At 46.7% G+C, this 144179-nt stretch overlaps 2 protein-coding genes across 6 annotated transcripts; one reads left to right on the top strand and one right to left on the bottom strand.

Moving 5' to 3' along the window:
• The first annotated feature begins 75336 nt into the window (after positions 1-75336).
• Positions 75337-87510, top strand: vma22 (vacuolar ATPase assembly factor VMA22). Its single transcript, XM_078232143.1, has 5 exons — positions 75337-75523; positions 81932-82035; positions 85872-85993; positions 86372-86590; positions 87256-87510. Exons 1-5 carry the CDS (start codon positions 75401-75403, stop codon positions 87459-87461), a joined length of 774 nt encoding a protein of 257 aa, XP_078088269.1. The 5' UTR covers positions 75337-75400; the 3' UTR covers positions 87462-87510.
• Positions 87511-91195: 3685 nt separating this feature from the next.
• LOC144506269 (5-aminolevulinate synthase, erythroid-specific, mitochondrial-like) lies at positions 91196-129272 on the bottom strand. Of its 5 annotated transcripts, none has more exons than XM_078232138.1 (11): positions 129198-129272; positions 123650-123830; positions 121851-122054; positions 117833-117961; positions 109564-109783; positions 105400-105584; positions 105008-105187; positions 103112-103276; positions 101403-101671; positions 94293-94455; positions 91196-92959 (listed from the first exon to the last, which is right to left on the bottom strand). In XM_078232138.1, exons 1-11 carry the CDS (start codon positions 129222-129224, stop codon positions 92796-92798), a joined length of 1887 nt encoding a protein of 628 aa, XP_078088264.1. In that variant the 5' UTR covers positions 129225-129272; the 3' UTR covers positions 91196-92795. The 5 variants fall into 5 exon arrangements, with proteins under 5 accessions (XP_078088264.1, XP_078088265.1, XP_078088266.1 ...); XM_078232139.1 differs by having other exon boundaries at positions 129150-129250; XM_078232140.1 differs by having other exon boundaries at positions 123650-123823; positions 129142-129229.
• Between the last annotated feature and the right edge of the window lie 14907 nt (positions 129273-144179).

The raw sequence follows: 144179 nt of genomic DNA, 5'->3' as shown, positions 1-144179 counted from the left end.
TCAGAGGGAGAACTTTAACAATTTGAAATTAGTAATTTGATGCAGTTTTAATTATAGTCCATACAACATCTCCTCTACCCCTCACCCAGTTCCACCCTCACAACAAAGATCACCCCAGCTGCTGCACACTTTGTTCCTCTCTCCCTCCAACTTTCACCTGGATCACTCCTGGGTACCACACGGTTTCCCCACTTGTCTCTCCCCCTCGGCTCCCACCCCCACGTTCCCCACACCCTATCAACATAGTTAGAATATCAGAGTTTGGAATTGAATGAGGGAATAAGTTCAGATTAAGACAGGGAGGAATCTACAGAAGTGATGTGTGCAGGCCGGTGCACGTGAGTGTGTGTGCAGGGAGGAATCCAGCAGACTGGGGGAATGAGCTCAGATAGGAGGAAGCTATGGAGGAACCCCAGTGAAATGAAGCAAGGCTGGCCAGAAGAGCTGAGGATGTTGACTGGGGGGAGGAGGGCGTACGGTGTGGGGAAGTGTACAAACGTGGGCAAGAGGGACGGGAGTACAGTGTGAAGATGAGCTGTGATGGCGAGGGAGAAGGTTGTCGTGATGGAGTAAGATGGGAGAGTGCCTGATTGAAGGGGAGAGAGTAAGAGGGGTCTTGAAGTATCCGGAAATCAATCGTATTTTCACACTTGGGTTGGTATAAAGGACAGTGCCTGCTGGGAGCAAACTTAAAGAAGCATAAAAGATCGTAAAAATGGGTAATAATTTCCAGCCAATGGAATAAATCCATGGCCCGATGGAATTACAAGAGTTTAAAGTGTAAAATCTTTGTCACCTTTGTTGCAACTGCTTGGATCGGCAGTGAAAGAGTCTCCCAAAAATCACAACACAATGTAACTCCAGCGAAAAGAGTGAGGCCAATCCCTCCATTTTGTTGCTGATGCGTGATTGATTCACACGGGAGGCTAGGACGTACCCGGGAATAAAGGCTTTTATTCACAACAAGATTGGAGCACACTGCTTAACAATATTATAAGAAGTTTAACAACACCAGGTTAAAGTCCAACAGGTTTATTTGGTAGCAAAAGCCACACAAGCTTTCGGAGCTGCAAGCCCCTTCTTCAGGTGAGTGGGAATTCTGTTCACAAACAGAGCATATAAAGACACAAACTCAATTTACATGAATAATGCTTGGAATGCGAATACTTACAACTAATCAAGTCTTTAAGAAACAAAACAGCATGAGTGGAGAGAGCATGAAGACAGGCTAAAAAGATGTGTATTGTCTCCAGACAAGACAGCCAGTGAAACTCTGCGGGGGTTACAAATAATACACAGAGTTTCACTGGCTGTCTTGTCTGGAGACAAGACACATCTTTTTAGCCTGTCTTGATGCTCTCTCCACTCATGCTGTTTTGTTTCTTAAAGACTTGATTAGTTGTAAGTATTCGCATTCCAATCATTATTCATGTAAATTGAGTTTGTGTCTTTATAAGCTCTGTTTGTGAACAGAATTCCCACTCACCTGAAGAAGGGGCTTGCAGCTCCGAAAGCTTGTGTGGCTTTTGCTACCAAATAAACCTGTTGGACTTTAACCTAGTGTTGTTAAACTTCTTACTGTGTTTACCCCAGTCCAACGCCGGCATCTCCAAATCATAACAATATTATCCCAGACTAAGGGCTACTAGGAAGTAGCAGTGATCTTTATACTCCTGTAAGAAGGCGGAGCCGAACGGAGTGTACCACATCAACAATAATAACAGGTGGAACACCCAAACCCTAACCCCAACAGTAACAAGAGTAACATATGTACAAGTACCCATCGTGGTAACCATCTATGGTTCACCATAGTTGCATTGCCTTTTATTAGCTCCTTCTCTCCAAGGAGAACAGTCCCAACCTCTCCAATCTATTCTCATAACTGAAGTTTCTAAATCTTGGAAGCATTCTTGTAAATCTCGTCTGTACTCTCTCCAATGTGTTCACATCCTTCCTATCGTCTGGTGCTCAGAACTGTACACAATATTCCAGCTGAATACAAGAAGTGTCTTGTACAATGACATCAGAAAATACTGGATAAATTCAGCAGGTCCGCAGAATGAAACAGAGTTAAGGTTTCATGTTGTATTGATCCTTTTACAAGATGAGCAGAATCAATAAAAGCAGAAAGGTGGAAGATTAAGTGACATAAACAGTTGTCGTATTAACAGCTGGATAGAGAGACTTACCAGGGATACCAACAATAGCCAGGATAGGATAGTAAAAGTGTTGAATAATCCTCAGTCCACGATAGATCTGCATTTCCAATGTATTCCATGGCGAATCCGAAGATATCGCGACAAGCCAATAGGATAGATCCCTGCTCATTGTTGTAACATTCCAATCTATTGTCCTCAGATTCTGATCCATTGTTGGAATATTCCAATCGAGCCTCCTCAGATTCTGATCTCTCCTCTCCCTGTCTCCGGAGCTGCGGATCCCTGTCACTGATGGGGGTGATGCTCCCGCTGACACTCTGGATAACACATTGAGAAAATTCCCATATTAGTAGAGGCGAGAAACCCTCCAGAGACAGAATTAGATCTACGGAGACTGACATTAATTACAGTCACTGAACAAACAGCTTCAGTTAACCCCATTCAATGAACACTTTTTATATTACAATAAAGTAGTCCATTTACCCACCTGGGTGGGATGTTCGATGGTTTGCAGAGGAAAAGATAGGTCAAAATATCAGAAACACTGGCCAACATGGAAATGGGATTTGTGCCAGAGAACATTGGGGTTGTAAGTGTCCCATGCTGATGACAGGATGGAGAATATACATTTCTAAATCAGCCTGGTCTCTTTACAATTTGTTTTTACTTTTCAGAATGGTTGGACCAATGAAACGGCCATTGCTGAACACATGATGTTAGTTCTGAATGTTTCTAAATTTAAAAATGACAACACATTAAACCGCTGGATTGTAACACACCCTGCATTGTACAAACATTGCACCTTTAACGCCTTTAACCCCTTTAACCCCTAGTAATTGACTCTTCCACCCTGGGAAAAAGCTTCTGACTGTCTACTCTGTCCATGCCCCTCATAATCTTGTAGACTTCTTTCAGGTCGCCCCTCAACCTCTGTCGTTGCAGTGGGAACAAACCAAGTTTCTCCAACTTTCCCTCAATTTTATGCCCTCCTTACAGGCAACATCCTGGTAAATCTTTTTTGTACCCTCTCCATTGCTTCCACGTCCTTTTGGTAATGTGGTAGAAACATAGAAAAACTACAGCACAAACAGGCCCTTCGGCCCACAAGTTGTGCCGAACACATCCCTACCTTCTAGACCTACCTATAACCCACCATCCTATTACGCTCCATGTACTCATCCAGGAGTCTCTTAAAAGACCCCATTGAGTTCGCCTCCACCACCACTGACGGCAGCCGATTCCACTCGCCCACCACCCTCTGTGTGAAAAACTTCCCCCTAACATCTCCCCTGTACCTACCCCCCCAGCACCTTAAACCTGTGTCCTCTCGTAGCAGACATTTCCACCCTGGGAAAAAGCCTCTGAGAGTCCACCCGATCTATGCCTCTCAACATCTTACACACCTCTATTAGGTCTCCTCTCATCCTTCGTCTCTCCAAGGAGAAAAGACCGAGCTCCCTCAGCCTATCCTCATAAGGCATGCCGCTCAATCCAGGCAACATCCTTGTAAATCTCCTCTGCACCCTTTCAATCTTTTCCACATCCTTCCTATAGTGAGACGACCAGAACTGAGCACAGTACTCCAAGTGGGGTCTGACGAGGGTCTTATATAGCTGCATCATTATCCCCGGACTCCTAAACTCAATCCCTCGATTGATAAAGGCCAGCACACCATACACCTTGTTAACCACCTCCTCCACCTGCGGGGCCGATTTCAGAGTCCTATGGACCCGGACCCCAAGGTCCTTCTGATCCTCTACAGTACTAAGAGTCTTTCCCTTTATATTGTACTCCTTCATCCCATTTGACCTACCAAAATGGACTACGACGCATTTATCTGGGTTGAAGTCCATCTGCCACTTGTCTGCCCAGTCTTGCATCCTATCTATGTCCCTCTGTAACTTCTGACATCCCTCCAGACTATCCACAACCCCACCAACCTTCGTGTTGTCGGCAAACTTACCAACCCATCCCTCCACTTCCTCATCCAGGTCATTTATGAAAATGACAAACAGCAAGGGTCCCAGAACAGATCCCTGGGGCACACCACTGGTGACCGACCTCCATTTAGAAAAAGACCCATCTAGACCGACTCTCTGCCTCCTTTGGGCAAGCCAGTTCTGGATCCACCGGGCAGCAGCTCTTTGGATCCCATGCCCTCTCACTTTTTCTAGAAGCCTTGCATGGGGGACCTTATCGGACGCCTTGCTAAAATCCATATAAACCACATCTACCGCCTTCCCTTCGTCAATGTGTTTAGTCACATTTTCGAAGAACTCCACCAGACTCGTAAGGCACGATGTGCCCTTGACAAAGCCATGCTGAGTATTCTTGAGCATACTAAACCTCTCTAAATGCTCATATATCCTGTCCCTCAGGATCTTCTCCATCAGTTTACCAACCACTGAGGTTAGACTCACCGGTCGGTAATTACCTGGGCTATCCCTATTCCCCTTCTTGAAAATAGGAATCACATCCGCAATCCTCCAATCCTCCGGCACCTCTCCCATCTCCATCGACGACGCAAAGATCATCGCCAGAGGCTCTGCAATCTCTTCCCTCGCCTCCCACAGTAACCTGGGGTGCATCCCATCCGGACCCGGCGACTTATCTATCTTGATGCCATTCAAAGATTCCAGCACAACCTCTTTCTTAAAGTCCGCATACTCAATCCTTTCAGTCCACCGCACACCCACAGTACATCCACCCAGGCCCTTCTCCTCTGTGAAAACCGAGGCAAAATACTCATTGACCAGAATTGGACACTATATTCAAGGTGCAGCCTCCCTAAGGTTCCATAAAACTGCAACATGATTTGTCAATGCCTCGGATGATGAAGGCAAGCATGCCAGATGCCTCCTTGGCTACCTTCTCCACCCGTGTTGCCAATTTCAGTGACCCAGACCCTCTGCTATCAATACTCTTAAGAGTTTTGCAGTTTACTGTATACTTCCCATCTGTATTAGACCTTCCAAAATGATCACCTGACATTTCGAGAATCCCTAGAGTGCAGAAGGAGGCCATTTGACCCATCGACTCTTCACCGAAAACAATCCCATCCAGGCCCTATCCTTGTAACCCCCAAGGGGCAATCCCCACCTGACCTGTTCCCCGTAACCCCAAATACTTACCCTGCTACTCTCCCTAACCTACGCATCTTGGGAAAACTAAGGAGCAATTTAGCATGTTCAATCCACCTCACCTACACATCTTTGGAGTGTGGAAGGAAACCAGAGCATCTGGAGGAAACCCATGCAGACATGGAGAGAATGTGCAAAATCCACAGAGACTGTCTCCCGAGGCAGGAATTGAACCTGGGTCCCCGGCACTGTGAGGCAGCAGTGCTAACCACTGTGCCACTGTGCTGCCTTAATTTGTCCGGATTGAACTCCACCTGCCATCTCTCCGCCCAAGTCTCCAACTGATCTACATCCTGCTGAATCCTCTGATGGCCCTCATCGCCATCCGCAATTCCATCAACCTTTGTTTCGTCCAAAAACATACTGATCAAATCAGTTACATTTTCCTCCAAATCATTTATGTATATTACAAGCAGCAAAGGTTCCAGAACTGATCCCTGAAGAATGCCACTTGTCATAGCCCTCCATTCAGAAACACACCTTTCCACTGCTACCCTCTGTCTTCTATGACTGAGTCAGTTCTGTATCCATCTTGCCAACTCACCTTTATTCCTCTGCGACTTCGCCTTCTGTACCAGTCTGCCATGAAGGACCTTGTCAAAGGCCTTACTGAAGTCCATGTAGGCAACATCCACTGCCCTATCCTCTTCAATCAAACTTCAATCGCATCCTCAAAAAACTCAATCAAGTTAGCGAGACATGACCTCCACTTCACAGAACCATGTTGCCTCTCACTAATGTTTCCACTTATTTCCAAGTGGGAGTAAATCCCGTCTCGAAGAATCTTCTCCAATAATTTTCTTACCACTAACATAAGGTTCACTGGCCTGTAATGACCTGGATTACCCATGCTACCCTTCTTAAACAAAGGAACAACACTGACTATTCTCCAATCCTCTGGGGCCTCCCCTGTAGCCAGTGAGAATACAAATATTTCTTTCAAGGCCCCAGCAATTTCCTCCCTTGCCTCTCTCAGTATTCTGGGGTACGTCCCATCAAGCCCTGGGGACTTGTCTACTTTAATGCCAAGTCCCCAGGGCCTGATGGGATATACCCACTTAAGCTCCAAACAGCAGACTTGACTCCAGCCCAGAAGCCTCCTTTTCAGAACCCTCTCTCTCTCTCAATGATACATGGATGATATTCTGCATCTAAAACAGATTCAACCTACAACCAGGTCCCAGGGACCAAGGCTAGAAAAAGAAACCTGAAAGCATCTTCATTGGAAATGGAATTACTGGACTCTGGACTCACGTGAAACCATAACTCTTATTTTTTATCATGGTCTACGCCCTCGACCCTTAAAGTAAAGTTTATTTATTATTTGCAAGCAATGCTTATGTTAACACTGCAATGAAGTTACTGCGAAATTCTCCAAGTCGCCACACTTCGGCACCAGTTCGGTCAATGCACCCTAACCAGAAGGTTTTTCAGACTGTGGGAGGAAACCGGAGCACCCGGAGGAAACCCACGCAGACAACATGCAAACTCCACACAGACAGTGACCCAAGCCGGGAATCGAACCCGGGTCCCTGGCGCTGTGAGGCAGCAGTGCAAACCATTGTGCCACCTTCACCTTATGGGTAATTTTTATTGAATAAATGCAGGAAAGTGTGGACTTTGCAAAAGCCCTTCCTGTATTTTGTGTGTGTGTGTGAAATAAACCAACCCTCTGAGTTCACCTTATCTCAGGTTTGTTATAGGATTATTAATAGATGATCGGATCACTCCAACACTAAACTGTTGACAGAACTGTGTCGCCACTTATGATTAAAGAAACAAAAATTGAAACTGTCATTCTGTTTACAGATGGTTGTGAGAGGAGAAATCAGATTAATCTACCTCCCGCCTGTAACCTAAGTAAGAAGTTTCACAATACCACATCTCCACATTGTAACATAAGTGTTACAGGCTGTTTTATTTTGAAGGAGAGGTGAATAATTCTTGTAATGATGTGGCAGCGAGTTTATTAACGATGGTGGGATAACTTCGAGATGTGTAGTAATATTCATCCCTTGGAAAATAGGGGTTAATAAATGACAAAGAGCAGCAGTATTCGAATGAAGCATCCGAGTTGATAAAACTGCTTCACCAACAACTTTTGCCATGTCTCGGTGTTGGATCCGGTGCCTGTGCGGTTGGTCTTTTCTACAACTCAGCAAGGATTTTGCGTTCTTGTTCACGTGTTAGCCTCCTTCTACCTAGGCATCAGTTATATTTTGTCTTCTTCCTCCTGGTCATTTAAAAAAAAATAATGGGACGTTGGGATTGTAGGCAAGGCCATTATTTGTTGCCAATTGCCCTTGTGCTTAATGTCTCACTCATCAGAAGAGTTGTCGACAAGTCTGGAGTCACATGGAAACCAGACCAGGTAAGGACGGCAGATTTCTTTCCCTAAAGGACATTAGTGAACCTGGTGAGTTTAATGACAATCAGCAATGTTTTAATAGTCATCATCAGGCTTCTAGTTCCAGATTCCAGATTTTGGGTGGCACAGTGGCACAATGGTTAGCACATGCCGCCTCACAGCTCCAGGGACCTGGGTTCGGTTTTCAGCTTGGGTCACTGTCTCTGTGGAGTTTGCATGTTCTCCCCGTGTCAGCGTGGGTTTCCTCTGGGTATTCCGGTTTCCTCCCACTGTCCAATGATGTGCGTGTTAGGCTGATTGGCCATGTTAAATTGCCCCTTATTGTCTAGGGATGCGTAGGTTAAAGGGATTAGTGTGGTTAATGTGTGGGGTTGCAGGGATAGGGCATAGCGGGGATCGTTGTCAGTGCAGACTCGATGGGCTAAATGGGCTCCTTCCGTGCTGTCGGGTTTCGATGATTTCTATGCTTCCAATTGAATTCGAACAGTGCAGTCTGCCATGCTGGGATTTGAACCAAGGTTCCAGAGCACTCCCCTGGTCTATGGATTGCTAATCCATCGAAAGTAGCACAGTCATTGAGTCCTAGAGGTTTACAGCATGGAAACAGGCCCTTCGGCCCAACTTGTCCATGCTGTCCTTTTTTTTGAAACCCCTAAGCTGAACCCAATTGCCCGCATTTGGCCCATATCCCTCTATACCCATCATACCCATGTAACTGTCTAAACGCTTTTTAAAAGACAAAATTGTACCCCCCTTTACTACTACCTCTGACAGCTTGTTCCAGACACTCACCACCCTCTGGGCCCTTTTGTGTCTCTCCCCTCTCACCTTAAACCTATGCCCTTTACTTTTAAAGTTCCCTACCTTTGGGAAAAGATATTGACTATCAAGCTGATCTGTGCCCCTCATTATTTTATAGACCTCTATAAGATCGCCCCTCAGCCTTCTACGCCCCAGAGAAAAAAGTCCCAGTCGATCCAGCCTCTCCTTATAACTCAAACCATCAAGTCCCGGTAGCATCCTAGTAAATCTCTTCTGCAATCTTTTTAGTTTAATAGTATCCTTTCCATAATAGGGTCACCAGAACTGTACACAGTATTCCAAGTGTGGTCTTACCAATGTCTTGTACAACTTGAACAAGACGTCCCAACTCCTGTATTCAATGTTCTGACCAATGAAATCAAGCATGCCGAATGCCTTCTTCACCACTCTGTCCACCTGTGACTCCACTTTCAAGGAGCTATGAACCGGTACCCCTCGATCTCTTTGTTCTGTAACTCTCCCCAACGCCCTATGATTAACTGAGTACGTTCTGCCTTGGTTCAATCTACCAAAAGACATCACCTCGCATTTATCGAAATTAAATTCCATCTGCCATTCATCAACCTAGTGGCCCAAATGATCAAGATCCCATTGCAATCGGAGATAACCTTCTTCACTGTCCACCATGCCACCAATCTTAGTGTCATATGCAAACTTACTAACGATGCCTCGTATATTCTCATCCAAATTGTTAATATAAATGACAAATAACAGTGAACCCAGCACTGATCCCTGAGGCACACCACTGGTCACAGGCCTCTAGTTTGATAAACAACCCTCCACAACCACCTTCTGGCTTCTGTCACCAAGTAAGAGTTTTAACAACACCAGGTTGAAGTCCAACAGGTTTATTTGGTAGCTAATTCCATTTGCTACCAAATAAACCTGTTGGACTTTAACCTGGTGTTGTTAAAACTCTTACTGTGTTTACCCCAGTCCAACGCCGGCATCTCCACATTCTGTCACCAAGCCAGTTTTATATCCATTTCGCTACCTCATCCTGGATCCCGTGAGATTTAACCTTATGCAACAACCTACCATGCGGTACCTTGTCAAAGGCATTGCCAAAGTCCATGTGGACAACATCAACTGCACTGCCCTCATCTACCTTCTTGGTTACCCCTTCAACAAACTCAATCAAATTTGTGAGAAATGATTTTCCACTCACAAAGCCATGCTGACTGTCCCTAATCAGTCCTTGTGTCTCTAAATGCCTGTAGATCCTGTCTCTCAAAATACCTTCCAACAAATTACCCACCGCAGATGTGAGACTCACTGGCCTGTAGTTCCCAGGCTTTTCCCTGCAGCCCTTTTTAAACAAAGGCACAACATTTGCCACCGTCCAATCTTCAGGCACCTCACCCGTGACTATCGATGATTCAAATATCTCTGCTAGGGGACCCGCAATTTCTTCCCTAGCCTCCCACAATGTCCTGGGATACATTTCATCAGGTCCCGGGGATTTATTTACCTTGATGCACTTTAGGACTTCCAAAGCCTCCATCTTTGTCATATGTGCACTCCTTAAGACATCACTATTTATTTCCCCAACTTATTATTTACTATTTATTCTCCAATACAACACTGCCTCCCCATTTGGAGGGTGTGCTTAGAATAGTGCCATTTACTTTCTGCTTTTGAATAACCCCACAGCTGATTCCTGGTCAGCTGTGAGATGGGTTAATCCAAGTGCAGTAAGAAGTCTCACAACACCAGGTTAAAGTCCAACAGGTTTATTTGGTAGCACAAGCCACAAGCTTTCGGAGCGCTGCTCCTTCATCAGGTGAGTGGGAGTTCTGTTCACAAACAGGGCATATAAAGACACAAACTCAATTTACAAAATAATGGTTGGAATGCGAGTCTTTACAGGGAATCAAATCTTAAAGGTACAGACAATGTGAGTGAAGAGAGGGTTAAGCACAGGTGAATTGTCTCCAGCCAGGACAGTTAGTGAGATTTTGCCAGCCCAGGCAAGTAGTGGGTGTTACAGATAGTGTGACATGAACCCAAGATCCCGGTTGAGACCATCCTCATGCGTGCGGAACTTGGCTATCAGTTTATGCTCAGCGACTCTGCATTGTCGTGTGTCATGAAGGACGCCTTGGAGAACGCTTCCCCGAAGATTAGAGGCCCAAATGCCCATGACCGCTGAAGTGTTCCCCAACAGGAAGAGAACACTCTTGCCTGGTGATTGTCGAGCGGTGTTCATTCATCCATTGTCGTAGTGTCTGTATGGTCTCCCCAATGAACCATGCCTCGGGACATCCTTTCCTGCAGCATATCAGGTAGACAAGATTGGCCAAGTTGCAAGTGTATGTACCCTTGCAATCGGAGATAATCTTCTTCACTGTCCACTATGCCACCAATCTTGGTGTCATCTGCAAACTTACTAACCATGCTTCCTATATTCTCATCCAAATCGTTAATATAAATGACAAGCCCCACTTTACCAACATGTCTGCATTTAACACCACGTTTTCCCAATCCGAATCGGTCTCGAACAGACATGCTCCATAAAAGTCCGATTCCGGCACTCCATCGGTGAGGGTTAGTGACGAGGTCAGTCCCTACCATCGGACGGCTCCGTGCTGCGCACAGGGGGTCCTTTCATGGCAGCCATGTTGCGTTTCGGGTTGGGAGGGGTCTCCGAGTGTGTGGGGGCATGGGGAGTTGTTGCTGATCACCGTGTCCGATGTCTAATTTGCGGTATGGACCCAAGTCTCAGCACTGACCTCGGGTCTTTAGGACGCTGGTGGGTCCTAGTGCACGCAGCACCCTTCCAGCTGGGGGATGTGCCGGAAGCCCTTTGAAATGGCAGTGCTGCAACCTCAGGACATTTCAAGCAGCACTGTCTGTGTTCACTACTGCATGAGTTCTGGGTGTGTGTTACAGGGGGGAGGATGGGGGAGGTTGTGTTGCTGGGGGACCTGCAGGTGGGGAATGGGGATGAGCTGTGTTGCAGGGGGCCTGTGGATGGGGAAATGGGGGAAGCTGTGTTGCTGCGGGGCCTATGGGAGGGGGAGATGGGCAGTATGGGCAATGTGTATTGCAGGGCTAGTGTCAAGCGGCATTCCTTAACCTCTCCATGTGTTTTACACATTCCCCAAATCACCCCTCTCTATAGAGTGATGAGATGGCTTTTGCAATGCAACCGATTGACCCTGCTGTTGTTTTGGTTGCTGCTGGAGCTGCGGAGGAGGAGTAGGAGTATGAATTGTGGGCAGAGGAGGCCCAGGCCTTACCACTCACAGGAGTAGAGGGACGTGACCACCAGAGGCAGGCTGTGGCCACCATTCACCCGAGGGGGGCTCAGGTGCAGGCGAAGGAGGCAGCAGAGTCTTTGGTAGTTTTGCAAATGAGTGTTATTTGAACTAATGTTGGAGACCATGTGCCGTCAACAGCTCCGACTCCAAAAGGAGACAGCGCAACACCTGGGCCACTTGCTGCAGGACCTGGCACCTCGGGGCAGGGTGATCACCTGACAACCACATTAAACTTTTATGCCACTGGCACCTTCCAGACCCCCAGCCGAGATGTATGTGGCCTTTCCCAGTCAGCTGTTCACACCTCTGTCAAGGAATCATGGATACCCTGTATGTCAGGGCTGGCCGGTATATCAAATTTGACCTGGACCAGGCCCAACAGGAAGCTCGGCCATTGCGGGGATGCCTAATGTGCAGGGGGCTATAGATTGCACCCCTGTCACCCTCAAAGCGCCAGTCAGGAATCCATGAAGATTCATCAATAGAAAGGGCTTCCGCTCCCTCACTGTGCAATTGCTTTCTGACCACAAGATAAACATCATGCACGTCTGTGCCAAACACCCTGGCTGCATGAACGACAGTTTTATTCTGAGGAGTTCAGACATACCGGAGGCCTTTGAGGCGGGGCCCAGTGTGCAGGGATGGCTCATGGGTGACATGGGGTACCCGCTTCGGACATGGCTGATGACGCCTGTGTGAAGGCTGAGAGAGTGAGGTGGAGACCCGGTATAATGAGGCCCGTATTGCCACCGCTCAATAGTGTCGAGATGCGTGGGGCTCCTGAAAATGCGGTTCAGGTGCCTGGACTAATCTGACGGGGCCCTATAATACAGCCCCCTGATTTCCTCCCGCATCGTGGTGGTGTGCTGTGCCCTTCACAACCTGGACAGCAGCAAGGAGGCCGTTTTGAGGAGGAAGAGGACGTGGAGGCCAACCAGTTGCGCGTCACTGGGGAGGAGGCCACCCAGCAGGAGGAGGCGGAGGAAGGGGAGGAGGGGGAGGAGGAAGAGGGTGAGGAAGAGGAGGAAGTGGGAGAGGAGGAGGAGGAGGACAATGCCAACCAACGCCACCCAGGCGCTGGAGGGCTGGCAGCAAAAATCAAGCATGCGAGGGCAGCGAGACAGGCCCTGATCACCAGGCTCTTTGCTCAATAGGGATCTGTGTTGCTGCACTGTGTGAGTTCCATTCTGCACTCCCCCCTCTCCAAGCCTACTACCTGCTGCAACATTGCAACACCAGAGTGGTGGGCCTGGCTACGCTGTGTTCGTGAGTTTCTTTGGCAGGCAGGAGGGTGATGACGACGCACTGAGCACCATTATGGTGATGTCCTGGTACAAATGAGTCTGACTCCTACCTGAGTTCTGCATGCACGCTGACACCTGGGCCCGTGTCTGTGCAGTGGGTAAGGGATCTGTAAACCCCCATACAGGGCCCTGGGGCCGGTGGAGTGGGGGAGGGGAGGGAATCGCTCGTGGGTTCTGGGGAAAAAATAGCTTCATTTTCTCAGTAAGGGGCCTCCCCAACTGACATCAACATGAAGCATCCCTCCGGCGACAATCAGGGTAACACCACTCCCGTTCGAGACAAATCTGAGACAAATTAGCCACAGGTGGGTGGTGAAAAAACATTTATTGTTTACAAAAGAAGTGTCTCAATAATAAGTGCCAACATGAAAACTTGTGAACAGAAAATGTTAAGGTGCTTTAAAATCTATCTAACTAGTGCAGCCCTCCACCTGTGCCATTTTAGTGCAACAACAACTTCCTAACCTTACGTGGCCGACCACTGTGTCTTTGTGTCTCCCCAGAATGGACATCAGAGGTGGAGGGGGCCAGCTGCCTACCTCATCCCTTGGGCTGTGATGCGCTTCGTGAGTGTCCTCTGCAGGGCCTGGACCTCAAGGGCCCTGGCCGCATTCCAGGTGTCTGGGACATATCCATGACACCTTCTTCATCTCACTGCCCCTAAGATGCCCCAGTATCAGGGAGAGAGAAATCAGAAGGTGTAGCCGCAACCACAGTCTCCTGGCTGGAAGGTCCCAGCATAGGCTCGAGTCCTTCTTCCTCCCTCAGGGTTCCTGTGGGTCCGGGGCTCACTCCATGGGACGACGGTGCTCCTGCAGTGAGCTCCAGAAGGTCCAGTGTCACCTGATCCTGCCAGTACTGGAGGACCACCTGCTTTCTAGCCATGGTGGTCGAGGCCTCTGCAATGGCCACCTGAGTCGGGGGCCACCTGTCAATGGCAGCAGCAAGTGCCATCTGAGCCTGGGCCACGCTCTGCAGTCCCTCAGCCATGACCCTCTGTGACTGCGTTCTCAAGGGCCGCTGCCGCAGCCCGCTGTGTCTCAGTGCTGTCCCGCTGGGTCTCCTGCAAGCTCTCGAGTCTCTCATCCATGGGCCGCAGAATCTCTAGAAGCCTGTTGAGCCCCTCAGCTGTAGCCCGTTGTGACTCAGCCATGGTTTTTTTTTAACTGGTCGGTGCAACATCGTGGGCCGAAGGGCCTGTTCTGCGCTGTAATGTTCTATGTTCTATGTTCTATGGCGCTCTGGGACTATGCTGTGGCCTGCTGTGACTGGGCCATCGCTTGGAGGTTGCCACTCATAGTGAGGATTCCCTGCCCCAGACTTTTCATCATGGATGCCAGTCTTACAGTTTTCACCTGGGAAGCATACAGGACAGGCAATAGCTGGTCGATCTGAAAGCCTCGCAGTTGGTCCAGTGTGGCCGTCAGCCCCTCCTGCATCCCCTGGCTCTGTTGCTGCATCTCCTACAGCTGAGGGAGAAGTGATCTTAGAGGACTAGCATGTAGCTTGGGGCCAGCTGAGTCTTCGAATCCGGCAGGCCCCCTCTTGCCAGAGGCCCCAGACGTTCCCTCCTCCACCCGATGTACATTAGCAGATGTGTCGTGCTCACCAGAGAGTGACCCAGAAACCTCACCACTAACTGGACCCACTGATGTGAGAGTATCTGGGATGGTGAGTTGTGAGGTGGAAGCTGACGCCAAAAAGGTGCCACCCTCGGAGGTCCCTTCACCCACTTCCTCTGAAGAGTCTTTGGAGCTGTCAGTCTCAGGATGGGTGGGAGCTGCAGTGGGGGCCTCGATTCCAGGTGGCCCTGCTGCATCCGGATCTGCTCCTGCAACACAAGACACGAGGTTAAGTGCAAGGGAGGGAGAGGGATCTGGGATGCCAGAAAGTTACTTGACATTTCTCCATCGAACATAGAACAAAGAAAATTCCAGCACAGGAACAGGCCCTTCGGCCCTCCGAACCTGCAGCGACCATGCTGCCCATCTGAATTGTAACTCCCTACCCTTCCAGGGACCATATCCCTCTATTCCATCCCTTTCATGCATTTATCAATACGTCCCTTAAAAGTCACTATCATATCTGCTTCCACAACCTCCCCCTGCAGTGAGTTCCAGGCATCCACCACCCTCTGTGTCAATAAACATGCCTCGTACATCTCCTTTAAACCTTGACCCTCGCGCCTTAAACCTATGACCACAAGTAATTGACTCAAATTGAGTGGAGGATTGACAGGTGCTCACTTCTCGACGCCAGTCTGACCACGCTGTGCCTGACAGATCAGATGTCATCCTCTCTGGTCAACTCCAGTGCCCGCTCCTCAAAGAGGGAGAGGGCCCTGAGGTCAGGGTTACCACGCCCTGTCTGTGCCCTCTCCCGACAGTTATGGGCATTCGTCTCCTCTGGGGACAGAAGGAGCCATGAAAGAAATGATGACATGACTCCTGACGTGAATCGGGGGTGGCCCTCAGAGGCCAAGCCCAATGCTACTCTTGGGGGGGGGTGGGGGGAAGGAGATCTTTGTGGGTGAGGGGCTGGAAGCATGCAGGATTCTGAGGGTGATTTGGGGGAAGATGCTAGATGGGGTTAAGCGCTCACCCTTGTTGCCCGGATGAGGTCATTGACCTTCTTGCGACCCTGCTTTGCTGTCCTGGGGACCAGTGCCATGGCACTGACCGAGGCGGCTACTGCCTCCCAGGCCGTTTTGCCATCACCTTCCCTGGGTCTGCATCCTGCTGAGGGGAAGAGGGTTCCCCCCTACCCTCGCCTCTGCAACATCCAGCAACCGGCTGAGGTCGCCCTCAGTTAATCTGGGCGCTGGCCTCTTTGTCATTTTCTTCCTGTGCTGCCTGCCTGCTGTCCATCCTTGGGGTTTTGATGGAGCTGCCTCTCGTTAGGGCAGATCAGCTACAGCCACTTTGGGAGAGCATCGCAGCAAGTTAAACGTAGTTTGCTTGCTAGCATTGAGGGGAAGGCAACTGAGCATTTGCAGGTGTGCTGATGGAGGGGGGAGGGATCTGTGCCTCTATGATGATTGGGCGCGGGGGAGAGAAAGGGAGGTGTCATACAGCCATCAGAATTGGGGGGGATCAGGGCCATGTGCAGGTGGGTCCCGGGTGGGGGGAAGGGGTGGCGGGAGTGGGGTGCATTGTCACTCTGCCTGTGATCCATGGGGGAAGGGACGCCGCTGCCACTCTGCCTGGGATCGGTGGGGGTGGGGAGGGGGATGCGTGATCTGTCTGGGTGACAGGGTGGTGGGGGCTAAGGGGGTCAGTAATGTTGGGGGGGCTGAAAATATGCCCAAAAGATGGATCTGAAACTCTCCCAGTTTCATGCCTACTCAGCACTTAGACATAAAATGGTAAAATACCGCCCTATAGCGCGGATCCGTAAATGAATGTTTATCTTTTTTAATATTAACAAGCAGCCGGGAGATTTACAAAGAGAATAGCAATATCGTCAATTGAGAATTATCAAAATGCTTTTAAACTTAGGGCGGCACGGTAGCACAGTGGTTAGCACTGCTGCTTCACAGCTCCAGGGTCCTGGGTTCGATGCTCGGGTCACTGTCTGTGTGGAGTTTGCACATTCTCCTCGTGTCTGCGTGGGTTTCCTCCGGGTGCTCCGGTTTCCTTCCACACTCTAAAGATGTGCGGGTTAGGTTGATTGGCCAGGTTAAAAAAAAAAAATTGCCCCTTAGAGTCCTGGGATGTGTAGGTTAGAGGGATTAGCGGGTAAAATATGTGGGGGTAGGGCCTGGGTGGGATTGTGGTCGGTGCAGACTCGATGGGCCGAATGGCCTCCTTCTGCACTGTAGGGTTTCTATGATTAACTTTCCTGCTCTTTTACTGTTGAGTTTGTTATGTTTTATACAGACAGTCCATCAAGAACTGCATATTAATACTTATCTACACATGGCGTAAACATCTGCTAAAACTGCTCATATATCTAAATGTTGGATATGCTCCCACATTCCGATATACACTGAGGGAGGAATAACTTTACACCCAGTACCTTTCTCATGGGCAGATTTAATTGTGTGGGATCAGCTTACTCAGTCTTTTCGGGATCATGAGGAATAGCAGTAGATTTTCCTCGGGCTTGTGATAGAGTAGACTGTTATAGAAATAGATCCTGTCCAGGTGGACCAGGTCACATGAACAGGTATTCACCTATTTTTAATACATCCAATCCAGCATCCAGCCTCATTTTCAATGAAGTAGAACCGTCGTCATAAGACACATTGTGTGTTGAGAATAGAAGAGGCGCTGGAGGAGACTTGGGCACGAGCAAGTGTCAACGCTCAGTGGATGTAACCAACCAAATTTGTCTGGATCCACCCAGTAATGATCGATCCTGCAATATTCGATATTGCTTCAGGGGGAAGCACACTTACCTAACACTCAATGGCACTTATTGGATTTGTGGGAACAAGGCATATGCATGGCTGCCAATCAGATGGAAGTGGTTGTGTTGCCTTGGATGTGTAGTCCCATATATTTATCATTCGTACCAGCTTCCTACTGGGAGAAAGCGACGTGCCTGTGTGGGAATAGACAATTTCCTCGGTAAAACGATGTCGCCGTATACATCCGTAAGATTGTCAATCGAGAATGAAGCCATTACCTTGATTTTGGAAAAGGTTTCCAATGATACCACGACAGCCCTTATGGAGATCAGTGAAGAGATAGTTGCCATGTGCACAGTTGTGCTACAAAACAGGATGGCGCTAGACTGCATATTAGCGACTAAGGATGGAACATGTGCTTTAATTGGATCAAAATGTTGCACATACACACCAGACACTTCAGAGAACATAATTAATTTGGCTGCACACATTCAGAAGGAGGTCGAGAAACTTAAACAACCAACACCTTCTCTGAGAAGCTGCGGAACTGACTGGATGAGGTCACTTGGGACAAATATAGTCCAAGGGGTAGTATATTTCTCCATTTTCATTCCAACGATCATTATAATTGTGCAAAAGTTCAAATGTTGCTGTTCTTTGGTAACAAAGTCAATGACGAGGACAGCAGCAGTGGCATTGATCCAGGAGGACAAGGAGATGTCCCTATCACCAAGTGCTCCTCTGGCTTATAAGAATATGTATTGCCAGACATCTATTTGATGGCCTATGTGAGATGATATTACATTTTCTTTATGATTTTTAGCATTAGTAAGAGTTATCATTTAGACACAATTACATACAATCAATATATCATTGGCGATGACATCCAGGTTAAGAGGAAAGAAATCAAGAAACCAATCACTCTTTAGGATTTAAGTATTTACAGGCCTAGTATTGGCGAACCAATGGCCAGGAGGAGGGATTGAAGTGGGAAGTTCCTCATTAGTTAACAAGGTACATAATAATACATTTAGACACTAACAAGACTATCAGCAAAGAGTTAAATGATCCTTGAAACGAAGTTAGTAAGCCAATGAGATGAATAATTTACACATTCGTGGATGTGGTAAGAGGACTGAAGAAATCTTTGTGATTTTACAACATATTTATTGAGATTTTTAAATATATTTTAAATGTATGAATCATTGCTCACTTCAGCGGAAAGCAGGTTACAGTAAAAGATGATGGTAAAGGCGAAGAGTTCCGAACCAAAGGTCTGGGAACCCCGTAGTTAGCGAAATTCTTATCAGGAAGTTTCTAGTGAGGGGACACATCTTGTAACATTATAAATCGGCTCAATTAATTGCAGGACCACCTATTCATCCAGGTTGGAAATTATCCAGTGGGAGCATCCACTTTGACCACTGCAGCAAGTGTCTTGGGGAACCACGCAATAAGGAAGAAACTTTAGCTAAGATGAGAGTCAGCGTCCGAACTAAGTGGATGAATGAAATATCATTTAGCTGGATGGTAGAATAGCTGAGGTGAATGTCATTGACTAAATGTAATTGATATTAAAGTAATGTAAGGCAGGAATAATTGAGAAGAAAAACTATAATTGATCTGTTTTTGATCGTAAACATCAGATTCATTGGAGAGATTCTGTCACTTTATCCTCGAGCTGCTTAAACCTTTTGGTGATCTCCGAGCAGCTGCTTGTTGCATTCTTGCCAAATAAATGTTACCTCTTTAGACAGAGACGTCTGCCTCGTGAGTTTTTTATTGTCTGTAGTTAAAGACAGTATCAGCCATCTTGATTTACCCCACAACACCATTGAAATCAATGTCCATTTGGAAACTAACAAACTCCAATCAGAAACAACAATCTCCAACCTAAACAAAGATGATTACATCGATACGAGTGAACAGCGTATATTGGATAAATTGACTGAGAGGTATGGCTGTAACTAAACAGCGGGGAAACTCTGAAAGGAACAATTCAATACATCTACCAGAAGTACATTCCATGAGAAAAAGTGAGAGGGATCCATCAATGGCTCACTCTTTAGAGATGGCATTAGATTGAAAGAACATGCTTATAACATTGCAAAAATAGTAACATATGAGAGTAGTGATTTGAAATGATTTGATTTATTATTGTCACATGTATTGGTAGACAGTGAAAAGTATTGTTTCTTGCGTGCTATACAGACAGAGCATCCTGTTCATAGAGAATGAAAGGAGAGAGTGCTAATGCAGTGTTACAGTCATAGCTTGGGTGTAGAGAAAGATCAACTTAATGCAAGGTAAGTCCATTCAAAAATCTGACAGCAGCAGGGAAGTAGCTGTTCTTGAGCCAGTTGGTACGTGATCTCAGACTTTTGTATATTTTCCCAATGGAAGAGGGTCAGAGAGCGAATGTCTGGGGTGTGGGGTGCCCTTAATTATGCTGGCTGCTTTGCTGAGGCAGCGGGAAGTGTAGACAGAATCAATGGATGGGAGGCTGGTTTGCGTGGTGGTTGGTGGAGTGTTGGGAGTGCTTAAAAACCAGCAAAAGGTGACCAAAAAGGTAATATCGTTAAAGATGATCATAGAATCATGCGGTGCAGAAGAGGCCATTCGTGTCTGCACCAACAACAATCCCGCGCAGGCCCCATTCCTGTAAAACCAATTATTTACTTTGCTAGTCCCCCTGACGCTATGGGGCAATTTAACCTGGCCAATCAACCTAAACCACACTTCGTTGGAGTATGGAAGGAAACCAGAGCACCCGGAGGAAACCCACGCAGACACGGGGAGAATGTGCAAATTCCACACAGAGAGCGAGCCGAGGCCGGAATAGAACCCAGGTCCCAGGCACTGTGAGGCAGTAGTGCTAACCACTGTGCCACCCTTAGTAGTGAAGGGTGAACATTGAATAAACTAACCAATGATCTAAAACAGATTGCAAGAGCACTATTGGTATATAACCCTGTTTCCCAAAGGTAATGGAGATCTTGGGGGATGGGGGTGGTAAAGGGAATAATGGGGAACCAGTAGATGTACATTATCAGGATTTTTTAAACGCAGTTACAAAGTGCCACACAAATGGTTAATAGGTGAGCTGATTGTGCACAGATTTGGAGGTATGTCAGCATGGATAGAGGATTGGTTGACAGAGAGGAAGCAGAGAATGTTCATGTTTCTTTCATGTTGTCGGTGGTGGAGTTCCACAAAGGTCAGTGCTGGGCCCTCAGCCATTTACAATGTTTATTAATGTCTTCGGTCAAGGGACAGTGAATCATGTATCTCAGTGCGCTGGCGATGAAAAGCTCGGTGGGAAGGTAAGCAATGAGGAGGACACAGAGAGAGGCAGCAAAGAGATACAGAGCCCAATTTTACCATTGCGTCGCGACCAAAAACGGGCGCGAAAACTTGGTAAAGTCGGGCGTGAGGCCATTAACACATAAATGTCCATAGATGTCCAGATGTCCAGGAGACAGAGGGTAGTGGTCGAAGGGTCTTTTTCCGGCTGGAGGTCTGTGACCAGTGGTGTTCCGCAGGGCTCTGTACTGGGACCTCTGCTATTTGTGATATATATAAATGATTTGGAAGAAGGTGTAACCGGTGTAATCAGCAAGTTTGCGGATGACACGAAGATGGCTGGACTTGCGGATAGCGAAGAGCATTGTCGGGCAATACAGCTGGATATAGATAGGCTGGAAAATTGGGCAGAGAGGTGGCAGATGGAGTTTAATCCAGATAAATGCGAAGTGATGCATTTTGGAAGAAATAATGTAGGGAGGAGTTATACAATAAATGGCAGAGTCATCAGGAGTATAGAAACACAGAGGGACCGAGGTGTGCAAGTCCACAATTCCTCGAAGGTGGCAACACAGGTGGAGAAGGTGGTGAAGAAGGCACATGGTATGTTTGCCTTTGTAGGAAGGGGTATAGAGTATAAAAGCTGGAGTCTGATGATGCAGCTGTATAGAACGCTGGTTAGGCCACATTTGGAGTACTGCGTCCAGTTCTGGTCACCGCACTACCAAAAGGACATGGAGGCGTTAGAGAGAGTGCAGAGAAGGTTTACCAGGATGTTGCCTGGTATGGAGGGTCTTAGCTATGAGGAGAGATTGGGTAAACTGGGGTTGTTCTCCCTGGAAAGACGGAGAATGAGGGGAGATCTAATAGAGGTGTACAAGATTATGAAGGGGATAGGTAGGGTGAACGGTGGGAAGCTTTTTCCCAGATCAGAAATGACGTTCACGAGGGGTCACAGGCTCAAGGTGAGAGGGGCGAAGTATAACTCAGATATTAGAGGGATGTTTTTTATACAGAGGGTGGTGGGGGCCTGGAATGCGCTGCCAAGTAGGGAGGTGGAGGCAGGCACGCTGTCATCGTTTAAGACTTACCTGGATAGTCACATGAGCAGCCTGGGAATGGAGGAATACAAACGATTGGTCTAGTTGGACCAAGGAGTGGCACAGGCTTGGAGGGCCGAAGGGCCTGTTTCCTGTGCTGTACTGTTCTTTGTTCTTTGTTCTTTTACTGAGGCCCAAAAATGGCGCGATCCGATTCGCGCCCGAAATGGCAATTTAAATGTATTTGCATGCATTTAAATTGATTTAATGGGCTGCCCGCCCAACGTTACTGGCATTTCCCCCTTTACCATTGCGTTCGCCCGTCCAGATTCGGCGTGAGACAGACATGCTCGGCAAATGTCTGTTTTGGACCCTCCAGCTTTTCAAGAGGTAATTTCAGAGCTTCCAATGGCTCTCTGACTCAGATCGGTGGTGGGGGGGGCGGGGGAGGAGGAGGTGGGCCAGATCATTGCCTGGTGGGGTGGAGGAGGTGGCAGGTCAAATGTACCTCTGGTGGGGGGTGTGGGGGGGGGCAGAGGAGGGCAGAGGGAGGACAGATCGTTGCCTGGTTGGGGGCGGGGGGGGAGAGGCCCAATCATTCTCTGGTTTGGGTGGGGGGGTGAAGGATGAAGATGTATCTCTGGTGCTTGGGAGGCGGCCCAATTGCACACTGGGTGAGGGGGGGAGGCCAGATGGATCTCTGGTGTGGGGCACAGGGGGGACCACTGCCACTCTGCGGGCGATTGGTGGGGGGGGGGGGGGGAAGAGGGTTGCGATTGGTCTGGGTAGCGGGGGGGGGTGGGTGGATAAGGGGGACAGTTATGTTGTGGGGGTGGGGCGATGTCTGTGGGGGCCATCCCTCCCACTTTTTGCTCCCGGGCCACTTTATCTGCTTTTTGCGGCTCGGGAGCAATGTGACATGGGTGCACTTTTTCAAATTTTTTTCGAACTTCTCATGCGCAGTTCAGAGCTCCGATCACTTCGGGCACGATAAGCCCCGCCCACCGTGCGATTCAGACTCGCGATTTGTTTTCAGGCTAAGTGCTAATGGGGGTGCCTGAAATCAGATTTCTAAGTCGGAGCTGAATTGGGCCCAGATTCAGCACTTGGAATGAAAATGGTAAAATCGGGCCCATAGACAGATGAAGTGAGTGAGCAACAAGATAGATTATAATGAGGGATAATGTGAAGTTATGAATAGAAAATCCAATTCTTCCAAATGGCGACAAACTTGTAGGTTTTGATTTTCAAAGAGACTTGGGGTTATTTAGAGCTGGAATGTAAACATTTCGCAGACAGGGGCAGTAGGAAATGAAGAATGCACACTGAATATTGACTTCTGTTGTCAGGGGATTGGTGTACAGGAATAAAGAAGATTTGCTTCAATTGTACAGGGTTTTGATAATGACACATCTGGAATATTTTTGAATCTTTGGTGTTGACATTTAAACCAAGACTCATTTGCAATGGAGCAGGAACAGTGAAGGTTCAATAAATCATGCCTGGGGTGAGGAGAGTGCCTTATTATTGGAGGTTGAGTAAATTGTGTCCATTTTCTATTGAGTTGAAAGAATGATCAATGATCCCATTTAATTCAGAAACGACTTCATAGGGTGGATGCTGAGAGATCGTTCCCACTGCTGGGGGAATATAAAACATGGGGACACGTTCGAAGGATACGGGGCTGAGCATTTAGGACTGAGATCAGGACAAATCATTTCACACAACGGTTTGTTGGAATTCTCTATCCCAGAAGGCTGTGGATGCTCCGTCATTAAATACATTGAAGGCTCGGTTAGACACATATACCATCTCTTGGAAACAAGGAATATGGGGGAAGGCAGGTATGTGCAGTTGATGCCCAAAATCCACCATAATCATATTGAATAGCGACACAGACCCGAAACGCACCAGTGGGCTGATTTTCCCTGGATGGTGTCGAGCTTCTTGAAGGTTGTTGGAGTTGCCCTCATCCAGGCAAGTGGAGAGTATCCATCACACTCCTGACTTCAGCACTAACGATGGTGGACGATGGGGAGGCAAGAAGTGGATTATTACAGCCTGATTCTCATCCTCTGATTTGGTCTTGCAGCCACAGCATTGAGTTCCTCCAGCATAGCTGGATGCTCTGGGCTCTGGTGAGGTTGGTCCCATGATTGTCCACTCTTATAATCTGTTTGGGTCAAGAGCCCAGTGAAGCCCAATAGCTATAAGTAAGTCAGGTTTCCATAGGACATGTCCAACTCACCATCCCATTAGGATGTTTTCCCACCGCATGTTTTTCCACCATCACAATGGGGAACGACACTCTGCACAACCCCCCTCCCTGCCCCACCCCTTCACCCCCCCATGCCTTCCCCTCCCCCACTCCCCCCCCCCCCCGCCCCCACACCCACCATGCTGGAAATAGAAAATAACATGGCAAATTTCTGGAATCACTCAGTGACTCAATGCTGTTCCTCAGTGAATGGATTCAGAATTAGAGTAAAGGGATATTTCAGCATATTCTTCAACTGCTCTCTGAACTTAGTCTGGGTCACAGCGTAAATGCAAGTGTTGGTGCAGCAACTCAAGAGCTGCAGCATGTAACCCAATTGGACAACAAAAGCAGGGAGATAAACAGACCGATACCCCAAAATGTACATTCTGTACCATATGAAATAAAACATTATCAGTGCCCATAAAATGATGAAATTTCCTGAGATAATAAAGAGTAAAATGATGGATTTCCTGCGACTCTCCATCTCTGGGTCTCTGGGACTCTCTCCACTGCTGTGAGTCCGGAGTCTCTTGCGGGCTCTGCTGCTCACTACAATGTTTCTGACGGTGAATACATTGAGCAACAGAATCAGGACAAATGGGACTGCTGGATTTAGAATGTAATGGAGGAACTCGATTGGTCCCCAGATTCGAGATAACTGAACATGGATCGAAACCTCACAAAACCAAACACTGTCCCTCAACTTATACTGAGGCAGGAACATAAAATACCAGAGAATATTCTTTAAGCAGCTCAGCACAGTCACTGTTCCCAGAACCACAGTTGCCGTTTTCTCACTGCAATATTTACTTTTCAGCTTCTGGCAGCAAATGGCAACAAATCGATCAAAGGTGAAAGTGACGGTGAAATAGACAGAACAGTCAGTAACTGCATAGAGCAGGACGGCGTGGATATTACAGATGGGGATGGACCCCCGGAAATAAAACTGTGCATCAAAAATAATCGGAATGTGCCTGAATATCAGGTCAACGATAACGACCAGTTGATCAGCTGCTGCCATGGCAACCAGGTAGTGAGTGACACATTTGGAGAGACCACACTTTCCCTGGGAGAGGATCATAATCGTCACTAAGTTAACTGTGAGGAGAGGAAAATCAAACATCAGGCTGGGGTTAAAGGTATCAGTTTCATTGAGCTTTTACTGAGATTCTCAATTTATTTCTCTATCCATTGATTTATTCCATAAATGTACTTGAAAGAACAAATGGGAAGACCCGTAATAAGGTGGAATAAGGGAGAGCTTAAATGGCATATGTGATGTTATTGAAATTGTTGAACTAAATGTTGATTATAACCCGCCCCCACTTCCTGTTCCTCCCTGATTGAAACTTTAATGCATCGCTTTTGTAATGATTCCATCGCTACGGCGTCAGGTTGGCAGCGTGGTTAGCACTGCTGCCTCACAGTCACAGGGACCCGGGTTCAATTCCCAGCTTGATTCACTGTCTGTGCACAGTTTGTACGTTCTCCCTGTGTCTGTGTGGGTTTCCTCGGGGTGCTGTGCTTTCCTGCCATACTCCAAAGATGTGCGGGTTAGGTTGATTGGCCATGTCAAATTGACCCGAGTTTCGGGGGGGATTAGCTGGATAAATATGAGCGGTGACGGGAATAGGGTGCGATTGTTGTTGGTGCAGGCTCGATGGGCCGAATGGCCTTCTACCCTACTGTAGGGATTCTATGATTCTAAACTCCCCGAATGATGATGTTGTTTCAGGTGCCAGAATCTCTGGCCAGAGAAGCCAACACCATTGACCGTCTGATGATGTTTAACCCCAACATTTTCCATTAGCGACAGCAATAAATTGCTGTCCCAGATGCAATGAGAGTCCAAAGTCAAAGAATCACAAGATCACAGACTCATAGAATCCCTGCAGTGCAGAAGGTGGCCATTCGGCCCATTGAGTTTGCACCAATCACAATCCAACCCAGGACCTATTCCCGTAACTGCTTATATTTACTCTGCTAATACCCTGACAATAGGTGGCAATTTAGCATGGCCAATCAACCTAACCCCAACATCTTTGGACTGTGGGAGGAAACTGGAGCCACCAGAGGAAACTCACACATCCATCCAAGTGACTAACAAATCTCTGCACCACTTGAATGTCATGATTGGAAGATCTGTCCCTTGAGCTCTGTATTTATCTCAATCAGAGGGAGAATTGTTAACACTTTGAAATTTGTTATTTGATGCAGTCTTAATTGTAGCCCATACAGGTCTCCTCCACCCCTCACCCAGTTCCACCCTCACAGCAAAGATAACCCCAGCTGCTTCACACCCTGATCCTCTCTCTCTCATCCAATTTTCACCTGGCTCACTCTTGGGTACCACATGGCTTCCTCTCTTGTTTCACTCCCTCGGCTCCCACCCCCACGTTCTCCACGCCCTATCAACATAGTCAGAATATCAGAGGTTGGAACTGATTGAGGGAATAATTGAAGTTTGGCACAGGGAGGAATCTACAGAAGTGATGTGTGCATGCCGGTCCACGTGAGCGTGTGTGCAGGGAAGAATCCAGCATTCTGTGGGTAGGAGCCCAGGCAGGAGGAAGCTACGGAGGAACCCCAGTGAAATGAAGCAAGGCTGGTCAGAAGAACTGAGGATGTTGACTGGGGGAGTGGGGGTGGAGTGTACAAACGTGGGCAAGAGGGACAGGAGTACAGGATGACGAGGAGCTGCGGCGGTGAGGGAGAAGGTGGACGTGAGGGAGTAAGAGGGGAGAATGCCTGATTGTGGGGCAAAGAGTAAGAGGGATCTTGGAGTATCAGGGAATCAGTAGTATCTTCACACTTGGGTTGGTATAAAGGGCAGGGCCTGCTGGGAGCAAGCTTGAAGAAGCTTAAAAGATGGTGAGAAATGGGCAATAATTTCCAGCCACTGGAATAAAGCCATGGCGCAATGGAATTCCAACAATTTAAAGTGCTAAACCTTTACCACCGCTGGTCGCAACTGCTTGGATCGGCAGTGAAAGAGTCTCCCAAAAACCACAACACAATGTAACACCAGGGAACTTAGTGAGGCCAAGCCCTCCATTTTTTGCACTGCCTTTTATTAGTTTCTTCTCTCCAAGGAGAACAGTCCCAAGCTCGCCAATCTATTCTCATAACTGAAGTTTCTCAACCCTGGAGCCATTCTTGTAAATCTCATCTGCACTCTCTCTGATCATAGAAACCATAGGAATCATAGAAACCCTACAGTACAGAAAGAGGCCATTCAGCCCATCGAGTCTGCACCGACCACAATCCCACCCAGGCCCTACCCCCATATCCCTACATATTTACCCACTAATCCCTCTAACCTACACATCTCAGGACACTAAGGGCAATTTTTAGCATGGCCAATCAATCTAACCCGCACATCTTTGGAACACTAATGTGTTCACATCCTTCCGATAGTGTGGTGCTCAGAACCACACACTATATTCCAGCTGTGGTCTCAGAAGTGTCTTGTACAATGACATCAGAACATGCTGGAAAAATTCGGCAGATCCACAGCGTGAAACGGAATTAACGTTTCATGTTGTATTGATCCTTTTACAAGATTAGCAGGATCAATAAAAGCACAAAGATGGAAGACTAAGTGACATAAACAGTGATAGAATTAACAGTTGGATAGAGAGACTTACCAGGGATACCAACAATAGCCAGGATAGGATAGTAAAAGTGCTGAATAATCCTCAGTCCATAATAGATCTGATCTTCCAATGTATTCCATGGCGAATCCGAAGATATCGCGACAAGCCAATAGGATAGATCCCTGCTCATTGTTGGAACATTCCAATCTATTGTCCTCAGACTCTGATCCATTGTTGGAATATTCCAATCGAGTCTCCTCAGATTCTGATCTCTCCTCTCCCTGTCTCCGGAGCTGCGGATCCCTGTCACTGATGAAGGTGATGCTCCCGCTGACACTCTGGATAACACATTGAGAGAATTCCCATATTAGTAGAGGCGGGAAACCCTCCAGATACAGAATTAGATCTACTGAGACTGACATTAATTACAGTCACTGAACAAACAGGTTCAGTGAACCCCTTTCAATGAACACTTTTTATATTATAATAAAGTCGACCATTTACCCACCTGGGTGGGATGTTCGATGGTTGGCAGAGGAAAAGATAGTTAAAAATATCAGAAACACTGGCCAACATGGAAATGGGATTTGTGCCAGGAAACATTGGGGCTGTAAGTGTCCCATGCTGATGACAGGATGGAAAATATAAATACTTAAGTCAGCCTGGTTTCTTTACAATTTGTTTTTACTTTTAAGAATGGTTGGACTCATGAAATGGCCATTGCTGAACACATGATGTTAGTTCTGAATGTTTCTGAGCAGTTGAAAAATGACAGCACATTAAACCGCTAGATTGTAACACTCCTTACATCGTACAAACATTGCAGCCAATCCAGCACAATGGATTAGCAAAGGAGACATCTGCACTGGCCAGCTATGTTCAAAGACAGATCTATTTATCACCAATTGGCTGGAATTGGCACTCCCACCACAATTCCGGGGGTAGAGGAGGATCGGGGAACGGCATTCTCCGTTTGCCTCAGGCGGGATCGTACGAACCTTGTGCGGACGTGCCGATAACATTCCGCCCATCATCTCTAACTTTGTCATAATGTTTCTGCAGTTACCAGCTCAAAACACAACGGATTTTAACAAGGGACTTCATTTGCTGACTATCTCGACCTGAAAACACCCAGCCGCATGAGCTGTTTCTTAAATTAAACAGCTTTAGAATTTTATCTTGAATTGTTGTTTAACAAAGGACAAAGTAAACTACAGCACAGGAACAGGCCTTTCGTCCCTCCGAACCTGCACCAACCATGCTGCCTGACTGTCTAAAACATCATACTCCTCCGGGGACCATATCCCTCTATTCCCATCCTATTCATTCATCTGTCAAGCTGACCCTTAATAGTCACTATCGTATCTGCTTCCTCTATCTCCCCCAGCAGCGAGTTCCAGGCACCCACCACCTTCGGTGTAAAAAGCGTGCCTCATATATCTCCTTGGAAATTGCCCCTCGCACCTTAAACCTATGCCCCCTAGTAATTGACTCTTCCACCCTGGGAAAAAGCTTCTGACTGTCCACTCTGTCCATACCTCTCATAATCTTGTAGACTTCTATCAGGTCTCCCCTCAACCTCCGTCGCTCCAGTGAGAACAAACCAAGTTTCTCCCACCTCTCCTCAAAGCTAATGCCGTCCATACCAGGCAACATCTTGGCAAATCCTTTCCGTTCCCTCTCCAAAGCCTCCACATCCTTTTGGTGGTGTGGCGACCAGAATTGAACACTATATTCCAAGTGCGGCCTAACTAAGTTTCTATTAAGCTGCAAACACGTCTTGCCAATGTTTAAACTAAATGCCTTGGCCGATGAAGGCAAGCATGCCGTATGCCTTTTGACTACCTTCTCCACCTGCGTTGCCACATTCAGTGACCTGTGTACCTGTACACCCAGATCCCTCTGCTGTCAATATTCTTAAGGGTTCTGCAATTTACTTCATATTTCCCATCTGTAGTCGACCTTCCAAAATGTATCACCTGACATTTCCAGAATCCCTGGAGTGCAGAAGGAGGCCATTCGGTCCATCGAGTCTGCACCGACAACAATCCCACCCAGGCCCTATCCTTGTAACCCCACATAATCCCCCTGACACTTAGGGGCAATCCTCACCTCTCCTGTTTCCCGTAATCCCAAGTATTTACCCCGCTACTCTCCCTAACCTACACATCTTGGGAAAACTAAGGAGCAATTTAGCATGTTCAATCCACCTAACCTACACATCTTTGGAGTGCGGGAGGCAACCAGAGCATCCGGAGGAAACACATGGAGATACGGGAAGAATGTGCAAACTCCACACAGTCACCCGAGGCCAGAATTGAACCTGGGTCCATGGCACTGTGAGGCAACAGTGTTAAGCACTGTGCCACCATGCTGCCTTAATTTGTCCAGATTAAACTCTATAGCCATATCTCACCCAAGTCTCAGATAGATCTACATCCTGCTGTATCCTCTGATGCTCCTCATCGCTATCCACAATTCCATCAACCTTTGTGTCGTCCGCAAACTTACTCATCAAACCAGTTATATTTTCATAGAACATAGAACATAGAACAGTACAGCACAGAACAGGCCCTTCGGCCCACGATGTTGCGCCGAGCTTTGTCTGAAACCCAGATCAAGCTATTTCCTCTCTATCATCCCGAAGTACTCCATGTGCCTATCCAATAGCTTCTTAAACGTTCCTACAGTTTCTGACTCCACTATCCCTGCAGGCAGTCCATTCCACACCCCAACCACTCTCTGAGTAAAAAGCCTACCTCGGACATCCTTCCTATATCTCCCACCATGAAACCTATAGTTATGCCCCCTCGTTACCGCTCCATTCACCCGAGGAAATAGTCTTTGAACGTTCACTCTATCTATCCCCCTCATCATCTTATAAACCTCTATCAAGTCTCCTCTCAACCTCCTCCGCTCCAAAGAGAAAAGCCCAAGTTCCCTCAACCTTTCCTCCAAATCATTTATGTATCTTACAAGCAGCAAAGGTTCCAGCACTGATCCCTGAGGAACGCCACTGTCATAGCCCTCCATTCAGAAACGCACCTTTCCACGGTTACCTCTGTCTTCTATGACTGATATGGAGATGCCGGCGTTGGACTAGGGTAAACACAGTAAGAGTTTTAACAACACCAGGTTGAAGTCCAACAGGTTTATTTGGTAGCAAATGCCATTAGCTTTCGGAGCGCTGCTCCTTCATCAGATGGAGTGGAAATCTGCTCTCAAAATCAATTACGACGGACAAGCCCTCCGTATACACAGGATCTGCTCGGATGAGGAGGATCGCAACAGGCACCTCCAGACGCTGAAAGATGCCCTCATAAGAACAGGATATGGCGCTCGACTCATCGATCGACAGTTCCAACGCGCCACAGCGAAAAACCACACCGACCTCCTCAGAAGACAAACACGGGACACGATGGACAGAGTACCCTTTGTCGTCCAGTACTTCCCCGGAGCGGAGAAGCTATGGCATCTCCTCCGGAGCCTTCAACATGTCATTGATGAAGACGAACATCTCGCCAAGGCCATCCCCACACCCCCACTTCTTGCCTTTAAACAACCGCACAACCTCAAACAGACCATTGTCCGCAGCTTTCAGGAGAACAGTGACCATGACACCACACAACCCTGCCACAGCAACCTCTGCAAGACATGCCGGATCATCGACACGGATGCCATCCTCTCACGTGACAACACCATCTACCAGGTACACGGTACCTACACTTGCAACTCGGCCAACGTTGTCTACCTGATATGCTGCAGGAAAGGATGTCCAGAGGCATGGTACATTGGAGAAACCATGCAGACGCTATGACAACGGATGAATGAACACCACTCGACAATCACCAGGCAAGACTGCTCTCTTCCTGTGGGGGAGCACTTCAGCGGTCACGGTCATTCAGCCTCTAATCTTCGGGTAAGCGTTCTCCAAGGCAGCCTTCACGACACACGACAGCGCAGAGTCGCTGAGCAGAAACTGACAGCCAAGTTCCGCACACATGAGGACGGCCTAAACCGGGATCTTGGGTTTATGTCACACTATCAGTAACCCCCACAGCTTGCCTCCTGGACTTGCAGAATCTCACTGGCTGTCATGTCTGGAGACAATACACATCTCTTTAATCTGTGCTTAATGCTCCCTCCACTCACATTGTCTGTATCTTTAAGACCTGGTTGGCTGCAGAGATTCGCATTCTAATCAGTATTCTGTAACTTGATTTTGTGTCTCTGTGCCCTGTTTGAGAGCAGATTTCCACTCCATCTGACGAAGGAGCAGGGCTCCGAAAGCTAATGGCATTTGCTACCAAATAAACCTGTTGGAATTTAACCTGGTGTTGTTAAAACTCTTACTGTGTTCTATGACTGAATCAGATCTGTAGCCATCTTTGCCAACGCACCTCTAATCCCGTGCGATTTCACCTCTTACCAGTCTGCCAATGATGGACCTTGTCAAAGGCGTTACTGACGTCCATGTAGACAAAGTCCACTGCCCTATCCTCTTCAATATCTTCGTCACTTCCTCGAAAAACTCGATCAAGTTAGTGAGACATGACCTCGCCTTCACAAAAGCATGTTCCTCTCGCTATTGCATCCATTTATTTCCAAGTGGTAGTAAACCCTCTCTTGAAGAATCCTCTCTAATAATTTCCTTACCACTGACGGAAGGCTCACTGGCCTGTAAATACCTGGGTTACCTATGCAACCCTTCCTAAACAAAGGAACAACATTGGCTATTCTCCAATCCTCTGGGACCTCCCCTGATGCCAGTGAGGATACAAAGATTTCTCTCAAGGCCCCAGCAATTTCCTGTCTCAGTATTCTGGGGGTTTTCCCATCAGCCCGTGTGGATTTGTGTACCTTAATAACAAGTCCCCAGGGTCTGATGGGATATACCTCCTTTAACCTCCAAAGAGCAAACTGGACTCCGCTCCAGCAGCCTCCCTATCACAACCCTCTCTCTCGATGATACATGGATGATTTTCTGCATCTGAAACAGACTCAACCTGCAACCAGGTCCGAGGGACCAAGGGTAGGCAAAGAAACCTAAAAGCTTCCTCATAGGAAGTTGAATTGCTGGACTCTGGACTCATGTGAAACCAGAACTCTTATTGCTTACCATGGTCGATGCCCTCTCGACCCTTAAAGTAAAGTTTATTTATTAGTCACATGTAAGGCTTACATTAACACTGCAATGAAGTTACTGTGAAATTCCCCAGTCGCCGCACTCCGGCACCGGTCCGGGTCAATGCACCCTAACCAGCATGTTTTTCCTAACCAATGGACCGAACCAGCATGTTTTTCCCTCCCACAGACTATGGGAGGAAACCAGAGCACCCAGAGGAAACCCTCGCAGACACGGGGAGAATGTGCAAACTCCACACAGACAATGGCCCAAGCCGGGAATCGAACCCGGGTCCCTGGCGCTGTGAGGCCACAGTACAAACCACTGTGCCACTTTCATCTTATGGGCAATTTTTATTGAATAAGTGCAGGAAAGTGTGGGCTTTACAAAACCGCTTCCTGCATTTTGTGTGTGTGTGAAATAAACCAACCCATTTTATTTCACCTGATCTCAGGTTTGTTATAGGATTATTAACAGATGATCCAATCACTCCAACACGAAACTGTTGATAGAAATGTGTCGCCACTTATGATAAACGAGAAGAAAAATTGAAAATGTCGTTCTGTTTACAGATGGCTGTGAGAGGAGAAATCAGGACTGTTTACATTAATCGACATCCCACCTGCAACATGAGTAAGAAGTCTCACAACGCTACATCTCCACATTGTGATATAAATATTACAGGCTGTTTTATTTTGAAGGAGAGATGAATAGTTATTTTAATGATGTGGCAGCAAGTTTATCAACGATGGTGGGATAACTTCAAGATGTGTCGTAATATTCATCTCTTGGAAAATAAGGGTTAATAAAGAGCAGCAATATTCGAATGAAGCGTCCTAGCTGATAAAACTGCTTCACCAACAACATTTACCACGTCTCGGTATTGGATCCGGTGCCTGTGCGGTTGGTCTTTTCTACAACTCAGCAAGGATTTGGCGTGCTTGGTCAAGTGTTGGCCTCCTTTTATCTGGGCATCAGTTATTTTTTGCCTTCTTCCTCCTGGTAACTTAAAAAAAAAAGGGATGTGGGGATTGTAGGCAAGGCCATTATTTGTTGCCAATTGCCCTCGTACTTAATGTCTCACTCATCAGAAGAGTTAAGGACAATGCTCTTGGTCTGGAGTCACATGTAAACCAGACCAGGTAAGGATGGCAGATTTCCTTCCCGAAAAGACATGAGTGAGCCTGGTGAGTTTAATGACAATCAGCGATGGTTTGATTCTCATCATCAGGCTTTCAGTTCCAGATTCCAGATTTTGGGTGGCACAGTGGCACAGTGGTTAGCACATGCCGCCTCACAGCTCCAGGGGCCTGGGTTCGGTTTTCGGCTTGGGTCACTGTCTGTGTGGAGTTTGCATGTTCTCCCCGTGTCTGCATGGGTTTCCTCCGGGTGCTCCCATTTCCTCCCACAGTCCAAAGATGTGCGGGTTAGGCTGATTGGCCGTGTCAAATTTCCCCTTGGTGTCTCGGGATGCGTAGGTTAGAGGGATTAGTGGGGTAAATATGTGGGGTTGCAGGGATAGGGCATGGGGGGGGATTGTTGTCAGTGCAGACTCGATGGGCTGAATGGGCCCCTTCTGTGCTGTCGTGTTTCTATGATTTCTATGATTCCAATTGAATTCAAATCCTCCAGTCTGCCATGTTGGGATTTGAACCAAGGTCCCAGAGCACTCCCCTGGTCTATGGATTGCTAATCCATCGAAAATAGCACCACAACACTGCTTCCCCATTTGGAGCATGCGTTTGGAATAGTGCCATCTACTTCTTGCTGTTGATCTAGCCCCACAGCTGATTTCTGGTCAGCTGTGAGATGTGTAAATCGGACTGAACATTAGACAAGGTTTGAGTCCTTCTTTGTCTCTCCGAATTTCAACTGTATTCAATGAACAATATTAGAACATAGAAGAACATAGAACAGTACAGCACAGAACAGGCCCTTCGGCCCACGATGTTGTGCCGAGCTTTATCTGAAACCAAGATCAAGCTATCCCACTCCCTATCATCCTGGTGTGCTCCATGTGCCTATCCAATAACCGCTTAAATGTTCCTAAAGTGTCTGACTCCACTATCACTGCAGATTCTATGAATCTGTACTCCACCTTGGTAATATAGTCATGAGGTGAGGATGGTGAAGCCACACTTTTCAGATAATTGCTGAAACTCTGTGAAGGCAAATTGGTTTCCATGATCAGAATTCACTCTGAGATGAATCCCTTATTCAGTGACAGGACTTGTACTGTTCGGCATTGTTGTGACTCTGAATCATTTCACCTTTCTGTTAAAAGGCAACGAGTAACAATAGTTTGTCAATAATCTGTCTGTCCAGAGTGATAGTCGGATACAAAGAGATTCCATTCTCGCCTGTTCCTTCAGAAGGAACATTTGAAAGGTCACAGGTGAGGTGCCTGAAGATTGGAAATGACAAATGTTGTGCCTTCGTTTAAGAAGGGCTGCAGGGAAAAGCCTGGGAACTGCAGGCCAGTGTGCCTCACATCTGTAGTGAGCAAGTTGTTACAATTATTCGAAGAGACAGGATCTACAGACATTTAGAGAGCCAAGGACTGATTAGGGACAGTCAGCATGTCTTTGTGAGTGGAAAATCATGTCTCACAAATTTGATTGAGTTTTTTGAAGGTGTAACCAAGAAGGTAGATGAGCAGTCCAGTTGATGTTGTCTACATGGAATTTAGCAAGGCCTTTAACAAGATACCACATGGTAGGTTATTGCATAAGCTTAAATCTCCAGGGATCCAGGGTGAGATAGCCTAGTGGATACAAAATTGGCTTGATGACAGAAGACAGAGGGTGGTTGTCGAGGGTTGTTTTTCAAACTGGAGACCTGTGACCAGCAGTATGCCTCAGGGATCAGTGCTGGGTCCACTGTCATTTGTCATTTATATTAAGGATTTGGATGAGAATTTAGTAGGCATGGTTTGTAAGTGTTGTAGGTAAAAAAAAACCTCTGACACTATTAGTGGATCAAAGTGCAGGTTTAATTTCACAATTGTGGGAGAAGTGAGGTTCCTCACAGTGGACCCCCAGCCTTCTCTTCGAACACAAGTAAGAATGGAGTTTATATATGTCCCTGTTCCCGCCCTCATTACATTGCAATTCTCTAAGATGTCTGTCATTGTTCATGGTGAGATTCTTGTTGTATTAGCAGTATCTTCCTCTGCGTAGTTTGTTCGATCTCCAAGGCTACGATTGTTCGTCATTTATATCCTTGAAACAACATCACAGATTTTGCACAAACAAGTGAACTGATATACATTCAAGTTTGTATAATACTTTATATCAGGATAAGACGAATAACGTATGATGAATATATATATATATGAATCAATAATTATACGATCACAGAAGGCATACATGTCAACTCCATCGTGTTAAACAAAGGTACATGAAAATGGAGACTGCTTAGCTTATTTCGAGCTGGGTTAATCGCATTTCTTAATAACAAGTGGAGACAGCAAGAATAGCTGTTCCTCTTCTCTGGCACAGACATGAAAAACACCGAACTCTGACGAAAACATGAACTCTGCAGTGTTCTCAACAAAATCACAGAGTTCGGGTCTTAATGCTTACGTGTGACAAAGTTCATTAACCCATTCCCGACTTCAGTAAGTTTGCAGATGACACCAAGATTGGTGGTATAGTGGACAATGAATACGGTTATCTAGGATTGCAACGGGATCTTGATCAATTGGGCCAGTGGGCTGTTGAATGGCAGATGGAATTTAATTTCGATAAAGGCGAGGTGATGTCTTTTGGTAGATTGAACCAGGGCAGGACTTACTAAGTTCATGGTAGGGCATTGGGAAGAGTTATAGAACAAAGAGATCTTTGAGGTACAGGTTCATAGCTCCTTGAAAGTGGAGTCACAGGTGGACAGGATGGTGAAGAATGCATTTGGCATGCTTGGTTTCATTGGTGAGAACATTGAATACACGAGTTGGGACATCTTGTTGACGTGGTACAAGACATTTGTAAGATCACACTTGCTATATTGTGTACAGTTCTGGTCACGCTATTTTAGAAAGGATCTTATTAAACTGGAAAGAGCGCAGAAGAGATTTACTTGGATGCTACCGGGACTTGATGGTTTGGGTTGGATCAACACACATCACATGGACTGCAGCGATTCAAGAAGGCAGCTCACCACCATCTTCTCAAGGGCAATAAATGCTTCCCAGCCAGTGACGCCCGTGTCCCGCAAATGAATACACAAGAAATAAAATAATGAGGGGCATGTTTAGTTAATATCCTTTCCCAAAGTTAGGGGAGACTAAAACTAGAGGGGAGAGGTTTATGGTGACAGGGGAGAGATACAAATGGGTCCAGAGGGGCAATTCTTCCGCTCAAAGGGTGGTGAGTGTCTGGAACAAGCTTTTCTTTTAAAAAGCATTTAGACAGTTACATGGGTAAGATGGGTATGGACAGATATGGGCAAATTGCGGGCAAATGGGACGAGCTTAATGGTTAAAACTGGGTGGCAAGGACAAGTTGGGCCGAAGGGCCTGTTTCCATTCTGTAAACCTCTATGGCTACAGAATATTATGCGCATGAAGCTTTCAAGACAACCTCATGGATCGCGACATTGATTATCACCAATCAAGTCCCAAAACTGATTGCCAAACTAAAGACCCGAAGTGGAAGGCAGAGGAACGATGGATGTTATTTTACCATTGTGTTGTGCCCGTTTTCAGGCACGAGAATTTGGTAACGTCGGGTGTGAGGTGAGTAGCGTGATCTGCACCCGTTTTCACACCTGTTCACATTTTACCAAGGCCAAAAAATCATCACAATCGCCCAAAACGGGCGCAACATCAATTTAAATAATTCTGTATGGATCTGAATCTAATTAGCGAGCTGCATACCCCACTTTACCAGCACGTCTGCCTTTAACACCTCGTTCGCCCAATCCGGATCAGTCTGGAATAGACATGCTCTGCAAAAGTCCGATTCTGGCACTCCATCAGTGAGGGTTAGTGACGAGGTAAGTGCCTACCATCGGACTGCTCTGTGCTGCTCACAGGGGGTCGTTTCATGGCAGCCAAGTTGCATTTTGGGTTGGGAGGGCTCTGCTAGTGTGGCGGTGGGGAGGTGGCTGTTGCTGATCACCGTGTCCGATGTCCGATTTGCAGCACAGACCTAGGTCTCAGCACTGCCCTCGTATCTTGGGGATGCTGCGGGGGTCCTAGTGCACGTGGCACTCTTCCAGCTGGGGGATGAAATGGCGGTGCTGCAGCCTCAGGACATTTCAAGCAGCACTGTCTGTGCTCACTACTGCATGAGCTCTGGGTATGTGTTCGTGGGGTGAGGATTCGGTAGGTTGTGTTGCTGGGATGGGGGCGTTGTTTGCTGGGAATGGGGGGCCATGTGGTGATGGAAGGGCTGTGTTGCCATGGCACCTGTGGGTGGGGAATGGGAGGTCAATGTTGCTGGGGGGCCTCTGGGGGGAGAATGGGGGTGGCTGTGTTGCTGGGTGGCATGGGTGGGATGGGCAGTATGGGCAATGTGTGTTGCTGGGCTAGGGGCAAGCTGCGATCCTTAACCTCTCCATGTGCTTCTCTCCTTCTCCAAATCTCCCCCTCTTCAATTGATGTGATGGCTTTTGCGATGCAACCAATTGATCTTGCTGTTGTTTTGGTTGCTGCTGGAGCTGAGGAGGAGGAGCAGGAGGATAAAATGTGGGCAGAGAAGGCCCAGGCCTTACCACTGGCAGGAGTAGAGGGGGACGGGCACCAGAGGCAGGCCGTCACCCAGAGGGGGGTGCAGGCGCAGGTGAAGGAGGCAGCAGAGTCTCCGGCAGTTTCGCACATGAATGTTATTTGGACAAATGTCGGATGCCGTGTGCTGCCAACAGCTCCAGCTGAAAGGAGACAGTGCAACACCAGTGCCACTTGCTGCAGGACCTGGCACCTCGGGGAGGGGGTCGCACTCGCTCTCGACGGTTGTGAAATTGATGGCCGCTTTAAACTTTTATGCCTTTGGCTCCTTCCAGACCCTTAGCGGAGATTTATGTGGCATTTCCCAGTCAACTGTTCACACCTGTGTCAAGGAGGCCATGGATGCCCTATATGCCCGAGCTGGCCTGTATATCAAATTTGACCTGAACCTGGCCCAGCAGGACGTCCAGGCTGCAGGAATGCCTCATGTGCAGGGGGGTATCGACTGCACTCACATCACCCTCAAGGCCCCAGTCAGGAATCCATGAAGATTCATCAATAGAGAGGGGTTCCACTCCCTGAATGTGCAATTGGATTGTGACCACAAGATGAACATCAGGCACATCTGTGCGAGCCACTCCGACTGCATGCATGACAGTTTTAGTCTGAGGAGTTCAGAATATTGAAGGCATTTGAGGAGGGGCCCAGGGTGCTGGGACGGCTGGTGGGTGACATGGGGTACGTGCTTTGGACTTGGCTGATGATGCCCGTGCAGCGGCCTGAGACTGAGGCGGCAGTCCCGATATAATGAGGCCCACATTGCCACCCAGTCGATAGTGTAGAGATGCACGGGGCTCCTGAAAATGCGGTTCAGGTGCCTGGACCGCTCTGACGGGGCCCTAAAATATAGCCCCCTGATTTCCTCCCTCATTGTGATGGTGTGTTGTGCCCTTCACAACCTGGACAGCAGCAAGGAGACATTTTGGAGGTGGAGGAGGATGTGCAGGCCGACAAGCCGGGTGTCGCTGGGGAGGAGGCCACACAAGAGGAGGAGGAAGAGGAGGAGGAAGAGGAGGAAGAGGAGGAGGAGGAAGAGGAGGAGGAAGAGGAGGAGGAGGAGGAGGAGGAGGAGGAATAGGAGGAGGAGGAGGAAGAAGAGGAGGAAGAGGAAGAGGAGGAGGAGGAAGAGGAGGAGGAGGAGGAGGACAATGCTGAGGAACACCACCCAGGCGCTGGAGGGCTGGCAGCAAGAATCAGGCATGCGAGGGTGGCAAGGGAGGCCCTGATCACCAGGCGCTTTGCTCACTAGGTTCCTGTGTCTGTACACATGGGTTCCATTCCCACCGCCCCCACTCACCCCTCCAACGAAGTCCTTCTATCTCTTGCAACATTATAACACCAGTTGGTGGGCCTGGGCACTCTGTGTCAGCGAGTTTGTTTGGCAGGCAGGAGGGTGATGACGACTCGCGAAGCACCATTATGATGATGCCCTGGTGCAAACTAGTCTGACTCCGACCTGAGCTCCACATGCATGCTGGCACCTGGGCCCACATCTGTGCAGTGGGTAAGGGATCTGAAACCCCCATACAGGGCCCTGGGGCGGGTGGGATGGGGGAGGGGATGGAATCGCTCATGGGTTCTGGGAACCAATGCTTCATTTTCTCAGTGACACAACGTTGAGGGGCTTCCCCAACTGACATCAACATGAAGGATCATTCCGGTGACCATCAGCGTAACATCATGCCTGCTGGAGGCAAATCTGAGACTAATTAATCACAGGTGGGTGGTGAAAACACATTTATTGTTTTCAAAAGAAGTGTCTAAATAATAAGTGCCAACATTAAAACCTGTGAACAGAAAACGTTAAGGTACGTGAAAATCTATCTGACTAACTACTGCAGTCCTTCACCCGTTCCATTTTAGTGCAACAAGAACTTCGTAACCTAACATGGCCGACCACTGTGTTTTCATGTCTTCCCAGAATGTATATCGGAGGTGGAGGGGGCCAGCTGCCTACCTCGCCCCGTGGCCTGTGATGCGCTTTGCGAGTGTCCTCTGTAGGGCCTGGACTTCAAGAGCCCTGGGCGGATTCCAGGTGTTTGGGGCATATCCATGACACCTTCTTTATCCCGCTGCCCCTGAGATGTCCCGGTGTCAGGAAGTGAGGTCGGAAGGTGTAGCCACAGCCACAATCTCCTGGCTGAAAGGCCCAACATGGGCTCGAGCCCTTCCTCCTCCTTTGGGGTTCCTGTGGGCCCCTGGGTCACTTCTGCCGTGAGCTCCAGAAACACCGGCTTCACCTGGCCCTGCCAGTCCTGGAGGACCACCTGCGTCCCACCCATGATGGTCGAGCCCTCTGCGATGGCCAAATGAGTTGGGGGCCACCTGTCAATGGCCGCAGCAGGTGCCATCTGAGACTGGGCCACCCACTGCAGCCCCTCAGCCATGACCCTCTGTGACTTGACCACGTTCTCAAGTGCTGCTCCTTTAGCCGACTGTGTCTCAGTGCTGTCTAACTGGATCTCCTGCAAGCTCTCGAGCCTCTCAGCCGTGGGCCATAGAACCTTGAAAATCCTGTTGAGGTCCTCAGCTGTGGCCCTCTATGACTCCGCTGTGGCCTGCTGTGACACGGCCATTGTTTGGACCCTGCCACTCATGGTGAGGATTCCCTGCCCCAGGCTTTCCACCGCAGACGCCACCCTTGCAATGTTGGCCTGGGAGGCATGCAAGACAGGCAATAGCCGGTCCACCTGAAAGCTTTGGGACTCCTCTCAACAGCCTCATAGTCGGTCCAGTGTGGCCGTCAGCCCCTCCTGCATTCCCTGGCTCTGTTGCTACATCACGAGCTTCTGAGGGAGAGGTGATGCCAGAGGCTCAGCACGTAGCCTGGCGCCATCTGAGTCCTCATCTCCGGAAGGTCCCCGTATGCCAGAGGCCCCAGACATTCCTTCCTCCACCCGATGTACATCAGCAGATGTGTTGTACTCACCAGAGAGTGAACCAGAAGCCTCACCACTAACTGGACCCATTGATGTGAGAGTATCTGGGATGGTGAGTTGTGAGGTGGAAGCTGACGCCAAAAGAGGTGCCACCCTCGGAGGTCCCTTCACCCACTTCCTCTGAAGAGTCTTTGGAGCTGTCAGTCTCAGGATGGGCGGGAGCTGCAGTGGGGGCCTCGATTCCAGGTGGCCCTGCTGCATCCGGATCTGCTCCTGCAACACATGACACGAGGTTAAGTGCAAGGGAGGGAGAGGGATCTGGGATGCCAGAAAGTTACTTGACATTTCTCCATCGAACATAGAACAAAGCACAAAGAAAATTACAGCACAGGAACAGGCCCTTCGACCCTCCGAGCCTGCAGCGACCATGCTGCCCATCTGAATTGTAACCCCCTACCCTTCCAGGGACCATATCCCTCTATTCCCATCCCATTCATGCATTTGTCAAGACGCCCCTTAAAAGTCACTATCATATCTGCTTCCACAACCTCCCCTGGCAGAGAATTCCAGGCACCCACCACCCTCTGTGTAAATAAACATGACTCGTACATCTCCTTTAAACCTTACCCCTCGCACCTTGAACCTAAGATCCCTAGTAATTGACTCAAATTGAGTGGAGGATTGACAGGTGCTCACTTCTCGACTCGAGCCCGACCACGCTGTGGCTGACAGATCAGATGTCATCCTCTCTGGTCATCTCCAGCGCCTGCTCTTCAAAGGGGGTGAGGACCCTGAGATCAGGGTCACCACCCCCCTGTCTCTGCCCTCTTCCGACAGTTATGGGCAGTCTTCTCCTGTGGGGACAGAAGGAACCATGAAAGAAATGATGACGTGACTCCTGCGGTGTATCAGGGTGTGGCCCTCTGAGGGCAAGCCCAGTGATACCCTTGGGGAGGGAGGAAGGAGGTGGTTGGGGATGAGGGGCTGGAAGCATGCAGGGGTGGGGGGATCTGGGCTAATTTGGGGGAAGTTGCGAGATGGGGTTAAGCGTTCATGCTTGCTGCCCGGATGAGGTCATTGATCTTGCGACCCTGCTTTGCTGTTCTGGAGGCCAGTGCCATGGCACTAATAGAGACAGCTACTGCCTCCCAGGCCGCTTTGCCGTCACTTCCCCTGGGTCTGCATCCTGCTGAGGGGAAGAGGGTTTCCCCCCCTCGCCTCTGCAGCATCCAACAACTTGCTGAGGTCGCCCTCAATAAATCTGGGCGCTGGCTTCTTTTCCATGTTTTCCTGCACTGCCTGTCCATCCTTGGGGTTTTAATGGAGCTGCCCCTCGTTAGGGCATATCAGCCGCAGGCAGTTAGGAGAGCATTCCAGCAAGTTAAATGCAGTTTGCTTGTTAGCATTGAGGGGAAGGCAAGTGAGCACTTGCAGGTGTGCTGATTGGCGGGGGGAGAGGGGGGGGAGTGGGGGGCGGAATCTGTGCCTCTGTGATGATTGGGCGCAGGAGAGAGAAAGGGAGGTGTCAGATAGCCATCGGAGTCAGGGGGAGATGGGGGCCATGAGCAGGTGGGTGCCGGGTTGGGAAAAGGGTGGCGGGGTGAGGGGGGGGCGGGGGGGGAGGTGGTTGCTGCCACTCTCCCTGCAATTGTTGGGGGGGCCGTGATCTGTCTGGTTGGCAGAGTAGTGGGGGGAAAGGGGGGTCAGTAATGTTGGGGGGGTCCAGTGACCATGGGGTGCAGGGGGAGGCATTATCCAGCACGGGAGGGACGTGACAGGGGAGCAGCATTATGTTTTGTTGCGCGTGTGCAGTTGGAGGCTCTGATTGGAGCTGCAGGGTTTTGGGCGAGTTAAGCCCCGCCCACAGGCTTCTGCAGGTAGAATCGAAATTTTGCAGGCAGAGTGTGTATGGGGAGGGGGGGAGGGGGGGGGCTGAAAACACGCCCAAAAGATGGATCTGAAACTCTCCCAGTTTCAAGTCCACTCAGCACTTCGACATAAAATGGTAAAATACCGCCCTGTAGCGCGGTTCTGTAAATGGATGTTTATCTTTTTTAATATTAACAAGCAGCCGGGAGATTTACAAGGAGAATATTAATATCGTTAATTGAGAATTGTCAAAATGCTTTTAAACTTTCCTGCTCTTTTACTGTTGAGTTTGTTATGTTTTATACAGACAGTCCATCAAGAACTGCATATTAATACTTATCTGTATATGGCGTAAACATCTGCTAAAACTGCTCATCAATCTAAATGTTGGATATGCTCCCACATTCCTATACACACTGAGGGAGGAATAACTTTACACCCAGTACCTTTATCAGGGGCAGATTTAATTGTGTGGGATCAGCTTACTCAGTCTTTTTGGGATCATGAGGAATAGCAGTAGATTTTCCTAGGGCTTGTGATAGAGTAGACTTTTATAGAACTAGATCCTGTACAGGTGGGCCAGGTCACATGAACAGGTATTCACCTATTTTTAATACATCCAGTCCAGCATCCAGCCTCATTTTCAATGAAGCAGAACCGTCGTCATAAGACACATTGTGTGTTGAGAATAGAAGAGGCGCTGGAGGAGACTTGGGCACGAGCAAGTGTCAACGCTCAGTGGATGTAACCAACCAAATTTGTCTGAATCCACCCAATAATGATCGATCTTGCACTTACCTAACACTCAACGGCACATATTGGATTTGTGGGAACAAGGCATATTCATGGCCTCCATCAGATGGAAGGGATCGTGTTACAATGGATGTGTAGTCCCACATATTTATCATTCTTAGCAGCTTCCGACTGGGAGAAAGCGACGTGCCTGTGTGGGAATAGACAATTTCCCCGGTATAACGATGCCGCCGTACACATACGTAAGATTACCAATCAAGAATGAAGACATTACCTCGATTTTGGAAACGGTTTCCAATGATACCGCGACAGCCCTTATGGAGATCAGTAATGAAATGGTTGCCTTGCGCACAGTTGGGCGGCAAAACCGGAAGGCACGAGCCTTCATATTGGTGGCTAAGGGTGGAACATGTGCTTTAATTGGATTAAAATTTTGCACATACATACCAGACACTTCAGAGAACATAATTAATTTGGCTGCACACATTCAGAAGGAGGTGGAGAAACGTAAATAACCAACATCTTCTCTGCGGAGCTGTGCAACTGACTGGATGAGGTCACTTGGGACAAGTATAGTCCAAGGGATAGTATTTTTCTCCATTTTCATTCCAATGATCATTATAATTGTGATAATGTTCAAAAGTTGCTTTTCTTTGGCATCAAAGTCAATGACGAGGACAGCAGCAGTGGCATCAATCCAGGAGGACAAGGAGATGTCCCTATCACCAAGTGCTCCTCCGGCTTATAAAAATGTGTATTGCCAGACATCTATTTGATGACCTATGTGAGATGATATTACATTTTCTTTATGATTTTTAAATATTAGTGTGGATTATCATTTAGACACAATTACATACAACCAATATATTATTAGTGATGACATCAGATTAGCAAGAAAGAAATCAAGAGTCCAATCACTCTTTAGGATTTAAGTATTTACTGGCCTAGTATTGGGTGAACCAATGGCCAGGAGGGGGGATTGAAGTGGGAAGTTCCTAATTAGTTAACAAGGTACATAACAATACATTCAGACACTAACAAGACTATCAGCAAAGAGTTAAATGGTCCTTGAAACGAAGTTAGTAAGCCAATGAGATGAATAATTTACACATTCGTGGATGTGGTAAGAGGACTGATCAAATCTTTATGATTTTACAACATATTTATTGATATTTTAAATGTATGAATCATTGCTCACTTCAGCCGAAAGCAGGTTATAGTAAAGGATGATAGTAAAGGTGAAGAGTTCCGAGCCAAAGGCCTGGGAACCCCGTAGTTCGTGAAATTCTTATCAGGAAGTTTCTGGTGAGGGGACACATCTTGTAACATTATGAATAGGCTCAATTAATTGTCTTGACTTAGGATAAGGACCATAAGGACGCAGGACCATGTGTTCATCCAGGTTGGCAATGCCCCAGTGGGTACATCCACTTTGACCACTGTAGTAAGCGTCCAAGGTAACCAGGCAAACAGGAAGTGACTTTTGTCAAAATAGGAGTCAGCATCTGGATTAAGTGGATGAATGAGATATCATGATGCTGGACGGTAGAATAGCTGAGGTGAATGTAAGAGATTATTATTGATGTGTGTATACTAAATTTAATTGATTTGAAACTAATGTAAGGCAGGAATAATTGAGAAGAAGAACTATAATTGATCTGTTTTTGATTGAATACATCAAATTCATTGGAGAGGTTTTGCCGCTCTATCCCAGAGCTCCTTAACCCTTTTGGTGATCTCCAAGCAGCGGCATGTTGTCAGATAAATGTTACGTCTTTATACAGAGGTATCTGCCTGATGAGTTTTTTATTGTCTGTAGTTAAAGACAGTATCAGCCATCTCAATTTGCCCTACAACACCATTGAAATCAATATTCATTTGGAAACTAACAAACTCCAATCTGAAACAACAATCTTCAACCCAAACAAAGATGATTACATCGATACGAGTGAACAGCGTAAATTGGATAAATTGACTGAGAGGTATGGCTGTAAATAAACGGCGGGGAAACTCTGAAAGGGACAATTCAAAACATCTACCAGAAGTACATTCCATGAGAAAAAGTGAGAGGGATCCATTCACAGCTCACACTTTAGAGATGGTATTAGATTGAAAGAACTTGCTTCTAACATTGCAAAAACAACATATGAGAGAAGTGATTTGATTTGACTTATCATTGTCACATGTACTGGTATACAGTGAAAAGTATTGTTTCTTGCGCGCTGTATAGACAGAGCATACCGTTCATGGAGAAGGAAAGGAGAGAGTGCAGAATGTACTGTTACAGTCATAGCTAGGGTTAGAGAAAGATCAACTTAATGCAAGGTAGATCCATGCAAAAGTCTGACGGCAGCAGGGAAGAAGCTGTTCTTGAGTCGGTTGGTACGTGACCTCAGACTTTTGTATCTTTTTCCCGACGGAAGAAGGTGAGAGAGAGAATGTCTGGGGTGGGGGCTCCTTAATTATGCTGGCTGCTTTGCCGAGGCAGCGGCAAGTGTAGACAGAGTCAATGGATGGGAGGCTGGTTTGCATGATGGTTCGTGGAGTATTGAGAGTGCTGAGAAACCCGCAAAAGGTGGCCAAAAAGGTAATATTGATAAATATGATCATAGAATCATACAGCGCAGAAGAGGCCATTCAGCCCATCGTGTCTGCACCAACCACAATCCCACGCAGGCCCTTTATCTGTAACTCCATTTATTCACCCTGCCAGTCCCCCTGACACGAAAGGACAATTTAACATGGCCAATCAACCTAAACCACACATCTTTTGAGTGTGGGAGGAAGCCGGAGCACCCGGAGGAAACCCATGCAGACACGGGGAGAACATGCAGACTCCACACAGACAGTGACCCGAGGCTGGAATTGAACCCGTGTCCCTGGCGCTGTGAGGCAGTAGTGCTAACTACTGTGCCACGTGCCGCCCTTAGTGATGAGGGTTAAATATAGAATAAACTAACCCAATGATCTAAAACAGATTTAAAGAGCAATGTTGGTATATAGCCCTGTTTGTCAAAGGTAATGGAGATCTTGGGGGATGGGGTGGTAAAGAGAATAATGGGGAACCAGTAGATGTAAATTACCTGGATTTACAAAGGCAGTTACAGAGTTCCACACAAATGGTTCAGAGGCAAGCTGATTGTGCACAGATTTGGAGGTATTATATCAGCATGGATAGAGGATTGGTTGACAGAGAGGAAGCAGAGAATGTTCATGTTTCTTTCATGTTGTCAGTGGTGGATTACCACAAAGGTCACTGCTGGACCCTCAGCCATTTACAACACTTATTAATGTCTTAGATCAAGGGGCAGTGAGTCATGTATCTCAGTGCGCTGGTGATGAAAAGCTCGGTGGGAAGGTAAGCAGTAAGGAGGACACAGAGAGAGGCATCAAAGAGATATAGACAGATTAAGTGAGTGGGCAACAAGATAGATTATAATGTTGAGAATTGTGAAATTATTAACAGAAAATCCAATTCTTTCAAATGGTGAGAAACTTGTAGGCTTTGATCTTCAAAGAGACTTGGGGTTGCTTACAGCTGAAATGTAAACATTTAACACACAGGGACAGCAGGAAATGAGGAATGCAAAATGAATATTGACTTCTATTGTGAGGGGATTGGTGTACAGGAATGAAGACTTGCTTGAATTGGACAGGGTTTTGATAATAATGCTCCAGTGGGCTGCTTTTCCCTGGATGGTGTCGAGCTTCTCGAGTGTTGTTGGAGTTGCCCTCATCCAGGCAAGTGGAGAGTATCCATCACACTCCTGACTTCAGCACTAACGATGGTGGACAGGCTTTGGGGAAGCAAGTAATGAATTATTACAGCAGGGTTCATGTTCTCGGATTTGCTCTTGCAACCACAGAATTGAATGCTTCCAGTGTGGCTGGATGTTCTGAGCTCTGTTGCAGTTGGTCCCAAGATAGCCTTCTCTGAAAATCTGTTTGGGTCAAGTGCCCAGTGAAGCTCAATAGCTATAGGTGTGTCGGGTTTTCATAGGAAGCACTGCCCCACCAGACCGCTCAGCATGTCCAATTCACCATCCCATTAGGAACAGCCGCATGTTGTTCCATCATCATAACGGGGAACGACCCCCCTCCACCCACCCACCGTGCTGGAAATGTAAAATAGCGTGGTAAATTACTGGAATCACTCAGTGACTCAATTCTTTTCCTCAGTGAATGGATTTGAGAATTAGAGTAAAGGGATATTTCAGCAGATTCTTCAATTGCTCTCTGAACATAGTCTGGGTCACAGCGTAAACGCAAGTGTTGGTGCAGCAACTCAACAACTGCAGCATGAAACCCAATTGGAGCACAAAAGCATGGAGAAAAACAGATCGATATCCCAAAATGAACATTCGGTACCATATGAAATAAAACATTATCAGTGCCCATAAGATAATGAAATTGCCTGAGATAACAAAGAGTAAAATGATGGATTTCCTGCGACTCTCCATCTCTGGGTCTCTGGGACTCTCTCCACTGCTGTGAGTCCGGAGTCTCTTGCGGGCTCTGCTGCTCACTACAATGTGTCTGACGGTGAATCCATTGAGCAACAGAATCAGGACAAATGGGACTGCTGGATTTAGAATGTAATGGAGGAACTCGATTGGTCCCCAGATTCGAGATAATTGAACTTGGAATGAAACTTCACAAAACCAGAGGCTGAGCCTCCACCTATACTGAGGCAGGAACATAAAATACCAGAGAATATTCTTTAAGCAGCTCAGCACAGTCACTGTTCCCAGAACCACAGTTGCCGTTTTCTCACTGCAGTATTTACTTTTCAGCTTCTGGCAGCAAATGGCAACAAAGCGATCAAAGGTGAAAGTGACGGTGAAATAGACAGAACAGTCAGTAACTGCATAGAGCAGGACGGCGTGGATATTACAGATGGGGATGGATCTCCGGAAATAAAACTGTTCATCAAAAATAATCGGAATCTGTCTGAATATCAGGTCAACGATAACAACCAGTAGATCAGCTGCTGCCATGGCAACCAGGTAGTGAGTGACACATTTGGAGAGACCACACTTTCCCCTGGAGAGGATCATAATCGTCACTAAGTTCACTGTGAGGAAAGAAAATCAAACATCAGGCTGGGATTAAAGGTACCAGTTTCATTGAGCTTTTACTGAGATTCTCAATTGTGTTTCTCTATCCATTGATTTATTCCATAAATGTACTTGAAAGAACAAATGGAAAGATCTGTAATAAGGTGGAATACGGGAGAGCTTAAATGGCATATGTGACGTTACTGAAATTGGTGAACTAAATGTTGATTATAACCCACCCCTACTTCCTATTCTTCCCTGGCTGAAATACAATTACATCGCTAATGTAATGATGACATCGCTAGGGTGGAACAGTGGTGCAGTGCTTAGCACTGCTACCTCACAGCGCCAGGGAGCCAGGGTACTGTCTGTGTGGAGTTTGCACATTCTCCCCATGTCTGCTTGGGTTTCCTCCGGGTGCTCCAGTTTCCTCCCACAGTCCAAAGATGTGCGTGTTAGGTTGATTGGCCATGCTAAATTGACCCAAGTAGCAGGGTAAATATGTTGGGTTATGGGAATAGGGTGGGATTGTTGTCATTGCAGGCTCGATGGGTTGAATGGCCTCCTCCTGTACTGTAGGGATTCTATGGTTCTAAACACTCCTAGTGATGATGATGCTTCAGGTGCCAGAATCTCTGGCCAGAAACCAATAACATTGACTGTGTGATAATGTTTAACCCTACCATTTTCCATTAGCTACAGCAACACCTTGCTGCCCCAGATGCAATGAGAGTCTAAAGTCAAAGAATCCCTACACTGCAGAAGGAGGCCATTTGGCCCATTGCTTCTGCACCAATCACGATCCCACCCAGGGCTTACACCCGCAACCTCTCATATTTACCCTGATAATCCCCCTGACACTAAGTGGCAATTTAACATGTGCCAATCAACCTAACCCGCACATCTGTGCACTGTGGGTGGAAACTGGAGCACCCGGAGGATACTCACACAGTGACTGACAAATCTCTGCTCCATTTGAATGACATGGTTGGAAGGTCTGTCCCTTGAGCTCTGTATTTATCTCAGAGGGAGAATTTTTAAAACTGAAATTAGTTATCTGATGCAGTTTTAATTGTAGTCCATACAGGTCTCCTCCACCCCTCACCCAGCTCTACCCCCACACCAAGTTCACCCCAGCTGCTGCACACTTTGCTCCTCTCTCTCCCTCCAACTTTCACCTGGATCACTCCTGGGTACCACACGGTTTTCCCACTTGTCTCGCCCCCTCAGCTCCCACCCCCACGTTCCCCACAGCCTATCAACATAGTCAGAATATCAGAGGTTGGAATTGCACGACGGAGTAGTTCAAGTTTGGCACAGGGAGGAATCTACAGAAGTAATGTGCGTATGCCAGGCACGTGTGTGTGTGTGTGTGTGTGTGTGCAAGGAAGAATACAGCATTCTGGGGGTAGGACCCCAGGCAGGAGGAAGCTATGGAGGAACCCCAGTGAAATTAAGCAAGAGCTGAGGATGTTGACTGGGGGTTGGGGGAGGGGGGAGTGTACAAATGTGGGCAAGAGGGACGGGAGTACAGGGTGAAGTGGAGCTGCGATGGTGAGGGAGGAGGTGGACATGAGGGAGTAAGATGTGAGTGCCTGATTGAGGGTGAGAGAGTAAGAGGGATCTTGCAGTATCAGGGAATCAATAGTATTTTCACACTTGGGTTGGTATAAAGGACAGGGCCTGCTGGGAGCAAACTTAAAGAAGCATAAAAGATCGTAAAAATGGGCAATAATTTCCAGCCAATGGAATAAAGCCATGGCCCGATGGAATTACAAGAGTTTAAAGTGTAAAACCTTTACCACCGCTGGTCGCAACTGCTTGGATCGGCAGTGAAAGAGTCTCCCAAAAACCACAACACAATGTAACTCCAGTGAACCTAGTGAGGCCAATCCCTCCTTTTTGTTGCATTGCCTTTTATTAGCTTCTCTCCAAGGAGAATAGACCCAAGCGCTCTGTTGTGGGAAATTCTTCTGAGGTGGCCTGATTAATTTAAAGACTAAATCTTTTTATTAACATTTTCCTTTCACGAAGGCAATTTAAAAATTTCAATTCAAGGAAAATCTTCAATTAAACTAGTTTTATTAAAACATTGAAATGTTAGAATCAAAACATTACAAATTTTAAAAAAATATTCAGACAAATATCTCATAGGACAAGACAAATTTCATTTTGGCCAAAACGGGAGATCTGTGGTTCCACCTACACAGCTAATGTGCTGTCAGGCTCTCAAAAGATCTCAGATTTCATGCCAAGTAGCACAATGGTTATGGTTCTTGTTATCATATTGTACAGCCCAGCACTTAAAAGCAATTTCATTCTTTCACTGTTCTGTCAACCTAACAATGGCATGTCCTTCAATCAATTATAGTTTGACGCCTTCAAATATAAATCTGCCATTTGTCTGTTTTGCGGATGTTCTCTCCCAAAAATGGCTCCTTATGATTCAGCATTTCTCTAATCAGTTTGAACTGGCTCTAATACCGAATGAAGACATCTTTATCTTTTGACATTATCACCCGGCCTGGGTAATTTACTTTGTTGCATAATTTGTGCCCAACTTGTGCTGGCATCATTCATGAAGTGGATGTCCCGAGGCATGGTACATTGGGGAAACCATGCAGACGCTACGAGGATGTCCCGAGGCATGGTACATTGGGGAAACTATGCAGACGCTACGACAACGGATGAATGAACACCGCTCGACAATCACCAGGCAAGACTGTTCTCTTCCTGTGGGGGAGCACTTCAGCAGTCACGGGCATTCAGCCTTGGATCTTCAGGTAAGCGTTCTCCAAGGCGGCCTTCACGACACACGACAGCGCAGAGTCGCTGAACAGAAACTGATAGCCAAGTTCCGCACACATGAGGATGGCCTAAACCGGGATGTTGGATTTATGTCACATTATAGTAACCCCCACAGCTCTCCCCTGGTCTTGCATAATCTCACCAGCTGTTCTGTCTGGAGACAATACACATCTCTTTAACCTGTGTTTAATGTTCCCTCCAACCACATTATCTGTACCTTTTAAGACCTGGCTGGCTGTAGAGATTTGCATTCTAATTAGTATTCTGTCACTTGATTTCTGTGTCTGTGCACTGTTGGAGAACAGAGACCACTCCATCTGACGAAGGAGCAGCAAGCTCCGAAAGCTTATGGTATTTGCTACGAAATAAACCTGTTGGACTTTAACCTGGTGTTGTGAGACTTCTTACCATCATTCATGAACACATCTTTTATTTTACTGGCATGTTACAAATTCATTTCTTAGAGACATTATAAAGATGTTCCTTAAATATTTTGTATTACTCTCAAAATACATTAAAACATTAGCTTCTAATTATCCTTAAGTTGGGTAATTAGAAATGATCAGAATTTTCGAGTACACTTTCCAATCTATTCTCAAAACTGAAGTTTCTCAACCCTGAAACCATTCTTGTAAACCTCTTCAGCATTCTGTCCAATGTTTTCACAACCTTCTCATAGTCTGGCACTCAGAACCGTACACGGTATTCCGGCTGAGGTCTAACTAGTGTCTTGTACAATATCATCAGAAAATACTGGATAAATTCAGTAGATCTGACACCATCTGCAGAATGAAACAGAGTGGATTTTTCTGGTTGTATTGATCCTTTTGCCAGATTAGCAGGGTCAATAAAAGTGCAAAAGATGGAAAACTGCGTGACATAAACAGTTATAGAATTAACAGCTGGATAGAGAGACTTACCAGGGAGACCAATAACAGCCAGGATAGGATAGTAAAAGTGCTGAATAATCCTCAGTCCAGAAAAGATCCGATTGTCCAATGTATTCCATTGCGAATCCGCAGATATAAGCCAATAGGATAGGTCCCTGCTCATTGTTGTAACATTCCAATCTATTGTCCTCAGACTCTGATCCATTGTTGAATATTCCAATCGAGTCTCCTCAGATTCTGATCTCTCCTCTCCCTGTCTCCGGAGCTGCGGATCCCTGTCACTGATGGGGGTGATGCTCCCGCTGACACTCTGGATAACACATTGAGAGAATTCCCATATTAGTAGAGGCGGAAAACCCTCCATGGACAGAATTAGATCCACGGAGACTGACATTAATTACAGTCACTGAACAAACAGGTTCAGTTAACCCCTTTCAATGAACACTTTTTATATTACAATAAAGTAGACTATTTATCAACCTGGGTGGGATGTTCGATGGTTTGCAGAGGAACAGGCAGGTAAAAAGATCAGAAACACTGGCCAACATGGAAATGGGATTTGTGCCACAGAACATAAGTGTTCCATGCTGAAGACAGGATGGAAAATATACACATCTAAGTCAGTTGGGCTCTTTACAATTTGTTTTTTTTAAAGAATGGTTGGACTAATGAAATGGCCATTGCTGAACACATGATGTTAGTTCTGAATGTTTCTGAGCAGTTTAAAAATGACAACACATTAAACCGCTGGATTGTAACACTTCTTGCATCGTACAAACATTGCAGCCAATCCAACACAATGGATTAGCGAAGGAGACATCTGCACTGGCCAGCTATGGTCAAAGACAGAACTATTTATCACTCATTGGCCAGAATTTTACCATCATACCCGCCACGATTCCGGGGGCGGGCAAGGCTCAGAGAACAGCATTCTCTGTTTGCTTCGGGCGAGATCATACGAACCTCAGGCGGACGTGCCGGAAACATTCTGCCCATCATCTCCAACTTTGTCATAATGTTTCTGCAGTTACCTTCTCAAAATACAACGGATTTTAACAAGGGACTTCATTTGCTGACTATCTCGGCCTGAAACCATCCAAACACGTGAGCTGTTTCTTAAATTAAACAGCTTTAGAATTTTATCTTTAGTTGTTGTTTAACAAAGAAAAAAGAAAATTACAGGTCACCCCTCAACCTCTGTCCTTCAAGTGAGAACAAACCAAGTTTCTCCAACCTCTCCTCATAGCTAATGCCCTCCATACCAGGCAACATCCTTGTAAATCTTTTTTGTACCCTCTCCAAAGCCTCCTGGTAGTGTGGCGACCAGAATTGAACACTATATTCCAAGTGCAGCCTAACTAAGGTTCTCTAAAGCTGTGACATTACTTGCCAATTTTTAAACTCAATGACCTGGCAAGCATACCGTATGCCTTCTTGACTACTTTCTCCACCTGCATTGCCACTTTCAGTGACCTGTGTCCCTCTGCCTATCAATACTCCTAAGGGTTCTGCCATTTACTGTATATTTCCCATCTGTATTAGACTTTCCAAAATGCATTACCTCAGATTTCTAGAAACCCTACAATGCAGAAGGAGGCCGTTTGGCCCACCGAGTCTGCACCAACAATTCCACCCAGGCCCTATCCTTGTAACCCCTCGCAAAGCCCCTGACACCAAGGGGTAATCCCAACAAGACATCTTCCCCGTAACCCCAAGTATTTACACCACTACTCAGCCAAACCTACACATCTTGGGACACGAGGGGATAATTTAGCATGGCCAATTCACCCAACCTGCACATCTTTGGATTGCGGGAGGAAACCGGAGCACCCGGAGGAAACCCATGCAGACACGGGGAGAATGTGCAAACTCCACACAGACAGTCAGCCAAGGCCGGAATTGAACCCGGGTCCCTGGCGCTGTGAGGCAGCAGTGCTAATCACTGTGGTACCGTTCCTCCCTAATTTGTCTGGATTAAACTCCATCTGCCATCTCTCTGCCCAAGTCTCCAACTGATCTATATCCTGCTGTGTCATCTGACGGTCCTCATCACTATCCGCAATTCCACTAACCTTTGTGACATTCGCAAACATACTAATCAAACCAGTTACCTGTACACCCAGTTCCCTCTGCCTATCAAGACTTTTAAGGGTTTTGCCGTTTACTGTATATTTCCCATCCATATTAGACCATCCAAAATGCATTACCTCACATTTCTCGAATCACTGGAGTGCAGAAGGAGGCCATTCGGCCCATCTGCACTGACAACAATCCCATCCAGGCCCTATTCTTGTAACTCCAAGTAATCCCCGTGACACTAAGTGCAATCCCAACCAGACCACTTCCCTGTAACCCCAAGTATTTACCCCACTACTCCCCCAAACATACACATGTTGGGACGCTAAGGGGCAATTTAGCATGGCAAATCCACCTAACCTGCACATCTGGAGTGTGGGAGGAAAACAGAGCATGCGGAGGAAACCTATGCAGACATGGGGAGAATGTGCAAACTCCATACACTCAGTCACCCAAGGCCGGAATTGAACCCGGGTCCCTGACGCTGCGAGGCATCGGTGCTAACCAGCTCTCCATTCAGAAGTGCAACCTCGCACTGTTACCCTCTATGACAGAGCCAGTTCTGTATCCACCTTGCCAGCTCACTCTCATCCCATGTGACTTAACCTACTGCACCAATCTGCCATGAGAGACCTTGTCAAAGGCCTTACTGAAGTCCATGAAGACAACATCCACTGCCCTATCCTCAATTATCTTTGTCACTTCCTCAAAAACTCGATCAAGTTAGTGAGACACGACGTCCCTTTCACAAAACCATGTTGTCTCTCACTAATATCCAAGTGGGAGTAAATCCTGTCTTGAAGAACCCTCTCCAATAATTTCCCTACCACTGATGTAAGGCTCACTGGCCTGTAATTACCTGGATTGTCCTTGCTACCTTTCTTAAACAAAGGAACATTGGCTATTCTCAAATCCTCTGGGACCTGTAGCCAGTGAGGATACAGAGATTTCTCTCAAGGCCCCAGCAATTTCCTCCCTTGTCTCTCAGTATTCTGGGGCATATCCCATCAGGCCCTGGGGACTTGTCTACCTTAATGACAAGTCCCCAAGGCCTTTTGGGATAAAACCCCTTAACCTCCAAAGAGCAAACTGGACTCCAGTCCAGCAGCCTCCCTTTCACATCCATCTCTCTCTACGATACATGGATGATTTTCTGCATCTAAAACAGACTCAACCTGCAACCAAGTCCCAGGGACCAAGGCTAGACAAAGAAAACTGAAAACATCTTCATTGGAAATTGAATGAGTGGACTCTGGACTCACATGAAATCATAACTCTTATTTTTTTATCATGTTCTATGCCCTCGACCCCTTTCTTCACCTTATGAGTTTTTTGTTGTATAAATGCAGGAAAGCGTGGACTTTGCAAAACCCCTTCCTGCATTTTGTGTGTGTGTGAAATAAACTAACCCTCTTATTTCACCTTATTTCAAGTTTGTTATAGGATTATTAATAGATGATCGGATCACTCCATGTTGATAGAAATGCATCGCCACTTATGATAAAAGATAACAAAAATTGAAAATGTCATCATAGAAACCCTACAGTGCAGAAGGAGGCCATCCGGCCCATCGAGTCTGCACCGACCACAATCCCCCCCACATACCCACCCTACCCCCACATATTTACCCACTAATCCCTCTAACCTCCGCATCTCAGGGGCAATTTTTTTTAACCTGGCCAATCAACCTAACCCGCACATCTTTGGACTGTGGGAGGAAACCGGAGCACCCGGAGGAAACCCACGCAGACACGAGGAGAATGTGCAAACTCCACACAGACAGTGACCCGAGCCGGGAATCGAACCCGGGACCCTGGAGCTGTGAAGCAGCAGTGCTAACCACTGTGCCACCGTGCCGCCCTGTTCTGTTTACAGATGGCTGTGAGAGGAGAAATCAAAGCTGCTTATATTAATCTACCTGCTGCCTTTAACATAAGTGAGAAGTCTCACAACACCACATCTTCACATTGTAACACAAGTGTTACAGGCTGTTTTATTTTGAAGGAGAGATGGATAATTCTTATAATGACCTGACAGCGAGTTTGTCAACGATGGTGGGAAAACTTTGAGTCTGTAGTAATATTCATGCCTAGGGTTAACAATTGACAAAGAGCAACAATATTTGAATGAAGCATCCTAGCTGATAAAACAGGTCACTGCTTCACCAACAACATTTACCATGTCTCGGTATTGGATCCTGTGCCGTTGGTCTTTTCTACAACTCAGCAAGGATTTGGTGTGTGCTTGTTCAAATGTTGGCCTCCTTCTACCTGGCATCAGTTTTTTTTTGTCTTCTTCCTCCTGGTCATTAAAAAAAATGGGATGTGGGGATAGTAGGCAAGGCCAGTATTTGTTGCCAATTGCCTTCATACTGAATGGCTCACTCATCAGAAGAGTTACTGACAATGCTGTTAGCTTGGAGTCACAAGTAAACCAGACCAGGTAAGGATGGCAGATTTCCTTCCCTAAAGGACATCAGTGAACCTGGTGAGTTTAATGATAATCAGTGATGGTTCAATAGTCATCATCAGGCTTTTAGTTCCAGATTTTGGGCAGCACAGTGGCACAATGGTCAGCATATGCCACCTCAACTCCAGGGACCCGGGTTCAATTCCTGGCTGGGGTCACTGTGTGGAGTTTGCACATTTTCCTTATGTCTGCGTGTTTCCCCTCCGGGTGCTTTGGTTTCCTCCCACATTCCAAAGGGTGTGCAGGTCAGGTTGATTGGCTATGTTAAATTGCCCCTTGATGTCCAGGGATGCCTAGGTTAGAGGGATTAGTGGGGTAAATAAGTTGAGTTGCAGGGATAGGGCCCGGGGGTGGGGGGGGGGGGGGGGGGGAGGAGGAGGTGGGGGGAGGGGGGGTGGTGGGGGGGGAGGTGGGGGGGGAGGTGGGGGGGGGGGAGGTGGGGGGGGGGGAGGTGGGGGGGGAGGTGGGGGGGGGGAGGTGGGGGGGGAGGTGGGGGGGGGGGAGGTGGGGGGGGGGAGGTGGGGGGGGAGGTGGGGGGGGGGAGGTGGGGGGGGAGGTGGGGGGGGGTACTGTTGTCAGTGCAGACTCGATGGGCTGAATGGCCTCCTATGTACTGTATGGTTTCTATGATTCCAATTGAATTCAAATCCTCCAGTCTGCCATATTGGAATTTGAACCAAGGTCCCAGAGCATTACTTTGGTCTCTGGATTGCTAATCCATCGAAAATAGCATTACAACACTGCCTCCTCATTTGGAGGATGCGCTTGAAATAGTGCCATCTACTTTCTGCTGTTGAATCACAGCTGATTTCTGGTCAGCTGAGAGATGTGTAAATTGGAGTGAACATTAGACAAGGTTTGAGTCCTTCTTTGTCTATCGGCATTTCGACTCTGTTCTATGGACAATATTCTACAACTCCAGCTTGGTAATATGGTCATGAGGTGAGGACGTTGAAGCCACAATTTTCAGAAAATTGCTGAAACTCTCTAGGGGCAAATTGGTTTCCATTATCAGAATTGGCATGGCGTTGTGAGCAGAAAATCATGTCTCACAAATTTGATTGAGTTTTTTGAAGGGGTAACCAAGAAGGTAGATGAGGGCAGTGCAGTTGATGTTGTCTACATGGACTTTGACAAGGTACCGCATGGTAGGTTGTTGCATAAAGTCAAATCTCATGGGATCCAGGGGGAGGTATCTAAATGGATACAAAATTGGCTTCTTGACAGAAGCCAGAGGGTGGTTGTAGAGAGTTGTTTTTCAAACTGGAGGCCTGTGACCAGCGGTGTGCCTCAGGGATCAGTGCTGGGTCTACTGTTATTTGTCATTTATATTAATGATTTGGATGAGAATATGGTTAGTAAGTTTGCAGATGACACTCAGATTGGTGGCATAGTGGACAGTGAAGAAAGTTATCTCCAATTGCATCGGGATCATGATCAATTGGGCCAGTGGGCTGACGAATGTCAGGTGGAGTTTAGTTTAGACAAATGCGAGGTGATGCATTTTGGTAGATTGAACCAGGGCAGGACTTACTCAGTTAATGGTAGGGCATTGGGGAGAGTTACAGAACAAAGAGATCTAGGGGTACATGTTCATAGCTCCTTGAAAGTGGAGTCACAGGTGGACAGATAGGTGAAGAAGGCATTCGGCATGCTTGGTTTCACCGGTCAGAACATTGAATACAGGAGTTGGAATGTCTTGAAGTTGTACAAGACATTGGTAAGGCCACACTTGGAATACTGTGTGCAATTCTGGTCACCCTATTATAGAAAGGATATTCTTAAACTAGAAAGAGTGCAGAAAAGATTTACTAGGATGCTACTGGGACTTGATGGATTGAGTTATAAGGAGAGGCTGGATAGACTGGGACTTTTTTCTGTGGAGCATAGGAGGCTGAGGGGTGACCTTATAGAGGCCTATAAAATAATGAGGGGCACAGATCAGCTAGATAGTCAATATCTTTTCCCAAAGGTAGGGGAGTCTAAAACTAGAGGGCATAAGTTTAAGGTGAGAGGGGAGATACACAAAAGTGTCCTGAGGGGCATTTTTTTCCACAGAGGGTGGTGAGTGTCTGGAACAAGCTGCCAGAGGTAGTAGTAGAGGTGGGTACAATGTTGTCTTTTAAAAAGCATTTAGATAGTTATATGGGTACGATGGGTAAAGAGGGATATGGGCCAAATGGGATTAGCTTTGGGGTTTTTTTTTAAAAAAGGGCAGCATGGACGAGTTGGGCCGAAGGGCCTGTTTCCATGCTGTAAACCTCTGACTATTTCATTCTCAAATGAATCCCTTATTCAGTGACAGGACTTGTACTACTCAGCATTGTTGTAGCTCTGAAACATTTTGCCTTTCTGTTAGAAGGCAACGGGTAATAATTGTTCGTCAATAATCCGTCTGTCCAGAGGAATAGTCGGATACAGAGATTCCATTCTTGCCCGTTTCTTCAGAAGGAACTCTTCAAATGCAGATAGATAATGAAAATAACAAACAACTTACTCCAATTTATATAATCAAAGAAAGTTTAATAAAGAAACTTCATTACTCCCAACTTGCGGCCACATCCTACAATTCCAAACAAGTTCTTATTTATAGTGAGTCACTCAACTATTACATCACTCTGTAATTGGTTCCATGGTTTTCTGGGTCAGCTGACCCTTACAGCTTTTTCCATTTGTCACATTGCATCCAATACAAAGTTGTCACCAGTTACATTCTAACATCGCCTGTGTGTGAATAAGTTGCCTCCTACAGTGTGCCATGGTGTGCTTTGTACATCAGTAGCTGTCATCTCCTTTCTCTGCTGTGCAGTCCCATATTTATGGCATTACTGCATCTAGATTGTGGACAGCACGGTAGTTAGCACTGCTGCCTCATAGCGCCAGGGACCTGGGTTCAATTCTGATCTCAGGTCATTGTCTGTGTGGTTTCCTCCGGGTGCTCTGGTTTTCTCCCACAGTCCAAAGATGTGCAGGTTAGGTTGATTGGCCATGCTAACTTGACCCTATTGTCAGGAGGATTAGCAGCATACATCTGTGGGTTTACAGGAATAGGGCCTGGTTGAGATTGTGGCCAGTGCAAGACTCAATGGGCCCAATGGCCGCCTTCTGCACTGTCGGGATTCTATGATTCTAGATTGTATTATTTCAATGTTTTGTAAATAAAGAATCCATTGCACAGCTGATTTGGCTCTGATTTTCAAAAAGTTAAAAGAACATCCAACCGATCGGAAAGTAGAAAACATAACACCTCAGTTCAAGAAGGTAGGGAGGCAGAAATCGAGTGTTAAGGCCCAGGACAGAAACTCCGAACTTGAAGTTAGCCTAGACCCTAAATTTTACATTTGATTTTGGCATTGGTGACCATAAAATGTTTTACTCCAGATATGATTCTAGTGATGCACTAGGCAGTCTTATCAAACAAAGTTTATTTACACAGTTAGGATATACAAAAAAAAGCATAACTTTTACCAATTGCAGGACTTAAATATGTTAGAATGTAACCGGTGACAACTTTGTATTGGATGTAATGTGACCAATGGCAACAAGATGTAAGGGTCAGCTGACCCAGTAAATCATAGAACCAATTACGGAATGATGTGATGGTCAGCTGACTCACTTATAAATAAGAACCCGTTGGAATTGTGGGGAGTGGCCCAGGGCGTGGCCTCAAGTTGGGAGTAATGAAGTTTCTTTATTAAATCCTTTTTGATTTATAAATTGGAGTAAATTTTGCTATATTTTTGTTGTCTGCATTTGAAGAGTACCTGAAGGAACAAAATATGACTGTATAATTGTCATTAGCTATTCCTGTTGTTCCAATTTTAAATAATACCCCATAGACATACATCCATCTTCAGAATTAGTTAGCACTAAAACATGTATGCTCATGTAATACGAGGCTTCCAGATTTTAACACCCATGGACAAAAATCGAAATAGCCATTGAGAGAGAAGGATATATCCTCAAGGCAGCAAAACAGCTGCAAACTTAGTCTCTAGTTGCTTCCAGTCTTCAGACTTCAGAGACAGGAAATGATACAAGTGTTGCCCCAAGGGTTAAGGTGCTAAACTGGGGAAAGACTAACTACAGCCAGATTAGGCAGGATTTGGAGGCTGTGGTTTGGGAGAGGCTGTTTGAGGGCAAATCCACATCTGGCATGTGGGAGAGTTTTAAGGAGCAGTTGATCGGAGTGCAGGACAGGAATGTGCCTGCGAAAAAGAAGAACAGGAAAGGCAAGATTCTGGAACCGTGGATGACCAGGGAAATTGAGAGTCTAGTCAAAAAGGAAAAAGGATGCATACATGAGATCTAGGCAAATAAAAACAGATGAAGCATTTGAAGACGACAGGGAAAGTAGAAAAGAAATCAAACAGGGGGTTAGGAGGGCAAAAAGGGTCTCAAAATGGCCTTTGAGGCAGGATTAAGGAGAATCCCAAGGCATTTTATCCATGTGAGGAACAAAAGGGTAGCTAGAGAAAGAGTTGGTCCACTGAAAGGCAAAGCGTCAAACTAGAAGAAGTGGGTGAGATTCTGGATGAGTAATTTGCAACAGTATTCACAAAGGAGAGGGACACATTGATTTATGGTGTATCGGAGGGGTATGCAAACCCTCTAGAGCAAGTCATCATTATGAGGAAGTGTTGGTGTATTAAAAAGCATTAAGGTAGACAAATCCCCAAGGCCAGATGACATCTATCCCAGATTACTGAGGGAGACAAGCAAGGAAATTGCTGGGCCTCCAATAGAAATCTTCGTTTCCTCATTGGCCACAGGTGAGGTCCCAGAGGATTGAAGGATAGCCAATGTTGTCCCGTTATTTAAGAAGGGTGGCAACGATAACCTGGGTAATTATAGACCAGTGAGTTTGACGTCAGCGATAGTGAAATTGTTGAGAAGATTCTTAGGGATAGGATCTATACATATTTGGAACGGAATGGTCTTATTAGCAACAGCCAGCATGGCTTTGTACGAGGGAGGTCATGTCTCACTAATTTGATTGAGTATTTTGAGGAAGTGACAAAAATGATTGATGAGGGAAGGGCTGTGGATGTTGTCTACATGGACTTTAGTCAAGCATTTGACAAGGTCTCTCATAGTCATGTATATGACTTGGAAGAAATCGTAACCTGGTCTGATTAGCAAGTTTGCGGAGGAGAGAACCAAGCTGGAATTCTCTGTAAAAGGCTAGCAGTCTCCAGTCTCCAGTCCTGACCTGTCAGACATCCCAATCAAGCTCTACTCTGCAATCCCAGGAGAACACAAACAAAAGAACACTGCATTAGTTCAGATTAAAAACAAATATGGTATCGATTGTACTGCTTCAGTCTCAATAGAGGACACCAGCCGCGGACAAAACAGCTCTGACAAATGCCAGGGACTGCTGGAAACATCCTACAGAGAAACCTAATTAAAATACAATTCTAACGGGCACAGTCGGTTCAAACAAAGGAAGCTCTTGGCCAAATGGCATGACGTCTTGTGGGAATTTCTGAGAACAGATCATTAAACAGGTTTTAGCTGGGCACTTAGAAAATCTCCAGTTAATCAGGATGAGTCAGCATGGGTTTGAGAAAGGGAAATTGGGTTCAGCCAATGTACTATACTTCCTTCAAGGAGTTACGATTTACTAGAGATCCTTCAAGGAGTAAAATGCACTGTGGATAAAGGGGTAACTTTACTGGAAGTTCGATTGTGACTTTCATATATCTGCTGAAGAAGTTCTATCTGCAATGTTTTGTGTGTGATTATGATAGATCCAACAGCAGACCAATCTTGCAGTGAATTATCAGCTTTGATAGGGCGGCATGGTGACAGTGGTTAGCACTGCTGCCTAACAGCACCAGGGACCCAGGTTCGATTCTGGCCTTGGGTCACTGTCTGTGTGGAGTTTGCACGTTCTCCCCGTGTCTGTGTGGATTTCCTCTGGGTGCTCTGGTTTCCTCCAGTCCAAAGATGTGCGGGTTAGGTTGATTGGCCATGCTGAATTGCCCCTTAGTTTCAGGGGATTAGCAGGATAAATACATGGGGTTAAGGGGATAGGCCTGGGTGGGATTGTGGTTGATGCAGATTTGATGGGTTGAATGGCCTCCTTCTGCACTGTAGGGATTCTATGATTCCATGATACATTATTATAAACGTTCTCTGCATTCTCTACAGAGAAATTACATCCTTCCAAAATCATCATGACCAGAACTGCACATAATATTCCAGTTGTGCCCTCACCAATATTTTATAGAATTCCAACATTATATCCTTTCACATTCTATATCTCTACCAATGAAGGAGAGAATTCAATTTGCCTTCCTTCCAACCCTGTCTGCTTGAACTGCTGCCTTAGGGATTTGTGTACTTGTACACCAAGATCTATTATTTCATATACATTTCTTAATATATTCCTATTTATTGTGTACTCCCTAAACGCATGGCCTCACACTTTCTATGTCAAAAATCCATCTGCCACTTGAACGCCCAACCCATCAATATCATTTTATAGATTAGAGCTATCCTCTGCAGTATCCAGTGATCACCCAATCTTTGGGTCATCTGCAAATTTTCTAATCGTGCCTCCCACGTTCATGTGATGAGAGAGAGTCTGTCACTTTAGCTTTTCTTGTTTCATCTCCAATTTGATTCAGTTTCAATGGTGTTACACTCACTCAGTGATGGATTTTCAGACCCAGATCTTTAAAATTATGTTTCTCATATGGTACCATCAGAGATGGGTTATCTGCTAGCATCATAAAGTTAAAGTTAAAAAAAAAATTATTTGTTTCAAGTAGGCTTACATTAACACTGCAATGAAGTTACTGTGAAAATCTGAGTCATCACACTCTGGCGCCTGTTCGGGTACACCGAGGGAGAATTTAGGATGGCCAAACCACCTAAACAGCATGTCTTTCAGAATGTGGGAGGAAACCGGGGCACCCGGAGGAAACCCACGCAGACACGGGGAGAATGTCTGTGTGGAGTTTGCACAATGACCCAAGCCAGGAATTGGACCCGGGTCCCTGGTGCTGTGAGGCAGCAGTGCTACCTACTGTGCCACCGTGCCACCCATCATGTTTTTAAAAATTGGGTTTTTTTGTTTCAGGCGGTTCCCCTTCTTTTCAGGAGCTGCCCCTTTTTGATTTGTCCCTAAGTTAAGTTGATTTTGTTTATTTGGTTGAACACAAAAAGATGTTTCTAACAAACACTTCAAAAGTGGGCAAACCCTTGTCCGAGTTGTTGAGAGGTGAAACTGCACAACTGCACCTGGAACTTCTCAAATGTTGTTGTTGAAACAGAGTTCAACGACAAACATCACCACGAGTGAAAATGTCACCCGCAGCATCACTAACAAGTGTGTCATCAATGACGTTGCCAACTAATGGTTGGACATCAACATCATTAACAAGGAGCACAATATCGGCAAGCTCAAATTGTCTACAACACTAGGAGCAATGTACACAACGTCAGTAAATGATCCCATTCATGAGTGAGAGTGTGGAATGTCAAATCCATCAAAATGAGGTCCATCATCCTTTCACCGATGTGATAGTGTGGGGCCTGTTTCTGAGAAAAGAAAACACATAATTAAGGGAGATAAGTTGTTATGTGGATGTCTATGAGTAACCAGGATGCCAGGTTACTCACCTGTGTTTTGGACGGCCCAATTGATCGAGATCCCATTGCAATCCTAAATAACTTTCTTCACCATCCACTACGCCACCAATCTTGGTGTCATCTGCAAACTTACTAACCATGCCTCCTAAATTCTCATCCAGATCATTAATATAAATGGCAAATAACAGTGGACCCAGCACCAATCCCTGAGGGACTCCGCTGGTCACAGGCCTCCAGTCTGAAAAATAACCCTGTACAACCACCATCTGTCTTCTGTCATCAAGCCAATTTTTTTTTATCCAATTGACTACCTCACTCTGGATCCCATGAGACTTAACCTGGATAGAGGGATAGCGCAAAATCGATAAGGAACTGAGAGAATGGGGAGAGACTTGGATGCAGAGGGCCTGATAGACATAGAGGACAGAGAATTGAAAGCAGAGTGAGGGGTAACAAGCAGAGATGGAGGGGAAGCTGACAGTGAGTGCGAAATTTGAACAGAGAGCTTGGCCGACAGAAATAGATAATTAGGGATGGACAAAGAGACGGCTGAAAGAGAGATGAGAGAACTACATATTGACAGAGGAAATGTGAGATAGACAGAGATACAGCCCAATAGATGGAGAGAAAAGTCGATTGTGGAGGGAGAGATGTGTGTTTTCATTCTTTCAGAAATTCCTGTCTGCTTTGAACGTAAGAATAGATCAAACAGGAGCAGTTAAAGGCCATCTGGCCCTTAAACACTGTGCTGTCAATAAGATCACAGCTGATCTTCTGCAGCGTTTGCTCTACCTCTTTGTCTGTCCCCCATAATCCTTCACTCTCTTGTCAATCAAAAGCCTGTCTAACTCAGCGATGAATATATTCAATGTCCTGGTCTCCACTGCTCGCTGGGGAAAGAGAACTCCAAACGTGAAGGACCTTCCGAGGTGAAACATTCCTCCTCAATTCCATTTCAAACCGGAGACGCCTCATTTTTAAACCGTGCCCACTGATTCTAGAGTTCTCTGCAAAATGAAATTCTCCCTTAGCCTCTACACTGATCAGTAAAGCCACCTTGCATTCTTTTAAACTCCAATGAGTATAGGCCCAATCTGTTCAAACCTTTTTCATAAGATAGAGGAAACCAAAACTGTGCATAGGATGCCAGGAGTTGCCTCACCAGCACCTTATACAGCTGCAACATAACCTCGCTGTTTTTAAACTCCATCCCTCAAGCATTGAAGGACAAAATTCCATTTGCCTTCTTAATTTCCTGCTGCAACTGTAAACCAACTTTTTCCGATTCCTGCACAAGGACACCCAGGTCCCTCTGCACAGCAGCATGCTGCAATTTTTTACCATTTAAATAATAGTCCATTTTGCTGTTATTCCTACCAAAATGGATGACCTCACATTTACCAACATTGTACTCCATCTGCCGGATCTCGCCCACTCACTTGAACTATCTATATCCCTTTGCAGACTTGCAGTGTCCTCTGCACACTTTGCTCTACCACTCATCTTAGTGTCATCTGTGAAGTTGGACACACTAGACTTGATCCCCAACTCCAAATCATCTATGTAAATTGTAAATAATTGCATTCCCAACACTGATCCGAGGCAAACCACTAGTTTGCCAACCAGAAAAATACCAATTTACCCCCATTCTTTGATTCCTGTTAGTTAACCAATCCTCGATCCATGCTAATACATTACTTGTAACACCGTGCCCTTTTATTTTATGCAGCAGTCTTTCATGTGGCACCTTGTCGAATGCCTTCTGGAAATCCACATACACCACATCCACCTGTTCCCCGTTGTCCACCATGTTCGTAATGTCCTCTAAGGGTTCCAGTAAATTAGTTAAACATGACCTACCTTTCATGAACCCATGCTGCATGTTCCCAATGGGACAATTACAATCCAGGTGTCTCAGGATGAGAATCATATCAGCCATGCTTGAATGGTGGACCAGACTTGATGGGCTGAATGGCCTAATCCTGCTTCTATATCTTATGGTCTTGCTATTTCTGCCTTGATAATAGATTCAAGCATTTTTACCATTACAGGAATTAAGCTAACCGGCCTATAATTGTCTGTCCTTTGTCTACTTTCTTTTTTAAACAGTGGTGTCACATTTGCTGTTTTTCAACCTGCTGGAACCACCCCAGAGTCCAGCAAATTTTGGTAAATTGCCACAAGTGCATTTGCTATTTCCCCCGCCATCTCTTTTAGAACCCCGGGATGCATTCCATCAGGGCCAGAAGACTTGTCTACCTTTAGCCTCATTAGCTTGCCCAACACTACCTCTTTAATGATCATTTCTGGATCCTCACCCTGTGATCAATTTTTGGCATGTTATTTGTGTCTTCCACTGTGAAGACCAACACAAAATACCTGTTCAATGCCTCAGCCGTTTCCTCATTTCCAGTTATTACATCCCCCTTTCTCATCCTCTAAAAGGACCAATGTTTACTTTAGCCACTCTTTTTTGTTCTATATATTTGTAGAAACTTTTGCTATCTGTTTTTATATTCTGAGCTAGTTTACTCTCATAATCCATCTTACTTTTCTTAATAGCTTTTATCGTGACTTTCTGTTGACTTTTAAAGATTTCTCAGTACTCTAGTTTCCCACTAATCTTTGCCACTTTGTATGCATTTTCTTTCAACTTGATACTTTCCTTTATTTCCTTAGCTATCCGTGGCTGATTATCTCTTTTTCTACAGTCCTTCCTTATCACTGGTATATACTTTTGCTGAGCACTGTGAAAACTCACTTTGAAAGTCCTCCACTGTCCCTCAATTGTCCCACCATAAAGTTTTTTCCCCCAGTCTACCTTAGCCAAGTCCTCCCTCATCCCTTTGTAGTCTCCTTTGTTCAAGCACAAGACACTGGTATTGGATTTTACCTCCTCACGCTCCATCTGTATTTTAAATTCAACCATACTGTGATCGCTTCTTCCGAGAGGATCCCTAACTGTGAGATCATTAATTATTCCCGTCTCATTACACAAAACGAGATCTAGGATAACTTGTTCCTTCGTAGGAACCATTACATACTATTCAAGGAAGCTATCGCGGATACATTCTATGAACTCCTCCTCAAGGCTGCTTTGACCGATCTGGTTGGACCAATTGATATGTAGATTAAAATCCCCCATGATAATTGTTGTACCATTTTTACATGCATCAGTTATTTCTTTGTTTTTTGCTCGCCCCACCATGATGTCATTATTTGGTGGCCTATAGACTACGCCGATCAGTAACTTTTTCTCCTTACTATTTCTAATTTCCAACCAAATGGATTCAACCTTTTCCTCCATAGGACCTATATCATCTCTCACTATCACCCTAATGTCATTCTTAGATATCAGAGCTACACCACCTCCCTTACCTCCCTGTCTGTCCTTTCGAATAGTCTGATACCCCTGGACATTTAATTCCCCTCATGACCACCCTGTAACCATGGGATATGGACATTGCAGGAAAGCCTAACTCAGAGGGCATGGAAGAGATATGGGGCCCGATTTTACCATCAATTGGTACAGTCGGGCGTGAGGCGAGTAGCGCGATCGGCGCCCGCCTCTGTAACCGTTCCCTCTTTACCAAAGCCCGAAACAGGTGTGACGGCCATTTAAATATACTTGAATACATTTAAATTGAATTAATGGGATGCACGCCCAACTTTACCACCACGTTCGCCAATCCGGAATCGGTGTGAAACAGACATGCTCTATAAAAGTCTGATTCGGGCGCTTAGTGAGGGTTAGTGAGGAGGTAAGTGTGTAACGTTCCACCTCGCCTCTGTTATCACGGGTGTCCTTTCATGCGGCCATTTTCTTTCTCGGGTCGGTGGCGGCTCTGCGAGTGTGTGCGGGGGGGCGGGGGGGGGGGCTGTTGCGCTGCAGGGTGTCCAATGTCCAATTTGCAGCACGGACCCGGGTCTCAGCACTGACCTCGGGTCTTGCGGTGCTGCTGGGTCCTAGTGCACGCAGCTCACTTCCAGCTGAAGGATGTGCACAAAGCCCTTGCAAATTGCACTGCTGCAGCCTCTCAACTTTGCACAGAGCAGTGATTGTGGGGAGCATGTGGCTGGGGGAATTGGGGGGGTTGTGATTGTGGGGAGCATGTGGCTGGGGGAATTGGGGGTTTGTGATTGTGGGGAGCATGTGGCTGGGGGAATTGGTGGGCTGTGATTGTGGGGAGCATGTGGCTGGGGGAATTGGTGGGCTGTGATTGTGGGGAGCATGTGGCTGGGGGAATTGGGGGGGTTGTGATTGTGGGGAGCATGTGGCTGGGGGAATTGGTGGGCTGTGATTGTGGGGAGCATGTGGCTGGGGGAATTGGGGGGGTTGTGATTGTGGGGAGCATGTGGCTGGGGGAATTGGGGGTTTGTGATTGTGGGGAGCATGTGGCTGGGGGAATTGGTGGGCTGTGATTGTGGGGAGCATGTGGCTGGGGGAATTGGTGGGCTGTGATTGTGGGGAGCATGTGGCTGGGGGAATTGGGGGGGTTGTGATTGTGGGGAGCATGTGGCTGGGGGAATTGGTGGGCTGTGATTGTGGGGAGCATGTGGCTGGGGGAATTGGGGGGGTTGTGATTGTGGGGAGCATGTGGCTGGGGGAATTGGGGGGGCTGTGATTGTGGGGAGCATGTGGTTGGGGGAATTGGTGGGCTGTGATTGTGGGGAGCATGTGGCTGAGGGAATTGGCGGGCTGTGATTGTGGGGAGAATGTGGCTGGGGGAATTGGCGGGCTGTGATTGTGGGGTACATGTGGCTGGGGGAATTGGGGGGGGGGGCTGTGATTGTGGGGAGCATGTGGCTGGGGGAATTGGCGGGCTGTGATTGTGGGGAGCATGTGGCTGGGGGAATTGGTGGGCTGTGATTGTGGGGAACATGTGGCTGGGGGAATTGGTGGGCTGTGATTGTGGGGAGCATGTGGCTGGGGGAATTGGGGGGGTTGTGATTGTGGGGAGCATGTGGCTGAGGGAATTGGCGGGCTGTGCTTGTGGGGAGCATGTGGCTGGGGGAATTGGTGGGCTGTGATTGTGGGGAGCATGTGGCTGGGGGAATTGGGGGGCTGTGATTGTGGGGAGAATGTGGCTGGGGGAATTGGCGGGCTGTGATTGTGGGGTACATGTGGCTGGGGGAATTGGGGGGGGGCTGTGATTGTGGGGAGCATGTGGTTGGGGGAATTGGCGGGCTGTGATTGTGGGGAGCATGTGGCTGGGGGAATTGGCGGGCTGTGATTGTGGGGTACATGTGGCTGGGGGAATTGGGGGGGGGGCTGTGATTGTGGGGAGCATGTGGCTGGGGGAATTGGCGGGCTGTGATTGTGGGGAGCATGTGGTTGGGGGGATTGGAGGGTATGCACAGTTACTGTTGATGTGATAGGGACAAGCAGCGTTCTTTAACCTCTACATATGTTCCTCTCTATCCCCACCGCCCCCCCCCCCCCACCCCCCTCCCCACCCCAATCTTCAGAGTGATGAGATGGCTTTTGCGATGCAACCAATCAACCATGCTGTTGCTTTTGTTGCTGCTGGAGCTGAGGAGGAGGAGCAGAAGGAAGAATTGAGGGCACAGGAGGCCCGGGCCTCACCACTTTTAGGACCAGAGGGAGGTGACCACTAGAGGCAGGAGGTGGCCGCCATTCACCCAGAGGGCGGGGTGCAGGAGATGGAGGGAGCAGAGACCCCAGCAGTTCCATACACAAGTATCATTTAAACAGATGTCGGACACCCATGTGCCACCGACGTCTCTGCCTCCGAAAAGAGACAGTGCAGCACCTGTGCAACCTGTTGCAGGACCTGGCACCTAGAGGCAGGGGGAGGGAGGGAGGGGGGTGGGGACACCCACTCTCGGTGGCTGTCAAATTGACAGCTGCTCTGAACTTATATGTAACTGGCTCCTTCCAGACCCCCAGAGGAGATGTCGCTGGTATTTCCCAATCAGCTGTGCATACCTGTGTAAAGCAGGTCACTGAAGCCCTGTATGCCCGGGCTGGGCAGTACATTAAATTTAACCTGGGCCAGGCCCATCAGGAAGCCCAGGCTGCAGGGTACGCAGCCATTGCGGGGATGCCTATTGTGTAGGGGGCCATCGACTGCACACATGTCACCCTCAAGGCCCCCCCTACAGAATCCGTGAAGATTCATCAACAGAACATTCCCTGAATGTTCAACTAGTGTGCAACCACAAGACATCCGGGTAGTGTGCACGACAGCTTCATTGTCAGGAGTTCAGACATCCCGGAGGCATTTGAGGAGGAGCCCAGGCTGCGGGGGTGGCTCATGGGTGATATGGGTCACCCGCTTCGGACATGGCTGTTGGCGCCTGTGCGGAGGCCTGTGACTGAGGCAGAGACCCACTATAATGAGGCCCATGTAGCCACCCGTGTGATAGTGGAGAGGAGCATTGGGCTCCTCAAAATGCGATTCTAGTGCCTGAACCGATCTGGCGGGGCCTCCAATACAGCCCAGTGATCTCTTCCTCTTGAAAGTGGAGTCACAGGTGGACAGAGTGGTGAAGAAGGTATTCGGCATGCTTGGTTTCATTTGTCAGAACATTGAATACAGGAGTTGGGACGTCTTGATGAAGTTGTACAAGACATTGGTAAGGCCACACTTGGAATACTGTGTACAGTTCTGGTCACCCTACTATAGAAAGGATATTATTAAACTAGAAAGAGTGCAGAAAAGATTTGCTAGGATGCTACCGGGACTTGATAGTTTGAGTTATAAGGAGAGTCTGGATAGACTAGGACTTTTTTCTCTGGAGCATAGGAGGCTGAGGGGTGATCTTATAGAGGTCTATAAAATGAAGGGCATAGATCAGCTAGATAGTCAATTTATTTTCCCAAAGGTAAAACTAGAACTAGAGGGCATAGATTTAAGGTGAGAGGGGAGAGATACAAAACGATCCAGAAGGGCAATTGTTTTCACACAGAGGGTGGTGAGTGTCTGGAACTAGCTGCCAGAGGTAGTAGTAGAGGCGGGTACAATGTTGTCTTTTCAAAAGCGTTTAGACAGTTACATGGGTACGATGGGTATAGAGGGATATGGGCCAAACGTGGGCAATTGGGACTAGCTTATTGGTTAAAAAAAGGGTCGGCATGGACAAGTTGGGCCGAAGGGCCTGTTTTCATGCTGTAAGCCTCTATGACTCTATGACTAGGAACCATAAAAGGAGACAAGGCAACCTTACTTGTCAACCAGGCCGCAGTCCCGTGATTTTGCAAGGTCCGTCCTGTACTGTTTGCGTTAAGGGAAAAAGTGGAAACAGAAATTAGGAGACTGGAACGAGCGGCTATCATAAAACCTATCCAGTTCACGGAATGGGCAGCACCGGTTGTGCCTATTTTGTAGCCAGATCATTCAGTCTGTCTTTGCGGGGATTTTAAACAAACAATAAACCACTATTCACAGCTGGACAAATATCTGATTCCCAAGATCAAGGAATTATATGCAAAGTTGGCAGGGGGACTGTGAGCAGGAAAATTCTAATAGGTTAGTAAGATTTTTAAATCATTAGACATTTAGACATTAAGACACTGACAGGACTACCAGCATTAAGTTAAATGACTTTAAACCAGACTTAAAAGCTAACAAGGAAGCAGTTTACACACAAAATGAAATGCAGTAAGAGATTTAAACAAGTGATTATGATTTAAAAACATGTATGCTGATATTTTGAATGTATTCATGTATTTTTAAGAATCATTGTTCACTTTAGCCAAAGGCAGTTTGCTGTGAAACATCATGGTAAACGGCATTAGGGCAAAGCCATATTCTAAGAGAATGTGTCTTGAGAATATGCAAGTTTTATCAGTACAGTTTCTAATGGAGAGATCATGTAAACATGTGAACAATTTTATGAATAGGATTTATTCACTGTGCAGATAAGAGGGATGCATGCCCAGACGTGGAGTTATGTGTTAATCTGGTTTGGCAGTGACCTGTAGAGGAACTCATGGGAATGTGCCCTTTGAACTTTGCGGCTGGTGTCTGGTTACTAAGGGATACAGGAAATTGGGTTAGCCAAGAGAGGGGTAGCATCCGAATTCTAAGGACTAATGAAATACCATTATGCCAGAGGGTAAGATGCGATTGGCGAAGGTATATAACAGGTATTATTGTTGGTTTATGTATATTGAGAATGATTGATTTAAAGCTAATGAAAGGCAGGAGTAATTGATAAGAAAACCTATAATTTGTATATCTGTGTATATGTCAGGTTTCACTGGAGAGGTCTAGGTGTTCTATCTCAGAGCTGCCCTGACTCTTTGATGATTTGTCCTAGGGGCCGCTGGTCAAAATAAAGGTTACATCTTTCAACTGAAACACTGACTTTGTGAGTCTTGTATTGTCTGAGATTTTGGACGGTAACCGGTCTCCTTGAAAACCCCACCAACAGAGACTCAGATTTTCAAAATGAGATATGATTTATGCTGATTTGCTGCTGCAGCTGTATGAGAATTCACAGAAATATCCTACAACTAATACTCTAAAGGGCCTCTATGAAGACACAAGGTTATCTTTTGGGGGTATCGGCAGCCTGCTTGATCTTCCAGAGAACAATGAAGAACATCTTACAAGGTTTACCTCAGATGGCCTACTGTCTGGATGATGCTTTCATCATAGGTAAAACAAAGGTGGAACACGTATAGAACCTGGAAGAAGTTCTCAATCGTTTTTCAAGGGCCGACATGTGCCTAAGAAGGGAAAAATATGTTTTCCTGGTACCTCAGATAACCTATCTGGGCTACAAAATGAACAACTTTGGAGGAGCGCGTGCAGGCGATAAAAGACTCCCATGTCCACCCAAGAGGTATGGTCATTTCTAGGGCTGGTGATCTACTATGGGAAATTCATACTAAACTGGGCCTCCACCTTGGGTCCGCTACATTAACTGTGAGGGTCAAGCTTGGGAACGGTCTGCAGGTTAGTGCTAACCGATGATGCATCTCTGTATCTCATGCATACTCGGGGCAATATTAGCACACAGATGGTCAAATGGAGAGGAACACCTAATAGCGTATGTCTCCAGGACCTTGGTCAGAGCAGAAAGAAATCGGCCCTCATTGAAAAAGGGTTGGCGGTAATATTTGGAGTAAAAAACTTCCATCAATGGACAGAAATTTCTGATTGTCATTGCCCACAAGCCGCGGGGGCCTGCCAGAGACGAAGACTCAGCTGGCCCTAGGTTAGGCCTCTGAGATCACGTCCCCCTCAGCTGCTGGAGATGCGGTAACAGAACCAGGGAATGCAGGGGGTGGGGCTGACGGCCACACTGGACCGACTGTGAGGCTGTTGGGAGCAGTCCCAAAGCTTTCAGGCAGACCAGCTATTGCCTGTCTTGCTGTTGATTCCTCGTGAAGAGAACTTTCAATCAAAGGGTGTCATCGGATTGGCTGAGAGGTGGTTTCCTCCCACAGTCCAAAGGCGTGCTGGTTAGGAGCATTGAATCATAGAACCCTTACAGTTCAGAAGGAGCTGTACAGTACATTCGGCCCATCGAGCCTGCACCGACAACAATCCCACCCTATCCCCATACCCCACATATTTACCCTGCTATTCCCCCTGAAACTAGGGCCAATTTAGCACGGCCAATGCACCTAACCCGCACATCTTTGGACTGTGGGAGGAAACTGGAGCACCCGGAGGAAACCCACTCAGACACGAGGAGAATGTGCAAACTCCACACAGACAGTGACGGAGGCCGGAATTGAACCCGGGTCCCTGTTGCTGTGAGGCAGCGGTGCTAACCACTGTGCCACCGTGCCACGCTCAACGTTTCGCCCTCAGTGTACCCGAACAGACGCTGCACTGTGGCGACTAGGGGATTTTCACAGTAACTTCATTGCAGTGTTAATGTAAGACTACTTGAGACACGAATAAATAATCAATAGAGATGAAGGGAGCCGGGGATTACTGCTGAATCCCGATGACGCAGCGGGGCTGAGAGGAGCCGTGTCCGGATTGGTGGAGCTTGTGAACGCGCCGTACTGTGATTGGTGAACTCAGCTGTCAGTCAGCACTAAGTGAGGTCCGGTGTACCAGATTGGCGGAGTGGGGGGGGTCCCAGGATTGGCTCATCGAGCTGTCAGTCAGGAGGTTGGGTGTGGGCGGGAGTTAGTCGTGCTCCGGATTGGTTTATCGAGCTGTCAGTCAGGGGGTTGGGTGTGGGCGGGATTTAGTGGGTGAGGAGCCGTGCTCCCAATTGGCTTATCAAGCTGTCAGTCAGGCGGTTGGGTGTGGGCGGGAGTTAGTGGGTGAGGTGCCGTGCTCCGGATTGGTTTATCGAACTGTCAGTCAGGGGCGTTGGGTGTGGGCGGGGAGGTAGTGGGTGAGGAGCCGTGCTCCCAATTGGCTTTTCAAGCTGTCAGTCAGGAGGTTGGGTATGGGCGGGAGTTAGTCGTGCTCCGGATTGGCCGAGCCGGGTGACGCAGTGCGCGGGTTGGTTGCTGGAGCTGCCAGTCAGCCTCTGTGTTTCTGATTGGCTGAGCGAGCTGTCAGTCAGAGGGGGCAGTTAGTCGGTGAGGAACCGCCGCCATGGAGGCGGACAGGGAGCTGGAGTCGTTGTGTGAGCGGTTGGAGGAGCAGTTGTTGCGCTATTTGCAGGAAATGGAGAGTCTGAGCGAGAAGCGGCAGCGGCTGGAGGCGCTGATGGAGCAGGTGAGGCGGCGGATGGGCCCCGGCCCGAGGGAGGGGCTTTGGAACGAGCAGAGAAAGTTCTGTAAAGACTCAGCCTCGGACAGTCAGCTGGCGAGAACCAAACGGCGGGAGAGGGCATCGTGCCACACGCCAGAAATCTCCCGCCCGCCACGGAATCGGAGTGGGCAAGGCGCGGTCAATGGAAATGTCCCCTGACCTCGGGCGGGGTTGGCGCTCGAGCGTGGCCGTAAAATCCCGCCTACCGAGGTTTCCAGCGCAAAAAAGAGGCCCTTCAGCCCATCATGTCTGTGCTGGTCACCAGGCACCTACGTATCTATTCTAGTAAGAAGTCTCTCAATAGATTGCAACAGGTTTATTTGGTAACACCAGCTTTTGGAGTGCTGCTGCTGGGTCAGGTGAGTCATGGGAGATTGACTCACCTGATGAAGGAGCAGCGTGCCGAAAGCTTGTGCTATCATAAATAAACCTGTTGGACTTTAACTTGCTGTTGTGCGACTTCTTACTGTGTCTATCTATTCTAATCCTATTTTCCAGCACTTGGTCTTGTAGCCTTGTATGTTGTCGTGTTTCAAGTGCTCATCTATATACTACTTAATTGTTGTGAGGGATCCTGCCTCTACCACCCTTTCGGGCAGAGAGTTCCAGATTCCTACCACCCTCTGGGTGAAAAAGTTTCTCTTCAAATTTCCCTTTAAATCTCAAGCCCCTTATCTTAAATCTGTGCCCCTCCCCCTGTTATTGATTCCTCTACTAAGGGGGTGGCACATTGGTTAGCACTGCTGCCTCAGTGCCAGGGACCCAAGTTCAATTCTGGCCTCTGGTCACTGTGTGAAGTCTGCACATTCTCCCCATGTTTGTGTGGATTTTCTCCGGGTGCTCTGGTTTCCTCCTACAGTCCAAAGATGTGCGGGTTAGGTGGATTGGCCATGCTAAATTGACCCTAGTGTCAGGGGGATTAGCAGGGTAAATATGTGGGATTACGGGAATGGGGCCTGGGTGGGATTGTGGTCGGTGCAGGGCCAATGGGCCGCCTTCTGCACTGTAGGGATTCTATACTAAGGGGAAAATTTTCTTTCCATCTATGGCCCTCCATAATTTTATACACCTCAATCAGGTCCCTTCTTGTCCTTCTCTGCTCTAAGGAAAACAGCTCCTGCCTAACCAGCCCCTCTTCATAGCTGAAAAGCTCCAGCTCACGCAACATCCTGGTGAATCTCCTCTACACCCTCTCTAGGAGATTCACAGGAATAGGCCCTTTGGCCCACCAAGCCTGAGCCGATACACGATTTTTATCCTTCTGTTCGCCTACACATTCGTGTGTCTAAAGTCTCTCGGATTTTTCTAGTGCAATCACATCCTTCCCATAATGTGGTGACCGGAACTGCGCAAGTACTCTAGCTGTGGCCTAACCAGCCTTTTATACAGCTTCATCATAACCTCCCTGCTCTTACCTTTATTAGCCGAGGCACTGAATGCAAGTATCCCATATGCCTGCTTAACCACCTTATCCACCTGTCCTGCCTCCTTCAGGGATCTGTAAGCATGCATCCCCAGGTCCTTCCAGTTCCCTGTACTCCTTGACGGTCTACCATTCATTGTGAATTCCCTTGCCTCATTAGTCTTCTCAAAATGCAAGGCCTCACGCTTTTCGGGGTTCAATTCCACTGTTTTCCACACCTAACCAACCTTTCTATATTGTCCTGGAGTCTGAGGCTTGTCTCCTCACTATTTACCACACCACTGATTTTTGTGTCATCTGTAAACTTGTTTATCATATCTCCTGCATTCACATCTAGATCATTAATGTACACTACTAACAACAAAGGACTCAGTACAGATCCATGCCAAACACCACTGGACACAGGCTTCCAGTCACAAAATCAACCTTCATCCAGCACCCTCTGCCATTAAGCCAATTTTGGATCCAATTTGCCAAATTGCCTTGGATCCTATGGGCTCTTAACATCTTCATCAGCCTCCCATGTGGGACCTTGTCAAAAGCCTGACTGAAGTCCATGTAGGTACATTAACTGCACTGTCCTCCTCTCCACATCTCAAAGAATTCAGTCAAATTTGTAAGACGTGATCGTTAGGGTGCAGCTAGAATACTGTCTGCAGTTCTGTTGCCACATTATAGGAAGGATGTGATTGCAGCAGAATGGGTGCAGAGGAGATTCACCAGGATGTTGTCTGAGGCGGAGTGTTGCCGCTATGAAGAGAGGCTGGTTAGGTTAGGGTTTTTTTCCTTGGAGCAGATAAGGCTGAGGGGGTGCCTGATTGAGGTGTACAAAATTATGTTGGACATAGATAGGATGAAATGTTTCCCTTTAGTCGAGGGGTCAGTAGCCAGGGGCAGATTTAAGCTAAGGAGCAGGAGATTTAGTGGGGATTTCGGGAATACCTTTTTCACCCAGAGGGTGGTGGATGCATTTTAGAGGAGCTCTTCAAATGCCATGGCATGCGAGGCTACAGACCAGATAGATAGGGATTTGATGGCCAGCAGCCATTCGGCACGATGGCTGAATGACTTATTTCGGTGCTGTAAAACTCTGACTCAGCGAGGGCTGGTAGCTTAGTGCTCAGATTGGGAGTGAGGTGGAGAAATAGCCAACAGCCCTGAGCTCAGGGTTGCTTCCTGTTTCAGATTCCAGTGTGGTACTTGTGAAATACTGTACCGTCCATGGTGCTGTCTTTCAGATGAGCCATTAAACCGGGGTCCCGTCTGCCCTTTAGCTGGAGTTCAAAGATTTCGTGACAATACAGGAAGTCTCTGATTTAAGTTGCCCCATTCAGAATTGTTCCGCTTTAATGTTGCAGAAATAAGGGGGTTGGTGTGCACATCTCGTGTAGGGGCTTCATTCAGCTTTAGCACATTTTACACCACGTGGCTCATGATTGTCCCTGTACACAAAAGCCGGACAAACTTCTGCCTGGCGTTGGGGGAGGTTTCCAGTGGTGGGCAGCCTATGTGGGAGTCCTGTGGTGTGGGGAGTGTTGCACACAGCAGTGCCACGCAATCATAGATTAAGATGGTTCACAGACTCCAAGGTTGCATTTGACAGCCCCTTTTTTTAACCTACTTGAAGGGGCTGCTCCTCAACCTTTGGTTGCACTTCAACCCCATGCTCCTAATCTTCAGTCACCCGGTGTAGAAAGTGGGTGAGGAGGGAGGAAGGTTGTCCGACTGACTGCCCCTCTATGGCGGCTACATTCGCAGCTTGGCAGCCTTGGAGAAGGATCTCACAGTGACAACTGGCATGCTTCAGGCATTCCGTGACCAGTGGTGCATCATCACCCTGGGAATTATATTTTGGTTTAGTTAGTTAGTTTCCGTTGAGGTTTTGTTTCAGTTACAGTACAAGGGGCTGTCACCCCTGTCATTTTTGTTTAATTTATTGATCATTTGTTTAATTCAAAAGAGTAGTGGGAGGACAAATCTGACTCGGCCAATTACTACTCGATCAGTCAACTCTTGATTATCAGTGAAGTGATCATAGCACTATCATTCGGCTCTTGCTCAGCAGTATCCTGCTCATGGGTACTTAGTTTGAGTTCCGCCAGCTCCTGACCCCATTGCAGCCTTGGTTCAAACATGGATAAAAGGGCTGAGCTCCAAAAGATAGGTGAGCATGACTGTCCTTGTCATCAAGGCTGCATTTGACTTGAGTGTGGGATCAAGGAGTCCTAGCAAAACTGGAGTCATGGGAGAAAATTTCCACTGGTTGTACTGAAACCTGGCACGAAGGAAAGTGATGGTGGTGGATGGAGGTCAAACTCCTCAACTCCAGGACATCACTGTTCCTCAGAGTAGTGTCGTAGGCACAGCCATCTTCAGCTGCTTCATCAACGGCCTTCCTTCCATTATAAGATCAGAAGTGGAGATGTTCACAGACTGTACCATTCACGACTCCTCAAACTGAAGCAGCCAATGTCTAAATGCAACGCGACCTGTACAATATCAAGGCTTGGGCTGACCATTGGTAAGGAGAATGGAGCTGGGGAGATGAAAGAGCATCAGAAAGAGTGGAGTCAGGGAGCTTGGATTTCAGTACTGATCACTAGCAATAGGGAAGTAATCTGGGCGGCATGGTAGCACAGTGGTTACCACTTCTGCTTCACAGCACCAGGGACCTGGGTTCGATTCCCGGCTTGGGTCACTGTCTGTATGGAGCCTGCGCGTTCTCCCCGTGTCTGCGTGGGTTTCCTCTGGGTGCTCTGGTTTCCTCCCACAGTCTGAAAGACGTGCTGGTTAGGTGCATTGACCCGAACAGGCACCGGACTGTGGCGACTAGGGGAATTTCAGAGTAACTTCATTGCAGTGTTAATGTCAGCCTTACTTATGACTAATAAACTTTAAAATTTTAAAGTTAAATGAAGTCAAATTGAGATAAAGTAAGCCAAATACGATAAATTTAGGATAAGTGCAGTAAAGTTAATATGAGTAATTTTTACTACTCATTCTACTTGTGCTAAGTGTAATAAATAGTTAAAGTTAGGAAATGGCAGGTCGAGTGGAGTGTGCATCCTGTGATATGTGTGAAGTCGTAGACATGTATGTCCCTAGACAAACACATTTGTGGAAAGAAAGTGTCACCAGCTGCACAAGCTTGAGCTCTGGGTTTCGGAACTTAGGCAGCGGTTGGCGTCATTAATGTGTGAGGCTGAGGACTATGTGGATAGCATATTTAGGTTAGAAGTGTACAGCCAGAGAGAAAATGGGTGACTGCCAGACAGTCCAAGACAACCAGACAGGCAACGCAGCAGTCCCTTGAGTCCATACTGCTTGCTGATCAGTTTTACATTTGGAAAGTTGATGAGGGTGACTCCTTGGGAGCGCAGCCAGAGCCAAGCCTGTGGCATCATGGGTGGCTTAATTGTACAGAAGGGGAAGAAGAATGGAAGATGAGGAATTCCCAAGTGAGGGGGTCAGACAGGCATTTCTGTGGCAGTAAATGTGACTCCGGATTGGTGTGTTGCCTCCCTGGTGGCGGGGGATATCACGGAGCGGCTGTATCCTTCGCAGGGGAGGGGGAGCAGCCAGAAGTTGTGGTCCACATTGATGTCAACATCACAGACAAGAAGAGGGTTGAGGTCGTGGAAGCAGATTTTAGGGCGTTAGGAAGGAAATTATAAAGCACGACTCCAAGCACAGTTATCTCCGGAATATTCCTGGTTCCATGTCCTAGTGAGCATAGTAAGAGTTTTAACAACACCAGGTTAAAGTCCAACAGGTTTATTTGGTAGCAAATACCATAAGCTTTCGGAGCGCTGCTCCTTCGTCAGATGGAGTGGAAATGTGCTCTCAAACAGGGCACAGAGACACAACATCAAGTTACAGAATACTGATTAGAATGCGAATCCCTACAGCCAGCCAGGTCTTAAAGATACAGACAATGTGGGTGGAGGGAGCATTAAGCACAGGTTAAAGAGATGTGTATTGTCTCCAGACAGGACAGCCTGCAAGTCCAGGAGCAAGCTGTGGGGGTTACTGATAATGTGACATAAATCCAACATCCCGGTTTAGGCCGTCCTCATGTGTGCGGAACTTGGCTATCAGTTTCTGCTCAGCGACTCTGCGCTGTCGTGTGTCGTGAAGGCCACCTTGGAGAACGCTTACCTGAAGATCCGAGGCTGAATGCCCATGACTGCTGAAGTGCTCCCCCACAGGAAGAGAGGCTGGGATTGATTTGTGCCACTCGTAACAATTCATAATGGTGGATATCTTTTGAAGAATAGGGGCATTATTCCCAGTGTCCTGGGGCCAATATTTGTCTCCATTAACGTCAAGAAAACAGATTATCAGGTCATCATCACATTGTTGTTTGAAATTGGCAATATGCATAATAGCTGTCACAGTGCCGGAATTTACTGTTCCTTTATGGGAAGTCAGATGGTTGTGCATGGCATTGTATAAATGCAAGCTTTTTTAGTTTTTCAATTATTAAAAGGAGACTGAGTAACGGGATTAGAGGAGCAGTATCTCGGATGCAGTCGGTCTCCTGTGCTGCAATTTTCCATGCTCCTTTGCTAGTTTGGGATGTGAAAAGGGGAGCAGCGTCTGTAGGGACAGACCTCGGGTAAGCTCATTGATTTTGCTGTGTACTGTTTTTTACAATCTCTGATCATGTCACTGTGGCCATGCTCTTGGATGGAGGCTGCAGCTTATTTCCTTCACCCCTGAAGCTATGGCATTGAATGTGGTTCATTCACTCAACATAGGCCAGCTTGTGTGTCAGCACCACAGTGAGGTGCCTTTTCCCATTGAGCCATTAAACTCATGAGTTTAGATTGTAGGTTGGGTGCACTATTGTTTCTTCCCTTACTTCCACTTGCCAAACCTGGGGGCTGGGAGTGAGCTGATTCTCGGTGGTCCACTCTGCCTTCTAACCCAGTGTCCCTCTACCCTAGGGCTGGTTCTCGCTCTCCAAGGCTCGCTATTCCATGGGAAACAAGTGGGTTTCGTCACTCCAATACGGACCGGAGATGGTACCTTTGGCTCAAGTTGATGTGAGGTAGGTACCAGAGTACAGGAGGAAGACTGGAATTCAGAGGCGAAGGCAATAGTCAGGTGAAACGCAGTTGTAGACTTAAATTTGGATGGCCTATTACCCCTCTGGCGAATCCTGGATGGGCTGGGGGTGGGGGGGTGGCCCCAGTTGGGGCGTTGCCGTTCTGGGGGGGGGGGGGGGGGGGGAAATCATGCACATGCTGGGAACCTGAAGTAAAAACAGAAAATGCTGGAAATACTCAGCAGGTCTGGCAGCATTTGTGAGGGAAGGAACTAAGTTTCTAACCATGTCATTTTCTTCAGTTCTGGTGCTGCCCGAGTGTTTCCAGCATTTTCTGTTTTTATATCCGGAATGTCACTGGCTCCTGAGTGCAAGAAGGGAGAAATGGTGAATAGGCAGTAGTCATGAATAGTGCGTAGCAATGACGTAGGTGGGACAATGTCGGAGGCAGATTTTGGCAAGTTAGACAAGAAAACAAGATGCAGGATGTCAAAGGTAGTAATCTCCTGATTAATCTCTGTAGAAAAGAAAACAAAAACATGCAAGTGAGTCTAGAAATAGGACAGAGCAGATGAATGAGTAACTGGAGAACTGGTCCAAGAGGGAGACCTTTCGAATCGTGGGGGATTGGGATTGGTTTTGGGAAGGATGGGACATGAGAAGCTGGGCATATTGCACCTGAACAGAGCCAGGATCTGTCTTCACAGAGGTTTGCTAGTTTGATAGTAAGGACTCCAGCCAATGTTACAGGGATATAAGAACCGGGAGGTGGTGATAAACAGAAAACTAAAAGGTAGAGAAAGAATCGGGAGAGACAGCAGTAGAATAGGAAATAAATAATCAGGCATTAGATGGGATCAGTGTACAAGAGAAGTTAATAGGATCTAAATTTAGTTTATTGTACCTGGACATGAAAATGAAGTGTGATGAGTAAGGCTGGTGAGCCGCAGATAGTCATAGAATCCCTACAGTACGGAAGAAGGCCATTCAGCCCATCGAGCCTGCATCAACAACAATCCCAACCAGGCCTTATCTCTCTAACCCCTCGTATGTACCCCATTAATCCCCCTGATGCTAAGGAGCAATTTAGCATGGCCAGTCCACCTAACCTGCGCATCTTTGGACTATGGAAAGAAACCGGAGCACCCAGGGGAAACCCACGCCAACAAGGGGAGAATGTGCAAACTCCACATGGGCAAGTCACCCAAGGCCGGAATTGAACCCAGGTCCCTGGCGTTGAGAGTCAGCAGTCCTAACCACTACCATCGTGCCACCCATAGTCACGTGGAAATATAATGTGGTGGCAAGAATGGATAACTCAAAGACAGACATCAATGGTTGTTGAATATTCTTGGATACAAGCTGGTCAGGAAAGAGAGGACGTTCCTGAGAGACAAGTCCAGCTGTTTGGTTGGAGCTAAGAAACAGTAGCGGCACAAATCATTGAGATTAACAGCAGGAAAAGAGGCTCTTCGATTCACCATGTCTGGGTCAGCTCTCAAGCACCTATCTATTTGAGTGGCATTTTCCAACACTTGATCTGTGGTCTGTAGCCTTGAATGCTATGGTGTTTCAAGTGCTCATCTAAATGTTTCTTAAATGTTGAGGGTTTCAGCCTCCACCACCTTTTGCAGACAAAGTTTCACATTCCTATCACCCTCTGGATGAAGAATCTCCTCTAAATTTCGTGCCCCTTACCTTTAATCTATGCCCCCTGGTTATTGACCCCTCTATTAAGGGAAAAAGCATTGAATCCCTACACTGCAGTAGGAGGCCATTTGGCCCATCGAGCCTGCGCCGACGACAATCCCTCCCAGGCCCCCTCCCCGTAACTGCACATATTTACCCTGCTAATCCCACTGACACTTGGGGACAATTTATCATGCCCAATCTACCTAACCTTTGCACATCTTTGGACTGTGGGAGGAAACCGGCGCACCCGGAGGAAACTCACAGACATGGAGAAGGTGCAAGCTCCACACAGTCACCCAAAGCTGGAATTGAACCCAGGTCCTTGGCGCTGTGTGGCAGCAGTGCTAACCACTGTGCCGCCCAAAAATTTCCTTCCTATCCACCCTATCTATGTCCCTCTTAGTTTTATAAACCTCAATCAGGTCCCCCCTTCTCTGCTCTAAAGAAAACAACCGTAGCCTATCAGTCTCTTTTCATAGCTGAAACGCTTCAGCCCAGGCAATATCCTGTTGAATCTCCTCTTCACCCTTTCCAGTCCACTCGCATCCTATCGTGTGGTGACCAGAACTGCACACAATATTCCAGCTGTGGCCTAACCAGTGTTTTATGCAGCTTCTTCATAACCTTCCTGCTGTTGCATTCAATGTCTCCTTAATCACCTTCTTTGATCTCACAAAGGCCTTCGACTCTCAACCATGAGGGATTGTGGAAATTCGTTACCATTATTTGCCTGCTCCACAATGACATGCAAGCTGTGATCCTCACTAACGGAGCTACCACAGACACAATGCATGTGAAAACTGGGGTCAAACAGGACTGCTTCATCGCACCAATGGTCTTCTCCATCTTCCTCGCAGCAACACTTCACCCCATGACCCTGAAGTTCCCCGCTGGATTGAGGCAAGCCTACTGGACAAATGGGAAACTGTTCAACACTGTCTGACACCTCCAAGCCAGAACCAAAACCACTCCAACTTCTGTCGTCTAAAGCTGCAGTACGTAGACGACGCCTGTTCGTGCACACACAGGCTGAGCTATAAACCATCGTTGGTATAGGAGGCGTAGGAGAGAATGGGACTCAGACTAAACAACCGACAAAAAAAGGTTCTGTGCCAGCCCGGTCCTGCCACACACAACTGACCCCCGCCCCTATCAGGATCCAGGATGAGCCCCTGGACAATAGGGATCATTTTCCATACCTTGGAAGCCTCCTCTCAGCTCAAAGCAGACATCTGTGGAGTCTTTGGACACCTGAGGAGCAGAGTGTTTGAAGCCTGAACTCAGGTTGCTATCCCCAGCATTGAGACACTGGTTATGTGTGACCAGCTGCGATGGGTGGGCCCCTTTGTCCGCATGTCCAACACCAGACCCCCGAAACAAGTGCTGTACTCTGAGCTCTGCATTGGCATGCGGTCACTGGGAGGGCAGAAGAAACACTACAAGGACACTCTGAAAATTCCCAAAGTGAATGCAACATCCCCATCCACATGTGGGAATTGCATTGCCTCAGAACACACACTGGAGAAGAAACATCTGTGAAGGTGCCAGTCACCGGGTAGAGCACATGGAGACCATGCATAAATGGTGTAAAGAGAGCACAGAAACCAGTGTGTCCCACCTCATCAGACACCACCTGCCTGGCAGAGTCTGGGGTTCCAGGGTTAGACTATTCCATCACTGCAGAACCCACCTCCCTGGAATGGAAGCAAGTTACCTCCACCCTGAGCGACTGCCAAAGAAGAGGACTTGTACGACACTATCGAATGCCGTTTGAAGGTCCAAATGCACTACTTCCATTGGTTTCCCCTTATCCACCATGCTGCTGCAATGCTCAGAATAACGCTCATGCAGATTTTATTTGTTTTCTTTATCCTTTCAACTGAAATACATCACTTCAGACTCCCCTCTATTGGCGGTCTCATGGCCATGGACCTGTCCACTTCACCAGTCTCTGTCTTCCTGGCTGCGACTGCTAATGTGTGTCTGGGTTTTGTGAGATCTGCAAAGTTTGAAATTGCGCCTAGGTGGTGCGGGGCAGGATGATGGGAAGGTCTGGGACAGTGAGATGGTGTGATGGGACCATCATTATATGCTTGAAATACGTGGTGCTATCCGAGATTGCAACTCAGCTAATGTATTTGTTACAGTCTGCAGGAAGGTGGTCGCTGTGGCTTCCAAGTAGAGAGAGTGGACTGTGGTGAAGCAAAAAGAACAGGAGCTCTCCAGGAGGAACAGAAGGAGATAGTGGAGATTGGCACCAGAGAGCAGGGTGAGTATCTAACTCAATGAGACAGCAACCCATCAACACAATGCCAGGTGTTATTTCCAAGCAATCCATCTCTCTTCACCCCCATAACTCCATTTGCTGGGAGGCAGCATGTGCGAAGGGTCAGGATGTCTCCTGGGCTGGAGATATTCGGTGGGGAAATGCTTTCACATCCTTCTGAAACTCAGGCTGCACTTGCACTCAAAGAATGGAAACATGAGATTAACACTTTCTGGTGGCAGGAGCAGCAAGGGAGACGAGGGGTTTATCTCTCTTTTTATCTCTCTCTCTCTCTAAACCAAACATTCACGGTGTGGGGAGGAAAGGGTGTAATGTGGATTTGCTGTGTGAATTTGCATTTTGGCCTCTTCATCTCTGTAGTGAGGAGGAGAAAATCCAGGTGGAAGGAAGACGAGGAGCAGAAGTTGTCCTGTGAAGATGAGGTGGCCAGCAGGTCCCAGACTTTGAAAGAAAGCACCGGTGAGGAGGAGACTCCTGCGGAGCAGAAAGATGGACGTCGACCCTGTCAGGACCCTATCAGATGGTTTGGAGTTTTAGTGCCACAGAGTTTGAAGATTGCTCAGGCTTCATTCAAAGAAGGTACAGAATCCATGGTCCTAATCCTAAGGAGGCAGCTTCAATGGGGAAAGTGCAAGGAAATGAAACTGCAAAGATGCAAGAGAAGTGAAGGAGTGTGTGTGTCGGGGGGGGGGTGTGTGTGTGTTTGTGTGTGTCGAGGGGGCGAGTGCGCGCGAGAGAGAGATGGACTGGGGTGAGTGCGCGTGGGGGGGGCAGGGGCGAGTGAGGGACAGGAGAGCGCGTGCGCGGGGGGGGCAGGGCGGGGGCAAGTGTGAGATTGGGACGGAGGCGCGAGAAGGAGAGAGATGGATGAAGGGAAAGGGGGAATGGAATGCTGTTCGTGTCTGAGGGAGGGTCATAGAAGGGCGGGAGGGAGAGACAGAACAGCGAGAGTCTGCGTGAGAGGAGACAAAATCCAAAATCTAAGATGTTTTATGATTTTGCTCTTGGTACTGTACCTGCTTAAATGTTTGTTTCCTCCTGGCTTCTGATTTGTGCTCTTTTTATCTCCGCGCTGTTTCCATTTATTGGCTTTTTTTGGTCAAAGTTGTTTTCTTTTTGCCCTTACTGTCGTGTCTACTGTGCAGTTTTCATGTTTGTCTCTCTGCATCACTCACGTATTTTTACTGCTCTCACTACCTGTGATGAGTGTTCCAGTCACTTTCATTTTTGCTATTTTTCCCCAGTTATTGAGGTCGCAGCTGAGGTAGCAACTCTCCAGAACAGCCTTCTGAGCACCAAGGAAGAATATCAGGCTCTAGTCCGACAAAAACATACGGTTATGGAGCGAGAACGAGTGACTAGAGGAACTTCATTCTTCCAACTCCATAACAGTCAGAGGTCAGCATCTCAGAGAACCATCCCCTTCTCCCTTCCTCCCGAGGATGGTTGAATAATTCCCTCTCCAGTCATCATGGTGGACCCTTTTCCCATGGATTTGAGTTTTAGATTGTGAAAATCTTAATTTCATAAACATTCCATTGACAACAACTTTAACATGGGCCTTTGGGTCAAAGATATGGGGAGGCTTCATGGGTGACATTCGTTGCCAACTTGGTGTCACAGGTTTGCATACTTTTTTGTCTGGGGGCTGAGTTTCTGTACAAACTTCACCTGATTTGTTCTCATTGGAACGACGAAGGATGAGGGGTGACCTGATAGAAGTCTACAAGATTATGAGGGGCATGGACAGAGTAGATAGTTAAACTTTTTCCCAAGTGGAAGAGTCAATTACTAGGGGGCATAGGTTTAAGATGCGAGGGGCAAGGTTTAAAGGAGATATACAAGGCAAGTTTTTTTACACAGGGTGTTGGGTGACTGGAACTCGCTGCTGGGGAAGGTCGTGGAAGCAGATACAATAGTGACATTTAAGGGGCATCTTGAAAATACGTGAATAGGATGGGAATAGAGGAATATGGTCCCCGGAAGGATAGGGGGCTTTAGTTCAGTTGGGCAGCATGTTGGTGCAGGCTTGGAGGGCCGAAGGACCTGTTCCTGTGCTATAATTTTCTTTGGGTTTCAAGCGCTTCCTGTCTCCTTCAAGGTTCAGATTTGTAATTGTGTTCAATGAGTTCTTGGATTGTGTGAAATCACAACATAAGAGATGGATGAGGGAGCGTCACTCAAGAGGGACTCCAGAGCCCCTTTACATTGTCCCATCAAATACTCCCAGGCCAGCTACAACATAGGCTTAGATCCAGAGCAAGGCTCCCTTTACATTGTCCACCTCAAACATTCCCCGGACAAGTAAATGGGACAGACTTCGAACAGATCTAACAACTCAAGACTGAGGATCCATGAGCTGCTTTGGGCCATCAACAGAAGCAGAACTGTACTCCGGCATAATCTGCAGCCTCTTGGTCTGGCATACCCTCCATTCAACCATTGCCATCAAGCCAGGGGATCAACCCTGTTTCAATGGAGTGTGCAGGTGGGCATGCCAGGAGCAGCACCAGGCATATCTAAAAATGAGGTGTCAACCTGGTGAAGCTACAACACTGGACTACTTGAATGCCAAATGACAAACAGCAAGTAATAGACAGAGCTAAGCGATCCCACAACCAACAGATCAGATCCTGCAACCAGCAGTCCTGCCGCATCCAGTTGTGAATGCTGATGGACAATTAAACAACTCACTGGAGGAGGGGGGGCTCTACAGATATTCCCATTCTTAAGGATAGAGGAGTCCAGCACATCAGTGCAAAAGATAAGGCTGAAGTATTCGCAGAAATCTTCAGCCAGAAGTGCCGAGTGGATGATCCATTTCTGTCTCTTCCAGTGATCCCCAGCATCTCCGATGCCAATCTCCAGCCAACTCAATTCACTCGTGATCAAGAAACAGTTGGAGGCACTGGATGCTGCAAAGGCAATGGGCCCTGATAACATTCCCGCAATAGTACTGAAGACTTATGCTCCAGAACTTGCTGCTCCCCTAGCCAAGCTATTCCGGTAAAGTTCCAACACTGGCATCTACTCAACAATGTGGAAAATGTGTACAGGGCATACCTGGACAAAAAGCAGGACAAACCCAACTCGGCCAATCAGTCTACTCTCGATCATCAGTAAAATGATGGTAGGGGTCATCAACAGTGCTATCAAGAATCACCTGCTCAGTGAGGCCCAGTTTAGGTTTCGCCAGGGTCACTCAGCTCCTAACCTCGTTCAAACCTTGGTTCAAACATGGATGAAAGAGCTGAACTCCAGAGGTGAGGTGAGGTGAGAGTGACAGCCCTTGACATCAAGGCCACATTCGACTGAGTGGTATCAAGGAGCCCCAGCAAAACTGGAATCAATGGGTAGCAGGGGTTTGAGTCAGACCTGGTACATAAGATGGTTGTGGAGGGTCAGTTATCTTGGCTCCAGGATAGTCCCTCAGAAGTGCCCTAGGCCCAACCATCTTCAGCTGCTTCATCAATGACCTTCCCTCCATCATAAGGCCAGAAGTGGGGATGTTCGATGATTGCACAATGTTACCATTTGCGATTCCTCAGACACTGAAGCAGTCCATGTTTAAATGCAACAAAATCTGGACAATATCCCAGCTTGGGCTGACAAGTGGCAAGTAACATTCGTGCCACACAAATGCCAGGCAATGACCATCACCAATAAGAGGCACTCTAACCACTGCCCCTTGACATTCAATGATGTTACTATCACTAAATGCACCGTCAACATCCTTGGAGTTACTACTGACCAGAAACTCAACTGGACTCGCCACATAAAATGGGCCAAGAGCTTCTGTATCATTAGAAATAACCCCAGACGTGATATTGTTTCAGATCCTCTAAATTGTCATGAACACCCCACTCTCACTCAACCTCCCTCCACTACAACTGCCTCACTCCCGGTGGCATTCAAAGCTTTAGTCACCTTCTCTACGGATCTTACCCGATGAGCAACTTCACCTGTGGGTTTAGATTCCTGAATGTCATTACAAACGGGGAATATCGCAGCCAAGGCCAATCCCCTGCTGATCCCAGGACACACACCCTTGCCAATAAGGGTCACTGGATAGGAAACGAGCAGGAACCATGCTGATTTTTATACCCTTCCACAATCTCAGCTGCAGCAGGGCCAATTGCAACATCCCTGCCAAGAGCAGGTCAGAGGCTAGGAATGCTGCAGCAGGTAACTCGCCTCCTGACTCCCGAGAGCCTATCCACCATCTGGAAGGCACAAGTCAGGAGTGATGGAATACTTCCCACTTGCCTGGATGGAGTGCAGCTCCAGCAACACTCAAGAAGCTTGACACCATCCAGGACAAAGCAGCCCACTTGGCACCACATCCACTCCCTCCACCACCGACGCTCAGTGGCAGCAGTGTGTACTATCTACAAGATGCACTGCAGCAATTCACCAAAGATCCTAGACAACATCTTCCAAACCCACGACCACTTGCTTCTGGAAGGACAAGCGCAGCAGATACATGGGAACACCACCACCTGCAAGTTCCCCTCCAAACCACTCACCATCCTGACTTGAAAATATATCGCCATTCCTTCGCAGTCGCTGGGTCAAAATCCTGGAATTCCCTCCCTAATGGAATTGTGGGTCAAACCGCAGCACATGGACTGCAGTGATTCAAGAAGACGGCTCACCACCACCTTCTCAAGGGCAACTAGGTATGGGCAATAAATGCTGGCCAGCCAGCGATGGCCATGTCCCAAGAATGAATTAAAAAAAAGGTACGGCTCAAGGTTAGATTCAGAATAAAGCTGCCTTTACACAGTCCACATCAAACATTCCCAGGACAGGTACAGCACAGGCTTAGACAGTGTAAAGTTGCCTTTACGTTGTCCACATCAAATGTTCCAAGGACAAGTACAGCATGGAGTTAGATACAGAGTAAAGCTCCCTTTACACTGTCCAGTTGACAGATGCAATGCATGTTGTGTATGAAGTAAGGCACTGTCCTAGATTGTGCGCTCCCCAGTGTGACAGTTTCTTCTTTCCCGTGTTAGCACTAGGTGCTACACTGCTGTTGCCCATTTTTTACCAGATATTGTAATCCCAATAATGTGGTCTGATTTGGTGCCAACCCCAATTGTTCACCCATTGTGCATCCTTGTCGTCTCAAGGTGATTAATCTGGCTTGTGATCTTTATTCAGGACATGGACACCTTCGTATTTGAGAGTACAAACTTTTATTGTCAGGATTTTTGTTTGATTGCTGTGTAACATTGCAGAGATTATGGAACAGTTTTGGCTGTTTGCTTCTAATAATTTCAATTTACATTTCAATGTGTGAGTTCTAATTTTTGTCTGAGAAAATAAATCTTGTTTGTTTCGATTGCTTGTGTGTGACTGCCTGGTGTGAATTTTATGCCTCATTGCCCTGGCTATCTCTCTAGGCCTTGCTGAATTAGCTCATAAACCAGGGTGCAGGGCAGAGATGTTGTAATTGGCCCTGCTGCAGCTGAGATTGGGGAAGGGCATAAAAATCGGCATGGTTCTTTTGTTTCCTATCCAGTGACCCTTAATGGCAAGGGTGTGTGTCCTGGGCCCATTTTGTCATCTTGTGTATTTTTCCTGAGCATGGGGAGTTCTGGCTGAGTGCAGTCTTCGGGTGAAATGTGGATAAATAGATGGATTGTGGGGGGGGCAGAGAATTTATGTATTTAATCAGTGTCTGCAAACCACGTATTATGAAAGTAGTAAATGCTGGAATTATTCAGCAGATCAGGCAGCAATTCTGGAGAGAGAAACTTTCGTAATGTTTCAGATTGCTGAGTTCTGAGATCATTGGCCTGAAAGGTTCACGTTTTATTCCTCCACTAATGCTGCCTCTGAGTCTTTGCAGCTCAGTTTTGTTTCACCTTCCAAAATCCAGTGTTTTGCGTTTGTGTGAGCGATAACTTGTCTGTAATTTATAATACCACATTCTTGCCTTTTTTTTTGTACAATATAATTGCAAAACCTGGGCATTTGGGGAGCAGAGTAATGATGTTAGTTGGAGTGTAGACTCTTCTCAACAGCCCATGTTGAGGGAAAATCACAGCCCACCATGGGAAGGGGAGGACACGCGATATATTGACATGAAGTCTCTTTTATAAGCTTTGTGTTGCAGTGAAGGATCTGAGATATAGCAATGTGTTGTGTTCAGAATTTCTGCAGGGGTGCAGAGTATATCAGACTGTCACAGTGAGGGGTGTGGGATATATCAGTGTCACAGTAAGGAGTGTGGGATATATCCATGTTACAGTGAAGGTAGATTCAGAAAGAATGTTGCCAGTGGTGGGGGAGTCCACAACTAGGGTCATATAGTTTGAGGATAAGAGGTAAACCTTTTAGAACTGAAGTGAGGAGAAATTTCTTCAGCCAGAGGGTGGTGAATGTGGAATTCGCTATCACAGAATGTAGTTGTGGCCAAAACGTTGTCTGATTTCAAGAAGAAATCAGATATAGCTCTTGGGGCTAAAGGGATCAAAGGATATGGGAGGAAGGGGGGAATCAGGATATTGAATTCGATGATCAAAATGAACGGCGGAACAAGCTCAAAGGGCCGAATGGTCTACTCCTGCTTCTGGTTTCTGTATTTCTATATCTGAGTGTTACAGCGAGAGGTGTGGTAAATTTATTATCGTGAATATATGGTATTCATCAGACAATGTTATGGTTGAGAGGTTTATCAGTATTACGGTGAAGTATGTAGCTGATAGTTCATCTGCTCCTTGTAATTTAATTGTGTTCAGATAGTTTACTCTGTCGAACTCCACCAGCCGTCGATTCAGGCGCACACGGTGATGTATCGTCCCTCCATCCCGCCGAAGTAGGAGCGCTCCCATTCGCTCATCAGTTCGAAATGCAGGGGTCGTTGACAGAAGCTGCAGGTTGCCAAGGACGGGGACTGCATTGGAAGCCCCACTTCCTTCCAAGCATCAAGCAGGCAATCTGCAAATAAACGACACTCGTGAGGAAAGGTGAGAGAGACTGGGGCTGTTTTCATTCAAACTGTGACGGTGAACAGAAGATCAGATATTTGGGGGGTGCGTGGGGACTTTACAGTAAATTGGGGAAAAAAAGTGGTCCTATCATGGGTCTGTAAAGTTTATTTATTAGTCGGCTTACATTCACAAAAAGTTACTGTGAAAATCCCCTAGTGGCCACACTCTGGTGGCTGTTCGGGTACACTGAGGGAGAATTTAGCATGGCCAATGTACGTAGCCAGCTCATCTTTCAGACTGTGGGAGGAAACTGGAGCACCTGGAGGAAACCCACGCAGACACAGGGAGAACGTGCAAACTCCACACAGACAGGAATCGAACCTGGGTCCCTGGCACTGAGGCAGCAGTGCTAACCACATTGCCGCAGTGCTAACCACATTGCCACCGTGCTGCCCTAACTGGATCAGTCTGAGATCATCGCAAAGATGACGAAGAGAGTAGGGAAGCGTTGTTTGACAATTTTTGAAACTGGAATCTCTGACCAGAAATAGTGAGGACTTGTCGAATTGCTTTCAGTTAATGTAGTTTTATAATTTAGACACTTGGTGTCAGAAAACCTGCCAATCAACAGTGTCCACGGAAAAATTCTATGTCTGGTATAAACGGCCACTCGATCTGTTTGCTTTTTGATGGTGATGGTTGAGGGAAGAAATTCAGCCCTCTGACACCACGAGAACTGTCCTGTCTTTTTCCAAAAGTAGCCATGGGGTCTTTGACATCCAACTGACTACGCAGACAGGATCACCTCTTATCCAAACACCTGAGACAGTGCAGTACTCCCACAGGTGTGCATTGAAGTTCTAAGATCCTTGAGTGCAGCTCAAACCCATGACCTGAAGCTGCAGCTGGTGATACCAGTGGCCAACGAATGTGTCAAATTCTATTATCCTGTCCATTTAATTGACTGTGTGATGTTGCAGAGATGCAGCTCCAACACAGTGTTGGAGTTGCATTGATAAATCTACTGCTGATTTATCAATAATACTCTTTAAGGGCTTGGTACTTGTTCCCTCCAGGTCTCTTGCCCTTGTTCCCCTGGTTCCCGTTTTGGCTGTGTGAACAAAGATGTGTGTCGACAGTGATTCATGGCTGAGTGCTGCAGCCCACTCCAATACTACCTCCTCGCATTCCGAGAAAATGGCCAGGAATTTGAAATCCAAAAGTAATTCTGAGCCAAGGGGCGCTGCTATCCTGACTACCCCACGGAGGTCAGTGCTCATCAGACACCAGAAAACAATTCTGGGGTTCCCTTTCTCACTCTGCACTTGTCTGTTACTCACCCACAAAGTAGTCCATCATCTGGGGTTCGTGATGTGGGGAGGGAGCAAGTCGAAGGAGCTCCTCTCCCCGAGGGACAGTCGGGTAGTTAATGGCCTGCACGTAGATGTCATGTCGACTCATCATGATGTTGCTGATCTCTGTGTTCCTTGCAGCGTCGCACACCTTCAAGGAAAGCAGTGATCGGTCAAACCTGATTTGTTTTACCTTTCTTAGATCTGAACCTGCTAAAGTCTGACCCTCCCATTACCCACGCTGTGTTTGTTCTGTCTCTAAACCAGTGCCAAGGGCAATTATCACTGGACTCGTAATTCGGAGGTCAGGGCTCTGGGACATGGGTTCAAATCCCTCCACGACAGCTCGTGAAATTCGAACTGAACTCACCAAATCTGAAATTGTAAAGCTAGCCTCAGTGATGGTGACCATAGAAACTTATCATCAATTGTCATACAAACCCATCTGCTTCACTAATGCACTTTTAAGTAAAGGAAATCTGCCATCCCTCACGAAAGTCTCTGTGGGAGGTTGAAAAATCCTGGTCATGAGTTCACCTTTTTCTTTCTTCCCAATCGGGGATTCCTCTGTCTTGATTCCCTGTGTTCTGGCGATTGACACTTTACCTGATGCTCCCAGACATTTGACCGTGTCAGAATGAATTCTGAGAGATTGAATGTGCCCCTATCTTGTAAATAGACCCCAGGATCTTGTACGACGTGCTTCCACTTTACCTCGTACTGTTGTGGGCGCATCTGTTCGATCAGTTGGTTGGATGGCTGGCTTGTGATATGGAGCGAAGCCAACAGCACGGGTTCAATTTCCGTACCAGTTGCTCATGAAGGCCCCACCTTATTAACCTTGCCCCTCACCTGAGATGTGGTGATCGTCAGGTTAAAGTCACCACCAATAGCCTATGGCTATCCTGGGACTATGGAGACTTCACCATTTTCCAACAGCAAGGTAAAGGTAAACACGAAGTTGGTTAACTCCCTGAGCACCCTGGGTGTCTTCCAACTCCTACCCTTGGAGTACATATGCCTCATGCTGTTGTTGTCAATTTGCAGCAGGTTCCATTTATCTGCACTCAACTCATTTGCTGCTGACGTGTCCAATTGCAAACCCTGTTGAGCTTCCTGGATGTAGCAACTTAATTTTCTTTCAGAGATACTCTGTGACACTGGTTAGACAATGGGATTATCTGGTTACAGCCCTGTAACTCTGGTTGTTCAGAGAATACCCTGTTTACAGCCCTCTGACGCTGGTTAAACAGTGAGATTACCTGGTTACAGCCCTGTAACTCTGGTTGTTCAGAGAATACCCTGTTTACAGCCCTCTGACACTGGTTAAACAGTGAGATTACACTGCTACAGCCCTGTAACTCTGGTTGTTCGGAGAATACCCTGTTTGTAGCCCTCTGACACTGGTTAAACAGTGAGATTACCTGGTTACAGCCCTGTAACTCTGGTTGTTCAGAGAATACCCTGTTTACAGCCCTCTGACGCTGGTTAAACAGTGAGATTACACTGCTACAGCCCTGTAACTCTGGTTGTTCAGAGAATACCCTGTTTACAGCCCTCTGACACTGGTTAAACAGTGAGATTACCTGGTTACAGCCCTGTAACTCTGGTTGTTCAGAGAATACCCTGTTTACAGCCCTCTGACGCTGGTTAAACAGTGAGATTACCTGGTTACAGCCCTGTAACTCTGGTTGTTCAGAGAATACCCTGTTTACAGCCCTCTGACACTGGTTAAACAGTGAGATTACCTGGTTACAGCCCTGTAACTCTGGTTGTTCAGAGAATACCCTGTTTACAGCCCTCTGACGCTGGTTAAACAGTGAGATTACCTGGTTACAGCCCTGTAACTCTGGTTGTTCGGAGAATACCCTGTTTACAGCCCTCTGACACTGGTTAAACAGTGAGATTACACTGCTACAGCCCTGTAACTCTGGTTGTTCGGAGAATATCCTGTTTACAGCCCTCTGACGCTGGTTAAACAGTGAGATTACACTGCTACAGCCCTGTAACTCTGGTTGTTCAGAGAATACCCTGTTTACAGCCCTCTGACGCTGGTTAAACAGTGAGATTACACTGCTACAGCCCTGTAACTCTGGTTGTTCAGAGAATACCCTGTTTACAGCCCTCTGACGCTGGTTAAACAGTGAGATTACACTGCTACAGCCCTGTAACTCTGGTTGTTCGGAGAATACCCTGTTTACAGCCCTCTGACGCTGGTTAAACAGTGAGATTACACTGCTACAGCCCTATAACTCTGGTTGTTCAGAGAATACCCTGGTTACAGCCCTCTGACGCTGGTTAAACAGTGAGATTACACTGCTACAGCCCTGTAACTCTGGTTGTTCAGAGAATACCCTGTTTACAGCCCTCTGACGCTGGTTAAACAGTGAGATTACCTGGTTACAGCCCTCTGACGCTGGTTAAACAGTGAGATTACACTGCTACAGCCCTGTAACTCTGGTTGTTCGGAGAATACCCTGGTTACAGCCCTCTGACGCTGGTTAAACAGTGAGATTACCTGGTTACAGCCCTCTGACGCTGGTTAAACAGTGAGATTACCTGGTTACAGCCCTCTGACGCTGGTTAAACAGTGAGATTACACTGCTACAGCCCTGTAACTCTGGTTGTTCGGAGAATACCCTGGTTACAGCCCTCTGACACTGGTTAAACAGTGAGATTACACTGCTACAGCCCTGTAACTCTGGTTGTTCAGAGAATACCCTGTTTACAGCCCTCTGACGCTGGTTAAACAGTGAGATTACCTGGTTACAGCCCTCTGACGCTGGTTAAACAGTGAGATTACACTGCTACAGCCCTGTAACTCTGGTTGTTCGGAGAATACCCTGTTTACAGCCCTCTGACGCTGGTTAAACAGTGAGATTACCTGGTTACAGCCCTCTGACGCTGGTTAAACAGTGAGATTACACTGCTACAGCCCTGTAACTCTGGTTGTTCGGAGAATACCCTGTTTACAGCCCTCTGACGCTGGTTAAACAGTGAGATTACCTGGTTACAGCCCTCTGACGCTGGTTAAACAGTGAGATTACACTGCTACAGCCCTGTAACTCTGGTTGTTCGGAGAATACCCTGGTTACAGCCCTCTGACACTGGTTAAACAGTGAGATTACCTGGTTACAGCCCTCTGACGCTGGTTAAACAGTGAGATTACACTGCTACAGCCCTGTAACTCTGGTTGTTCAGAGAATACCCTGTTTACAGCCCTCTGACACTGGTTAAACAGTGAGATTACACTGCTACAGCCCTGTAACTCTGGTTGTTCAGAGAATAGTAAGAAGTTTAACAACACCAGGTTAAAGTCCAACAGGTTTATTTGGTAGCAAAAGCCACACAAGCTTTCGAGGCTCTGAGCCCCTTCTTCAGGTGAGTGGGAATTCTGTTCACAAACAGAACTTATAAGACACAGACTCAATTTACATGAATAATGGTTGGAATGCGAATACTTACAACTAATCCAGTCTTTAAGAAACAAAACAATGGGAGTGGAGAGAGCATCAAGACAGGCTAAAAAGATGTGTATTGTCTCCAGACAAGACAGCCAGTGAAACTCTGCAGGTCCACGCAACTGTGGGAGTTACAAATAGTGTGACATAAATTCTGATTCTAGGATCGCATGATAAAGACTCAGGAGGAAAAAAGCAGAAATATTTATGTGAAATAGTGTGACATAAACCCAATATCCCGGTTGAGGCCGTCCGTCCGGGACCTTCAACCGGTGCTATACACTAGATACATCGATGACATTTTCTTCCTTTGGACTCATGGTGAACAATCACTGAAACAACTCTATGATGACATCAACAAGTTCCATCCCACCATCAGGCTCACCATAGACTACTCTCCGGAATCGGTTGCATTCTTGGACACGCGCATCTCCATTAAGGACGGTCACCTCAGCACCTCACTGTACCGCAAGCCCACGGATAACCTCACGATGCTCCACTTCTCCAGCTTCCACCCTAAACACGTTAAAGAAGCCATCCCCTACGGACAAGCCCTCCGTATACACAGGATCTGCTCGGATGAGGAGGATCGCAACAGACACCTCCAGACGCTGAAAGATGCCCTCATAAGAACAGGATATGGCGCTAGACTCATTGATCAACAGTTCCAACGCGCCACAGCGAAAAACCGCACCGACCTCCTCAGAAGACAAACACGGGACACAGTGGACAGAGTACCCTTCGTTGTCCAGTACTTCCCCGGAGCGGAGAAGCTACGGCATCTCCTCCGGAGCCTTCAACATGTCATTGATGAAGACGAACATCTCGCCAAGGGCATCCCCACACCCCCACTTCTTGCCTTCAAACAACCGCACAACCTCAAACAGACCATTGTCCGCAGCAAACTACCCAGCCTTCAGGAGAACAGTGACCAAGACACCACACAACCCTGCCACAGCAACCTCTGCAAGACGTGCCGGATCATCGACACAGATGCCATCATCTCACGTGAGAACACCATCCACCAGGTACACGGTACATACTCTTGCAACTCGGCCAACGTTGTCTACCTGATACGCTGCAAGAAAGGATGTCCCGAGGCATGGTACATTGGGGAAACTATGCAGACGCTGCGACAACGGATGAATGAACACCGCTCGACAATCACCAGGCAAGACTGTTCTCTTCCTGTTGGGGAGCACTTCAGCGGTCACGGGCATTCGGCCTCTGATATTCGGGTAAGCGTTCTCCAAGGCGGCCTTCGCGACACACGACAGCGCAGAGTCGCGGAGCAGAAACTGATAGCCAGGTTCCGCACACACAAGGACGGCCTCAACCGGGATATTGGGTTTATGTCACACTATTTCACATAAATATTTCTGCTTTTTTCCTCCTGAGTCTTTATCATGCGATCCTAGAATCAGAATTTATGTCACACTATTTGTAACTCCCACAGTTGCGTGGACCTGCAGAGTTTCACTGGCTGTCTTGTCTGGAGACAATACACATCTTTTTAGCCTGTCTTGATGCTCTCTCCACTCCCATTGTTTTGTTTCTTAAAGACTGGATTAGTTGTAAGTATTCGCATTCCAACCATTATTCATGTAAATTGAGTCTGTGTCTTATAAGTTCTGTTTGTGAACAGAATTCCCACTCACCTGAAGAAGGGGCTCAGAGCCTCGAAAGCTTGTGTGGCTTTTGCTACCAAATAAACCTGTTGGACTTTAACCTGGTGTTGTTAAACTTCTTACTGTGTTTACCCCAGTCCAACGCCGGCATCTCCACATCATGTTCAGAGAATACCCTGTTTACAGCCCTCTGACACTGGTTAAACAGTGAGATTACACTGCTACAGCCCTGTAACTCTGGTTGTTCAGAGAATACCCTGTTTACAGCCCTCTGACACTGGTTAAACAGTGAGATTACACTGCTACAGCCCTGTAACTCTGGTTGTTCAGAGAATACCCTGGTTACAGCCCTCTGACGCTGGTTAAACAGTGAGATTACCTGGTTACAGCCCTCTGACGCTGGTTAAACAGTGAGATTACACTGCTACAGCCCTGTAACTCTGGTTGTTCAGAGAATACCCTGTTTACAGCCCTCTGACGCTGGTTAAACAGTGAGATTACACTGCTACAGCCCTGTAACTCTGGTTGTTCAGAGAATACCCTGGTTCCAGCCCTCTGACGCTGGTTAAACAGTGAGATTACACTGCTACAGCCCTCTGACGCTGGTTAAACAGTGAGATTACCTGGTTACAGCCCTCTGACGCTGGTTAAACAGTGAGATTACCTGGTTACAGCCCTCTGACGCTGGTTAAACAGTGAGATTACCTGGTTACAGCCCTCTGACGCTGGTTAAACAGTGAGATTACCTGGTTACAGCCCTCTGACACTGGTTAAACAGTGAGATTACCTGGTTCCAGCCCTCTGACGCTGGTTAAACAGTGAGATTACACTGCTACAGCCCTGTAACTCTGGTTGTTCAGAGAATACCCTGTTTACAGCCCTCTGACGCTGGTTAAACAGTGAGATTACCTGGTTACAGCCCTGTAACTCTGGTTGTTCAGAGAATACCCTGTTTACAGCCCTCTGACGCTGGTTAAACAGTGAGATTACACTGCTACAGCCCTGTAACTCTGGTTGTTCAGAGAATACCCTGTTTACAGCCCTCTGACACTGGTTAAACAGTGAGATTACCTGGTTACAGCCCTCTGACGCTGGTTAAACAGTGAGATTACCTGGTTACAGCCCTCTGACGCTGGTTAAACAGTGAGATTACCTGGTTACAGCCCTCTGACGCTGGTTAAACAGTGAGATTACACTGCTACAGCCCTGTAACTCTGGTTGTTCAGAGAATACCCTGTTTACAGCCCTCTGACGCTGGTTAAACAGTGAGATTACCTGGTTACAGCCCTCTGACGCTGGTTAAACAGTGAGATTACCTGGTTACAGCCCTCTGACACTGGTTAAACAGTGAGATTACCTGGTTCCAGCCCTCTGACGCTGGTTAAACAGTGAGATTACACTGCTACAGCCCTGTAACTCTGGTTGTTCAGAGAATACCCTGTTTACAGCCCTCTGACGCTGGTTAAACAGTGAGATTACACTGCTACAGCCCTGTAACTCTGGTTGTTCAGAGAATACCCTGTTTACAGCCCTCTGACACTGGTTAAACAGTGAGATTACCTGGTTACAGCCCTCTGACGCTGGTTAAACAGTGAGATTACCTGGTTACAGCCCTCTGACGCTGGTTAAACAGTGAGATTACCTGGTTACAGCCCTCTGACGCTGGTTAAACAGTGAGATTACACTGCTACAGCCCTGTAACTCTGGTTGTTCAGAGAATACCCTGTTTACAGCCCTCTGACGCTGGTTAAACAGTGAGATTACCTGGTTACAGCCCTCTGACGCTGGTTAAACAGTGAGATTACCTGGTTACAGCCCTCTGACGCTGGTTAAACAGTGTGATTGCCTGGTTACAGCCCTCTGACGCTGGTTAAACAGTGAGATTACCTGGTTACAGCCCTCTGACGCTGGTTAAACAGTGAGATTACCTGGTTACAGCCCTGTGCCATTTTTTGTACAGTTTATGTTTCTGTGGTGAGTTGTTGTTGCTCAGGGTATTGGTCACTTACCCGTATGGGGATGATGTGGCTGGGGCAGTTGATGACCGGCAGGCCTGCGTCCATCAGCAGCTGCCGCATATACTTGACATTGCGCTGGTGAGAACGCCGCAGTGCCTGACCTTCTTCGCTCTTTAAAGTACGTATGGACTCCAAGGCGCCAGCCAGTATCATTGGCGGCAGGGCTGTGGTGAAAATGAAGCCAGCTGCATATGATCGAACTGTATCGGTGAGCGCAGCTGTGCTGGCAATGTAGCCACCCACACAGCCAAAGGCTTTACCTGGTGAGGATGAAACATTTGCCATTCAGTATCAGTCCTGCATGTCCTGGAAAGTAATGCCCCAGCTTCCGTCTCTACTCCCTCTGGAGCCAATCTTCCCATCTTGGCAGCTGTTCCTCCCTCCTACACTTATTTTTAGTCATGTTTAGCCATAGTGCCCATTAATATTCTGAGGCGTGAACCTCAGCAACCTATTCAACCACATTGCACCCAGACTGCTTCTGTTCTTTCCTTGGTATCTACGTAGCAAGCATCAGCTGAGGAAAATCGGGCACAGGAACCCAACCACTCTTTTTTAAGTCCGAGGTACTGAGGCTGATTGGTGTGTTCTATTACCCTTAAAGAGAACAATCCCAGCTTCTCTAGTCATTCCCCCTAACTGGAGTCTCGCATCTCTGGTCACATTCTCTACCAAGTCTCCGAGGCTATGATACCCTTCCTGCCAGTGCTGCCCTAAATTGGCCATAATGCATTAATAGGTCCAAACCAGTATGGTATCAAAGTTTAGCATAAACACCTTGCTTTACTATTTTGTGCCTTTCATTTGTAAAATCAAAAAAACTATATGCCTTTTAAACTAATTTTTCAAGATCTGTCAGCTTTAAAGATTTGTGCATGTACACCTCTATATCTTTTTTAAAAAAAGGAAATCTTGCCTTTCATCTGCCAGCCTTTGACTCCAGTATTTTTGGTCCAGAATCCCCGTTAGCTCACTGAAGTCAACTGTGTTCGTATTTTATTTTTCCTTATCCTTTTCCATGATTATTCAAAATGTAATTATATTGTGATCGCTGTAGCCCAAGTACTCCCCACTGAAATATCTGCCAATTAATTCCCCAGAATTCGATCCAGCATTACTTCCTTCATTGTTGGGCTGGAAACATACTGATCAATGTTCTCTTGTATACATCTCATTTGCATCTATACTGTTGTTTTCCCTGTTATTTCCTATTCCATTAGAGTAATAGAATTTCATTTTTGCTGCTCTAACCTTCTTGCACTTTCCTGTGGATTTTCTCACCTGTATTTTCCTCACTATTTAGTGACCATCACCTCTCAGTTTAATAACTCCTTTACTGTTGATTATATTTGACCAACAGAATTCTGTCTTTAAGCTCTTGCGTATATGATCCCCTTCCAGTGCTATAACAGCTTCTTCAATAAAGAGTGATATCCCTCCCTCATTTCTTTCCTTCCTTGCCTTTCCTGAATACCTTTGCAGTCAGGAAGATTAAATTCCCAATCCTCTCCTTGCTTGTGCCAAGTCCTCATTAGTGCTGCTGTATCCTAGATCCAATGTATCTGCATGCACCAACCTTACCACACTGTGCCTTAAGCAGACACATTCCAAACTTCCCTTTGTCTGCTTTGCGTTCTTGCCCTAATCGTCGAGCCTTGACCCTTAACAAAGTGAAAAGTGCAGGTGTGATGCTGACTCACCCAGTGTTCCTGATATGATGTCTATTTTGTGCATGATGCCATCCCGCTCTCCAATCCCGGCCCCGTGAGTTCCATACAAACCCACAGCGTGCACCTCATCGACAAAGGTGATGGCTCCATATTTGTGAGCAACATCACACAGCTCCTCCAATGGACAGATGCCACCTGGGTTACAAAAAGCGACAGTTTACTGACTAGTTTCAAACATTGTAGTCACACAGCAAACAACTCACTCCTATGATGAATGAATAGTAGTTCTGTACAGTTGCTGTGAATGATTTTTATCATGAATAAACTCAGTTCTGTATAGTTGGACAATAAGTTCCATTACCTTTCGAATAAATCAATAAAGTGCAGGGCAGACTACTATTAACACTGAAATGTGAGGGTTGCTTTGCTACGACATCCTCCTTGATACCTATTTCCATTACCAAATTGGGAGACTGAGCTACAGTTGAGTGACCCACATTCCACCCTCCAACTGCTTTACTTGGATACTGAGGCCAACTATAGTACAGGCCCTCCAGTATCCCTTGCCTTGTTGGATAAACCAAACGTCTTGCTGGTAGAAGTCACGTGACTGTAACCGAGAGCAGAAAACTTGGGCTGAAATTTTCACCCTTCCTGTAGTGCTGGAACACTAATGACAGTACAGCCCCCTAGCTGAGAAGTTGGTCTTCCCTAGTTCTCAGTCAGATAGAGACAAGACTTTCACCATGTAGTCTAGGCTGATTCCTCGTGCATTACTGAGGCAATGCTGCACTTATGGAAGCATCACCTTTCAAACATGTGCCTGTTCTGTTGGATATTAAATGATCCCATAGCAACTACAAATTTTTAAAAAAGTTTTCCCTGGGGCCATGTTCCACTGTTAAACTGGCCAACCATTTCAAAAAACTATTGTGGGAATTTGATGAGTTCAAATTGGCTACTGCACTTCCTTCCATCGCTGCACTTCGATGTAAACTCATTGGCTGTGAACCTCCTTGGTATGTAGTGAGTCACAGAAGGTTCTACAGAAATGTATCCTTTCATTGAGAGTTGGACACTTTAAGGGGCCAATTATGAGTTTTTGGACCCTCCGCAACCTGGCCAGGTAAATGGGAAATGTACCACAACTTTCAGCCCAGAAGAATGGTGAACAAATTGCCAGCATCTCCAGCTTTTGCCACCACTGAGCAAGGCGAGGGGCCTCCTGTAGGAAGGAGGACTGTAAAATTCCACCCGCTCTAAAGTGGCAACTTGAAGGCAAAAGGTTGGTTCGAACACATACAAATTGCTAGATAATGATAATGGAGCTTTTTTAAAAGAACATTTGTATGATTGGGGACATAGTTCTAGATCAAGGCTGAAGAGGTTAGCAATGAATTCAGTGGCTTGTGACTAGTTGTGATGCCACCAGGAGTGAATACTTGGGGCAGAAATTCGGTGTGTGGGCCGTGTCCTGACTTGGATGGTTACAACTTGAACTGTTTTCCACATTCCACTTGCGGAAGGTGTGGCCGCTTGTTCCACGACTGCTCCTCAGGCGATTGAGGGTTGTACAGATTTTCCATGGACGGTTGAAGCATGGAACCCCACCAGAGACTGGAGCTGAGAACTGTTCACATTGATCTATTTCCACCATTTAGTCCGCAACAAACTCATATGAGTTGTGGAAAACACCACTGATGGGGAACTTTGGGCACCATAAGCCCAAAGTCATCTTTACATCATAAGCATACTACAGCTACCAAATCATGTTTTAAATAACACACACTGTACTGCAAAATATTATGTTCTGAAAGAAATTGAGTAACACGATGAAAAGCTGCTGCGTATTTAAGCTGGGTTCCCTTCTGTTCTTATACCAGGATCTCTCGGACTGGCACAGCAACATTGCACCTAATTTCTTACCATCCATCGAATGCACCGTCTCGAATGCAACAATTTTGGGGGCCTTTGAGTCTGACTCCCTCAGGAGCTGCTCCAGATGTTCGACGTCATTGTGCCGGAAAACGAACTTCGGGATTCCGCTGTTCCTGATCCCCTGGATCATGGACGCGTGGTTCCCAGCATCCGAGTAAATCTCACAGCCTGTGGGAATCAAACAGTTTCTTAACCATTTGCTTGTTCTGAAATTAGCTGTCACAGTTCAAACATGAAATGGAGGCTCAGCAACATTTACACTCGCCATTTGTCTTGTGTGCTATCTCTCCCGTTCCCTCTGTCTCCCTCCTGCACTCTCTTTCTCCCTAGTCCCTATCCTCACCAAGTAATGGTTAATATCTGTGGTCTCTACCCTGTACCTGGAAGCATTTTGGCCAGAGTGAAGAGAGTTGAGTCATTAGCCACATAACAGGATGTGAAGAGGAGTGCCGCATCCTTCTGGTGGAGGTTGGCCAGCTCCAATTCCAGGTCCACGTGGAACTTGCTGGTTCCAGAGATGTTGCGTGTCCCACCAGCTCCTGCACCGTACCCCTGCACCGTCTCCCTGTCAACAGCAGAATGAGTAGTGTTTACATTGCATGCATTTCAAAATAGCCATATTAGGCACTCAGATTGTCCTGTTGTACTATACGCTCAAAGAAATGCAACCGCTGTTACAGAGCAAATGGAGAAGGCAATGTCAGTACAGCAAGGTGATAAACGAGCAGTTTCCTTGGTATTATTGATGTGGAGATGCCGGTGTTGGACTGGGTTGGGCACAGTAAGAAGTCTCACAATGCCAGGTTAAAGTCCCAACAGGTTTATTTGGAATCACGAGCTTTCAGAGCTTTGCCCCTTCATCAGGTGAGTCAGAATTGGTATTATTGGCTGAGAGGGAGATGGCTTCTCCCACCTCCTCTTCCTGTAGTCAGCTAGGACATTGTATGCATGAATCATAGAAATCATAGAATCCCTACAGTGCAGAAAGAGGCCATTCGGCCCATCGAGTCTGCATCGACATCAAACCCACCCAGGTCTTATCCCCGTAATCCCACATATTTACCCCACTAATCCCTCTAACCTATGCATTCCGGGATAGTAAGGGGCAATTTAGCATAGGCAATCCACCTAACCCCCACATCTTTGGACTGTGGGAGGAAACCGGAGCACCCGGAGGGAACCCACACACACACGGGCAGAATGTGTAAACTCCACACAGGCAGTGACCCAAGCCGGGAATTGAACCCGGGTCCCTGGAACTGAGGCAGCAGTGCTAACCACTGTGCCGCCCCGAATATTCACATTTTCGCTGTATCTTCTGTTGATTTTCCATGATTTGTGATAGGAACCAAGACCAGTGCAGTTTCTGGTAAATACTATTTGAGGATGGGGGGACATTGAAACAGTGCCTGCAAGCGTAAGAACTTAAATAGGAGTAGGCCATTCAGCCCTTCCAGTCTGCTCTGTTCTGCTATCTGATACAACCATGGCTGAACCTTTACCTTAACTGTACTTTACTGCACTATCCTCATGTTCCTTAGAACCCAAGAATCCATCAATCACTATCTTAAATATACTAAATGACTGAGCATCCATAGATCCACATTTCTCCTCACCTCAGTCACCCTTATTCTGAGACTTTGATTCCTCCGCTAGTCCTGGACTTTCCGCTATAGCGTACCCAGCATATTTAAGAATGTTATATATCCCAGTGAGATTGCTTCTCATTCTTCTGAATTGTGTGGCCTGTTTATGTGCTTTATATCCACTCTGCCCACCAAGCCCATGTCAGTGTTGATGCTCTACAAACCTCCTCCATCATCTTTCCTCAGCTAACTCTCTCTCCTCGGTTGTTGCTCTTGTCTTCCCCATGCGCAATGCCATCTGTTCCTTCAAAATCTTTGACCATTTTAAAGACCTCTATTAGGTTGCCCGTCGGCTGTCTTTTTTCAGAGAAGTGAGAGACAGCCTGTTCATCGTCTCCGGATCAATGTGACCCCGCAGACCTGGTCTCGCCCTTGTAAATCTTTTTTTTGCGTCCTCTCCAGTGCCTCTGTATCTCACTAAATGGTGATCAGAATTGTACGTGCACCCCAGGTGTAGTCTAAAGAAATATTCTGTCCATGTTTACCAAGGAGTCTTTTCAATTCCATCCATCTTGAAATACACTCTTGTGTGCGACTGTGGTTTTACTGATCACCTTGTTGATGCATGTCACTATTTTCAGTGCCTTTGTACTCGGAGATTCCTTTGGTCTCTCCACCCACCCCCATGTTTATATTGTTATTTCTCTGGGTAGTATGTAACCTAATTTTTCTTCAGGTAAGGCAATAAGCTCATGTTTATCTGTTTGGAATTTATTTGCCAATTTTGCAAGTTTGTCCTGTACAGTGTTGACTGTCCCCTGCAATTCGGTGTTATCCGCAAATTCAGATATTTTCTTTTGATTCCAATGTATAAATCGTGAATGTAAACTGTGAAGAACAGTGGTCCCAGCACTGGTACTTGTGAAAGAAAACTTTTGCACCTTCTGCCACACTGCACAGCTACCACTTTGTCCCCTCACACCCTGCATTTTACATGTCATCCCTACTCTCAGCTTTCGACGTAGAGGCCAGATCACAGAGCAATTTTATAGCAGGATGTAAATTTTAAAATGGATACTTACAGGAAACTGCGTATGAGCACAGGATGAGTTTGGACACATGAACTGGAGTTTTTAATGTCATTGGATTTTGGTGGTCAGTGATGCGCGGATGAGAATTGTTAAGTCAAGCCAGGGTTGAGGGTTTTGGCAGAATAACTGGAGGCAGCGCAGAGTTGGGCAGTGTTATGGAGGGAGAAATAGTTGGCTTTCGTGATGGTGTGGATTTGAGGCTGAAAGTTCATCTTGGTGTCAGATGTGACTACAAGGTTGTGGAGTCTCATTTTGCCTCCGGCAATTGTCGGGGAGAGGGATAGAGTTGCTGGTGAAGAAGGGCTGCTTGTAGTGGAGTCTGAAGGTAACATCTTCAATCATCCCAACACTTAATTGAACAATTTCTGCTCATTTGGTACTGGACTTGGACAAGCAGTCTCAGAGTTTGGAGACAGTGAAGAGGTTGAGAGGAAAGAACTTTGGATGAGCAATCTGATAGTTTAGAGACAGTGGAGAAGTCGAGTGAGATGGACTTTGGATGAACTGTCTTATAGTTTGGAGACAGCGGGGAGGTCAAGATAGACGGACTTTGAACAATCTGATAGTTTGGAGATTGGGGAGGTCGAGAGACGGACTTTGGACGAGCAATCTGATAGTTTGGAGACAGTGGGGAGGCTTTGTAAGATGGACTTTGGATGAGCAGTCGTATAGTTTGGAGACAGTGTGGACGTTGAGAAATGGATTTTGGGTGAAGGATCTGGAGACAGTGGGGAGATCAAGAAAGATGGACTTTGGATGAGCAAGTCTGATGGTTTGGAAACGGTAGGGAGGTTGAGAGAGAAATGGACTTTGGACGAGCAGTCCGATAGTTTGGAGACAGTGGAGAGATTTGGTGTTGAGTTAAAGCTGGATGTCATAGAAATCATAGAAACCCTACAGTGCAGAAGGAGGCCATTCGGCCCATCGAGTCTGCACTGACCACAATCCCACCCAGGCTCTACCCCCACATATTTACCCACTAATCCCTCTAACCTACACATCTCAGGACTCTAAGGGGCAATTTTTAACCTGGCCAATCAACCTAACTCGCACATCTTTGGACTGTGGGAGGAAACCGGAGCACCCGGAGAAAACCCACGCTGACACGAGGAGAATGTGCAAACTCCACACAGACAGTGACCCGAGCCGGGAATCGAACCCGGGACCCTGGAGCTGTGAAGCAGCAGTGCTAACCACTGTGTTATCGTGCCGCCGTATACTTGTCATCAGCTTACAAGTGATATTATGTTTTGGAAGATGTCACTGCGAGAAGCATGTCGATGAGAACTAGGAGGGGACCAAAGAGTGATCCTCGAAGCTACTGGAGTGAACTGTGTGGATCTGTGTTGGCGACTGCTGACTGGACAGGAAGGGATAATTTACCTTTGTCGTAGTCACATAAGGATGTCATCAAGTGTTCATTCTGATAAATGCATTTTATAGAAGAATGAATCTCAGTGTTATTCTTTACTACATTCAGGCTTAATTTTAAGCTAGCTAAGCAGAGACAAACTTTCCCAGCCCATTTCCCTCCAACATCAGGTAGCCAGTGTTGGTTAACTCTTCCTTATACTTACAAATTAGGAGCAGGAGAAGGTCACTCAGCTTCTCGACCCTGCTCTGCCATTCAATAAGGTCATGTCTGACCTGATGGTAATCTCAACCCAGGAAGTGGCTGCAGAGTATGCTGTTTCCAATACAGCTAGCACTTTCCGAGATAGCTACCGGGCTGGATGGGCTATCCACTGCAACACCGACTCTGCACATTCCCTTACGTTCCCCTGTTTCCAGTCCTGTGCCTATGCGTAGCTGTGTGCTTGTCAGTGTATGAACACATGAGAATGCGTTGGCTTCTGGATCTACTTACACGATGGCTTTCAGGACCCGGGGGTGACTGCCCATCCCCAGGTAATCATTGCTGCACCACACGGACACGTTCTTCTTTTCAGCCAGTGGCTCGTAATACTCTGCCAATGGATATTCCTCTGCCTTTCTGTTCACGGTTTTAAACACACGGTAAGTGTGGTCATTCATCTTTTCCTCAATCTTCTGGGCAAAGAATTCATCGTAATTAAAAACAGGCAGCTCTGCCAACAAGAAATGGGAAACATTTGTTGTCTAAAGATAATCAACTAACCAATGAGAATTTAATCAGCAATCAACTGAATTAACCAAGCAAACAACTTCAGCAGTGAAATAAACTGGACGCTCTTAGCATCATTCTAAATCTTTATAATCACATTTACATTTCCTTTGATTTTTTTGTCTATGCCAGTTACAGCCACACCAACCTTCCCTGACCCTCACCTTCACAGTATAAATCTCGCCCTATTTTCTTTGACTTTACCTCTGACGAAGCGTCAGCCAGACTGGAAACCTTTTTTAAAAAAAGCTCCATTCTCTCTCCACAGATGCTGTCAGACCTGTTGAGACTTTCCAGCATTTTCTGTTCTTGTTTCAGATTCCAGCATCCGCAGTTTATTGCCTTTATGAAATAAAATCAGCCTACCATACTATCCAGCCAGCTAAAATGGAGGGAATCACACAGAGTGTACCTTATCCTGGGGCGTTAAACTATTGAAGATGTGTTTTCCTGATCGTGTGTGGAATTTTTTAAAAAACCTTAATCGTTTAGTGAAAGTTCAGTTCAAAAGCACAGTTTATACGTTGTCAATGAAATAATCACACCTGTGTAGATAGGAAAACAACTGAACTCTTAAAGCAGCTAACCAAACCAACCAACTACAGTAACCAATTACGTAACCAAAGAGCTAACTTAACAAGCAAACAAATATCCAACCACATAACCTGGGACCCAACCTAACTATCTACAAAGTAGTGCAATCAAATTTACATAGAAACACAGAAAATAGGAACAGGAGGAGGCCATTTGGCCCTTTGAGCACATTCCGCCATTCATTATGTTCATGGCTGATCATCCAACTCAATAGCCTGATCCCGCCTTGCCCCCGCCTTTCCCCCCCCCCCCCCTATCCTTTGATCCCTTCACACCAAGTGCTGTATCTAATTTCTTCTTGAATGTATACAATGTTTTAGCCTCAAGTATTTTCTGTGGTAGCAAACTCGATAGCACGGCAGCACAGTGGTTAGTACTGCTGCCTCACAGCACTAGGGATCTAGGTTCAATTCTGACCTTGGGTGACTGTCTGTGTAGAATTTGCATATTCTCCCCATGTCTGCGTGGGTTTCTTCCGGGTGCTTCAGTTTTCTCCCACAGTCCAAAGATTTGTAGGTTAGATGGATCAGTGGGATAAATGCGAGGAGTTATGGGAAAGGGCCTAAGTAGGTTCTTCTGTTGGAGAGTTAGTGCAGACTTGATGGGTCGAATGGCCTCCTCCTGCACTGTAGGGATTCTATGATTCTGACCACACTGTTGAAGAAATTTCTCCTCATTTCTGTCCTAAACCCTGTATCTTTAGACTGTGACCCCTGGTTCTGGACACCCCCACTATTGGGAACATCCTTGGGCGGCACGGTAGCACAGTGGTTAGCACTTCTGCTTCACAGCTCCAGGGACCTGGGTTCGATTCCCGGCTTGGGTCACTGTCTGTGTGGAGTTTGCACATTCTCCTCGTGTCTGCGTGGGTTTCCTCCGGGTGCTCCGGTTTCCTCCCACAGTCCAAAGATGTGCGGGTTAGGTTGATTGGCCATGCTAAAATTGCCCCTTAGTGTCTGTAGGTTAGAGGGATTAGTGGGTAAATATGTAGGGGTAGGGCCTGGGTGGGATTGTGGTCGGTGCAGACTCGATGGGCCAAATGGCCTCTTTCTGCACTGTAGGGTTTCTATGATAATTTATATGATCCTTCTTGCATTCATCCTATCTAGCCCTGTTAGAATTTTATAAGTTTCTATGAGATCCACCCCCTCATTCTTTAACTACATAGTCAAACTAACCTTCCAACCAAAATAAAAGCAAAATACTGGATGCTGGAAATCTGAAATAAAAACAGAAAATGCTGGAAAAACTGCAGGTCTGGCAGCACCTGTGGAGAGAGAAACAGTTCTAACATTTCGAGTCCATGTCGAATTCTTTCCATAGATGCTGCCAGACGTCCTGAGTTTATCCAACATTTGCTGTTTTTATAACCTAACAACCAAAGTAAGCTAATCACCCAAAAAATACCCACCATTTAACCAGTCCAGCTAAATAGCCAAGCCAGTGCCCATAACCAGGCAGCCAACAACATGGCCTGGAGAGAAAACACAGTCACAACTAGTTGGGAAAATGTTTTTGTTGTAGTTTGGAAACATTTTAATCTTCAATGTCACCAACCATCCAATCATGATAACCAGACTAACCAAACATTCATCTTTGCAATCAAATAACCAATTTGCCAATGATACAAACAAATTATCACCAATAAAGAACAGCCAATCAAACTAACTGTTGGAATATTGTTACATGGATGTGCTTTGTTTTAAAGATAAATTTTCCACACTCTCTTTCTCTGGTGGAATTTAAAACCACCCAGATGGATACAATATTCGCATGGTGGTACAGTGGTTAGTACTGCTGCCTCACAGCACCAGGGACCTGGGCTCGATTCCCGGCTTGGGTGACTGTGTGGAGTTTGCACGTTCTCCTGTGTCTGCGTAGGTTTCTCTGGGTGTTCCTCCCACAGTCCGGAAGATGTGCTGGTTAGGTGCATTGGCCATGCTAAATTCTCCCTCAGTGTACCTGTACAGGCGCTGGAGTGTGGTGACGAGGGGATTTTCACAGTAACTTCATTGCAATGTTAATGTAAGTCTACTTGTGATTAATAAATAAACTCTCTAATATATCAAGTAGGGTGGGGAAAAAGACACAACCCCTGGGGATTATGAAAAGCCCATCTCCTGATGGCTTTATACTATCCTGAAACTTTGCAATTTTTTCTGTTTAAAACAATGACTGCAGCAGACATCAACTAATCAAATTTCTCTGGAACATTTATAAGCAGCAGAGTTCAAGACAATGCTGTACTGAAACAGGCTGAAGTTGTTTCTATCACTCACTCACTCTTCCACTCACTCACTCTCCCACTCACTCACTCTCCCACTCACTTTCTCATACTCCTTTCTTTCTCACTCTTATTCTCTCACTTGTCAAATATTATGCCTGGATTTGCAACATAGCCATTTTGAGAAGAGGAATTTACATTAATTCTTCAGTCAGCTCTGACGAAGGGTCATCTCCACTCAAAACGTTGGCTCTATTCTCTCTCCACAGATGCTGTCAGGCCGGCTGAGATTTTCCAGCGTTTTCAGTTTTTGTTCCAAATTCCAGCATCCACAGAATTTTGCTTTTACATTAATCTGAGATCTTTTTGGAATAAAATGTGGAATTCTCATAAAACTACAGCCAGGAAGACAACAGAACAAAATGACAATAATATTGAACCACAGCATCTGTATTAGCCATGGAACAGCTAATCATATATTACTTTGTTTTATCTTCATGAACTGTAGAAAATCCTTAAACATTTAGTCTTGTTCCACCATCTGTACTTGTGTGAGTGTCCAAGTGAAAGTGTGTGTAACATATAAGAACTAGGAGCAGGAGTAGGCCATCTGGCCCCTCGAGTCTGCTCCACCATTCAATAAGATCATGGCTGATCTTTTTGTGGACTCAGCTCCACTTACTACAGCTCACTATAACCCTTAATTCCTTTACTGTTCAAAAATTTATCCTTGCCTTAAAAATATTCAATGAAGTAGCCTCAACTGCTTCACTGGGCAGGGAATTCCACAGATACACAACCCTTTGTGTGAAGAAGTTCCTCCTCAACTCAGTCCTAAATCTGCTTCCCCTTATTTTGAGGCTATGCCCCCCTAGTCCTAGTTTCACCCACCAGTGGAAACAACTTCCCTGCTTCTATCTTATCTATTCCCTTCATAATCTTATATGTTTTTATAAGATCTCCCCTCATTCTTCTGAATTCCAATGAGTATAGCCCCAGTCTACTCAGTCTCTCCTCATAAGCCAACCCTCTCAACTCCGGAATCAACCTAGTGAATCTCCTCTGCATCCCCTCCAGTGCCAATATATCCTTTCTCAAGTAAGGAGACCAAAACTGTACACAGTACTCCAGGTGTGGCCTCACCAGCACCTTATACAGCTGTAACATAACCTCGCTGTTTTTAAACTCCATCCCTCTAGCAATGAAGGACAAAATTCCATTTGCCTTCTTAATTACCTGCTGCACCTGCAAACCAACTCCTTGAGATTCCTGCACCAAGACACCCAGGTCCTCTGCACAGCAGCATGCTGCAATTTTACCATTTAAATAATAGTCCATTTTGCTGTTGTTCCTACCAAAATAGATGACCTCACATTTACCAACATTGTACTCCATCTGCCAGACCCTCGCCCACTCACTTAGACTATCTATATCCCTTTGCAGACTTTCAGCGTCCTCTGCACACTTTGCTCTGCCACTCACCTTAGTGTCATCTGTGAATTTTGACACACTACACTTGGTCCCCAACTCCAAATCATCCATGCAAATCGCAAACAATTGCGTTCCCAACACTGATCCTTGAGGCACACCACTAGTCACTGATCACCAACCAGAAAAACACCCTTTTACCCCTATTCTTTGTTTTCTGTCAGTTAACCAATCCTCTATCCCTGCTAATATATTACCCATAACACCGTGCACCTTTATCTTATGTAGCAGACTTTGGTGCGGCACCTTGTCAAATGCCTTCTAGAAATCCAGATTCACCACATCCACAGGTTCCCCATTGTTCGCTGCGCATGTAATGTTCTCAAAGAATTCCACCAAATTAGTCAAACATGACCTGCCCTTCATGAACCCATGCTGCATCTTACCAGTGGGACAATTTATATCCAGATGTCTCGCTATTTCTTCCTTGATGATAGGTTCAAGCATTTTCCCTACTGCAGAAGTCAAGCGAACCGGCCTATGGTTACCTGCCTTTTGTCTACCTCCTTTTTTAAACAGTGGTGTCACATTTGCTGTTTCCAATCTGTGGGAACCACCCCACAGTCCAGTGAATTTTGGTAAATTACCACTAGTTCATTTGCTATTTCTCCCGCCATCTCTTTTAGTATCCTGGGATGCATTCCATCAGGACCAGGAGACTTGTCTACCTTTAGCCCCATTAACTTGCCCAACACTACCTCTTTCGGGATAATGATAGTTTCTGGGTCCTCACCTGCCATAGCCTTCCTGTCATCAATTTTTGGCATGTTATTTGTGTCTTCCACTGTGAAAACTGACACAAAATACCTGTTCAATGCATCAGCCATTTTCTCACTACCAGTTATTACATCCCCCTTCTCATCCTCTAAAGGACCAATGTTTATTTTCGCCACTCTTTTTCATTTTATATATTTGTAGAAACCTTTGCTATCTGTTTTTATATTCTGAGCGAGTTTACTCTCATAATCCATCTTACTTTTCTTTATAGCTTTTTTCGTGGCTTTCTGCTGACATTTAAAGATTTCCCAATCCTCTAGGTTCCCACTAATCTTTGTCACTTTGTATGCATTTTCTTTCAATTTGATAACCTCCTTTATTTCCTTAGATATCCATGGCGGATTATCTCTTTTTCTACAGTCCTTCCTTATCACTGGTATATACTTTTGCTGAGCAGTGTGAAAGATCGCTTTGAAAGTCCTCCACTGTTCCTCAATTGTCCCACCATAAAGTTTTTGCTCCCAGTCTACCTTCGCCAACTCCTCCCTCATCCCTTTGTAGTCTCCTTTGTTTAAGCACAAGACACTGGTATTGGATTTTACCTTCTCACGCTTCATCTGTATTTTAAATTCAACCATATTGCGATCGCTTCTTCCAAGAGGATCCCTAACTGCAAGATCATTAATGATTCCCGTCTCATTACACAGGACCAGATATTGGATAGCTTGCTCCCTTGTTGGTTCCATTACGTACTGTTCAAGGAAGCTATCACGGATACATTCTATAAACTTCTCAAGACTGCCTTGACCGACCTGGTTTGACCAATTGATATGTAGGTTAAAATCCCCCATGATAATTGCTGTACCATTTTTACATGCACAGTTATTTCTTTGTTTATTTCTCGCCCCACCATGATGTCATTATTTGGTGGCCTGTAGACTACGCCTACCAGTGACTTTTTCTCATTATTTCTAATTTCCACCCAAATGGATTCAACCTTTTTTTCCATAGAACCTATATCATCTCTCACTACCACCCTGATGTCATTCTTAAATATCAGAGCTACACCACCTCCCTTACCTTCCTGTCGGTTCCTCCGAACAGTCTGATACTCCTGGATATTCAACTCCCAGTCATGATCATCCTGCAACCATGTCTCTGTAATGGCCACTAAATCATACTCGTTCGCAATGATTTGTGCTGTCAACTCATTTACCTTGTATTGAATGCTACGAGCATTCAGATAAAGTGCCCTCATGCTAGTTTTTGTACCTTCTTTTTGAATTCTAACACTTCCATTAATAACACCTCCTGAGTTCTCCTTCCTTTTAACTTTTTTCCTGATTTTTGATGTAGTTGGAACATTCTCCCCACATTTTGTCCTTGCTCCCTCCTACTCGGACTCCTTACATAGGTTCCCATCTCCCTGGCATATTAGTTTAAACCCTCCCCAACCGCTCTAGCAAACACTCCCCCCAGGACCTCAGTCCCAGTCCTGCCCAGGTGTAACCCATCCAATTTGTACAGATCCGACCTCCCCCAGAACCGGTCCCAATGCCCCAGGAATCTGAAACCCTCTCCCTGACACAATCTCTTCAGCCACGTATTTATCCGATATATCCTCTCATTTCTACTCTGACTAGCACGTGGCACCGGTAGTAATCCTGAGATCACTACCTTTGAGGTCCGATTTCTTAACATTCTTCCTAGCTCTCTGTATTCTGCTTTTAGGACCTCATCCCTTTTTTTACCTATGTCATTTGTACTAATGTGTACTACGACCACTGGCTGTTCGCCCTCTCCCTTCAGAATGTCCTGCAGCCGCTCTGAGACATCCTTGACCCCAGCACCAGGGAGGCAACATACCATCCTGGAGTCTCGTTTGCGGCCACAGAAACGCCTGTCTATTCCCCTTACAATTGAATCCCCTATAACTATTGCACTGGCACACTTTTTACCCCTCCCCTCTGCAGCAGAACCAACCGTGGTGCAACGAGTTTGGCTGCTGCTGCTTTCCCCTGAGAGGTCACTCCCCTCAACAGTATCCAAAGCGGTACATCTGTTTTGCAGGGGAATGGTCACAGGAGATTCCTGCACTACCTGCCTATCTCTCTTGCTCTGTCTGGTGGTCACCCATTCCCTTCCTGCCTGCGGAGTCTGAGCCTGCGGTTTGACCACCTCTCTATCTGTGCTATCCATGATACTCTCTGACTCGCGGATGCTCCACAGTGTCTCCAGCCGCCGCTCCTGCTCTGAAACTCGAGCTTCCAGGAGCTGTAGCTGGAGACACTTCTTGCACACATGCTGACCCAGTGGACTGGAACTATCCCCAGCCTGCCACATGGAGCAAGAGGAGCAAACCACAGCTTGGAGCTCTCCTGTCAAGTCTTGAAATTAAACTTTTGAAAGATGTTTTGTTTCAGATTATATCCAATTTCATCGGGCCCTGCTGCTTGTTACTACCGAATATAACCTTTACAAACTATAAACCACAGAAATTGCACAGAAACACTATAGTAGTGTACAACAACTGCAATGCCAAGAGCGAAAAGAAAAAATAGCACTTACCAATCAGCACTCTCGCTTGTAGCCTCTGCTGCCCGTTTCACCTAACTCCCTGTTTTCTCCCAACTTCAAAAGTACTCCTCACAGTCAAACAGCACTCACCGTGCATGAATGGTGGTTGTGATTTACCTAGTCTTGTTTCAATTCAGGAAACAAACTTCAACAGACTTGTCTGGTTCTTTGTTTAACCTAAGAAAACCTGTCTGACTTAATCTTCACAAACTGAAAGTGCAAATAGTGGGGTCATCTGCAGCATTGACAAAGCATATCAGCCCTAAATTCACAAAATAAATTAGTCTGTCCTGGAATGGAGTAGTAGGGGAGTCATTTCATCACCTCTCATGTGGTCACAGACATGTCATTGGGGGTGACATAACTGATAGAACTCAGAAGCCCCACACCTACCCTTGGTCATATTGTCCTGGAGGAGGTGGGTAACAGCTAGCTTGTCATTGCCAACTGAAGGCTGAATATCTTGGAGTTTCTCAACCAGACCAGACTGCCAGCCAGAAATGGCCAAGCTCTTGGCAGACTCTGCAAAAGAAGGAGTTAAATTGCATAATGTAACATGTGATGATCACAAACCCTTTCATCCCGACTGAACCACCAGCTCTCTAACATCCGCCTTCTTACACTCTCAGATGGTTTTATCTTATATTTCCATCAGTTGTTAGTACCTTTGAGTCTGAAGATTGTAAATTCAAGCGTACTTCAAGAGACAAGAGTCCATAATCCAGGCCAACACTTCTAGTGTAATAGTGAGCAAGTGCAGAGCTGTCTTTCAGATGAGACATTAAACCAAGGCCTACATCGGCCCTCTCAGATAAGTGTAAAAGATGCCAGAAGAAGAAGAAGAGCAATGGATTTCTATCAGGTATTCTAGCTAATATTTATATTGAACCTGCATCACTAAACTAGTTTATCTGATCACTTGTGGCACCCCAGTTGACTCTGCTGCACAGCAGGGGAGGAAAAAGACTGGAAGAGCTTTAGTGATGGGGAACTGTGGGATCCTCTTTTGGCTTTAGTTAAAAGGCTTTCTTTTAAGATATTTCTGCCTATGTAACTAATTAAGCTATGCTTTAAAGCTAACTTAAGCTAACTTGGCCACATTTTAAAACTCAGCTTGGAATTCTGGGTTGAACTTAGAAATTGACTGCATTTGAAAGTGCTATGTTAACAGAAATGGTTTTTGCCATAAACAGGTTTTCTCCCGGTCACACAGCTGTGAATTGTTTTAGAAAGTTATAGATATTGCTTGTACTGCTTGTGCCCAGCTATTTCATAACACAAGATAACCGAAAAGTTATAATGCTCTATACGGCTATGTTGTTCAGTTCAGTTAAATCCTGCAAGGTTTTGAATTCAAGTCTATAATCGGGACCAGCTGCCTGTCTCTCTCTCTCTCTCTTCTCTCCACCCCCCCCCCCCGCCCTGCTCCCCGACCCGCCCCCCTCTCTCTCTCTTCACTTTCTGTAATTTTTAATTTCAAGTTATATTCAATAAATCACCTTTAAAATTGTACCAACCGCTGTCCCCACGGTCTGTTCGGAGGAATGAATGAATCCTACAGGAACCCAGTAAGGGGAGTAAACAGGCATTTCTGTGGCCATGTATGAGACCCTTGAATGGTATGTTGCCTTCCTGGTGCCAGGGTCAGGGATTCTCAGAGGGGCTGCAGGGCATTCTGAAGGGGCAGTTGTTGTTGGACATGTTGGCTCTATCAACATGGGTAGAAGAAGGGATGAGGTCCTGCAATGGGAATTTAGGGAGTTAGGTAGTAGATTAAAGAGTAGGTCGTAATCTCTGGATTACTTCCGATGCCACACGCTACTGAGTATAGGAGTAGAAAGATAGGTCAGATGAATGCATGGATAAAGGGATGTTGTAGGAGGTAGGGTTTTAGATATTTGGATCATTGGGATCATTTCTGGATGGGTTGCACAATGAATAGGATGGGAATAGAGGGATACGGTCCCCGGAAGGGTAGGGGGTTTTCGTTCAGTCGGGCAGCATGGTCGGTGCAGGCTTGGAGGGCCGAAGGGTCTGTTCCTGTGCTGCCCAAGTATATGCAAGAAGAATAGGGTTATAGTAGTCGGGGATTTCCTCCGGGTGCTCCAGTTTCCTCCCACATTCCAAAGATGTGCAGGTTAGGTGGATTGGTCATGCAAAATTGCCCCTTAGTGTCAGCGAGATTAGCAGGGTAAATAGATGGGGCTAGGGCCTAGGTAGGATGGTTGTCTGTGCAGGCACGATGGGCTGAATGGCCACTTGCACTGTAGGGATTCTATGATTCTATAAGTAGCTGCACTGCAGACAGTACTGGCTACAGCCACTGTGCACCAGTGATGAAGAGACTGGGCTGTTTACTTTTCAGAGGGGTTCTCAGTTGCTTCTACCTGAATGGTATCGAGCTTCTTTTATAGCGTTGCAGCAACATCCTCCCAAGAAGTGGATTATGTTCCATCACCCTCCTGAGTTATGTCAGTCATGGAGAGGATTTGAGGAGTCAGCAAACTACTCACTGCAGAATACCCAGTCTCTGACCTACTCTGGAAGCCAGAGCATTAATGTCATTGCTCCACTTGAGTTTCTGACCATTGGGAACGTCAGGATTTTGATGGTGGGGTATTTGATGAATGAAATACAATTGAATGACAAGAAGAGATGAGGTATTACATTCTCTCTTGTCTCGCACTTGTAGCTTAAATGTGATCACAGATCAACCCAACCCAAGTCTCGCTGCACAAAGGGACGGTCTGCTTAATTATCTCAGGAATTGTGAATGAAACTGAGCACTGTGCAGTTATTGTCTAATATTTAGCAAAGAGCCCTACTTCTGATCTTTGGATATTGAAGACCTCTGTTAGCTTTGAAAGCTCAAGCCGTGCTTACTAGTTTACTCTTACTCGGATCTGTGTTGCATCTTTTTCATTACATAGAAACTAGAAGCAGCAGTAGGCCATTCGGCCCTTTGAGCCTGCTCCGCCATTCATTTTGATCATGGCTGATCATCGAATTCAATATCCTGAATCCTCCCTTCCCCCCAAGAGCTATATCTAATTTTTTCTTGAAATTGGACAACGTTTTGGCCTCAACTATATTCGGTGGTAGTGAATTCCACACATTTACTACCCTCTGGATGAAGAACATAAGAACTAGGATTAGGTCATCTGGCCCTTCAAGCCTGCTCCGCCATTCAATAATATCATGGCTGATCTTTTCATGGACTCAGCTCCACTTACCCGCCCACTCACCATAACCCTAATTCCTTTACTGTTCAAAAATGTATCTATCTGTGCCTTAAAAACATTCAATGAAGTAGGCTCAACTGCTTCACTGTGAATTCCAAAGATTCACAACCCTTTGGGTGAAGAAATTCATCCTCAACTCAGTCCTAAATCTGTTCCCCCTTATTTTGAGGCTATGCCCCCTAGTTCTAGTTTCACCTGCCAGTGGAAACAACTTCCCTGCTTCTATCTTATCTATTCCCTTCATAATCTTTTATGTTTCTATAGTATCTCCCCTCATACTTCTGAATTCCAATGAGTATAGCTCCACTACTCAGTCTCTCCTCATAAGCCAACCCTCTCAACTCCAGAATCAACCTAGTGAATCTCCTCTGCACCCCCTCCAGTGCCAGTATATCCTTTCTCAAATAAGGAGAGCAAAACTGTACACAGTACTCCAGGTGTGGCCTCACCAGCACCTTATACAGCTGCAACATAACTGCAATTTGTGATTCATGCACAAGGACACCCAGAACTGGAGGAACAGACAATTCAAGTGAAGGAGGTTGTCGGATGGAAAATGTTACAAGTATAGGGAAGGGCAAAGTGTCCATGTAATTTAAACATGGGAGTCTGAATGTTAAACTTGAAGGATTGGGCGACTGGTAGCCAATATAGTCAGTGAGGTCAGGGTGATAGGGGAGGTAGTGATAGCTAGGATGAAGGCAGTAGTGTTTTTGATCCTCCTCTCCATGCCTCCTCCTCCCCGTACCTGTTATTTAATATAGAAACCCTGTCAATTCTTGAACTAGCTCTCAGACATCCATTGATCTAAAGAACAGCCACTCAAGCCACTTGAGCGCTGTATTGTTGGCGACAGTCTCTTCTCAGGTGTTAAACTGAAGCTCTGTCTGCCCTCTTGGATAGATGTAAATTATCCCATGGCACAATTTGAGGAAGGGCACGGAAACCCACCCTGGTCAATCAAACAGAGTATCGGGTCATGATCATATTTGTGAAGTCTTGCTGTGCGTAAATGAGCTGCCACTCTTTCCCCCACCCCCCCCTACTCAAACAGTTTAGAACGTTGATTAAATGTAAAGTACTGTGGGGCACCTGAGGCCACACGAGTGTCGTGCTTCATTTTTAACCCTCTGGTTCCCACTTCCATTGGCTGCCACCTCCACTCTCACCTTGCTGAGGACTCGCATATGCCACATCCTCTTGCATCGCCAGACTTGCTTTGCGAATAACCATGCTGATACCCTTTTTAATCTCGGATTCCACAAAAGGGCAGTTGGCATTAAAACTGTTGGCGGTGGGTGCGGCAACCTGGCTGGAGGGCTGGACCATCGCCTTAATAGGGGAAAGCCATGTTGAGATCAAGGCAGCTGGACCTGAAAAACAAACGCAAATGGACATCCAATGACCGTATGCATGTTAAACTGGGACAGGGCGAGACTCTTACTCCATCATTCAACACAGTTTTAGAGCACAGGGTTTATCAGCGTTGTCTGATTTTACGTACGAAGCATTGAAGACACAACCATTGCTGGTTCGTGGAGCACAGTTACTTAAGTTGTAGGGTTGCAGAAAAAGAGAATAGAGACCATCCATAATAAGCACACAATGCAAATTCTTTGTTGTACCCACACTTAAAAATGGTGAATTATACTATGCGGGAGGAACTTTACTCTGTATCTAACCCCATGTTCTACCTGTCCTGGGAGTGTTTGATGGGGACAGTGTAGAGGAAGCTTTACTCTGTATCTAACCCCCTGCTGTACCTGTCCTGGGAGTGTTTGATGGGGACAGTGTAGAGGAAGCTTTACTCTGTATCTAACCCCCTGCTGTACCTGTCCTGGGAGTGTTTGATGGGGACAGTGTAGAGGGAGCTTTATTTTGTACCTAACCCCCTGCTGTACCTGTCCTGGGAGTGTTTGATGGGGACAGTGTAGAGGGAGCTTTATTTTGTACCTAACCCCGTGCTGTACCTGTCCTGGGAGTGTTTGATGGGGGCAGTGTAGAGGGAGCTTTACTCTGTATCTAACCCCGTGCTGTACCTGTCCTGGGAGTGTTTGATGGGGGCAGTGTAGAGGGAGCTTTACTCTGTATCTAACCCCGTGCTGTACCTGTCCTGGGAGTGTTTGATGGGGGCAGTGTAGAGGGAGCTTTACTCTGTATCTAACCCCGTGCTGTACCTGTCCTGGGAGTGTTTGATGGGGGCAGTGTAGAGGGAGCTTTACTCTGTATCTAACCCCGTGCTGTACCTGTCCTGGGAGTGATTGATGGGGACAGTGTAGAGGGAGCTTTACTCTGTATCTAACCCCGTGCTGCACCTGTCTTGGGAGTGTTTGATGGAGACAGTGTAGAGGGAACTTTACTTTGTATCTAACTCCCTGCTGTACCTGTCCTGATAGTGTTTGATGGGGACAGTTTAGAGGGAGCTTTACTCTGTACCTAACCCTGTGCTGTACTGTCCTGGCACTGTTTGATGGGGGACAGTGTAGAGGGAGCTTTAGTCTGTACCTAACCCCGTGCTGTACCTGTCCTGGGAGAGTTTGAGGAGAACAGTGTAGAAGGAGATTTACTCTGTATCTAATCTTCTGCTGTACCTGTCCTGGGAATGTTTGAAGGGGACAGTGTAGAGGGAGCTTTACTCCGTATGTAAACCTGTGCTGTACCTGACCTGGGAGTGTTTGATGGGGACAGTGTAGAGGGAGCTTTACTCCGTATGTAAACCCGTGCTTACCTGTCCTGGGAGTGTTTGATGGGGACAGTGTAGAGGGACCTTTACTCTGTATCTAACCCCGTGCTGTACCTGCCCTGGGAGTGTTTGAGGGGAACAGTGTAGAAGGAGATTTACTCTGTATCTAATCTTCTGCTGTACCTGTCCTGGGAGTTTTTGCAGAATTCAGTTAGATTAAGAATTGCCTGGAAAATGATCGCCACATTATAGAAACACAGCACAACAATTAGTGCCCAGTCTTACCAGATGGGGTTTTCTCCTTTACCCACTGCCAGTTGATGCCACTAGTTATCAGGCCGCGGGAAGTTACGGGGCAACGCTGAGCATAGATTGCCAGAGATGGGCCTGCTTTCTGGATGAAGACACGAGGGACTCGCAACAGAAATGGGCAGCTGTGCATGATTATTCCCATTTTCAGTTTTCTCTGCAAAAGGAAACAGTATATTTGGAACAATGCTTTTGCTGTGAAACTGAAGTGAGAGAGGCTTTGCGCAGGAACCCAGCAAGAGAGGGACAAAGATCGGGTGTCAGAGACCACAGGTGAGAGAGGCTCACTACAGAAACCCAGGGGGGGAGAGGGAGAGGCCCGATGTCGGTGCCCAAGGCGAGAGCAAGGGAGATGGAGAGAGAGAAGCTGGGTGCAGGAACCCACGGAGAGAGAGGGAGAGAGAGCCCTGCTGGGTACAGGAGCTCAGGGAGAGACGGTGAGAGAGAGAGACAGGGGTTGGGTGCAGGAACCCAGAGCAAGAGAGAGAGAGAGGCTTGGTGCAGGAGCCCAGGGAGAGACGGTTGAGAGAGAGAAAGAGAGAGAGACGGGGCTGGGTGCAGGAATCCAGGGCAAGAGAGGGGGAGAGAGGCTTGGTGCAGGAGCCCAGGGAGAGAGAGAGAAGGAGAGAGAGCAGGTGCAGGAATCCAGGGAGAGAGAGAGAGAGGGGCTGGGTGCAGGAATCCAGGGCAAGAGAGAGAAGTAGAGAGAGCAGGTGTAGGAGCCTGGGGAGAGAGAGACAGAGAGTTCACTTGCAGGATTCCAAGGGGAGAGGGAGAGGACCTTGGTTCTGAGTGCGGTACTCATGTGAGGTACAACAGATGGATAGAATAGGAGAGAGGTTGAAAAAGGTAAACAATAAAGATTTATATAACTTCAGTTATTTTAACTGCAGTTAATCTGTCTTCCCTTAATCAAACTCTGCAATTAGTCATTCTCCAGTTTCTCAAGCTCCAATTCATACAACAAAAGCAAAATTCTGCAGATGCTGGAAATTTCAAATAAGAACAGAAAATGCTCAGAAACTCAGCAGGTCTGGCAGCATCTGTGGAGAGAGAAACCGAGTTAGTGTTTCGATACAGATTCAAAGTATTAGCTAGTTCATCAGGTTGCTGCTGGTATCAGTCTGACAGGATGAACTGGGCTGCTCTGAGCATTGTCAGTAAACAGCCCCAGTCCCAGACTGCCCTTGAACACTGCATAAGTGTCGTTCAGATAAGCCAGGGATATTCTGCAACACCCAGAGCACCAGTTTGATCACACCCACTGTATGCTGAAGGTTTGAGTCAGAGAGAATGACCATCAGTATGTGGGGTTGACTTGTGAGGAATGGGCATTTGAGTGCGGTATCTGAGTGAAATTGAGAGGGTCAGAGGGTTGCAGATAAACAGGTCAACTCAAGGGAAAGGAGTGAGGATTAATTGTGGCCTCCAAGGTGCCAGCTTCTCCCTGAGCTGTGATTTTTTTTTTTGCATATGTCCACTGTGCGTGGGCCTCACTGGCAAGACTGGCATTTGTTGCTTATTCCCAGGCACTCCCGAGAAGGTGCTGGTGAGCTGCCTTCTTGAACCGCTACAAGTGTAGGTACACCCACAGTGCTGTTGGGGAGGGGGGGGGGGAGTTCCTAGATTTTAACACGGAGGAACAGTCAATATATTTCCAAGTCAGGATAGTTTGGAGGAGACTTGCAAGTGATGGTGTTCCCATGTGTCTGCTGCTCTTGTCCTTCCATATAGTAGATGTTTGGAAAGTGCTGTCGAAGGAACCTTGGAGAGTTCCAGCAGTGCATCTTGTAGGTGGTATACACAGCTGCCACTCTGCATCAGTCGGGGAGTGAATAATCAATGTGGATAGAGTGCCGATCAAGCGGATGGTGTTGAGCTTCTTGAGTGTTGCTGGAGCTACACTCATCCAGTCAAAGGAAAAGTTTTCTATCACATTCCTGACTTGTGTCTTGTGGACAGGTTTTGGGGAGTCAGGAGGTGAGTTACTGGCCACAGAATTCCCAGCCTCTGACCTGCTCTGGTAGCCACAGTATTTATAGTCCAGTTCAGTTCCTAGTCAAGGGTATCCCCCAGGATGTTGGGATTCAGTGATGGCAATGCCACTGAATGTCAAGGGGTTAGATCCTCTCTCCAGGTCATTAGCCTGGGTCTAGTCACATTACTAGTCCACTCACATTACCATTATGCCATTGCCTCCCCTATGACTTGTGTTTTTATGAATGGTAGAAAGACTCTGGGGAGGCGACCCAGTTGCTACAGAATACTCAGTTGAGATCCTCAATCTACATTCTCAATCTACCACAGCATGCTCAGGAAAACCCCCTATTTGCTGGAGTCCTTGGTTTTTCTGTGGTTATACAGTGCTCGCAAGTGCTTTCCTTGCCCAAGGTCCGTGTGACACGAGGTTTCACGGTTCCCACCACCTCCCCACCCTCCCAACGCCACGCCCGCTTCAACCTCAGTTGCTATGCAGACCAGGATAAACTAGTTTGCGAGACGGCACCTTTTAAACATGTGACCTCTACCACATAGAAGGACAAGGGCAGTAGGCACAAGGGAGAACACCCTGTGCTCCCCTCGAAGTCACACATCATCCTGATTTCTGAATATGTCGGCCGTTCCTTTACTGCTATTGGGTCAAAGTCCAGGAGCTCCCTCCCTAACTGTGTTATGATGAGGAAAAATTCCTTCATTTCAAAGAGGTGTGAATCTTTGGAATCCTTTACCCAGGGAGTTGCGAATGCCCCACTTAAGGCTGAGATTGCCAGAGTTTTGGTGTCTCAGCAAATCAAGGGATAAGGGACGATGGGTATGAGACTGGAGGTGAAACCTTGCTTGATATTAAACGCAGAGCAGGTTAGATAGACTGTGTGATCTAATCCCACTCCTATTTCTTGTGTTTTTATGAGGATGTTGCTACACCACCTGGACTGCAACTGTTCTAGAAGGTGGCCCACCACCACCTTCTGAAGGGCAATTAGGTGGCTTTCATAGAATCACTACAGTGCAGAAGGAGGCCACTTGGTCCATTGACTCTGCACCGATTCTCTGACAGAGTATCTTACCCAGGCCCTCTCTCCGACCTATCACAGTAATCCCCACACATTTACCATGGTTAATCCAGCTAACCTGCACGTCTTTGGACTGTGGGAGGAAATCGGAGCACCCGGAAGAAACCCACACAGACACAGGGAGAACGTGCAAACTCCACTCAGAGTCACCCAAGGCCGGTATTGAACCCAGGTCCCTGGCACTGTGAGGCAGCAGTGCTAACCACTATGCCATCATCCATGATGGGCAATAAATGTTGGCCTTGCCAGTGACATTCACACCCCATCAACGATTCTTATTTTACTAAATGGCCCAGTTCGCCCACACTCGCCCCAGAAGCTGTGTGCAGACTGTTCTAGACTACAGCATTGATATGTCATCCTCCTCGCACAGCCAGTCCCGGTCAAGACAGAGTGCAGTGAGGGAGCAGTCTAAAGATAGGAGCGAGAGTTCAAAAATTACTTGTGTAAGGAGAGCGCACCCTCTATGGCCGAAATCCTTGTTTGTGGCTTGGATTTTCTGGTGCCGTTGACAGTGAATGGAATTTTGGCTGGAAGGTCAAATTATCCATTTTCACTTGCAACAGGTCCCGCCTTGGACTGGACCAGAGAATCCCGCCCTATAGGTGAGAATACAACAACGGCACTCTCATTTTGTGAGTGCAACAAGAAGGTACCAGCCAGGGACAGCGAAAGAACTAGTGATGGTGCAAGGGTTCTAGTGCACACTAGTGAGAAAGAACTAGGGCTGCTCCATTTGAATCAGTGACGATTAGTCCTTTGTCATCCGAGTGAGTGAGAACTGGTTCTACTATATACCAATCCTAGTGTAGACCACAAAGGGGCTCACCCTTGTGCCCTTTCAGAGTGCAGTGAGGGACACAATTACTTTTCTCTCTTAAATTAAAACCTGAAAATGTTCAATAGAAGAGTCACACAGATGCAAAACTTTAACTCAGTTTTTCTCTCCATAGATGCTGCCAGAACTGCTGAGCTTTTCCAGCATTTTCTGTTCTCATTTCAGATTTCCAACATCCGCAGTATTTTTGCTTTTGTATCTCACGGCTTCCTGTGACAATGATTTAAATGCCACAACAAGGGAGTGCTCAGAAAGCTATCTTTTCCCATGTTCTGTGCTCTTGCTGTTTGTCGACTGCAGGCTGAGGCGACCTTCCAATGGCCCCTGAATTTTACCAAACAGCGAGCAAGTCCCTGTCCACCAGCAATGAGAAGGCTTTCATGCAATCATGGCCATTCAGCCAGGATAAACTGGGAGACACTTACTGTTCTTGTGAATATTTAATAGACAACATCTCATTTCCCTGGTAGATTCTGAATTCTTAAAAAAGTCTTTCATGGGATGTGACAAACCATATTTGTTGCCTATTCCTAATTACCCTTGGACTGAGTGGCTTGCCAAACCATTTCAGAGGGGCAGTTAATGGTCAATCACATTGATGTGGGTCTGGAGTCACATGTAGGCTGAGACCAGATAAGGACAACAGATTTCCTTCCCTAAAGGACAACAGTGAACCAGACAATCAACAATGGTTGCATGGTCACCAGTACTGAGACTAGCTTCTCATTCCAGACTCTTTCATGGAATTTAAATTCCACCAGTTGCCATGGTGGGATTTGAACTTGTGCCTCCATTAGTCCATGCTCCTGGATCACTAGTCCACTGACATTACCACTATGCCACTGTTTATAGAGGGCACGATAACAAAGAACAAAGAGAACAAAGAACAATACAGGCCCTTCGGCCCACCAAGCCTGCACCAATACGCGGTTTCTATCCCTCTGTTCACCTCTCATTCATTTGCCTATCAAGATAAACCTTGAACGTTGCTAATGTGCCTGCTTCCACCACCTCCACTGGCAGCGTGTTTCAGGCACCCACCACCGTCTGTATGAACAACATTCCCCACACGTCTCCCCTAAACTTACCTTAAACCTGTGCCCTCTTGTAATCGACCTTTCCAAACCGGGAAAAAGCCTCTGATTATCCACCCAAACGATGTCTCTCATAATTTTGTCGACTTCTATCAGGTCGCCCCTCAAGCCTCTGTCTTTCCAGTGAAAACAATCCGAGTTTATCCAACCTCTCCTCATATCTAAAACCCTCCAAAGCAGGTAACATCCAGGTAAATCTTCCTTGCATCCTCTCAAAGCATCCACTTCCTTCTGGTAGTGTGGCGACCAGAACTGCATGCAATATTCCAAATGCGGCTGAACTAAAGTTTTCTGCAGTTGGAATAGAACTTGTCAACTTTTATTCTCCATGCCTTGGCCAATGAAGGCAAGCACGCTGTATGCCTTCTTGACCATCTTACCTACCTTAACTGTCTGGTTTAAGTAACAATTACTCAATTCACCATTGTAACAGGCATTGTACAAAAACCGCAAATAATTTAGATTTCTACCTGTCATAAGATTCACAGATTCAGTTCTGATCGCTTCCAGCTTGTTACCTGTTGTCCTGCACTGAGAACGAACATCAACGCTCAAAGAAATTGGAATAAAATGTTTTAAACTCTGACAAGCTATGGCTGGGGTGTGGTTTCTTGCTCGGGCAGGGATTGGTTCCTTGTGAACTGCTGGGGCAGCCAGATAAGGAGCTGGGTGCATGCAAAGGTACCTGATAGAAGCTGACAGGGACCTGCTTGAAAATGGATAAGATTGGGGAGTAGGAACACTTTGGGGCAGTGCTGTTATGAACAGTGTGTGAAGAATTTCGGAGTGGCGCAGAGGAAATGGGGAGATGGAGGTGTAGTGTTATTGTCACTGGACCAGGATAATACTTTGGGGAAATGGGTTCAAATAACACAATGGCAGCTGGTGACATTTGAATTCAATTAGTTAATAAATTCAATGAATTAGTACATTTGGGATTGAAAGCTAGTCTCAGATGATGGTGACCAGGAAACTACCATTGCCATAAAGAGCCATCTCTTTCATTGGTGTCCTTTAGGGAAAGAAATCAGCCATCCTTACTTGATTAGTGGTCGACGCGTGACTCCAGACCTACAACAATGTCTTAACTGCCCTCTGAAATAGCCTAACAGACCCCTTGGTTGGTCTGTGGCGACTCACTACCACTTTCTCAAGGACAATCAGGGATAGGCAACACATGCTGACCTAGCCAGCAGCACCCACATTCCATGATAAATAAAGAAATAAAAACTAAGGGCACAATTGCAGTCCCTCAAACCTGTTCTGCTCCTTCAATAAGATCATGGCTGAGCTCCATTTTCCCACTTTCTTCTTAAAGAGTCGCAGAGGTTTACAGCATGGAAACAGGCCCTTCGGCCCAACTTGTCCATGCCGCCCTTTTTATTTAACCACTAAGCTAGTCCCAATTGCCCACGTTTGGTCCATATCCCTCTATACCCACCTTACCCATGTAACTGTCTAAATGCTTTTTAAAAGACAAAATTGTACCTGTCTCTACTACTGCATCTGGCAGCTCGTTCCAGACACTCACCACTCTCTGTGTGAAATAATTTCCCCTCTGGACCCTTTTGTATCTCTCCCCTCTCACCTTAAACCTATGCCCTCTAGTTTTAGACTCCCCTACCTTTGGGAAAAGATATTAACTATCTTGCTGATCTATGCTCCTCATTATTTTATGGACATCTATAAGATCACCCCTAAGTTTCCTACGTTCCAGGGAAAAAAGTCCCAGTCTATCCAGCCTCTCCTTATAACTCAAGCCATCAAGTCCCGGTAACATCCCAGTAAATCTTTTCTGCACTCTTTCTAGTTTAATAATATCCTTCTTATAGAATCATGGGAAGTTTACGGCACAGGAAGAGGCCACTTAACCCATTGTGTTTGCGTTAGCCAAAAATGAGCCCCCCCAGCCTAATCCACCTAGTACAGCCTAATATGTACTTGAGGTGCATATCCAAACACCTTTTGAATGAGTTGAGGCTTTCCGCCTCTACTACCCTCCAGATCCCGGCTACCCTTAGGGTGAAAACATTTTCTTCATCTCTCCTCTAATCTTTCTACCAATCACTTGAAACCAATACCCCCACTGACCTTTCTGCCAGGGGAAATAGGCTCTTCCCATCCATTTTATCAGGGCCCTTCACATCTCAATCAAATCTCCCCTCAGCCTCTTTTGTTCCAAGGGAAACATCCTCAGCCTATCCAATCTTTCTTCATTGCTCCAAATTTCTAGTCCTCGCAATACCCTCGTACATTTCTTCTGTACCCTCACTAACGCAATTACATGTTTTCTCTAATGAGGTGACCAGAACTGCGCACACTACTTAATTGTGGCCGAACTAATGATTTATGCTGTTCCAACATAAACTCTCTAATCTTACATTCTATGCTTTGGCTAACAAATGAAAGGATTCCAAGTGTCTTCTTATTGACTTGTCCTGCTACTTCCAGGGGTCTGTGGACATTCACTCCAAGAAGCTCCCTCACTTCCTCGATACCTCCCAGTATTCTCCCAGTTGTGAAATCCTTTGTCTTGTTTGACCTCCCCAGTCTATAACCACACACTTCTCTGGGTTGAACTTGTATTGCTACTTTGCTCCCCACTTAACCAGTCAAAGAACAAAAAACGAAGAAAAGTACAGCACAGGAACAGGCCCTTCGGCCCTCCAAATCAGTATGGTGCCCTAACTAAACTGAAAAAACCTTCTGCCCTTACACGGTCCATATTCCCCTATTTCCTCCATATTCATGCATCTATCCAGATGTATCTTAATTTGCCTGCTTCCACCACCTCCTCTGGTAGCACGTTCCAGGCACCCACCACTCTCTGCGTGAAAAACTTCCCCCACACACCTAAAACCTTTCCCCTCTCATCTTGAACCTGTGCCCCCCCCCCCCCCCCCCCCCCCCGTAACTGACACTTCCACTCTCGGAAAAAGCCTCTGACTATCCACCCAGTCTATGCCTCTCATAATTTTGTAGACCTCTATCAGGTCTCCCCTCAACCTCCATCTTTCCAGTGAAAACAATCCTTGTTTATTCAACCTCTCTTCAAAGCCAACACCCTCGAGACCAGGCAACATCCTGGTGAACCTACTTTGCACTCTCTCCAAAGCTTCCACATCCTTCTGGTAGTGTGGTGACCAGAACTGCATGCAATACTCCAAATGCTGCCTAACCAAGGTTTTATATAGCTGCAGCACGATTTCCCACCTCCTGTACTCAATGCCCTGGCTGATGAAGGCAACTATGGCATATGCTTTCTTAATCACCTTGGCCACCTGTGTTGCCATTTATAGGGAACTGTGGGACCTGCACGCCCAGATCCCTCTGGATATTAATGTTCCTAAGGGTTCTGCCATTTACGGTATAATTCACACCTAAATTTGATCCTCCAAGATGCATCACCTCGCGTTTGTCCAGATTAAACTCCATTTGCCATTTCTGTGCCCAAGTCTCCAATCCTGCTGTATCCTCTAACAATGCCCGGCACTATCAGCAACTCCACCAATTTCTGTGTCATTCGCAAACTTACTAATCAGAACCCCCACATTTTCGTACAGATCATTTAATTATACTATAAACAATAGAGGTTCCAGCATTGATCCCTGCGGAACACCACTAGCTACAGATCTCCATTCTGAAAAACACCCTTCCACCGCTACTCTCTGTCTTCTATGACCAAGGCAGAATTCCCACTCACCTGAAGAAGGAGCTTGGAGCTCCGAAAGCTTGTGTGGCTTTTGCTACTAAATAAACCTGTTGGACTTTAACCTGGTGTTGTTAAACTTCTTATTCTATGACCAAGCCAGTTCTGTATCCATCTCCCACCCGGAATCCCATGTGATTTTAGTTTTTGTACCAGTCTGCCATGTGGGACCTTGTCAAACGGCTTATTAAAGTCCATATACACTACACCCACAGCCCTTTTCTCATCAATTATCTTTGTCACCTCTTCAAAGAACTCAATCAAGTTGGTGAGACATGACATTCCCCATACAGCACAATGCTGCCTGTCACTAACTAGGGTGGCACGGTGGTTAGCACTGCTGCCTCGCAGTGCCAGGAACCCAGGTTTGATTCCCGGCTTGGTTCACTGTGCGGAGTCCATGTTCTCCCCGTATTAAATAGCAGCTTACAATTTTCCTTGTCATCCACGGTTCCCAAATCCTGCCCTTTCTATCCTTCAGTTTTGCAGGGACGTGCCTGTCCTGCACTTCAACCAACTGACCTTTAAAAGCCCCTCACATTCCAGATGTGGGTTTGCCCTCAAATAGCCGCTCCCAATCCACATTCCCCAGTTCCTGTCTAATTTGGGTGTGATTGGCGATCGCCCAATTAAGCACCCTCACCTGAGGACCACTCTTGTTCTTATCCATGACTATCTGAAATCTTATGGAATTATGGTCGCTAAGACCAAAATGCTCCCCCACTGAAACGTCGATCACCTGTCTGGCTCATTCCCCATTACCAAGTCTAGTATGGCCCCCTCCCTGGTTGGATTGTCAACATACTGTATCAAAAAGCCCTCCTGGACGCATCTAACCAAATTGGTCCCCATCCGAGCCCCTTATTGTAAGGGAGTCTGAGTCAATATGGGGGAAGTTAAGGTCACCCACAACTACCCTGCGTTTTCATACTTTTTCAGTATCTGACTACAGAACTGCTCCTCTGTCTCCTGCGGGTTGTTGGGTATACTCCCAACATTCACCCTTCTTATTCCTGAGCTCCACCCATAATGCCTCACTACAAGATCCCTCCAATATGTCCTCCCTCAACATAGCTGTGATGTGCTCCCTAATCAGCAGTGCAGCTTCCCCACCCCTTTTGTTTCCCCTTCTGTCCCATCTAAAACAACAATATCCCGGAATGTTAAGCTGCCAGTCCTGTGCCTCCTTTAAACATGTCTCCATAATTGCATTAACATCATAATTCCATGCAGCAATCCAGGCTCTCAGTTCATCTGTTTTACCTGTTTTGCTTCTTGCATTGAAGCAATTGCACTCCAGACCTCCAGTTCTGCCGAGCTCCGCAGCTTCCCTCTGCCAGCTCTTACTCTGCACTATGTTTATCTCAGTCTCGCTTTCTTCCCCTTACTTGCCTGCTGTTCCGGTTCCCACCCCGCTGTCACACTAGTTTAAACCCTCCCGAGCAGCACTAGCAAACCTCGCACCCGGGATATTGGTGCCCCTTCAGTTCAGGTGCAACCTGCCCTTGTATAAGCCCCACCTTCTCCAGAAGATGTCCCAGTGATCCATTTTGCTAAAACCTCCCTCCTACACCAGCTCTTTAGCCACATGTTCAATTGTACTATCTCCCTGTTCCAAGCCTCACTAGCATGTGGCATGGGGAGTAATCCTGAGATTACTACCCCAGAGGTCCTGCTTTTTAGCTCCCTACCTAACTCCCTGAATTGTCTTCGCAGGACCTCTTCCCTCCTCCTGCCTATGTCATTAGTGCCAATGTGGACAAAAGCATCTGTCTGTTTACTCTCCTGTTTCTGGATGCCCTGAACCTGCTCAGAGACACCCAGGACCCTGGCACTAGGGAGGCAACACACCATCCTAGAGTCTTGTTCCCAGCCACAGAAACGCCTATCTGTGCCCCTGACTATCCAGTCGTCTAGTACTATCACTTGCTTGGTCATAGCCTGATCCTGCTCGACAGCAGAACCAGTTGTGATGCCACAGGCCTGGTTGCTGCTGGTATTTTCCCCTGAGAGGCTATCCCTCCCTAACAGTATCCAAAACGGTGTACCTGTTTGAGAGGGGAAGAGCCACAGGAGACTCCTGCCTGCCTGTCCTGGCAGTCACCCATCTACTTGTCTGGACCTGTGGTGTGACCACCCCCCTGTAGCTAATGTCTATCACACTCTCTGCCCCCTGCATACAGGGTCCAGCTGCTGCTCCATTGATGTCTTCCTGCATTGCTACCTCCTCACTACCAATCCTCATTACCAATCCTGCAGTCAGTTTTTATATTGTCTGCAAACCTCTTGATCATTTATGTCTAAATTGATAATAGATATCAGAAATGGGCTGGGGACCGAGTATTGAGCCCTGCAAAGCCCCACTGGAAACAGCATCCCAATAGCAAAAACATCTGTCATATCACCCGATTTCTTTAATGTCTAAAAATCTAATGAGCTGAGTCTTGAATGTATTGTGCATCCAGAGCGCTCTGTCCTGTTGTTTTCCTCAGATTCAGAGTTCTTCTTAATGGCCTTGAAATCAGATATGATCCCTGATAGACTCTATAGTCAGGCAAAACAGTCTCTCAGCAGCTGCCCCGTCATACCTGTAAGAATTTTATTTGTTTCATTGAGATTACCCCTCATGCTACTAAATCAAAAAAATATAGATCCATAAGGCGGCACGGTGGCACAGTAGTTAGGGTGGCATGGTGGCACAGTGGTTAGGGTGGCACGGTGGCACAGTGGTTAGCACTGCTGCCTCACAGCGTCAGGGACCCGGGTTAAATTCCAGCCTCGGGTCACTGTCTGTGTGGAGTTTGCACATTCTCCCCATGTCAGCGTGGGTTTCCTCCAGCTGCTCTGGTTTCCTCCCACAGTCCAAAGATGTGTGGGTTAGGTTGATTGGCCGTGCTAAATTGACCGTAGTTTCAGGGGGGTTAGCAGGGTAAATATGAGGGGTTACTGGAATAGGGCCTGGGTGGGATTGTGGTCAGTGTGGACTTGATGGGCCAAGTGGCCTCTTTCTGCACTATAGGGATTCTATGATCATTCTAACCAATTGCTCCTCATCTCTCCTCTCCTCTCAATCTATTAAACCCTCATTAAACCCTCTTTAAACATATCCTTCCTTAGATAGCAAGACCAAAACTGCAGTGTGACCAAAGCCTGAGATAACAGTAGATAGGTCTTGCAGCAGTTATACTCCAATTTCCTTGCAACATTGTCTAAAATGCCATTTGCCTTCCTAATTGCTTGCAGTGCCGATGTGCCAACTTACCCCAATTCACATGCAAGAGTACCCAAACCTTTCAGAATACCGACATTTACTTGTCTCTTACCTTTCAAAAAATATTCTGCTTTTCCATTCTTCCTACCAAAGTGGGTAAGTTCACACTTTTCCACATTGCAATAGAATTACTGCTTAGAAAGGCCATTTGGCCCATCTTAGTTCTTCTATCTAGAATGACCTATGCCTTTTCCCACTCTGCCGGGGTGTTTATTCCCTTGTCCAATCATTCTCTGTGTAAAGAACCCACCAATATCTGTCCTCAATTTACCTTTTCTGTGGCGCATTATTCAGTTTCCCGGCTTAATTTGTAGAAACATTTCAAATGTAACTTTTTCATTAATTTCACTACCTTCTCCCTTTCTATACATTCGCCCTTTAGTTGGATGAATGAAATTGAGGTGCAGATCAATGAGCTGAGCTCGTACTCAAACATTTGGAGGCACTTACAAAACACATGGAGCATCCCAAGGTTCGGCACGGTGACACAGTGGTTAGCAGGGCAGCACGGTGACACAGTGGTTAGCACTGCTGACTCACAGCGCCAGGGTCCCGAGTTCGAATCCTGGCTTGTCTGTGTGGAGTTTGCACATTCTCCCTGTGTCTGCATGGGTTTCCTCCGGGTGCTTCGGTTTCCTCCCACAGTCCAAAGATGTGCGGGTTAGGTGGATCGGCCATGCTAAATTGCCCCTTCGTGTCAGGGGGGCTATGTAGGATAAATGCATGGGGTTATGAGGATAGGGCTTGGGTGGGATTGTGGTCAGTGAAGACTCAATGGGCTGAATGGCCTCCTTCTGCACTGTAGGATTCTGTGAGTCTATGTTCCGACATGACACAGGAATTGCCAGGTCCCAGCAATCTATCTATGATCTAAAGGAAAATCTCTGTTCCCTTATAGGATCAAGTTACTACCTTGTATGAGCTATTAATTTGAATAAATGTCCCTAGTAATGCTTTTAAAACTAATTCCCTTACTGCTATAGTTACTTCAGTTCAAATTGTATTAATTAGTTCAACTGGTTGCGCTCTAAACTTAAGTCAGTATTTTTAAATTAAGGCAATCTCTCACAGCTTAGAGTAAACGTCTGTGCGGAGTTTGCATGTTCTCCCCATGCCTGCGTGGGTTTCCTCCGGGTGCTCCGGTTTCCTCCCACAGTCCAAAGATGTGCGGGTCAGGTTGATTGGTCTTGCTAAATTGACCTTAGTGTCAGGGGGATTAGCAGCGTAAATGTGTGGGGTTATGGGGATAGGGCCTGGGTGGCATTGTGGTCGGTACAGACTCGATGGGCCAAATGGCCTCCTTCTGTACTGTAGTCATTCGATGATTCTATGTAAATTAGCCAGAAATAAAAGCTTTTACAAATATATAAAAAGGAAGAGAATAGCTAAAGTAAGTGTTGATTCTTCTGAGACAAGAGATGGGAGAAATTATCATGGCAACTGAGGAAATGGCAGAGACGTTGAACAGATATTCTCTGCATGTACTTGTGTAAGGTATTAGCGCAGGTTGATGATTGGTTAAGGGACAGGAAGCAGGGAGAAATGGGGCTTCTTCAAGTTGGCAGACTGTAACTAGTGGAGTGAATCAGTGCTGGGGTCTCTACCTGGGGACTTGCACAGTCCAACTTCAAAGGGAACTACAAGAAGACCATTTGTATTTGCTAAATTAGACCTGCCAGCAGAGTCAGAGTCTATGGAGACAATGTGTTGCCAAACACCAGCCCCTCAACAAATAGCATCTCTTTCAACCTATAATGGCTTTGATTTGATTTGAATTGATTTATTATTGTCACATGTATTAGCATACAATGAAAAGTATCATTTCTTGCGCGCTATACAAAGCATACTGTTCATAGAGAAGGAAGGGAGAGAGTGCAAAATGTAGTGTTACAGTTATAGCTAGGGTGTAGAGAAAGATCAACTTAGTGCGAGGTAGGTCCATTCAAAAGTCTGACAGCAGCAGGGAAGAAGCTGTTCCTGAGTCGGTTGGTACATGACCTCAGACGTTTGTATCTTTTTCCCGACGGAAGAAGGTGGAAGAGAGAATGTCTGGGGTGTGTGGGACCCTTAATTATGCTGGCTACTTTGCCGAGGCAGCGGGAAGTGTAGACAGAGTCAATGGATGGGAGGCTGGTTTGCGTGATGGATTGGGCTACATTTACAACCTTTTGTAGTTTCTTGCGGTCTTGGGCAGAGCAGGAGCCATACCAAGCTGTGATACAACCAGAAAGAATGCTTTCTATGGTGCATCTGTAAAAGTTGGTGAGAGTTGTAGCTGACATGCCAAATTTCCTTAGCCTTCTGAGAAAGTAGAGACGTTGGTGGGCTTTCCTAACTATAGTGTCAGCATGGGAGGGACCAGGAGAGGTTGTTGGTGATCTGGACACTTAAACACTTGAAGCTCGACCTTTCTACTTCATCTCCATTGATGAATGGAGGGGCATCATCTTTTATGCTTCCTGAAGTCGATGACAATCTCCTTTGTTTTGTTGATATTGAGGGAGAGATTATTGTCGCCGTATCAGTACACCAGATTCTCTATCTCATTCCTGTACTCTGTCTCATCATTGTTTGAGATCTGACCCATTACGGTGCTGTCGTCAGAAAACTTGAAAATCGAATTGGAGGGGAATTTGGCCACACAGTCATAGGTGTATAAGCAGTACAGTTGGGGGCTGAGAACACAGCCTTGTGGGGCACCGATGTTGAGGGTGATTGTGGAGGAGGTGTTGTTGCCTCTCCTTACTGATTGTGGTCTGTGAGTTAGGAAGTTCAGGATCCAGTCGCAGAGGGAGGAGCCGAGGCCCAGGCCACGGAGTTTGGAGATGAGTTTCGTGGAAATAATGATGTTGAAGGTTGAGCTGTAGTCAATAAATTGGAGTCTGACATACGTGCCTTTGTTATCTTGGTGTTCCAGAGTTGAGTGCAGGGCCAGGGAGATGGTGTCCGCTGTGGACCTGTTGCAGCGGTAGACAAACTCGTGGATCCAGGTAGTCCAGGAGGCTGGAGTTGATTTGTGCCATGACTAGCCTCTCGAAGCACTTCATAATGATGGATGTCAGAGCCATCGGCCGATAGTCATTAAGGCACGCTGCTTGGTTTTTCTTCCGTAGCGGGATGATGGCCATCTTCTTGAAGCAGATAGGGACCTCAGATTGTTGTAAAGAGAGGTTGAAGATGTCTGCGAATACCCCACCAGCTGATCTGTGCAGGATCTGAGTTTCATCCGGGTATCCCATCCGGGCCAGTCGCTTTCCATGGGTTGACCTTTGAGAAAACTGCTCTGACATCTGCAGATGACCCCAGATACAGGTTCATCCAGGGCTTCCAGGGTGGAGAGCATACTCTTGCAGACCTCTTGCTCAAAACGGACGTAGAATGCATTGAGCTCATCAATGCATTGGAGCCGGCGATTTTCCATGTCTTCATCTTGTAGCCTGTTATGTCTTGCAAACCTTGCCATAGTTGGCGGGGGTCAGTGTGGCTAGCCTGGGATTCTAGCTTGGTCCGGTACTGTCTTTTGGCATTTTTGATGGGTCTCTTAGATTGTATCTGGCTTTCTTGTATGGGTCAGTGTCGCCTGACTTGAACGCATCAGACCTGGACTTCAGCAAGCAGTGGATATCCCTGTTCATCCATGGTTTCCGGTCAGGGAACACACGGATTTGCTTCTTTGGCACAGTCTTCTACACACTTACTAATGAAGTCAGTTACTGTAGTACTCGTTCAGGCTGGTCGCAGAGTTTTTAAATACTGACCAGTCCACTGACTCCAAGCAGTCCCGTAGGAGATCATCTGATTCCTCAGACCAACATTGCACGACTTTCGTTGATGGATTCTCTTGCTTTAGTTTTTGCTTGTAAGTCGGGAGCAGGAACGCAGTCTTGTGGTCTGATTTGCTGAAGTGTGGGCAGGCGATAGAATGGTAGGCATGTTTGATATTTGTGTAAGAGTTTTAACAACACCAGGTTAAAGTCCAACAGGTTTATTTGGTAGCAAATGCCACTAGCTTTCGGAGCGCTGCTCCTTTGCCAGATGGAGTGGAAATCTGCTCACAAACAAGGCATACAGAGACACAAAATCAAGTTACAGAATACTGATTAGAATGCGAATCTTTACAGCTAATCAAGTCTTAAAGATACAGACAATGTGAGTGGAGGGAGCAATAGGCACAGGTTAAAGAAATGTGTATTGTCTCCAGACAGGACAGCCAGTGAGATTCTGCAAGGCCAGGAGGCAAGCTGTCGGGGTTACTGATAGTGTGACATGAACCCAAGATCCCGGTTTAGGCCGTCTTCATGTGTGCGGAACTTGGCTATCAGTTTCTGCTCAGCGACTCGCGCAGAGTCGCTGAGCAGATATTCGCTCCATCTGACGAAGGAGCAGGGCTCCGAAAGCTAATGGCATTTGCTACCAAATAAACCTGTTGGACTTTAACCTGGTGTTGTTAAAACTCTTACTGTGTTCACCCCAGTCCAATGCCGGCATCTCCACATCATGATATTTGTGTAGCAGTGGTCTAGGATGTTTGGACCTCTGGTGAAACAGGAGACCTGTTAGTGGTAACTTGATAGTACGCTCTTGAGCTTGACTTGATTGAAGTCCCCGGCCATGATGAACAAGGCCTTGGGATGTTTTGTCTCAAGGCTATTTGTAGTGGTGTATATATCGCCCAGCTGAGACATTATCAGCCTGGAATACAAAATCAATTTTCAGACACTGGATACATATCCTTTATTGAAAGTATTGTGGAGAGGTAAAGTCACGTGAGCCTGGTTTGTTGAACATGTTGACATCGTTTATCTGCGCTGCAAGCCCATCCTGCTGTTTTAAAATCATCTTGTGAAGTCAACACCACCAGAAAAGCGAACCTCACACAACCAGCTTTCAGTCCGCAGGCCTCTGTGAAGGGATTCCTCCTGGGACTCCGTGCTGCGGCACGGTAGCACAGTGGTTAGCACTGCTGCCTCACAGTGCCAGGAACCCAGGTTCAATTCCCGGCTTGGGTCACTGTCTGTGTGGAGTTTGTACATTCTCCCTGTGTCTGCGTGGGTTTCCTCCGGGTGATCCGGTTTCCTCCCACAGTCCAAACATGTGCGGGTTAGGTTGATTGGCCATGCTAAATTGTCCCTTAGTGTCAGGGGGATTAGCTAGGGTAAATGCATGGGATTATGGAGATAGCGGCTGGGTGAGCTTGTGGTTGGTGCAGATTCGATGGGCCAAATGGCCTTCTTCTGCACTGTGGGATTCTATGCTTTTGATTCTGGACTCTGGACCTCACATGAAATCATATTTATTTCCTTTGTGGCCTTTGTATTATAAAACCTTCTTTCCTCTCTCTCTCTATTTTCAATGCAGGGATGGATGTTGCTGATCCTCTTTTCCCAGAATTTGATTGTGTGCAATAAACTAACCTCTTGAATTCATCCGACCTCGAGTTTGCTGTGGGGTTATTAGCTGTGGGGATCACACCAAAGAACTGAAGGGTTGGGAACTACCCCGCCACTTATTAAAAAGGAAATTAATCAAAACACCTTTCTGTTTATGGACAGGTGGTGAGAGGAAGCTTAGTGCTGTTTGAACAGACCCCAACAGTGGTTACACTGCTGCCTCACAGCGCCAGGGACCCTGGTTTCAATTTCAGCCTGATGTGTTTGTCTGGGTGGAGTTTGCACCTTCTTCCCATATCTGCATTGGTTTCCATGTGCTCCAATCTCCTACCACAATCCAAAGATGTGCAAGTTAGGTGGATTGGCCATGTTAAATTACCCCTTAATATCCAAAGCTGTATAGGTAGGTGGATTAGCCATGGTAAATGCATGGGGTTACTAGAGAGTGGGTGCAGACTTGATGGACTAGGTGGCTGAACTGTAGAGTTTCTATGGCATGTGCTCCCCACATCCTCCTCCACCACGACCACTACCACCCGCATCGAGCTTGAAACACAAGTGAGGGACCAAGGCATCATCCTGGCCAGAACCAGAATCCAGGCAGCCAGAGGCCCATCCAACCAGGAAATTCCCCCTGCTCCCCCTCCTGCTTTACCCACCATTGTCCTTGGGCCACAGCTGCTGGCCGTCCAGTGGAGAGGTTGTCCTCTCTGATGTCAGCCTGGAAGCTGCAGCTTCTTTCATTTTAAAAGTGTGTGGAAGATTCTTTTCTTGAGTTTCCTTTCGCTCGCCGACTTGTATTGGTAGCTCCCACTTCTGACAATTTGGCCACCGATCTCACAGTGCTCGATCGCCTTCTCTTGGTCCTCCAGCTCAGCTGCCCACCCACCATCCTTAATTAGATGAGGTTCCGAAAAGCAGCCTTTTAATCGGCCGACTCCTGGAAAATAGCCCTCTGGGTTCCCGCACTGGCACATGTGAGTTCCTTCTGATGGTGGGAACAGGGACTTACAAAGATCCAGCCCCAGGTCCTTCAACACCTTATTGTGCATCGGTGACTTTTGATTCAAATTACTTCCCAAATCATTTGAAAATGATTGCCTTAAATACAATTTATTACATCAATGTGAATAAAATTTGTAGGCCACAAAATTCAGTGCATTCTTGCCTCTGAAATGGCATCTGCAGCATGCACCAACATTTCTGTTGTGAGCTGCACCAGCCACTTGGTGATGAGAATGTAATGCTGATATGACACCAGCGCTGTCATTTTTCATGTCAATGATCCAATTAAGGCATCCTGCCTCTTAAACACGCATAGTTGAACATGTTGGGAAGAGCCCACCACCAGTGTTCCTTAAAGGGATCATTAACTATTTACAGGTTAATGGCCAATTGATTTCTGCTGGCTATAACCGTGATTGCAGAAATGCTCGGTGGTCTCCAGAGGCCTTCAATGTTGCTTTAGTTTATGGGAGTGATGTGACACATGCTAAAGGACCTGACTTCAGGGATTCTGCACAAACCACTTACTCCCAGCATTGCTGTTGCACTACGCATGTCAGGGACAATGAGCAGAAGCGACGCAGAGCAAGATAGGATGCCAGAAGATGGAGGAAGACGAGCGACGGAAGAGGTCTCAGTCGGAGCCATATCTCCTCAGCCTGCTCAGAGAGCAATTCTCATTTCTGAGCCTCAATGAGAAGTAGCTTATCCGATGTGCTTACTGAACTCTACCACACACTACAGCCACAACTGCAACTCAAAGCAGAGCAAGAGTGCCATTGCAATTACTACAGGGTGGCCATGAGCTTTTATATACACTGCTTACTCCAGACAATATTTGCAATATCTTCCAGTTCACTATCATAAGAGATGTCACTGAGACTCTACATTTCAAGAGAGCTAAATACATTTCATTTCCTTTTGCCAGAGAAAATGAGGCAAATGGCTTCTCCAATCATGTGGAGTGTCAGTAGCTACCTTGCAGGTTGCTTTGCGGGGGCTGCATGTCAACTCTAAGATGTACTGGGAAGGATTCTACTGCCTTACTGTCCAGCTGGTGTGTGGTATCCTGGCAGCAGTCACGATGCCTTCATCCTGTAGCAGGCTGCTGTGCCATCTACGTTAGACTCACCAGGGCGGCACGGTGGCAAAGTGGTTAGCACTGCTGCATCACAGCTCCAGAGACCTGGGTTCGAGTCCCAGTTTGGGTCACTGTCTGTGTGGAGTTTGCACGTTCTCCCCGTGGCTGCGTGGGCTTCCTCTGGATGCTCCGGTTTCCTCCCACAGTCCAAAGATGTGCGGGTTAGGTGTATTGGCTTTGCAAAATTGCCCCTTAGTGTCCTGGGATGCGTAGATTAGTGGGGTAAATATGTGGGTTTACGGGGACAGAGCCCAGGTGAGATTATTGTCGGTTTCTATGATTCTATGACTAACCAGAAGATAGTTACTATGTGACAAGGGACACCCCCGGCACAGCTTACAACTTCAATATGCAACCCACACAGGCATGGGTAGCCTGCCTGCAATGAAAGTCATGCTACCATGAGCAATATGACAGAGAAACTCATGGGAGCGGTTAAAAAAGGCCTCCACTCTGGATGACCTCTGTTTTTGTTGCAGAGCGCAGCCAAGTTATGCACCCTGCACAGCCATGACTCAGCAAGATACAAACAGCTGAAGAAGTGAAGAAGGAGGAAAAGGAAGAAAGATAAGTAACCAACACAATCCCTTTCTAGCCAGGCAAGTGTGAGTGCAATACCAGTCAATCCAACCCTAATTCCCCATTCACCAAGACTGCCACACCTTACCTTCCCTCTGTCACTGTCTATCACAGAATCAGCTCGATCACCAAGCGAAAATGAAAGGCAATGTCTTTGGAGTAAACATTCCAAATCAAATTACTATACTAAACCAAATCATTTCTGAAACAAGTATCAGCAAATCACCCTTGGTCATTTGCTTAGATCCTTCCTCCAATGTGCCTTTGCCTGTCCTGTGGCACAGTGCGATCTCAGTGCTTCCAGCATGGCCAGTGGACGGCCGCTGACATTCAGTGGAGGAGGATTCAGATGGCTTTGCACGATGACCTCAAGTGGCTCTGGGTGCAGAAGGTCCAACTTTGGGC

This window comes from Mustelus asterias, chromosome 17, assembly GCF_964213995.1.
Source record: "Mustelus asterias chromosome 17, sMusAst1.hap1.1, whole genome shotgun sequence".
NCBI lineage: Eukaryota > Metazoa > Chordata > Chondrichthyes > Carcharhiniformes > Triakidae > Mustelus > Mustelus asterias.
The sequence above is the reverse complement of the archived record's forward strand: the minus strand, read 5'-3'. Positions and strand labels throughout refer to the sequence as shown.

What these genes read in the sequence shown, in the direction of transcription:
- LOC144506269 (XM_078232138.1), bottom strand. Translation starts at nt 129,224, where the DNA reads ATGTTCGTTCTCAGTGCAGGACAACAG. An exon ending in CGGGTCCTGAAAGCCATCGT is followed by an intron (nt 105,585 to 109,563) that starts GTAAGTAGATCC and finishes TGCTGTTGACAG; the next exon opens with GGAGACGGTGCAGGGGTACG. An exon ending in GATGATGGACTACTTTGTGG is followed by an intron (nt 92,960 to 94,292) that starts GTGAGTAACAGA and finishes GTTTATTTGCAG; the next exon opens with ATTGCCTGCTTGATGCTTGG.
- vma22 (XM_078232143.1), top strand. Translation starts at nt 75,401, where the DNA reads ATGGAGGCGGACAGGGAGCTGGAGTCGTTGTGTGAGCGGTTGGAGGAG. An exon ending in TGGAGGCGCTGATGGAGCAG is followed by an intron (nt 75,524 to 81,931) that starts GTGAGGCGGCGG and finishes CCTCTACCCTAG; the next exon opens with GGCTGGTTCTCGCTCTCCAA. An exon ending in GATTGGCACCAGAGAGCAGG is followed by an intron (nt 85,994 to 86,371) that starts GTGAGTATCTAA and finishes TCATCTCTGTAG; the next exon opens with TGAGGAGGAGAAAATCCAGG.